Raw genomic sequence first — 116,112 nt, 5'->3', positions numbered from 1 at the left:
TGCTGCTGTATTTTTAACTGGGGGGGGGGGGGGAGCACGCGATGAAACTGTCGGAGGGGATCAGTATGCTTTGCGCCTCGACACTCTGCAACGCGCACCGTGAGCTTGCATCCTCGCATAATGCTCGAAATGTAGAAATGATTCGCTAGCAATATTCATCGTAGCAATTAACACTTGAGCCGATCACTGCAACTTCTCTCTGAAATTGATAGCAGGCGTACAGAGCGGAATCTCAAGTAACTGTCGCGTGAAGGGGACTTTGCAATTCCACGACGACACGTATTTTCGATAAGATTCGTGATTAAGCAGACGTATCCGTTTTTCGGACGTAATACGTTCGAGGGAGATAAAATCTTCTGCGGTTACTTCGTTTCTGGGGTGAGAATCGAGTTTTCACAACTGAATATCTCTGTTGTTGCATTTTCTTAGAAGCACGATATCGATTATTATTCCCGCACCATTGTAATACGTTAACATGTGCTTACTAGAATTATTTTTAAAGATCAAGTACGAGGAAGCAATGAAAGCTAGCTGCAATTTTTATAAACAAGAGTCTGTATCATCGTAAGTTTTAAACGGTACATGGATTACGTATAATGCTATACACCGTGAAATAGTTGTTCGTCGAAGGGGGATCTATGCGTGATATTTGTACACCATCAGCTGGCCTGCCGTCAAAGTGCCAATAAGACATATCGGACGTGGCGGCATCGTTTTCCTCGCCTCGACGCAGCCAGTAGCCGCGATCGGCAACGATCTATCTGGCCGCTTGACCGAGCGCCGGTCATTACGGAAATCTAGATAGCCAGTGTGCGTGCGCGCGTGTGGCTAACGAGCGATTTCGTCGGTCGATTTGTCACCCGAGCCGTGCAGCAACGCGTCCACGACTCGCCGCAGCGGGGATACAAGGAGAATGGAATCTCGAGGACGCGTCCGAAAAATGCGCCTTCCACCCGGCGCTCGCGAATGGGCCGTCCCACAAAGGTAGGCAGCGCCGAGGCGAAAAATTACCTGGCCGCGCGGATCGCTCGCATGCGCCTTGGGCGTGCACGGATTATGCTAATGCCTCGCGGACAAATTATCCGTTGCCTCTGCACGCCCGAGCCTTCAACGGGCGATCCGTTAACGAGGCGAGAGAGGGACGCGCTGCTTTTATTTTCGGAGGCCGCGATGTCAGCGTCTGTGCAAGCGCGCTCGTCGCGCGGTAGCCACAGATCCGTACGCATTCAAGGAGAATTACAGTTATCGTCGCGCTTCGGCAGGGGAATCCAAGTAGCCGGAGGTGGCCTTTGATATTCGCCGATGATACGGATGCCGAAATACACTCGGCCAACGAGGAGGAACAAGACGAAGAAGAAAACGTAAGGTTGCTATAGCGATCGGGAGGAGATTCCCGTCGAAGGTATTTCATATGAAACTGGTGCGCGGGCAAACGGTACTCGGGTTATCGATTCGGCAAAGAGTGCACTCCGACAGCGAGCGTTTGCTCGAGCTGTCGCTGCCGATTTGCCGGTGGGCAGGTTTCTCGAGTGTCCCGCTTATACGGGAATCGGGATCCAAGTTCGTTCCGGCCGCATACTCTTGGAAAAGCTCCGCCTCGGTGTCCGGGCGTCGGTGCATTGGCGCTTCATACCGAACGGTTGTTCAGCTTTGATTGCAGGCGATAAAAGGCAACGAGGCTCGTTGGGGAATCCCGTCGATCTCCCGAAAACAAATCTTCGCGATCAATTTCGAGTCCGAGGAGGCGAGGGACAACGGCGAAAAATAACGAGAGAGAGAGAGAGAGAGAGAGAGAGAGAGAGAGAGAGAAAAATGACGCGAGCAGATCGAGGACGCAGGCGCATCAATCAAGAAAGCGAATCACAACGCGGCGGAACGAGAGACGGAATGTAAATTCGGCAGCCCGTTATGCAGCGCGGCAAAGCCACTTAAAGCTCGCGCGGCTCTGCCAGCGCGTCGTTATTGCGAGCCGCTGCCGGCGCGAAGAATCCGGCTTGCGGTGCGGTGCGCAGCTGCCGATTCGGCGAGCGGCGCCGCTCAACGAAAAGCCGCTCGCCGATCCCCTTACCGTCCGAGGGGGCTCGCGACGATCTATTTAATTGGGCGCGATCGCGCGACGCTGCCGTCGCCGATTCGGCAATACAGCACCGCGGCGTGCCGCGAGCTCGCGAGCGCCTTATCCTTCGGTGTTCCCGTGAAAGTTGACGCGATCGCGCAAAGATGTCGCCCCGACTGCGCCGCCGAGTTGGTAAGCGTCTCGCGGCTGCAGCTCCGCTGCACTCGAGGCTGACGAATAAATAGCCTCCTCGCGGAAGCGCGGTCTTTTTGCTCCCTTTGCCGCTGTCCCCGCGGCTGGCAGCCCTTCGACTGCGGTCGCGCGACTTTGCCGATCTTAGCGAGGAACCGTCTTGCGGTCGAGCGTCAAATTCCAGCGTTGTGCATCGAACGAAAGCGTAATCGAATCGACAGTTGGATATCCTCTTTTTGTGGATGCAATAAGAAAGATCGGTAACGTACCGACTCTTTTGGAAACGATGTTATCCCGCCACTTTCGTACTAACGGCGCTCAAACACTGCGTCCGCTTATTTGATTGGCACAAATATTTCTACAACGTGTGACGTATCTAAATGCGAAAGAAATAAAAATAAAATACTACTATGCAACTCGTGTTTCGCCATTATTCAAATGTGCGGATAGCCGGCGACAAAGTAGCCCACATGTAAATGACTAATTACCGTACAATGACTCCAAAGGAAAGTCCAACAGTATTATTTGAGGAATGTTATAAGCAACTTTTGTTCGGTTAGCTCTTTTATTGCACAGCGGGCGTATGCAAATGCAAGCAACCAGAGGTGAAAATATTAAAAGGCCTCTGAAACTTTCTCGCTGGTCGAACTCCTCTTTGTCGTCGTATCGATATCGTCGCGGTCCCTCCTCTCGAAATCGATGTAACGTCCTCGCGGTTAGACAACCGGCCGCGAAGCGATGAAAACGAAAAAGCAAAACAAAATAAAATAAAATAAAAAATAAAGTCGCTCTAATCGCTAGAAAGTAGCCTCGAAACTGTGCATATTCGCCTGCCGCGTATTTCAATTTTCACTCGTGCGGCGCTCTTAATTACGCGCCGTTGGCCGCTGGCGTCCTTAATGTGCTTCATGCCGCAATCCGCGCAAATTAGGCGTAGGTATAGCCACTCGGTTTTACGGTCTTTTCACTCTCGTCGGCTGTTGCCGCGAGAAAAATAATATTCCCTTTCTTTTCTTCTGCTTCTGCGTTTTTTCCCGGACAAGGCGCGATAGCGCATATAATAGAGAAGGTGAACACAAGTTCGAAAGTCCCAGACGCCGAAAGAATGGGGCGCATTGGGAAACATCTGGCAATTCCAGCGTCGGCGACTGCTTGTCTCGTGCGAGAATCGTCCCTTTATCTCCATCGACTTGGCCAACACCATAGTGCTCGCCGCATTGTTCAAATTTGCTTTGCGCTCTCGCGACGAGATCCATTAGTCTCCTTGGCGTCTGCGCAGAGCCGCAGAAGACGGCGTTTCGCTTGAAAAGGCCGAGCCTGGATTCTAAGGTCGACTCTCAAAGGCCTCTCGCGCGCAAGATTTGTGGATTATGCGCCGGCAGCGCGTACGTGAATTACGAGGGGCGCGTCACGGCGTCGAAGGCGACCAAATCGACGCGGCGGCGAGGAGCGGTCACGTCGCGGACGACGCTTTTTCCTTTTTTTTTCGTTTTTGTTTTTTCCTCTGTCTTTTTTCACTTTTGCGAAAACGAGTTCCGCCGCTACGGGAATACGTCCCGTTCGCGGCCACGAACGCGCCTGGAGGAAAGAGAAATTGCGCGTTTCGGCGCCGAGAGAGCAGGAAGAATTGGCTCGCTCGAGGCGGACATAAATCGCGGCGCGCGTTGTGTACACAAGCCTCGGCGTTTTTCTTCGGCCGCTCCCGTGGCCGTGGCTCGGCGACAATTTGCCACTGCCGCGACCAAATTTATACGCGGCCGAGCAATGAAAATGTAATTAGTCTTCGGAACGCGCGGCGGCCGTTTTTCAGGCTCGAGCCTGGCCATAATTCGAGAGCCGCGAGAACGGAGGCAAAGCGACGCGCGACGTCCAATCGTCTTGTTTTCGCTTTCGCGCTGCTCGTGAATTCCAAGCTAATAGCCACGATAATGCACGTATAACTCGATCTAACGTATTCATACATAAATATAAAGTGAATTTTAATTTTGCCCCGGCGGCCGGCAATACTGGTTCTGCGTGCCTCGGCCGTCGCGTATCCTTTGAATGCCACATGGCGAGCTTCGATCCTCGTCATCCCCTGTCGCTCGCTCGCTCGACTGCACTGTCGACTTTACGGCCGATGCATTATTTATCCGCGCCTTTCCCCTGTTTCCTCGTCAACTTCCCGAGATAAGAGTCCGCGATTCGGGCTTTGCTTTGCCGGCCGACTCCACGGACTGCCTCGGCTCACCTGCCGTCGTCTTCGTCTGCGCGCGTCCTTCGCGTGAAATTGCCGGCGAAGAAAGTCGTCGCTGCTCGCTGTAGCGATCGTTGCACCCCCGAGCGAACCAAAAACCGAGAGCGCGAGCTCTCAGGCGGCTTTTCGCGTCCTCTTGAAGAAGCGAAATCTCGCGTCGCGCGCATTGCACAACGAATCCCAAGTGCGCGCGAGCACGGTGTCAGTGGGTAGCAGCCGCGCGTAATTGCGCACGGCTGAGACGATCAAGATGGGATAGAGCACACTGCGGCGAGGGGGGACGAGTACTCGGAACACGAGAGAGAGAGAGAAGAAAATTACGCTCGTCGAGTAATCACTATCATTAAAAGTGCGTTAGAGATCGCCGTTCCTTTTATTATTTTCTCAAAAGTCGGCAAAATGAAAAAAAAAAAAAAAAAAAAAAAAAAAAAAAACTTTCCAAAGTCCATCGAGTTTCGCGCGAGGCGCAAAATTGGCTTTCACGCGCGCGCGACCGACATAACGCGCACGGATGCTGGCGCCGCTGCATTTTCACCCGATATAGCTCTCGTTGATCGCAATTAAGCCGGGCGCGTACGGCAAAGTCGAGGCAAGCTCAGCGACCGAGCGGGGAAATAAACGCTCCGCGGGGCCTTTCCTTTTGCACCGATAGCCCGACGTGGAAATGCTAATGGGCGCGCGGGATCGTTGAATATTCGCGGCCAATGGAACTGGATCGAGCGACGCGATTACGCGAAAATCCTCACGGCGAGATTATCGGGCAGTGGCTAAGCGGTTACCGCGAGACGGGAGCTTTATTTATCGTCGCTGACGAAATTGCGATGTCCCGCAATTAGCGCAATAAGCCGACTCGCGAACCTTTGCCTCGCGACTCCCTCGCGAATTTCAGCTTCGTCGTCGGGTGTGTGGAGCCTCGGGTCGTGCCGACCGTCTTCGCGGCCGCAATTTTCGCGATCTGGCTCGCCAAAGGGAGAGAGAGAAGGCGACGTTCAATTTCACACGCCGTCGGTCGATAATGCGGAGGCGCTACGGAGACTTGATGAATGGGACAAAACGAAGCAGGGCTCGCTTTGATTTACGCGCGCCTCCTTTATCCTCTACGCCGTCGCGCGAGGCAGAAACCGAATGAATATTCATCGACGACTGCTGTGGTTTATTGCTCAATGGTCGCGCACGGCAAGTGCATGATCGTCGAAAATTGGCGAGAGAAAAGACGAAGAAAAAAACCAAAGCCCCGACAAGGTCGACGTAGAGCAGGCAAAAGGAACGAAAGTCGTGTTTTCTGCGCTGGCGCGGGTGCCCCGCGCGTAGCCGTTCCGAGAGGACGGAAAGTGAGTGGGGCTCCTGCGTGTATGTATGTGTGTGTGCGCGCGTCTCTCTCGCTCTCTCTCTCTCTCTCTCTTTCTTTCTCCCCACGACGAAAATCCTTCACACCCATTAAACTCTCTCTTTCGGTCGGCTCGCTCGTGCGTTGCACTCGTCAAAGCGAGCCGCAGGTATATCCCCGCGCGAGCGCGAAGAAGGACGACGACGTCGCTGCCGGGCGCTCGAGTGTGTGTGCACGATATATCCCACCTCCCGTTCGGACTGAACTCGCGGCGCGAGAGCGCCAGAGAGAGAGAGAGAGATAGAGAGAGAGAGAGAGAGAGAGAGAGCAGGCGCGTTTCGTTGTTCGGAGCTTTATTTCGTACGCTACTCTCGCCAAGACGACAACAAGCCTAGAGCGAGCCAGCGAGCAGCGCGCACCTCCGCCAAACAACACAGACGCTCCGTCCGCTCTTCCTCTCTCGTTTCATTCGTTGGCTCTCGCGTGGAACAAACGAGAGCGGAGCCATGCAGACTTGGCGAACGATACTGTTGCTGGGCATCGCTACCCTGCAGGGTGAGTCCGTCCCTTTGTTTGACTTAATCGCGACGAGCTCACGCCACGCGATCCGAACCGGTTTCACGCTCGCTCGTCTCGTTAGAAAGTTTTCGGCCCGTGCATTCGATTTTGAGCAGCGCCGCGGCGACGCCGATTACGTAAATTCCACGAAAATTCTCACGAGCATTACGTAAATCGCTCTTCCCTTTGAGGGACGCGCGCGGCCGCGGCGCATCCTCACCCTCTCTCTCTCTCTCTCTCTCTCTCTCTCTCTCTCTCTTCTCCCTCCGCTTGTTCTCGCGCGGCGCGAAATCAAAGTCACGGCTAACGAGGAAAGGGCTCGCTCGCTCGCGCCGGCGACTCCGCGCCGAGCGACATCCGCGTGGAATATCGCTCGTGGAAGCGGTGTCCGTCCGCCGTGAGTTTCGCGAAAGGAGGCACTTTCTCCGCGGCCGCCGCTGCCGCGCGATCGGTGAAAATATGAAAGTAGCTCACACACATGCGCTCGCGCCTTCGTAGATCCTTCGAGATGGACCAACGAGCGGCGGCAAGAGCGCTCTCTAAACAAGTGAAAAGCCGCGGCGATCGCCGATTCACGGGCTCGAGCGACGATTTACGGACCGCCGCCTCCTGCTCCAGCTTCCTCCGCGCGCAATAGAAACGACGAGAGAACGCCTTTGCCGCGCCTCGATTCTCGCCGAGGAGCGCGTTTTCTCTCCGCGCTCGCGGGGACTCTCAGTGGTGACGGACGAGTTTGGTCAGGCGCGCGCCGAGCGTGCGACTCGCTCGGGGGTGCGTCGACCCCGACGAGCCGGCCGCGGTCGCGCGCGGTGCGATCGGCTTACGCCGCGGCGACGCCTTTGCGCGCGGTGTCGGGTGTCGCGCGCACCTCGGGTTACGCTCCCCTCGGCCTCCGTCCGCGTACGTCAGTACGAGTCAGTCGTCCGCCGACGAGCCGGCATGGAGTTCAGCTTCGCGGCCTTCGCGATTGCGCTGATCGCGCTGGTGCTGCTCGGCCGCGTCTACGACCGCCTGGTGCTGGCCGTGTCGGCGGCGCTCGCCGGCGTCGGCGACGACGACGAGGCGGTCGCTGGGATGCAGCTCGGACGGCGGCCGGTCCGCGACGAGCGGACCAAGTCCCGCTAGAGCGAGGTGAGCTTCCGCCGCGTCTTCCTCTCCTCCTGCGGCTCGTTCTCGCTCGCCGACAACGCCTCGCGCGCCTCCATTGCGAAACGCGCCAGCGGCCTCTTACGCAAGGGGGTAACGAGGCAAGCGGTTGCCTCATGAAAAGTTCATATCCTCTCTCCGTCATGAGAAACCGACGCCGATTTTGCAACGTACCGCACCCCCGCCACGGAGAGGCCGATCGGACCCTTTGTTGAGATTCGATAGGTCAGCTTTTGTTGCGCAGCCCGCCGACGTCGGCACAATGGGATTCTTATAGACTCCGCCGCGAGTGACATAATGAGACGCTGTTCTCTCGCTCTGCCTCTAATCGCAGATATAATTCTCTGTCTCTCTGCGCGAATTATGTCCACGGCAGTTCCGGTCGCAGTTGCTCAATGCGCCGACTTTTACGACCTGTATAAAAGTTGCTCTGCAGCGTCGAAATAGCCATCTCCTTTCCCCCGACACGCCGCGCCGTTCGATTGACCCTTTTTCTTTTTTTTTTCCTTTTTTTTTCTTTGCCTTTCGCGATAAATAAACTCATTAAAGATCGACATAATGCGCCCCGAAGCTGCTGTAACGTAAGCGAACCGACATTTCAAGTTTCGGCGCTGCCTGGCCGATCCCACTTATTATCTACCTGCACAGGTTTTTCCGCCTCATTACGCTCTGTGTCGCTTGTTTTTTTCTCTCGCTTTTCTCATCGGGTCATTCAAGTCATGGATCGCAAAGACGCGTCCGTCATCTCCTAACTTTGTCACTCGATGGCGGTGCCGACTTTCTATTCATTTTAAGCAGACCCGTCAGCGTGAAAAACCGAGGCAGGGCTTACGTAACGAGCCTATCGGAACGCTTCCCCGAAACATTTCAGCTCCAAGTCGTTACCAACGACGCGAGCGGGAAGAAGCAAAGGAGCCACGACATCGACGACGCGCGTGCAAACGGACAGCGGCCGCGGTGTAATCAAGGCGTCGACGCTCACCGTCATCCGTCGACATGTGGAACGGCCGCCCATAGAAAGTGCTCGGCGCCGGTACATTTACCTCTGCAGTCGGTCCGTGCGTACGCGTATCCGAACGGAGAAAAGGAAAGGCGGCGTCGTCTAATTTCGCGGGTGCGCATCGATTAATCGCGGCTCTGCATAATGAGCGCGAAGGTTGCAAGTCAAGGCTAGAGAAGGAGAGAGAGAGAGAGAGAGAGCGAGAACTTTCACCGCTCCCCCTAAAACGATTCTCTTATGGGAGCGCTGCGCGCACACGCTTCCCAACATTTTTCAACGGGGCCTGCCTCGCGCCGACGGCCGCCGAAGATTTTTCCCGATTGCCCGCGCCGCGCGGAAGTGAAACGGCTTCGCCGCGGCGGGCAAAATGATATCGGCGACGCCTGGAAAATTCCCCGGTGAAATTGGCGGCGCGCGACGGGCGAGTTCGACCGGCCGAGCGGTGCTCGCGGGCAACGGAATCGTCGGCGGATATTTCGAGAGACGCGAGCAAGATGGGCTGCACACTCGTCGATCAGTGTCAGCTACGCCAGGCAAATTTATTCCGACGGGTCGACGCTTTCTTTTGGTGGCATAACACACGGGGATATTCAATCGAGCGAATGCGATCACGGCTGATTGAGTAATATGGAAAGTACAGATATCCGTCTAGAAAGAAGTAGAACGGGTCTCGCTCGAGAGAAAAAAGGGCCCATTTACGGCGCGAGCGCACGCGCATCCGGAGAAATCCTTTCTCCGGTAATCCACTTGCACCGCGGTCCGGTCTTACGGCATCGGCAGGCGCGCGAGCGAAGCCCGACGAGTCGCCTCTGCCGCGTCGTAAACTTGACCGCGCGGCTCGCGGCTCGCGGCTCGCTGCTCGTTGATTAGGCGCTCCGAGAAGGTCCGCTCGCGTCGGAGCCGGTGGCTGATTGGCCAAGTGCGCGCGCTCGGTTCGCAGGCACTGCGCTGGGGCAGAAGCAGCAGCAGGAGGACCCGTGCCAGACGAAGGCCCGCGTGGTCGGCGACCTGGAGTACTGCGACCGCTACTGGGAGTGCGTGAACGGCAGGGCCGAGCTGTTCGACTGCCCGAACGGGCTGGTGTTCGCCGGCAAGCACCGCGGCGTGACCGAGGGCTGCGACTACCCGTGGCGCGCCAATTACTGCGACGGCAAGCGCCAGGCGAACCCGCCGATCGGCGCCGAGCACTGCGACTGGCTCTACGGCATCTTCGGACACGAGACCAGCTGCACCAGGTACTGGACGTGCTGGAACGGCACGGCCACCGAGCAGCTCTGCATCGGCGGACTGCTCTACAACGAGCGCTCGCGATCCTGCGACTGGCCGGAGAACGTGGAGGGCTGCCAGAAGCACCGTGAGTATCTCCGTCGCTCCGTCGCTCCGTCGCGGGACGCCCGCCCCTGACGAGGCCTCTGTCGCGCTTCTGATTGCAGCGCTGTGCAACGACGACGCCAACGGCAACGTGCCGCTCGGCAAGTCGTGCAACCGCTACTGGCAGTGCCAGGGCGGCTACCCGCGGCTGCAGCGCTGCCCGGCGATGCTGGTGTTCGACCGGCGCTCGCTGCGCTGCGTGGTGCCGCCGACCGAGGACTGCGACGTGCCGACGACGCCGGCGAACCTCGAGGGCGACCTGCCCGACAACAACCAGCAGGACCCGGAGGAGGAGAACCTGCCACCCGGCGTCGCGCCGTTGCCGCACGGAGCCATTCCGATCTCGTTAAGGGCTCAGCAGCAGCAGCAGCAGCAGCAGCAGCAGCAGCATCATCAGCAGCAGCGCAACAGGAACTGAGTCCAACGCGCGAGCCCGTAGATTGTAGGCTGAAGGAGGATTTTCTTTTCCGATCAGGGTTGCACTGCCATTGGTTCGATCGGTTCGACCAGCGGTTCCAATGTGGAAATTACAGTGTTGGATGTACTACTGTCGTTCTTTCATTTGGACTCGTCGATCGATCGACGATCGCATTGTAAGCTTCTTCCGACGAGAGATCCCGTCAGAGACGTGCAGTTTTAACTTTTAAACGATTATGATGACCTTATCCAGTAGTTCGGATGTAACTTTAAGGACGCGACTGGACGCACGCACGCTCATTATCAACTATTCGCTGATCTTTGCATAGCAGTTTTATTATTTACCCTTCCTCTCATATAACACTCTAGAGATACACGAGGCTAATGTAAGATTCGAGTTCCTCCTATACACTTTTCTTTTGTCTCTTCGTCCGACGCAACGCGTCCGAAATTCCGACAATCTAAACACTTTATTATACCATATTATGATGCGTTTTCATTGTGAAAAGTATATTTATTTTAGTTACTTTTATTATTGTTTTTGTGTAATAAAATGATATATTTAAATTGAATCGAAAACAAACGACAAGCGAACGATCCATCGTACGATTATCATCCGTCATTCGAGGAAATGCTAAATGAGATTGCGCAAGCTGGAACGCTGCGCAACGGCGTATAATCCAACAGACATCAAAAATTTGTCGCCGTCTGGATAGCAATGGGAAAGAAAAAAAGTTGCCTAGGCCCGTTTGGCCGACGTTAAAACGTGCTCGAGTGCTTTACGTCACTGCAGATCGGAAACTCTCTATCTTGCGCAATGAGACTGGAATCGTACTTGCGGACTGCATACCCCGTTTGTTGGTTTTTTTTTCTCCTTTAGCCAATTTTCCGCGATTCACCAACTTTTTCTCGTTCTCGTGATCGCGGGATGAATTTACCGCGACCATTCGTTCTTAGCTTTATTGGACGGCGATTGATAAAGAAAAAGTTTATCGCCAGGCAGTTTACATAACGTAAACGGTGAATTTTATGCTTCCAGAGCTGTAAATAGCGTTTCACGAGGGATTAACGAGATAATATTTCGTTGTGTCGTGACGTGCCGGTTGTTGCGGGGAGAAGTGACGAGAAATAATGTACGCCTCGAAGCGAGCACACGCACCCGAGAGCAGCGTATCATTCTTCTTTTTTTTCTTTTTTATCTTTTTTTACTTTTATTTGAGTTTGTACTTTTGTTTGATTACAAGCGAACTCTGGGAACGAGTCCAGGTGCCACGCTTTCGCGAAATTTCTCCCATTGATACGAGTCCGACGCTGTCACGAAAAAAGCCCATCCGGCGTAGCCGCGAAATTTCTCCCGACTGTTCGCGTTGCGTTCGGGTTGGCCTTTATGCGCTGAAAAGAAAAGGGAAGCATCGATGAAGCAGCAATCGGTGAGCGATCGCTTGCAAATATTACCAGTGAGGCAGCTCGTCCTGGTCCAGGCAGCTGAGCGTCTCGGAATCGAAGAGCTTGTCGTCGCCGCAAGTGACGAGCCGCGGGTGTCCCTCGACGCAGGTAACGAGGCGACCGCAGTCGCCCGGCACCGGGAACCTACAAGAGTCATCGGGAAATTCAGTCGACGGAGCGCGGACCGGCGAGCAAGCCGCGGACGGCATGGCGAACCTGGGGAACGGCCAGAATCTGGCGGCGGCGCCGTTGGGCGGATGACTGGGACACTTGAAGCCGACGACGGCCTCGGGGTTACAGAGGGGTATCAGTTGGTCGGGCCAGACGCAAGTGTGGCTTTTGTGGTCGTAGGCGAGGCCAGGGTCGCAGTGGGCCTGGTGAGGCTCGCCGTAGGCGCACTTGGTGTAGGTGGTGCTGCACGAGTCGCTGTCCGGGTAGATGCCGAACTGGTACTCGCAGGCCGCCGAGCTCAGCGGAGTGGCTGCAAGGTGATCAGCCGAGCGTGATCCCCGCGTCGCTCCGAGTGCGCTCGGCGCAAGTTGGATGTACTCACGGTCGACGAAGCGCTTGCCGCAGTCCACGGCCCAGTTGTAGTTGCAGTGGTTGTGCACCGCGCCGTGGCCGTCGAACAGCAGTCCGTTCTCGCAGCGCTCGAGCGTCAGGGTGCCGTTGGTGCAGAGGAAGAACGCATGGCAGTCCTCCGGATGGGCGTAGGCGAAGACGCCGTGGGGGTCGGGGCAGCTGGGCGCGCCGGGGAGGAAGCTCGCCGCCTCGGCTGCGTCAGATCGAGGGCCGCGCGATGAGCGTGCCGAGCACGCCAAGCGCGCGGCCGTCGCGGCGATGAAAATTTCATGCGCGTCCGGCCGGGTGTATCAGCCGTTATCGCGATCCCGAGCGGACGTCCAACGCCTTGCATGGCAATCCGAGGAGCGTCTCGCTCGTGCACTCCGCGCGCCCGCGGAAGGCAACCGAGCAGCGCGTCGCCGCGGCCGCGAATGCTAATGCGCGTTATGCTCCTCGGGGCGACGCGATGAGTAACGTCCCCGGCACGCGCGCGCGCCTCGTGAATTATTGATGAGGCGGGTCTCTCGCTTCGGGCGACCGAATTCTCCGTCTGGCGCGTCGCCTGGACTTTCTCCTGCCGGCGAAAATGGCCCGTGCACGCCGAGCGAGCGAGCGAGCGCGAATACCGTGGCGTGCGCGACGCGCGCGATCGCCGATGCACATGCAGCTCCGAATCGGCGTCGTCCGACAGTCCGCGTCGCTCGCCGCTCCGCACGCCGAGCGTCGTCGCCGAAACGTAACGCGTTTGTCGTTCGCCCCCCGCGCGGCGCAAGTGCGAGCGGCGCCATATGGGCGCCAGAGTGAAAGCAGCATGGCGTTTCGGCGCGACAGCGAAGGCCGACGTCGGTCGCTTCGACGACGAGGAAATCTTACCGTAGGCAAGGGTGCCGGCAACGAGGACGAGGGTGGCGCAGTTCATGACGAAGACGGCGACGAAGCTGGTATCCGGTGCGCCGCTACCTCGCGCACAACTGATCAATTTCGTCGGCTCGGTGTACTGCGTTCCTGTCGGCTGCTTGGCGGCGCGCACCGCGGCCTCGAGCTCGGCCGATATCCCCTTCACCTGCGCGACCAGGGGACCAGCCACGACCCCACTCTCTCTCAGTCGCTCTTTTTATGCTCGTGTTTCAGGCTTTCGCGGAGCGTGGGTACCCTCAGGGCGCTCGATTAATTTATGCATTTTCATTTCCATTTTTCGGCAGTAAGGGGGGGGGGGGGGGAACGATCGTCTCGCGCGTTCACGGGCCGCGCGTTGACTCGACGCCCCGTGCGGTGGCGTCGAGTGCGGCAATCGCGGCTCGCGAGCATTTGGCCGTCGTGCTCCAACGGCAGCACGGGCCAATCATCCGAAGGCTCGTCGTGGCTCTTTCTCGCGGCAATGGAATGCGCGAGGCCGAGAGACGCAGACAACGGAGCGCCGGGCGCCGATGGGAAATTCACAGCGGGGACAATTGTTCGACAAGATGCTTGACACACGCATGTAGCGCAATTCAACTTTCACCGTGCGTAGGCATATAAGAATAGGCGCAGGTATCGGTTCGCATTCCAGTACCCCGTTGTTATCCCGGCGTATAATAGCCCACGACGCGCGCAGCCGCGCTTACGCAATCAATATTTTATGACTTGTTTTTTTCATCCGACGCACACGCCAGTACACGAATTCGCGTCTGCTTTCATCTTTTATTGGAGTTCTTTATTTCCACATGTATTATAAATAAAGTTACTTATGTATATAATTCGTGCGAAGTAGTATATAGTTCGAAGATGCACATATGGAATAACTTATTGGCTACATCAATGAAGTTGCACGTAACTTTCTTTAGAAATTTTCAGTCGGCCGTCGGGTAAATAACTCAGTTCAAAGTGTGGCAATGAAAGAGAACGATTGCGCAACGAAGCGCAAGCTTAGCGACTACAAGTTGGACGCAGCTGTCCCAGCCATAGCAGCAGCGGCAGCAGCTCGGTCACGTGTGACGTCTCTCGAGAGTGGCTTCGGCTTCCCTCGCGCATCCTAGTTTTTGCCCTTGTAGTAGTCCTCACTGGGAACAAGAAAAAGAACTCGTGGAGAGCGGGAACCGAGCGGGGCCAGGCGAAGTCTGGAGCGAGCGGCTGCTTCCGCGCGAGTGAGAATCGGCTCGAGAGAATTTCAAGCGGGAATATCGAAGAAGAAACGGCACTCGCCCTTGGCGGACCGCGGCCTTTCCCGTCCGCGAATAGCCGCTCGTCGAGCTCCCCCTGCCGAGTAGAGCCGCTTGCCGGCGTTACGCAAGCGTCGGCTCGAGTGACCGGCATTGAGGGCGATCCTCGAATTACCATCCAGGAACGATTTCAGGCTCGGTACACCTGAAGATGTCCTCGTTGTAGACGAGGCCTTCCTCGCACTGACCCTTCTGCGGCACCATGCCGTTCCGGCAGATGTAGAATTTGGCGCAGTCCTCGGGATGCGGGTACGTCGGGTGGGGCAGCACGCGACCGCCGGGTCCGATGACGTCGCCGACCGGGCAGCTGAAACCGTCGTCGAGAACCTCGCGTTTGGCGTCGTGGCACGGCCGCGTGGCGTCCGGCGCCCACACGCAGCCGGATTTCTTCTCCTCGTAGACGAGACCCGGTGGACATGGCATTACCTGTGCACGCGTGTTTACGTTTCACTTGCGCCACGATTAAAATCTTGGATCGTTCTCGTCTTTATCCTTACTTGAGCGACGCCGTCGATGCAGTTGACGAATTTATCGCAGGACGCGGGATCCTCGTGCTTGAAGTATCCATTGGCACGCGGGCACATTGCCGATGGATGCGGCTCCTCTGCGAAACGAGATCGGTCGATCCGTCGATGACAAGTTTTTTAAAGGAAAGGGTAGCTGTTGATGCGTCACAAGGATAAAAGGATCGTGCCACGTGCAGCTAATTTTTTTTACTCTCAAAAACGGAGAGGAGCCTTGGGAGGACCGGTTTGCCGCGCGCACAACAGATGGAATGGGGGGGGGGGGGGTCGTTCGCGAACTTTTCGCGGCTGAAACCGGCGAAAGTTGAGCGCAAATAACGTTGCCCCGGCGCAAGCGCGTGCGAATGGGCGAATGTGCGAATTGAAATTGGCTTTACCTCGGAAAACCACCGAACGAAGAAAGAAAAAATGTTTGTTTTTTTATTTCAGCGCTGTCGCGTTAAAGAACGATCTGTTGAAATACGCACGGTGGCGTTTGCGTGCACCGTGTCCCAATTCGTTTCCGAACGCAGTTGAATCGCAAGAAACGCGGGGAAAAAAGCATTACGCCGCCAAGAAATAACGTAACCGGCGAGGAAAGCGCATCGAGCGCACGTGTTGGTCGCGAGCAGCTATTCCATATGCGCGGCGCGCGAGTGAATCGTGGCGAATCGCACGGTAATACTTGACGTAATCGCGGAGAGAAAGAGCGTTCAACTCGCCGTGGCGACGAGTTTCGAGGGCCGCTCGTCAACGCGATCCGAGCGAGAGAGGCGGCGGGTACTCACGCAGAGCGGTCCGGTCGCCGCACTCGACGTTGCCCGGCACGTCGCAAAGCTCCTTCTTGGGATTGTCGTCCCTGAAGACCAAGCCATCCTTGCAGAGCCTCTCCTCCGGCTGGCCGTCGACGCAGGCGTAATAGAGGTCGCACTGCTCGGGATCCGCGAAGAAGCCCTTGGGCTCGGGACACTTGAACTGCGCCGAGGCGCTGGCGCAAAGGGCAAGAATGGCGGCGGCGGCGGCGGCGGCTGCGGCGATCCCCATGTCGACTTTTTTTCCCGGCTGTCGGTCAGTGTCGTGCTCGCTGCTGTGACTGCGCGCTGGTTTCGCTCGGCTGCGCTTTACACCAGCGCGCGCGCCTCGTCTGGCTCCTGCACTTCTCCCCCCACCCCACCCCCTTTCTCCGAATTCACCTATTTCCACCTATACAAGGACTTAGCGTCCGACGAAGGAGGCTGCCGCGACCGGTGTGCTTTCGGGCGTGTAGGTGTACGTGGCGGCGCCCGGCGACGCGACCAACGGGTTTTCGTTGCGATAACAACGCGAGCCGCGTAATATCGTCGCTCGAGGGACGATTCCCAGTCGATCGCATCGGCATCGCGGCGCGCTTCTCAAGGCCCCCTGTCCCTTTCCGCGCAGCTGCTTTCTGGAGTTCGCAAAGGCGCGAAAAAGCTCGAATTATTTTATCGTAAATTTACATTCCTGCGGTTCAGCTACGACATTAAAAATTCAGTGTTTCTTTGTTTTTCTTTTTTTTTTTTTTCGTTTCGTTTCTGCGCATACGAGTCGACTCGGATGCTGCATCGATTAGATAAATAGTTTACCGTTTGACTTGACTTAACGAGAACATGAAATGAGCAAGTTTGCATCTTATCTGTCCTAATGCAATAAAACATGCACGGTCTTATCGTGCGTTGCAGTTACCTGTGGCACTACGAATTCAGTTTTATTTTCGACAGTATTTCATAGTGATACATATTGATAATCAGGTTTTTCGTTGAATCACGTTTCCTCGTGGAACTCTTCGTTGATCTGCAAATGTAGTCTTGAAGCGAGTAGTCTTCCATGTTTGCGTGTGCGTGAGGAGGAATCACAAGGAGTTTACGCAAGAATCAGTGAAAATATAATAACGTAGTTTTTGTAACTTTTTCACGCCATAGCATGGGTGCTTTTACGCTTCTGCCGATTGAAACTCGCGGAAACAAACCGATACCGCACGCCCCTTTGACGGTACATTCGTTATGGCAATACGCGCTTATGCACTCGATCCGTCGAAAAAGTTGCCCGCGAGTAAGTTCAATCGAAAGCAACGTAACATTAGCCTTTCCCGGTGACAGCCGTGGCTGATGAACAAAAGATCTCGTATCAACCACAGGCGAACATGAATGATGATCGCAATTGTCCTCGGTTAGACCCGCCCGTCAAGGTCCGGCAGTGACCGCGACACGAAAGCGGAACTGATTGCGCAATTACCGATCTATCGTGCATCTGGAAGAGAGAAAAAAATCGAGACGAGATTATTATAGATATAGAGTCGAGTCGTACGTAGCAAAGCGACAGAAAACCGTTTTATCATCCGAGAGAAAGCTCGGCGAGTATCAATTCGGCTTGAGCGCCCCTGGCCAGAGATAAATACATGCACATTACACAAGGTCTCTCTCTCCCTCTCTCCCTCTCTCTCTCTCTCTCTCTAGCTATCCTTGGCAGTCGAGCGAGAGCCTGCACTCGGAAGTCAAGATGAGCGCCACCTTTTCCTCGGTTCTTTCTCTCGTCGCTCGTCGAAATGTGCAACGAGGCAATCGACGTGACGTTGCGGCCTTTGATTTCGCAACTCGCCGAAAACTGTCCTTGATTCCGACGCATTCTCTTTGCCGTGGTCGTTGCTCAATAAAAGGACACAGAACCTCGGACGAGTTAATATTTTATTAATTACAATAATAAAAAAAAAAAAAAAAAAAAAAAAGAGAGAGAAAAAAACAAAAAAAACGAATTTACAAATCTAGAGGATTCGACGACAAAGACGAAGGTACATGAAAGAGAGAGCGAGAGAGATAATGGTCACGTGGTAGGGTGTCCCGATGCGGGACAAATCGATGGTCCTTGCGACGATCAATTGCGATGGCCGATTTGCGGCTTCTTATCGTCGTCCTTGTACCAGTCCTCGCTGCAACATCGAAAGAGATAGATACATGTGTATAGTAACAGTGCCTCCCCCCGTTGCTCGGCGAAAGCTCAATCGAGTTCTCGAATCGGGCAGCGCGTGCCGGGGCTCCTCGGCAGTGGCGATTATTCAGGCGCAACAGTACGTACCATCCGGGCACGTTCTCGGGCGCGTCGCATCTCTGCTGCTCCTCGTTGTAGACGGTCCCGTCGCTGCAGCCTTGCTCGCGCGGCGTCACTCCGTTCAGGCAGACGTAGAACTTCTGGCAGTCCTCCGGGTGAGCGAACTTGGGGTGATCCACGGCGATGCCGCGACTGTCGACGCCAGCGTCCTTCGGGCACTCGAAACCGTCCGACAATTTCTTGCCTACGACTCCGCAGCCCTGCGTTCGTACCAAGGAGGCAACCGTTGATTCTTTATTTCTCGTTGTTCCTCGACGATCGCGTGCTCCCTACCTGTCTTCCGGCGCTTTCGGGCCAGACGCAGGTGCCGCTGTACTCGTCGAAGTGAAGTCCGGTGGTGCAGGTGATCTCCACGGCCTCGCCGTCGATGCAATTGTAGAACACGTTGCAGACCGACGGGTCGGGATGGGCGAAGAAGCCGTTTCTACGCGGGCACTTCTTGGTCGGCTGTGGTGGCTCTGTTGGCACCCGAAAGGTCAACCCGTCAGAATATCGCCGTCGCTCGTCCCGCCTCCAGTTCCGTCCATCCACTTACGAAGCTCGAGTCGGTCGCCGCAGTCCACGTTGAAGACGTGGTCGCACTTGTTGACCTTGCGGTTCAGCGGGTCGAACACGAGGCCGTCCGGGCAGTACTTCTCGATGGGCAGACCGTCGATGCACTCGTAGTACTTGTCGCACTGCTTCGCGTCCTCGTACTGGCCGTCGTCCTTCGGACAGTTGAAGGCGCCATCTGCGTGCAAGGGTCCAGGAGCGTCAGCCCTTCCCCGGGTACGGCGCGTCCGCCGCGGCGAGCTTCCGCGCGATCAAACGCGTTTCGCGCGAATTTTCCATACGTCCCGTTTGGCTTTCGATTCTCGAGCGGTTGCCGCCGCTGCCTGCTGCCGTAAGCTCGAAATTATTTTACGTAACTCTTACGGGCGGACGTTTACGCTTTAGAAAGTGCGCGCGCCCGGCCACGCCGCACGTACACGTATCGCGCGCACGCATTTCTGCGCGAGCGAACATGCCCCTTGGACTAGCGCTCGCGCGTCTATGTGCTTCGCACTCTATATCCTTCCTTTTTCTTTCCTTCGCGTCGAAGGTGAACGTGTCCAGTACCACTTCGAGTCGCCGATGAAAGTTTTTCGCGGAAATCGCCGAGCCGCACGCAAATTCTTGGCGTCGGCACGACGAGTCCGAGTATCGCGCGTCAGCCGGATTAGCGGCGAGCCGGGCGGCGGCGCCTGCAAATGGGTTTCACTTTCGATCCGGCGTGGCGCGGCTAAAAATGGAGCTGTTAACGGCGCGCAGTGTCATACGTGCGCGCTAGGCTAATGATGCCGGGGAGCGTTACGCAAAAGCGCGCAAACGAAGAGGAAGGTCGTTGACTCGCTGCGCTCCACGTACAGCCGGCGAAATTGCCTTTCTCCGCGCCAACTCTGTGCATCTTTTCTCCTCGGCTCGAGCCAGCGAGCTCTGTTCTGCGACTCGCGCAACACCCCTCGCGGCACTCGTCCGCGGCGACGCGGCGACGCGCCGTTCAGTTCCTCTTTCCAAACTGCCTGCTTTCGCAATCGCGTTCGAGGCTGGCTTTTCCTTTATTTTCTTTTCTTTGCTTTTTTTCAATTTTCGTTTATTCCATTTGTGCGAGTTGTTGCTATACGGCATTATCGACTAGAGCGATATTTGAAAAATGATACTTACGAGTCGACGCCACGACGGCCAACAGGCAAGAAAGGATTACGCACGCTTTGGTCATTTTAAGTCTTCTGTTGAAAGTAAAGAGATTGTAAAGTAAAAAATCGCGTGAATTTATAGATGTCAACAAGGTCAATCAATCAATTTAAAGACTTTTGCACATTGCACGCGAATCAGGATGAGAACGATAATTTTACGTAACATGAAAAAGAAAAAGAAAAAAAACATGACAAACGCATAAGAATGAACGGTAGCTACAACGAACAAAGCCAATGGTGATAAAAATGTATAACTTACAAAGGTAAAAATCTCTCGCTTCGATGATAAATGTCAGTCGGTCGAGCGTGAGAGATATAGCAAGGACGAGGCAGAGAGAGCGGCTAGTGAAAAGTCGTCTCCTCGCGCGAAAGACTGCAGCCGAGGACAGCCGCTGCGTCGGATATACTTGGCCGGCCCCCACCTTTTTGGAGGAGGCGAACCCTCCCAGCCAGCGGGCGCATGCTACGCACTGCCGCCTTATTCCCCACTTTCTACCGCGATCCAGTTGCCGCTGTCTAGAATGCTTTTTCCATCCAGTGAAATGACGCCTTTTCTTCTCCTCGTTCTTTTCGCTTGTCCGGCCCTTCGATCGCCGGCCAATACTTCCGTAAACAATTGTTTCTAGCGAGCATTCGGTTAGCGTAATAGTTTTGCCATTGAGTTGGAAAGAGAAAATTAAATCAAATGAGCAGTGTGCAGCAGAAAATGAATCGATACGTTGTTTACGTTGTTCACTCGATTGATTCGATGTTCGTTTCGGCGCCAATTGGCGATGACCTCGCTTTACTGATTCTGCCACGTACTAATTGTGCCGACCACTCAACATTTTTCGCAGTCTAGGCTAATGAAAACGATTGGTTGCAGGCAATTTAAAAATCTCCGACTAGAAAAAGACGTTTCGTCGCCATGAATGGAAAAGGTTGATTTTGGTGGTTGAATTGTTGCGAAATCAAAACGAAAGGCAATAATATCATTGGTCTCTCGACTTTTACTTTTGTTTTCTAATTTCAAGTTCCAGCCGAGATCCACTGGACCATGTAAGAAATTTTAGAAAGACTTTCACTTTCGTATAGCGTTGTCTCCCTCTTTTTCGAGTTTCCCCCTTCTCGTTCTCGACACTTTTCTATCCGATCGCTTTCCCCACTCTCCTTTTCAAAAGCTGTATAGGAAAGAATGACGAATGGACTCGATTATCGTGATATTTTTTTTCTTTGCCATCGCAACATGGTGTCCACACGTGGAGAACTCCGAATAAGCATTTACAATGTAGATTGAGTCGAATAGAATACATTTATTGGCCATTAAAGTCATCGTGATTTGCAAAACGAAGGAATCTCGTTTCTCTGTGTATATCGATTTCGGCCCACGCGTGCATTCAATTATTTACGAACGGCACTTAACAAAATATTCCTAGGATATACATATAAACTAACTATCTTACACGTACAAGCACGATGGACTACGATCAAGCGTAGAAAATAGTGCACTAAGATTCGGATGAGTCGTCGCTCGCGTCGAACGAGAAAAACTAAGATTGCATTGTATATGAGAAAAAGTGTCGAATAAAACGTATCAGCTGAGTTGAGTTCAGTCTTTGCGCGCGTTTACAACCGCAAGGCACAACCAAAACATACACAGACAATTGGAATTTGAGAGAGGGGAAGTGGGGTGGGGAAAATGATTCGTTAACATTGAGATAAGCAGACGTCGTTTGTCCACGGGGAGCTTCAATCCGATTCAGGCTCGGCCTGCTGGTTGCGTTTCTGCCCTTTCCTTCTGCTAGATCCGCTGGACTTGGGCTTGGGTGGGTTCTCCAAAGCGTCGAGCTCGGCGTCGGTGAGCACGCCGTCGTACCACTTGGCGCTGCAATCGTACGCGCGGTTAGTTTGATTGGCGACGCGCGGACGCGGCTGTGCGCTCGACGCTTACCACTCGGGAATCTTGCGAGCCCAGTCGCACTTGCCGGTGCTCTCGTCGAAGGCCTGCCCGAGCTTGCATCCGCTGCGCCTCGGCGTCTCGCCGTTGATGCACACGTAGAAGTACTGGCAGTCCTCTGCGTCGGGGTAGCGCGGGTGGGTGGCCGCGACGCTCTCGTCGACCTTGGGGCAAGTGAAGTTGAACAGCTCCCGCGAGCCGCAGCCGATCTTCTGCGCCTCGTCGGGCCAAGTGCAGATGCCGGTTTTCTCGGAGAACACCAGGCCGTCGGGACACTTGATCATGTTGAATTTACCCTCGACGCAGTAGTAGAAGGTGTTGCAGTTGGTCGGGTCCTCGTGAGCGAAGTAGCCGTGCATGCGCGGGCAGTGCGCGGTCGGCTTTGGTTTCTCTGCAAGTCGAGTTTGGGAAGTGAGTCGGCGCGCGCTGGGCTCGCGAGCGCGCGGTTCGCTGCGCGCACTTACGGAGCTTGGGCCTCTTGGAGCAGTCGATTCCGAACGGCAGGTCGCACTTCTCGTGCTGGGGGCTGAAGTCGTTGAAGACCAGGCCGTCGGGGCAGAGCTTCTCGGTGAGCTTGCCGTCGCGGCAGTCGTAGTACTTGTCGCACTGCTCGGCGTCGGGGAAGTAGCCGTTGGGCTCGGGACACTCGTCCGACACGGCGGCCTCGTCGTCGAGCTCGGTCACCGCCTCGTCTCCCGCCGGCGCTGTCGCGCGAGCCGGCGGTCTCTTGTACAGGTGTGTCTGGGAGGTCTTGCGCCGAGCGATTTCCGCTGCCTCCTCCTTCCGCGTCAGGGCCGATGCCGCTGCGCCTGCCGGTCGTCGGTGCATCGTTACAGTCGTCCCTCGGTGCGATCGACGTGGCGACGCGCACCGGAGCTCGGCGTCGAGCCCGAACCCGCGGCGCGCACGACCGATCCGCAGAGGGAACGAGCGGAGACGGAGCGGATCGCGGGTCTGGGTCAATGCCAGCTGTCGAACGCGCGAGCGCTCGAGCGTGCGCGGGTCTTCGCGCGTGCCAGGAAGGATGTCGACCTCGGGGACGTCCCTGAAGGAATGCGGACGACCTCGGGGGAGAAAGTGGCCGAAAGCAAGAGTCCGCGGAGTGGCCCGCCGGAGAAAACGAAAAAGTCAGCGAGGACCGGTTGTCCGGCTGCCGACCGTTCCCGCAGTTTGCGCCTCGTCGGACGGCGCCCGCGGGCCGTAGCAGCCAGCGTTTTCCCTTTTCCTGGAATGCACGTCGACGGCCCAAAGTTCAAGGTACTCGTACGTCGCCTCCGACGACAACGACGAGCGACGCGCCGCCGTCCGCCTTGCTTTTCGTTTTCTCCCGTTGTTCTCCGCGCGAGGCGCGCGAGGCGCGCTCGAGGCATCGAAAGCCAGCGGCGCACAGCGAGGATTAGAAAGGCGCGTGCGGTCGGCCGAGGGGAAACGCAAGTGCGAAAGAGCAAACGCAAGACTCACCGAGCGCAAGCAGGCAGCAAAGAGTGTAGAGGTTGCTCATGTCGACGGCGTTCGTCGGTGGCGTTTGGCGCCTGCGGTGGAGTCGCTCGTCGGCGGTAGATCGGCAGAGGCCACACGGAGCGTGCCAAGTGTGCTGGCACGGGAGTCGGTTTGGGGCCTTATATGCGTCCCCACTTACTACGCCGGCTGCGCGAGCGCGGTTCAAAAGGAGAAGCGCGCGAGGCGGAGATACGAGCGTGCATGCAGCGCGCGAGCCAGCACTGCGAGTGCCGCGCCGTGCCGTGCGAGCGCATACATATGTATATCAAAGACGACGCGCGCGAAAGCCGTTAGCGAGCGATTAGGGTCATTTAACGGCTCCGCGCTGCTCCGCCGGCAATACGCGGGAATCGTCTCGCCTCGTCGATGATTGCCACCAGTCTGCTCCCACGGGGCGTGCGTAACGATCGGACCGCGGCGTGCCGCTCGCTGCGCACGGCGCTCGGTAAATTTGCCCGCGGATTAGATCGCGCCGATTGGCGCGCAACCACTCGGCTGCGCGCGCTCGCTCGCATTGTTATTCGACTTCGATCGCAGACTCGTTGTTTTCTCCGCCAGCGAATTACCTTACAGCAATATGCGGATACTGGATATCGAAGTGCGATTCGGAGTCCGACGTAGGCCTTTTTTTTCTCTCCTCGCATCGATAATACAGTTAAGACAGCCGTGCGTGTGACGAGCGTGTTAATACCGATCGGTCGCGTCGCGCGAGATGCGTCCAGTGACGTGACGCGTACAGAGGTCTTTCGAATTCTTTCGAGGTCGGCGCAAGGGTCAGATATCGGTAGGCAGGCCTATTTATAGAAGCCAGCTTGATCTGGCTGGACCAGTTTTGCGTCCTGCGCGTTCGCCCGAAACGTTCAATAACACGTTTTATTTGCCTTCGTTGTGCACGTCGAGCGAAGGAATGCCAATTCCAGATGTCAAAGGCCTCGTCGATGACTAACGGACGAAATAATTTTGCCGAAAGCGCGCCAAGTTGGCGCGTCGCGGTCGCGTCTCGCTTGCCGACGGATCGGAGATCGCTGCGAGCGCGGAGCCCGAGACGAGCCTGCGCCGGAGGATCAGCACTCGTTTGCAAACATTCGCGAGCGATTCTTCTTGGCTTTCCCCCGCGTCCTCTTATCTCCGCTCTCTCTCTCTCTCTCTCTCTCGCTTGCGCGCGTATCGTTTCGTCGATTAAAGCGCGCAGCTCGCGAAAGCGCGGCCGCAGTGCTCAGTCGAGCCCGCGCCGCGGAACGCAGCAATGACGGTAAGGAGTCTCTCTCTGGTAAGGGTCTGGGCGATCGTCTCTCGCGAGCGACGAGATTGACGGGCACTCTCTTGTTTCATGCTCCAGTCGGCATTGCGCTACGCCTACAGAGGCTTGGTGGTCCCGGTGTTCACCCCGTTCAAAGCCAACGCGTTAGTTGTCGAAGGGCGTCGTAAGGAGCGGGACCAGGCAAATTTACCTCGCTAATGGAATCTGACTTATTTGTTTCAAGTGAAAGGTCCGTAAACGCCTATCTGATCCCACGCTACTCCGACTATCTCAAATCCAACAACATCGATGGCGTTCTCGGTATGGCATATTATCGCGATATCTCGTAGAGTCGGGAAAGGCTTGGAGTGCCCGGAGTGGGCGCTGACGAGAGCACGGCCTTGACCCTTCTCGGCGCGACGGATATCCATCGGTGAATGTGCTTTTTGTGCGGCAGCCAACGGCACGACGGGCGAGGGCATGACGATGTCGGTGAGCGAGCGCAAGGAAGTCGCCGAAGCTTGGGTCGAGGCTGCGCGTCGTAATGGGCAACACCTGATAGTGCAAGTCGGCGGTGCGCCGCTCGCCGACGTCAAGGAACTCGTGAGCATCAGGCACGGCCGAGGAGTTCGCTCGCCGCGCCACGAGACGAACGCACGATCCCTCAACTTTTCAGGCCAGACACGCGCAGAGCCTCGACGTTGACGCTGTTCTGTGCCTGCCCGAGCTCTACTACAGGCCGAGCGACGTCGAGGAGCTCGTCGATTACGTGAAGCAAGTCAGCGAGGCCGCCCCCAAGGTTCCGCTGCTCTACTATCACTTCCCTGACATGTCCAACGTGAGGGGTGAGTTGAACCGTCCTCGCTCTTTTCCTTTCTTCTGCCAATCAATGCAATCATTGTTCGCGTGCTCCTGATGACCACGTGCCCGTCCATAAGTTCACATGGGCAAGTTTTTGGAATCGGTGCGCGACAGAATTCCAAACCTCGTGGGCATCAAGTTCACCAGTACGAATCTGGAGGAGGGCTCGCACGCCGTCGACGTGGAGAACAAGCGCTACGTGGTATTCCTCGGCAGCAACTTGGTATGAAACCAAGTGGAGCAGGCCGATCGAGAGCCGATCGGGACAATAGCCGGAAAACACCGTGGATTTTTGCAGATCATCCCAGCGGGCAGCGCTTGCGGTATCGACTCGTTCATGCCGAGCAGCACGAATCTGTTTCCGGAGCTTCTCCGCAGCATCGTGAGACACAGTTCCGAGGGTGATTATGCAACTGCAAAAACAAAACAGCAGAGAGTCGTTTGCGCCTTTCGGAAGCTTTCCCAATTAGGTAACTATGTCTTGCTGTTCTCGTCGCGCGATCGACCGATCTTTCAATTTGCGCACAACGAACAAAAATTACAAATGCCTTTGCAGGTCCCGTTTTGTCGGCTATGAAAGCTGCAATGTCGCACATTAGTCCCATTGCAGTTGGCCCATCGAGGAAACCTCTGCGCTCGTTTGACACCGAAGAGGATCAGCGTCGATTGATGACGATATTAAAGGCTTTGATTTAATCTTTTTTTTTTCATTACCTTCCCTCTAAAACAAATTATTTTTCAGTATTTACCGTAGTTTATTGATTTTTTGCAATTTACTACCCTCACTGTAAGGTCCATTACGAAAAATCTTCTCACATAATCCGAAACTGGCAGCTAGTTTTCTCAATATTATTGAACCATTCAAAATATACGTAATGCAAAGTCATCCGATTATCTTTGAATTTATCGCGCGACCGGGACGACTTGAAGGTTATAACGTATCGTTTCGAATGCGGCTCCAAGAGCGCACGATGTATTCAAATGCTATTCGTTCGCCGCTGAACAGCGACAGCCAATCGTCAGTCTACCATCAACGTCAGAGGCTTGATACAGCCTGACTCTATAGCACGTTCTGTTACTTTATAGTTGGGAGCAGGCTCTCGGGGAAACATCAGTGAAATGACGGTACGCTTTTTTTTCTTTTTATCTCGCCAAACCTTCAAAGATATAGGCGACTTCGCGCAGAACATATCCATCAACACGAGTACATTAAACTCGGACGATTGAAATTGAAACGATTGGCCGAGTGCTTTTACAGAATCCTGTAAAGTTTTCATTCAAGGGCGTTATCGCAACAGCGTTCGCCCCGTTCGAAGGCCGCAGGTAAGCTCGGCAGGCACTCGGAAGTGCGTCAACGACTTCGATAGCCGTTGACATTCGCTCATTGCCACTATGACATTCCAGTGCAGAGCGTTTGAATTTGTCGGCGATACCCGAGTACGCGAAATACTTTGCGGAAAACCACTTCAAGGCTGTTTTGGGTGAGCCGAATAAGCTTTTGTTTTGCTCGCATCGGCGACTGATGCTGAATTTTCGCACAGTAAACGGCACCTACGGAGAGGGAATGGCAATGACAGTGGACGAGAGAATACAAGTGGCGAACGCTTGGGCGGAGGCGGCCGAACGGAACAACCAGCAGATTATCGTTCAAGTAGGAGGAACCAATTTGCAGGACGTTAAAACATTGGCGAGTTAACTTGGGCAAAGAAAGAAAAAACAATTAAAATAATGTGAAATGATTGGACGTGAAATACAACGAAAGTATAATACTTTTAGGCAGCACACGCCCAGAGTATCAATGCAAACGCTATTCTTTGCCTTCCTGAGTTGTACTACAAGTCTAAAACAGTCCAAGATTTAATCGATTATTTGGCAGAAGTGGCAGCGAGTGCCCCGACAGTGCCATTGTTTTACTATCACTCACCTGACGCCACAGGCGTTGCTCGTAAGTTGATAACGACGCTTGCTTCACCTTGACTTCCACTGTGGAACATTACTAAGAAATGTCTTGCTGTGTCAGTTAACATGGTTGAGTTTTTCAAGAAGGTCGGAGACACAATACCCTCACTGGGAGGAATCAAATTCGCTAGTACCAAATTAGACGAATGCACCCTGGCAGTCAAAGCAGCGGCCGATAAATTCCGCGTTGTCGTTGCCAGCAATTATGTAAAGCTCCACCATCAAGTTGCCTGGCTGTAAAATTTGCGTGACGGTTCGACTTGTTTCGTTATAGATCTTGCCCGCTTGTATTGCCATTGGAGTCGATACGTTTATGCCCACTAGCATAAACATTGCTCCGAAATTGGTCAATGGAATTTACGACTCGGCGATGTCCGGAGACATTTCGTCCGCTCAAGCGCTTCAGTTGAAGCTAGTCGACGTAATCAACGGCCTATCTGCGATTGATAAAAGTACGCTATCAGTACGATATTTTCGTCGTGACATTCGATAGCGTGTTTCAAAATCAATACTTATTTATTACAGATGTGATGCCGGTCATGAAAGCGGTCACGCGCCGTCTCTTGATGCCAACAATTGACATTGGAAGCACAAGGAAGCCATTGAAGAACTACGACTCCGTAGTCGCCAAATCGCAACTTGTTTCTGCTATTACAAATCTATTGCAATAAGTTTACTGGTATTATCAGAATAAAGTATCGTTATAAAGAATGAGAAAAATGGCGCTTCGATTGCACCGATCGACACGACGACCCACTGGACTTGACCAATTTATCGGATTCTCTGTTCGCGATTAGATTGTCCAGCTGCAAACTATCTGCGCAGCACAGCACGACAGGTCCCGTGTCGGCGTATAGCGTACACACGCGCGCAATTATATCTACAGGATGTACGCAGAGGCGATTGCTCTAGTGCGCGTCGCGCGAGACGAGTCCACACCGTCGCATTCAGAGTGACGGTAAACGAATTTCAGTTGCCCTGTTTTCGAGCTGTTTTACGTAGCGCGCGAGCCTTCTCGTGTAACAACCACGATTTGCGAAAGAAATCACATTTTGCGGCCGTCACCGGTACATTCAAGCCCATTTCTTTCAACAGAAGAACGCTCCAAAGTTTGCGTTCACCTGCATCATAGTCACCGCATTCACGCCATTCAACTCTGACAAGTAAGCGAATCCGTAATCGTAATAATTGAGGTTGCGGTCGAGCACGCGCAATCGACTATTTTATTCAAGGGCAAACAGTTTGAATCTGTCCGTGATTGCGGAATATGCCAAGTGTCACTCGTGAAAGGGTTTCGGAGCTGTGCTAAGTGCAATTATATTCCGGTAAATTGATCGACGTACGGGCGCCATTATTTTTTAACAACCCTTGAATTGTCGCCTTCAAGTTAACGCTCGTACGCATGACGGTCGAAGGGAGGATAAAAGTAGCACGATAAGTATCGACACGAAGCTCACGATTCGCGTCGTAGGAACGAATCTGCCAGACACGGAGAGGCTCGTAAGAAGATTTCCTTGGAGAAGCACCGTACGCGCGAGAGTGACGCCTGGTCTTCTATCATTTCAGGCTGAGCATGCGAAGAGCCTCGCTACGTTATACATGCCATACTCTGCTTTTCGAAATTGCACTACAAGCCTAGCCCCGCCGAAAACTTGATCGGGTACCTGGAAGAGATCATTTTAAGATTTATTATTTTATTATTATTTATTACACAGCCAAGGGAATATTTTCATAAATGATCACTCCACATTTAGATTTGCAGTCGACACGGCCAAGTTTTTAAAGAAAGGCAAATCCAGCATACCCAGCTTGGCTGGTATCAAGTTTATCGAGCGGGTGTGCATTAGCAAAATTTGATCGCCGAAATGGTTCTGTATTGTTTTGCCAAGCATGATCGTTGGAATCGACACTTTCATGCCATCGGCTGTCAGCATCGCGTTAGATTTGGTGAAGGAACTGTACACCGTAGCGATCAAAGACGACTATCGCGCTACCCAGGTGCATCAAACGAAACTGGCCACCATCGTGAACAATTTGGCCACACCAACAATTTGGACGAAGGTTAATAAATTCACTGTCCTTATTAAAACTTCAACTGCAAGTAATAGTACGTTTATACAGGTTTGAGAGCTGCGATGAAAGCTGTGACACGACGACTTTTACCGTCTTATATACATCAACTTGGGACCGACCAGAAGACCACTAAAAAACTTCGATACCTTGCTTAATCAATCGAAACTTGCTAGATTTATCACATCGGAGCAATTGGAGATGTAGCTCTCTGTCGATTTTCATTTGAGAAAACAATTTGAATGATGTCCTTTTTTTGTTTGTCACCCCGTTTGCAGGAAGGAGGGACGGGCTGTACTCGACCAGAATTTTTCTTGCATATATATCTCTAGAACGGTTCAATCGATGCGTTAATGGGTCTGCACTTACTTGAAACGGTCCTGTCTTATTATTGACTGGACTGGAGCATAAATGTGCGAGTTAATGCAAAAAATGCAGATAAAGTCGGCTGTTTTTAGATAAAATTAATCTTGTTTGTTTGTAATGAAGAGAAAAGCACTCTTAATACTTGAAAGCAGAGATAAGTAGCGACATCTGTGGTCGTACGATAATCCAGCGCCATCTGACAAGAGCGTCATCAAGCATCAAGCCAACAGAAAAGAGGAAAACGCGCGAGTATGGCGCCCCCACGCTATTTGCGCCTTACCATAAGAGTTGTATAGGCGTGGGACGGCGTCGACGCTTGATGCGTTCAGTTTCAGTAGGTGTATCATCGCCGGGCTTGGCAGCTAAGTCGCGTTTGATCGTCGTGTCAGCAGCAGCGAATGTCGGCCGAGAGAGCGAGCGAGTAAAGTGTGCGCGTTGTAAGTTCAGCCTCTCACCTCGAGGAGCGGTCAATCTCGTCGTCGTGAGCGGGCGAGCCGAGCGATTACATCTCCGCCAACCTGCAGGCTCTGTCGACAAAATAATAACAGCCTCGTCCTCGTCGCCTCGGTACGGTCTATTGCCGACGAGAAAATAAAATGGAGAACCGACCGGCGCCTCTACGTTCGAGGCGGGTTTGCAGATTTTGCCTGACCGAGGCAGAGCCGCTCACCTACATCTACGACCGCGAGCAGAGCCGGCCCTTCCAGGTGCCGCTTAGCCTGCAAATCATGTCCTGCGTCGCCATCGAGGTAATCTACGCGAAAACACTCGTCTGCCTTCTCTACGTCTACCTCACTTTTTGCTTCTGTTGCTCGCTTTTTTCTCACGGTGGACTTTTTTTTTTCCTCTCAAGAAAAAAGCGCAAGAACACCATGATTTCTTAAAGATTCCTACTTTTTTACCTTAGAGAGTAACTGATTGCACAATGCCCTGTTGCTCGCAAGATTTCAACAAAATTTTTTTTCTTTGCGCATTTTTACAGGATGGATGTCAGGGACATATAGATTACTTCAATTTATTTACTTGAGGGGAACTGCATTTCAATACACAAAATTAAAAATATTTTATGTATAATATTCTTTATTCAATTAGTATTTATCTCAAAAAATTGAGAGTAAATGATTCTTTTACACATTTTTTCAACGTTTGTCAAATTAAAATTCAAAACCACATGTAAAATAATAAAAATTATTTTGTATAATTGAAATATCAATTCAAAAGATCATCCACGTGACTAATTTGTGGATACGAAAGAATTGTTCTGAAATATTTATCTGCATAAAGTAAAAAATTCGGTTTTTAAGAAATATTATCGTTAGATTTGTCTCAATATTACGTGGAAAAGCGGACTGATAAAATAGTCAATTAACTCATAGGATAATGCAGATCCAGTGTTACCTATTAAGTAAATTCGTGTATCGATCGTTACGATTTTATCATTTGAATCATAGTTTTTATAAATAAATCTATAGCATATCATTTTTTATTGTTATTAATTACATCATCGTGTATCAATCAGTAAATATTGAGTATTAATATTACAATTATTTATAATTTTAAATTTCATGAATTTATTATTTTATATGAAAATTGTCACCATGATATTATGTTTTAAATCTAATCATTTAATTTATTTATTTCATTTATAGGTTTATTCTGCTGATGGGATGCCTCAAATGATCTGTCAAAATTGTCGCTGGAATTTAGATAGATGTTACAAATTCAAGCAACAATGCAAAAAAGCTGATGAAGCTCTACGTGCCTATCCAGTTTCAGGAGTGCTTCCAAGACCATTCCCACCTATAACTATTGAGCAACCAGAGCCAACAACAAAACGTAATTTGGATACCAGACCTGTTAATGAACCAATCAAAAAACCACGATTAGACAATGGTGAAAATGAGCGAAGGAATGCAGCTCATGCTGGTGAGTATTGCTTCAGTTAATGTGTAAAAAAGTCTATTTTTTTTTTATATAATATAGCAGAAATCATTAATATGACCCAATCGGATCACTTTATTAACATAAATGGAATAATTGATTAGGCCAGCGAGAACAACGAGAACAACGAGAACAGCAAGTCCGCTCAGAGAAGCAACAGCGTGACAAGGAACGCGAGTTATACGACGAGGACCAAGATGCCGGCAGTGAAGGTGATCATGAGTCAAATGACAATAAGAACGATTCGAGTCTTGAACCCGGTGAGATCCGTGTGCACGCTTGTACTCAATGCGAACGTACTTTCCCATTGCTGCAATCTCTGCAATTGCACATCCAGCGAGCTCATCGAGATCGTGACTACAAATGTACGGAGTGTGACCGTATGTTCTTTTCAAAATATGACTTGCAAAAGCACATGACTACACATTCGGAGGAGAAGCCTTATTCCTGCCAGATCTGTCAAAAACAGTTCTCGCGTGCCAACTTGCTGCAGCGTCACGAGAAGACTCATCGAGAAGAGTTGAGATACGGATGTCCTCAGTGCGATCGTGAATTCTTCAGCCCAGAGGAGCTGGAAAAACACGAGGAGGCAGTGCACAAAACAGTCAAGCCCTTCCAATGTAACATCTGCGGTAAACGCTTTACGTACAAGCAAGGACTCGAACGCCACGAGATGTTGCACAACGAGGACAAGTCGTTTGTCTGCGAGTACTGCAAAGAAGCCTTCCGCACGAGTACCAAGCTCGCTCGTCATCTTAGCACTCATGCTGGTCATCGGCCGTTCCTCTGTAAATTATGTCCCCGTAGCTTCCTCTTGTCTCATCATTTAACGCGTCACATGCGCAGCCACTCTGTTGAGAAACGCCATCAGTGCGAGGACTGCGGTAAGGCATTTAAACGTAAAGAGAGCCTCGATGTTCATCAACTGACTCACGTGAAGCGTCCGGGCATGGGTTTGACGTGTGATGTGTGCAATGAGTCATGTCGTAATAGAGCTGATTATGTTACGCACATCAAACAGCATATCGAAGCCGGTGAGAAGATGGGTCCAGATGGTATACCTCCAGAGAACAAAGACAAACTAGGAGATATCACAGAGAGTGAGGAGGAAGAAGATGAGGAGGAAGAAGATCAGTACTCGGATGACGATTACGAACCACCGCAATCGTACTTTATGTCCGCCAAGAAGCGCCAGAGTATCCCTAGAAGAGATAGCGAGGAGGAGGATCTTGAAAGAGAAGACAAAAAAGAGCAGGTGGTTTACGTGAGAAATAAGGATGGTAATGTTGTTAGAAAAACAATAAAGACTTTGATGCCCGTCACTCGTCAACAAGAGGCTAAGGCGACTACTGCTCAGATTTCCAATGCCAAGCAGCTTAAAGAGGAAACGACACAGAAAATTGGTAGAGTTGATGAGACTGAGGCACAAGTACAAAAGATCGTCGCCTCCGTGTTCAAAGAGCACAAGATTCCACTTAAAGGTCAATGTTAATCCAATATTTAAAAGAAATTTTTTTTAATCAGTAATTTATTTATATATTTGTTTTTCTTTCGTTTTTAGAACAAGGTAAGGAATCTCCACATACTGCTACAAGGCAAAGTCCTCAAGTGGCACCTAGTATCATCAAAGAAGAGAAGATAGAACCATCCGTAAACATTCCTCCTCAAAAGAACGTAAAGGTTATCAAACGGGTTATTGTACGTAAACCAGCGGGAAGCGTTGATGCACAGTCCGTCTCTACTCCTCTAAAGGAAATCGTTCGTGAAGTTACAACTTCTCAACAACAGTCTCAACCTACTCCGTCTACATCTGGCGGTCCTAAAGTAAGTTACTCTAAAATCAAGCTTGGTATATTCAATTTGTCAATTTTTAAGATGCTATATTGAACGTTATTTATAGGTGACCAAGAGAGTAATAGTGCGCAGGATCATTCGCCAGGGTGACACAACGCGTGAAGTCATCATGAATCCCGACGGTACTCTCATTGATCCAGCAGAGTTGGCCAAACTTCCTACCGGAAACGTCGTGAAGCGCGTAGTCGTGAAGAAACCTCTCGATAAAGGGCAGAATATTGAGGCAATGCTGCAAGCAGCCGATGCAAAGAGTCTTCTCCAGATGGCAGAGAGTGGCGAAGAGATTATAAAAGCAAGCTCAATGTCTAAGCCTGCAACTCAAGTGCGACGAGTTGAGATCGTTTCACCGGCACCCGATCGCGAGACGCAGCAGAAACTTGAATTATTGGAGAAGCGGGTTGAGCAGCAACGTTTAAAAATCGAGGAATTGCAAGCTCGCAAACAACAGGAGTACGAGCCGTGCGATGAAATGCTTCCAGAGCGTCATGACGAATCCGAAGATGAGCAGCAGTTGCCACTCAAACGTGTCTTCGTTAAACGTAAGCAAAGCATTTACGATGAGGTCAGAGACTACAACGACGAATCATGTGGTAAAGAAAAAGATGAAGAGCAGAAGCAATCTTCAACTATCGTTGTCACTGCTTCGAGTCTCGAAGCAATGGATCAAATTGAGAGAGCCGAAGATCATACCAACTCAATAGAAAACGCTAAAATCATTATCATTAAACCTGAAGAAAACCAGCCCGATGTTGATGAGATGAGCAGAGAACTGTGTAACATCCTTGAGTCAACTGAAACCGTAGTAAAAATGCATGAGAATGTTCTTAATAATCTCACGCAAATTACATCTACTAATGAGCAAGCTGAACGTCACACTGTGGAGGAAACTGTTGCCGAGGAGACTAATAATGGAAATATGGAAGTACAAGTTACTGATGCTACTGAGCAACATATGGAGACAGAAGAAGTTGGCGAGGAACAAGTTCATGAACAAGTAAGATCAATTCTATCTCTGAAATCATCTTATTTTTGTTTTAACTATTATCGCTAATATTTTAAAATAGGCATTATCCACTAACTAAGATTTAATTATGTTAAAGGACGTAGAAGAAATGAATGAACAAGAAAACGCTACTGTGAAGATTGAAGCTGAGCCCGATCAAGATAGCACGAAACTGAACTTCGAGCACGAGCATAATCAAGAAGTCGATGAGGACGAAATAGACGTGGAGAGGACGGAATCAGGACTTTCTGCTTTGAGTACACAAGTGCTTACTGAGACAAACGACATGTTCGAGGCGTCCGATTCTACGATGGAAGTTGAAAAATCATCTCATGAGCAGCAAAACCTCGATGAATCTGTAATCGAGTTGTCTACTACGAATGAGACTATTAATATTAACGAGACAGCAGATCAATCCAGTAGAGATAGCCTCGAGGACAAACTATCGCAGATGGAAGGTTGATTATTTCGAGGTATATTTAATAGTACATTTCACTACTAATGCAAGAAAGTGATTTAACCCTCGCGCGGACATTTGCGCCCAAGCGAAGCCAGGGTGAAGGAACCACACGAGAGTCAAATTACTTTGTCGCTCATGTATCTAACTTTATTTTTCAATACGACTTGCGCGAGACGAGATTGGAAAAACACTAACTTTTCCAAACATGTGTAAATCGAGTTCTTGAGCACGGAATGTCTAAAACAATTTTCATGTAATATAACCACAATGAATCATCTGGTGCGCAGATTCGCTTCCTCACAAATGATACTTTGTCCTCATATTTTTATGCTTGTCACTTTACGATTTTGAACTACAACTATTGTTTCCCGTACAATCTTTTTTTATCTTCAGTCTATAAACAGATTCCAGTAATTCAATGTCGTAAAGTACTCGTTAACACGAATAACAATAAATGATGAAGTTATCATTTGGCGCTCTTTACTTTACAGTATACGATTGTACTAGCAAGAATTTAAAAATGCATGACTAACGAACGTAATGTCATTTTTATTCCTCTGTGAATTCTTGCCACTGCCAGTCTCTTGTGAAGTCTGCTTGCCAAAGGCTTTCATGTAATGAAATGAATTTAATTACAATTGTATATTTTGATCAGTAGCTCGCATTCCAGAAATATTTTTACTGGTTTGTGTAAAAAATTCTCTTTTATTTAAAAATAGATAAGATCTTTTTCAACTTAACATGTAAGCAACGTATGGATTTATTCGTATATATGTTTGATACTGACTAATCACAAATGATGGGATCGATTATAGAATTGTAATGAAATATTTGATTCGGCAACATTTTATATACATTTATCGTTTGTATACTGACGTTATTACAAAAATTTTTTTGTTAATAAGCACTTATAATTTTGATTTGTAAAAAGCTACGTAAAAGCTATGTATTTCTTCAATTTTGAATGACATTGTGTGAGTGAATTTAACTGATTCGTGTAAAACAAATGCAAAATATTGGGAACAAATATGAAAAATAAGATCTTGAAAGTAATTGAGGTGTACAATTGCTAAATCGTATTTCTCCTTATAATCGGCGCTCGTACGCATCTTTGAAAATACGATATTCTTTGATGTGATTGAGATAAATTTATCTCAATAACTACTACTTTGAATATGTCAGATTTTATTAGATTAATTTAAACTAAAATGTAGATGGGCCGCGCGAATAATGTATATGCATTTTTTAATGTTATAGCAGAACAAGGATGATTGTATGTAGAATGAACAGTAATCGAAAGGCGTCACTTTTAATTTTTATTAGATATTGTATAAATGAATAGAATTTTTTTTTCAATAGAAGAATAGAATGGTAATTAATGGAAAACTAAAAAGAAATTATAAAATTGAACGATAATTATTGTACATTATGACCCTTTTCGATGGCTAAAGTTTACTTAATAGAATAGAATATCAAATTTGGATAATTTTAGGTAAACAGTGAAAATGATGCTGGTACATAGTGGTGTGTACAATGAAGCAGTGAACTTTTCAATTATACCCCTATATTTTAAGACATTTTATTGCATTAGTGAACATAATCAGGTACAATCTACATTGAGCTATGATTTCTACAGAGTATGAAAAGAAATGTAAAATGTAACTTATTTAAATATATAAAATTTATTACGTAATGCAATTGTTATAATTTAATGAAATAATCACGAAGAATACAATTTACTTTATATTGAGACACAACTCTCCGAAAGCGCGTGATTTTTCTGAGCATAATCATACATAATAAATAAGTATCTAAGCTATTCTGTAAATTAGTAACTAATCTACTGGTGGGTCAATGCGGTATAAATATTACAAAATATTTTTACCATATTTTACATATTTTTGAATGTTCGTTCAGCGATGGATCTATTTTCTACTCTTGGCTGTGGAAAAATACTTGAAAATATAATTTTTTCTTCGTAGTAGGTTGACGCGTTCAAAACGCGATGCAAAGTGACAATACATTTACACGTAATACATTAGTAAAAAGAAACTAAGATATAAAAAATAATCGTAGACGTACATATGTAGGCAAGCTTTTCAAAGGAAACTATCGGTCCCGTTTGAAATCACACGTACGCCAGGTTGAGTCAAGCGCCACGTGTGAAAATCAAACGTTTTGCGTACAAAACGGGAAGGAATGAAGGGAGGAGCGATGCGATTACATGTGTGCGTATCGTAGTCAAGAATGCAAAGACGTCGTCGTCGCCTCGAGCACAATGGTGATGACGATGATGAAGGAGAAATAAGAGAAGTAGGAGGAGTTTCAGGCAGACTGCACTCCCTTCCTGGTAAGCCGGTGGAGCTGCAAAATAACGGACGCGAATCATTCCACTGTGTGTTCGTGTGTGTGGGTTTTTTTCTCTCATTCTACAGGCCGCCCCGTCCACTGTCTATGTACTCGAAACGCTGTGGGGCAGAGATAATTGCGCTGCTTCAGTTTTGCTCCAGAGACTATTTGTTTTAACGTTTTTTCTTTTCTCTACATAGATCCCAAATATCTCTTTGCTCGATATAATCTACAAGGAGGATGTGCGAGAAACAGATTGAATTGGACTACTTCCAAGTGCACTTTATGACTAAGTACGTGTTTATATCTTACTTCGACACTTTTATTTTGCACGCTAACCGCTAGAGAGGTTCGCCCGTTAATGTATCTGAAAAAATGGCACATAAAAAGTCACGTTTCGTCGGAGAAGATGTACATAAAATCGACTACCACGGCGATAATACAAAAAAAAACATGCTCGTATGGCAAAAAGTAATCGCGGTTCGCGTAAATATGAAAGACGCGATAGCGTGACTTTATTTCCACAGCAATTAGCACGGATTGAATCGCGTTGGAGTACACGATACCGCTGCGAAACGTTATATTTTATTCATCGAATTAATGTTGAAATGCCGCGATAATCGGCAGAGAAGAGAAAGAATCGCATTACTAGTGACCACTGGCGATTCGCCAAGAGAAGAGATCGAAAATAAAAATCCACGGCGAACGCGAAAGCGAAAGAAAACAAGGCCTACCTCCTTCTCTTCGGTAGCAACTGTGGCGTAAGATCTCGACGATTCGGTTTCTTTGGCAGGTCCGATGGCGTGGGTGTAGATGAGAGCGCCAGCGACACCGCCGAGTATCGGACCGACCCAGTACAGCCAATGGTCGTCGAATACGCCTTCGATGACCGCTGCGCCCAAAGCTCGAGCGGGGTTCATGCCCGTGGACGTTCGTGGGATCTGAAAAGCGGCAACCGCGATATCAGCCGCACTCGCGAGTGGACAGCGGGTCGAGGCGCGTGGGCTTCCGTCTGTCGCGATAGCTTTGCAGGGCTATCGACTCGCCGCCGCGCACGCGTCCAGAAGGACCGGCCGGTCGGCGCGAGGCGTCCCACGCGTGGCGTGGTTCGCACGGCAGGACGACGGACCGGCCCGCGCGCGCGCGCGCCTATCGCGAGCCTGGCAAGGAGCTACTCACGCCGATGATGTGGCACATGGTGACGGTGAGTCCGATGATGAGCGGCGCGAGTGGCTTGCTCTCGGGCTTGCCGGGATCGGTAGCGCCGCAGACGACCAGCACGAGGATCAGCGCCATGATCAGCTCGACGACGAAGCCTTGCACGGGCTCGGTGTCGTTGTTCAGCTTGACGGCGCCGAGGAGCGCTTGCTTGCCCGACGCCGTGACGGCGCGCAAGATCGCCGAGCCGGCTATCGCGCCCGCCGACTGCGCGACCACGTACAGGATCGCTCGTATCACCGGAATCTGCAACGCGAGACTCGCCGTTATCGCGGCCAGGGGCGAGGCATGCGCGTGGACAGCCACAGCTGGGGGGGGGGGGGCACTTGCCTTGCCAATGGCGAGCATCCCGCACGTGACGGCCGGGTTGACGTGGCCGCCGGACACGTGGCCCATGAACTGCACGGCCGCCGCGACGGCCAGCCCGAAGGACACGCTAATGGTGAGCGTCTGGTCGCCGCCGTTCATCACTGCGCCGCAGCCGAAGAAATTGAGAAACAGCGTGCCCAGGAACTCGGCCAGCAGAGCCCTCGCCAGGTTCGACTTCTTGTCCGTCACCTCCTGGATGCCCAGCGTCGTCCGGAAGCTCGCCATCTGTCGCCGCGCGTGTCAGTAGTCGTCGTCGTCGTCGTCGTCGCCCGAGAGCCGCCGCGCGGCTTCGCAGCCTTCGAAAGCTCGCGCTTGCCGCGCATCCCGAGCGCACCCCGCGCTCTCGCTCGCGCGAATCGGCGCGCAGCTGCGTGACACGCTTTCCTCGCGGCGTCGCGCGCGACACAGCTGCCAACACCTGCGGCGCGTTATCGCCGAGCGTTATCGCGACGACGAGGCGCGTTGCGTAAGGCGCTCGCGCTCGGCTCCCCGTCACCCCCGTGCGTTCCGAGCGAGAGAACGAGGCGAGTCGCGCGCACCGATTGCCGAGCAGACTCGCCTGCGTTCGCTTCTCGTCGACGCGTGGAAGAGCCTCCAGCGGCGGTGCGTGGCCGAGGCGAGCGCGTTACGAGAGTCGTCCGACGCGCGACGCCGCTCGGGCGCAGCGATTACGTCGGATTCCGACGTAATGCGCGGCCGAGCCGGCGCCGATTACGAACGTATTTCTCGCGGGAGGAAATCCGAAAAGTGGTGCCTCGAGCGGCCAATCGAGTCATTCGGATCGATGCGAAGACCGGAGGAGGATGCGCCTGGTTAACGCTCGACTGACTTGCGCGAGGTCGCTCGCGTTCCTCGTGCAGCTCGGACTACTCCGGACTACTTGGATCCGTGTCGGGGGCAACGCCGGCGCGGCCTGACTGTTTACCTAAGCGGCTCATCACCGCGACTTTCGACCAGTCAACGATCGGTGTTTCGCGAGAGAGAGGGACAATGCGAGCCGCGTTCTTACGATGCATCGAAACTCCCGTTAAAGTCGCCGCGGCTTCCCTTCCTCAGCGAGAGCGACAGTCCGTAGAACAGCCCACGGTACGTACGGCAGGCTGGTATTGTGCGTCGCCGCGCGCACCGCGACTCCCCCGCATCTCGCCCGTCGTCTTGTGCGCTCTCTCTCTCTCTCTCTCTCTCTCTCTCTCTCTCTCTTTCTCGACCTCGATCTAAATTCGCGCGCGCGCGCTCTGCTCTCGCGCGGGCTTGGGAACCGCTAAACGAGTCGAGCGTGGGTGGCTGATTCCAATCGGCTCCGTGTGCCTCAACCCTTCGAGATCTCGTCGGGAAATCTCCGCTGACATAGACCAAGCGCTCGAGCGATCGGCTCGTTTTCGCACGGCGCTCTTCATCTACGTTCCGTTCACTTTCCGAACACTGCCGAGACAACGTGTCCGTTCGCCCACGAGAGCCGAGAGATAACTGGCGCGATCGACACGCGCAATTGCTCAACGCGATAAGTGCAAAGACGACAGCGGCGACGCGCGCGACGCACCGAAATTGCCACGGTGTAATTATTACGGCACTCGCGGATAGCAGACTGCTCGCTCGTCCGGCGCATCGCTCTCGCTGTGTCGATTTATAGTCGGCACACGTAAGCCTGGAAAATATGCCGTCTCTCGGGGCGATGCGGTGCTGATGCCGCGCCTCCGGTCGCTTTGTCTTCCCACGCGCGCCCGCGCGATATCGTTGGGACGACCGGTCGAATAGTACCGATCTTTCGCCCGCGGAAACTTCGGCATGGAAAAGAGGCCTTTTACGTCGTCTCTCGCGCGCTCGCTATTCGAAAAATCCCAACACCCCTTTTGCTTATATATGGCCAGAGGCCGTACGTTCTACTTTTGCTCGATGCAACGAGTGAAAGAGAGAGAGAGAGAGAGAGGGAGGGAGAGAGGGAGAGAGTGAGAGAGAGATGTTTTTGTCCGATTAGGTATGTTCGATGGGAAACCGGTGTACGCTCGTTCTACTTTTTCGGTGGCGATCGTCGCGAGCGCGTCTGCATTGATCATCCCGTCCTTTTCCATTTACAAATAATTGCGAACGAATCGCACGGAGCTCGCGGTCGTTAAAGTGCGCTGAACGGCGCGAGAGAGGCGCGGGATCTCCGTTTCACTGCCAAGCCGGACGATCGGTTCGAGAATTACGGGCGTTCGCGGAAAATCAATTGGGTCGCACCTCGGAAATCACCACTCTCTACATTTTTTGCCGTTGTTCCATTCTTTTTTTCTCTTTCTTTCTTTCTTTCTTTCGTTCTTTTTTGTTATTTTACGGAAAGCGTACGGACGTTTCAAGGATGCCACGCTGTCGCTTCGTTGCGCTTTTCTCCGTCTCACGATTCCACTGGAGGTTCGCCGTACAGGGTGCCGACGGACGGGGCAGCTCGTCGCGAGATCCTCCTCGCCATTGGCTGCCACGTCGGGTAAGCAGGTCTCGCTCGAGCTTGCGTAACGCTGCGCTGTCTCGAGGGCGGACGGGCGGGCCGCTGGCTTCGCACGCGCGAGTCGAGCCGCGACGATTAGCCAGGCGCCATCGATGGAGTCGCGACGCGAACGACGCCGTCGGGCGAAACCACGAGATATACTCACTTTTCTCCTCTTTCGTTGCTTCGCTTGCGAGGGAGAACGACGCGCGAGGTGCCTCGCACTGTGTGGCCTGTCGGAAGGGACGCGCGAACTCGAGGCACTCCGCGAACGGACTGAGCCGCGCTATAGCCCCAGCGAATCTCATATAGGTGTGTATAAGCGGCGCTGCTCTCCGTGAGCGCGCGCGCGCGCGCGCGCGAGAGAGAGAGAGAGGCTCGCGAGCCGTAGCGCGCGTTGCGCTTTGCTGACTTCCTTGATGCTCTTCGGCCACCTGCGTCCACCGTCCTCCCTGCACCGTGGGCGCGTTTTTTCCCGTCCACGAGCTGCTCGCCGAGGCGCGCGCGTCGCGCGGTAGCACTCGCCCGTTACTTTCGACGCTGGAATTTCGGCAGCGAGATATCGTTTTGCCGTTTCGGCGGCGACGCCTTATCGCTCGGTTGCTCCAGTAACCCAATCTCTCAGCCTTCTCCCGTAGTATCGCCTCGCCGCCCGCGTTCGAGATAATGTGCGAATACGAAATTTCGAGCTCGCTCGCGTCGCGCACTCGAAATTCCAGCGCGTCTCTCGGTGTTCCCTCCGAGCGATGCGGCCAGCGGCGCTTCTCGCCGAGGTGGACCTTGCCGGCCGCGCGAGCGCCTCGTCGTGCGATTTTCGTTAACGGATCGGGGACGAGAGCACTCGATTCCCTCGGGTCCGCCCGGGCAAGGAAAAACGCCGCGGCAAACAGAGAGGAGGGGAGAGCCCGGCCAGACGGAGCTCGCGGCTCGCGACCGGATAATGCGAGACAACTTTATAGGCACGCCTCGCCGTACCCGACTCGATCTACTTCTTGCGCGCGCTGCTCGCGAGTTATTCAATCCAGTCCAGTCTGAGAGAGAGAGAGAGAGAGAGAGAGAGAGAGAGAGAGGCGCTCTCGTGCCTATTTTTGTAAAGTCGCGACAGAATGGTGCAGAAAAAAAGAGAAACCAACTTGTATTGGTAATTGCGCGTACTTCGCAGTTCTCCACTGCATCTACTTCGGAAACGTCATTAATGTTTTTCATTTTCTTCTTGCTGCCTGTCGATCAACAGCAGCGCGCGATCACTCGAGTAGTCGGATCCTTTTTTTTTCTTCTTCGTCCTCTGCGACACGCAGTTAGGTCTTTTGAACAATGGTCACGAAGTTGCTTGCCGATATCATTGGTACCACTGCCGAGTTTTCAGGTCGCTTTGAGTAACTATTAAACTGACCGTTACAGCTTGCGAATGATTTCATAGTCGAAGTCGATTACGTGCATTTCATAATGAAGCTCGAACACGTCTGATGCTAATTGTGCGTTTCTACGAGTGGCAATTATAAGCCTCTACGGCGTTCCCTTTCTGAACGTTGCGGCGCGCGTTAATCGGCCGATGTATCCACAAGCTATTCTATGAAAATTAAATGAATCAGCTACGCGACGACCTCGCATTTTACAAGGATTCGGAATACAGGACGCAGCGGCGTTCGAAGCGAGCTGCATTGTTTGCCAACGAAAGCAGAAAGGAAAAAACCACGCGCACAAATCGGGCCTCAAGCGAAGATCTGCCGTGACGCGGCTTCGCCTTCGGCCGGGATTTTCTTTTTTTCTTTTTCGAAAAATCCCAACAATGCCGAAATAACGTTTTTCGCTCGCGCGACGTTATCTCGAGTAAACAGAAACGTAAACGTTTTATCGGCTATCGCAACAAAGCCTTCAAGGCCTAGAAATTATTGTCGTTGCGTATAAATAAGCCTGGCGAGAGAAAGCCTTCGCCACTCCGTGGTAGCGATGCGATAAAGCGCAGCGCTCGAGACCAAACGATTGACCGGCGCTTTTGAAAAGCTCCACATAATGAATCAAAAATAACCGCGACGTCGGCGTCGAGCAATAATAGCCTGTGCGCGCGGCGACGGCGGAACGCGCGCTGCGTCTCTAGCTTGTACACGCGTAATTAATACGCGTCACGACGCGGTGCGTGCGCAGAGAGAGAGAGAGAGAAGAAACTGTCACTTTCCGAGCGAAGCCCCCCCATTGTGCAGACACCGTGTCATTTTTTTCAAGTGTAAATCGTCGGGCAGCCGCTCCTTGCGGCGAAGAAATTACGATTCGCTTGCTTCAAAGGATGCAACGCGTTGCGAGATGGCGTACGAGATTTTCGCCAACTCTTGGCAGAGACGCCTCGAGTGGGCTCGACGAGCGACTTGTTTGCGCAGCTAGCGGAAGAAATTAGCTTGAACGCGTCAATCGTTCGCGCGGTATTTCAGCTCTCTGTCGTTCCATTCGAGTGGTGACGGCCGGCTCGGTCTGGCAGCGCACGTCTCCGTCGGCACAATCGGGGTGGACGAATGAAGAAAAGAAAGAAAGACGAAAATCCGACGGTGGGCTGGCCTCGCAACGCGTTCACTCGGCTATTTGTCGTGCAAAGGAGCCAAGGAGAGAGAGAGAGAGAGAAAGAAGCGACGCCTCCGCGTGTTCCACGAAGCGCCCGCTGCAAACAGCCAGCAACAACGCAACGACAACAACAACAAAAAAAGAATGGAAAAAAAAAAGGAAAAGGAAGAACCGGTTGAACACCGTTACGCCGCCGTGAGTCGGATCCATAGGTATATAGCGAGGCTGCCGCTGGCGTAGCTGGCCCCTTTCCCCCGCGGAAAAGAGAAAGAAGGCCCTTCGCTTCGAGGAGGAAGGTCTCCTCGCGCGCGCCGCCGCGCGCGACGATCGTGTTTATAAGGTCATGGACTCGTGGGCACGATCGCGTCACCGCGACCTCAGCCTTTGTTTTTAGATCGCTCTCGCGACGTGCCAGGGAGGATGCCCTATTACGCCGGCCAATTTACATGCTCCCCGCGCTGAAATATGTAGGCGCGGAGGACAAAGAGTCTTGCGCTCGGAAGAGTTCCGCGTCGGCTCGCGAAGCGATACAATGGAGGATTCGCTGGTTTCCCATGGCGCTACGTGCATTTCTCCGATCGACGGAGGTCCGATTCGAGCGGAGCGCACCACGCGAAAAAACCAAGTGGAAGAAAGCGTCGCACCGCGCGTTTCGGAATATGCGGGAAACGAGGCGATCCGAGCGCCCGATAACGCGCCAGAGCCGTCATCGCCGACGAAGGCTCGCTCTGCGCGGACCGATCGTCGGCGATCGGCCAATCGGGCCCGAGCCGTGGCTCGTGTCGACCGTGCACGCGAGACAGCCGTGCCGGTTGCTCGGTCGTCAGGCGCCCGGGCAGTCGCTCGTCGATTAGCGCTCAATTGGCGCGCGGGCGCCAACTGGTCGGGGACACGATTTCCTACTTTCGCGAGCGGCTGAGCCGAGCGTGGCGCTGCTCGCAGGTGAGAGGCGCAGGCTCGCGCGCGAGTTCACCGCCGACGCGGTGCACGCGCGCCTCATCGATCGACGTGCGGGCACATCGGAAGCCATTTCACGGGGATGACTCGCTTCCTCTGTACTTTCGCGATATCGCGCGCCTCGCGAGGCACTCCAGTGAAAATTGATGGCGATGGTCCGCGAAACGCTTACGGAAATAGCTCCGCTCGGTCGGCCCTGCCTCGAGCGTCAAAGCGGCCCATCAGCGTCGATCTGCAACCGAAATCTCTCACGGACGCCTAATCGAGACAGAGCGAGAAGCTCCTCCTCGATGCCTCTCTCTCTCTCTCTCGCTTTTTCTCACTCGCACACGACATCAAAATAAATTAGCTGTCCCGTTAGATCCTATAAACGTCCGTCCGTCGCCCATCGATCTGCGTCGGAAAATGAACGAGCCTCGGCGCTCCTTATCGCTCGACTTCGTGGCTCTGCCTTGGATCAGCGCCTCTGCGGCTTCTCGTCGCAAACAGGTCGATTTGCGCTCGCGCCAACAACTCGAAGCTCAATGGCTATTGACCGTGTAACGCCAAGTCGAAGGAGGATAGCCGCGATCGACGGAGCAACAGCGAGATAATGTTCGACAAGCTTCGTAATCCCGAGATTTCCCGGCCAGGGCAGCTGCGACTGCGTAAGCTCGCTTGACGGCGATTGCCGGTATTCTAGAAACACTCGATTTATTTCCGATACTCTTTTCTTTGAATGATATAAATAAGAATAGGAGAGGAAGCCAAACTGCGCGACTGGAACAAATCACGCAGATGATATCGTCCATTGCCGTATAAAATTAATTGCTCGACGAATTTACAACGCCGCAAGGCAAGTAAACCGCCTATATGCTTCCTTATCTTTCGCCTTGCAACGGATCCAACTGACGATATACATGACAGAGATCACGCACACTTGCTCGTAGATCGTGCCCTTATCCTTTCCAGTCCAACGCCAGTGGGGAAATAAAGGCAAGAGCAGAGGATGCGGAGAAAGAATGCCGTATTTCGAGCGACACCGATTCTACCCTCAAGGGGTTGCTCACTTTCGTGCACGAACGCGATCCATAGCCACTGCCCTGTTAATAAAGCCGAGGACTGCCGCGGCGAGTGACACGATAGCTCGAAAGAACGCGAAAGGGACATTAATCTAGAATCAGCCGCGGCGATGCGGCTTAATGGAGAGGCCGCGCTACTTCGGGAGCAGAAGCGCGATTGCGATTACGAGAACGCGAGACGTTGGAACGAGGCGCGGCCAAATTGCCCATATATCTCGCGGTGGCGCGCCCGCGCGACTTCGTCGGCTCGGAAGTGGCGAGACGGCCTCGCGAACGACGGAGGCGCCACGGCCTACGATTCGCCCGTCGTCATCGAGCGAATCGACGAAGTCGGTATCGAAGCGACGGAATACCCCAACGCGGCCCCGCGGTGTCGAGGTCGAGGGGCGCGCGCGCGCGACGACGACGACGAAGGTTAGCTCGACCGCGAAAATTCGTTCGCCAGCTGGACGACGACCAACCAGATGGCCCGTCCGCTGTTTTACGAGCAACTACATGTACAGTTACGCGACAGGTTACGCGCGGTGCTCGCATGTTCGACGGCGCAATCGAGATCGCCCGTGCGAGCGTGCGACGCACGGAAGTGCAAACCGCGACGATACTTTGACGAGCCAGCGCGAAACGCCAAATGCGCGCGTCCTTCGCGGCGCGGCCCGGACGAATTTCGACGCGAAGAGTGGCGATCCGTCGTTCGGCGATCGATGCGAGCGCGACCAAGTGGCGGACGCGCGCCGGGACGACGGCGAGATCGGTAAGGGCGCTGTCGCCGTTGTCGCGCTCCGGCGCGAGCAGCGCGCGTTCCCGGGGCGGAGGATGCAACGGTCCGCGAGCCGAGCGTCCATTGGTCGGCGCGCTGCCGGCGAAGGGCTCGCGAGTGGGTATGGCCCAGCGAGCCGAGCGGCCGCGCGCCACCAGTCTGCGCTCGCTGGCGGCGCGGCCGACTCCCACGCGACAACGCCAGCTCTGGCTCGACTTTGCCACCGACAGCCCGGTCAGTGCTGCCAACGGCTTCAAGGTCAGTTGGCTGCTCGCAGCATCCTCGTCGGCTCGCATCCTCCACGTCGGTGTGGCGGCGACCAGCCCCCCGACGACGCTCGGCGACATAGAGAACGAGGTGGGTACCACCGCGAGCGCGTTCGCCACGAATTTTCGCGCGCGATCGCTCGTCGCGACGAAAGCGAGCCCGGCGAGAGGAGGGTGAGCCGCATTCGTCCCGGGAGTCGCGAGCCCTTGGCCCGGCGAGGCATGCGTGCGTCGTCCTGCTGGCCAACATCTCGTCCGGGGAATCTTCGCGTACACGCGCGCGCAGTGGAGAGGAGGCACGGAATTTCGGAGCTCACCTCGCTTTCGCTGCACTTGATCGTTGTCTCTCGGCGCACGGAAGACGAACCCGTTGACCTCGGCGCGCACTAGGCCACTAGCTCTCGTGCTTCTTTGCCCAATCGTTTTTTCCTTTTTTTTTCTTTTTTTTTCTGTTTTTTTTTTTTTTTTCAAGATTCTTTATCGCTTTATAATTGCGTTGTTTGTGCTCGTACGGTGCGCATCGAAGTCGTCTCGTGCATCGACTACAAGAACGCGCGCCGCTTGCATGTCGAATTGACGCTTCGTTTCATCTGAATTATTGACAGCGGCTCCGTGCGCGATCGGTTGAAAGAAGAGCGGCGACCTTGTGACACGATTGTTCAGCTTCGTCCGTGATTTCATATGTATCGTCGCGGAGCTTCCGTGCGGGCTGTTAATCGATGATTGCTATTTGACGCAGCCGGTACCGCTGGGGAGTAGCATGAACGTGTCCACGGTCTTCCCGGAGGACTACCCCGTGCACCACCAAGAGCAGAGTGGCGAGCAGCGGCCGCAGGATCCCGGCCAGGAGCAAGCTAACGGACAGGCGCGGCAGAGTGCATCGCGTGAGTCGTGCCAACCCCCGCTGGATACCTGCGATCGCGCGCATGCGATCGCTCGGAGAGCGCGTTTCGAGCGTCCGCGCGCGCTTAGTCACAGCGACGTCGTGCGCGCCGCTCTGCTCATCCGTGTACGCGATACGTGTACGTCGAATAATTGTTGGTATCGCGATCGAACGTGCGCGCGGAGGAAACAAGCGGCTATTATCCGAGTCGCGGACGCGTCAGCCGAGTTTAATTCCCGAGCGAAACAAAAAATTGCTCTTCGACGTGGAAATTTTTCCATCGCTCCAAGTGGCGCGTGGATGCGAGAAGGAAAGCGTGCCGGGGATCGATCGGCACGAACCGACGCGACTCCTTGAACAAATTTGCACCCCCTATGCAATTTCATTCCTGGCCACGCGTCAATTCAATTTTCAACGCGGCCGATCTTATCGCGTCCAAGGAGTACGAAAGCAATTTTCCAGCTTTCATCGCGAGGTCGAGTATTACAGGCGGAGGAAGGGTCGCAATCGTCGTTGATCGAAAGAACCGCCATCTTCGATTGGTCGTCCTAAGCGCGACGAATCGGCGTTCTCGCGGAAGCAGCTCTCGCGGTTTAGGTCGCGCGCGGTGAGCTGACCAAACGAGACTCGGCCTAATCGCGCCTCGGCGATCTCGTTGCGCCGCGATAATTGCACACGCCGCGCGCGTCGCGGATAACGCGAGCGAGCGAAACAAAAGGACCTTGCGATATGCATCCCAAGGCGTCCGGAAGAACAATGGATAACTTTAATCGCGCGGGAGCCGCCTCCCTCTTCGCTCCTTCTTTTTTTCTTCTTTTCCATTTCGAGTAGCCTCTTTTTACGGTCTCGCCGTTCGTTACGGATTGCGGCTTTGTGCGTATCCTGCCTTTCCCGGCGCGAACCCCGTAAACGCCGCTTTCCTTCTTTTCTTCGTCGTACAATTAGATCTCGAATAATCAGGCAAGTCGCGTTGCGAGAAGATTGAAAACCGAGAGAAAGAACGTTTCTCCGACAGCCAAATGATAATGAAAAGGCAGGAGCTTTCGACGCGCTCGCCTAATGGCAAAAGGAAATGAAGCCGAAGGATGAAAACGAGAAACCAAATCGATCGACGGACGACAATTTTCCGCGAAACCGCCTTGCCTTTTTGTTTTTCACCAGACTAATCTCCCCTGCCACGCCAATAATTGCGATGCACTCGGGAGTTACGCCTTCGCGAATAGCAGGGATGATGTAATGAGATTGTAATGAGATAATAATGCGAGACTATTGTGCTTATTCCAGCAGCGTGATGCATCGCGAGACGCGCCGAAGGAGTTGCGGGTAGCGGTGGAGTAAAACTGAAAAAGAAATAAAACGTAAGCGTGTTCGTGAACTTGACTCGACCTATGACTGAGCTTCGGAAATTCCAGATCGCTCAAAGTCGATTGTCTCGCAAGATGTTAAGCTGCTCGTTAAATTGCTTCCGACGACTTGCTTTTTTTGTCCTTGTTTCTTTAATTCCTACAAAGTGCCTATCCATTTCCGTCGCTGTTTTATATCGCCTCGCGCACGCAAACGTGGCAGTTTTCTCTGATTATTTCCGCATTTCTTTCGTCCGCGCATAAAGAAAAATGTCTAACGTGCACTTTGCAAGCACAGCCGCGGACAACGTCAATCACAGGTTGCTCTAAGAAAATCAACGCTACATTTGCATAATTGATGCGCGGAGGCTATTTCCTACTTGTACTTTGCTGAGCTTCCTTACACCTTGTCGGCCCCCTACGCGCGTTCCACGGTGGCAGCGAATGCGATGTAGCGGCCCTTGCTAGAGACGATCCCATAACTGTTTGCATAACGAATGCGATCGAGTGCGCGAGGTAAGCGTGCCGTGCATTTCGCTTCCTCGCGCGCTCGGAACACTTATCTTACGTCACGGTGCTTCCCGCTTTCGTTATCGAAACGATTGCGGTTACTCGCGCGCGCGCATTTTTTTCCCCACCACCATTTGCGCTTTGAAAAATCTTCGGGACACTCCTGATTCGAGCGAGAGGCTTACGCGAAGTCGCGCAGAACCAATGAACATTGACATTTTCTTATTATTGCCCATATCAGCGTCGAACACAATGAATTACGCAAGTGGCATGCGAGGTCCTTCCAGAAAATTCACACGGCGGACTACATGAGCGACGACAAGACCGTGAAGTAGGACATGGAAACCTTGACTATCTGCAAGAGATAACGCGGTGGCTTGGGCGTGAGCAATGCTCGACAAACTGAAATTACCAATTACCGCGGCGAAGTTCTCCAAGCCCAGGATGTAGAGTTTGCCCGCGGTCAGGTGGCACGGCTTCTGGCTCCTCAGTATCACGAGCTTCATTAGCTTCCTGCACTCGTCGCTGACCGCCTCGCCGTACCACTCGGTGGCGTAGCTGCAACGAGCGACCAGATCCGTAAAGTCAGGCGGACGACCAGATCCGTAAAGTTGGCCGCGAAGCGCGCTCGTCGCACCATGACTTGTACACGAGCCAGCCGTGGTCGGTGATCTTCTGACCCGGCCAGTTGTAGTAGAACAAATGGACGATCTCCCCCAAAGCGAACATCAAGAAGCGCAGCATCTGTCCCAACTGGTTTTTGTTGGCTATTACCTGGCGACAGACATTCCACGCTCATTCGATGCGCGCTTTGTCGTCGTTACGTTATAGGTATAGAAATCTGCGAGTCTGACTTGAAATCCAGTCAACGTCAGCGGTAGCATCGCGCAAGCAATCGACAGTAAATTCAAAGCCGAAAAGGCCGACTCTATTATCGCCACGGACCTGCCGATCATCGTAAAACGTCAACAAAATTCATTTGTCGCGCAGCCCATACTACGCTCGATCGCGGAAATACTGCGATACCGAACTCCAGGACGTATTTGTGCAGGAGGATAGTCTCGACCCAGTTGCCATAGACCACGTCCTTGTATTCCCTGCGCGCCGTGTCCAATCGTTTGGCCCTGGGCTGCCCACGGTCGATAGTGCCTCGCATTATCCTGCACCTGGAACGACAGTCGGTGCGTCACCGCCATCGGGCGACAACGAGAGGCGCGTAAAGTCGACTACTCACGTGACGACGTTGAACAGAGCGCAGGCGTGATACGCCAGAGCGAAGTACAGGGTGTCGAAGCCAATGATGAAGACTATCGCCGTCATGTCGACTGCCATCCCGTGGATTATGACGAAGAAATTGCTGTTGTCGAGCTTCTCGTTCAGAAACGTCGTGAGCCTCGGCTGGCCTTGCAAGCGCGTCTGGTTCGCAGCCAAAGGGAACAGTACGTCGGCAACGTGCAGCGTCAACGGTAACGTACTGTAGGCCGCCACCGCTGTGTACATGTAAGCTGGGCAGTCTACTGGTTAACGCGCGCATCCTGACTCGCGGGACGTTGTTCGATTCCGCACTGGACGTACCTGTGTACAGCGTATTGATCTTGTAAGCTTTCGCGGAGTACTCGCGGATCACCTCGATCTCTTCGCCTTCGAAGGTGCGAAAGTCTCGTTGGACCATGTCCAAAACCGCTCTGATCTGCTTGTCGTGAAAGTGATGGTCAAGAGCGTTAAACGGGTAGCTCGCCGAGCAACGTTAGCGTTATTTACGTACGAACCTTGCGTGTCTTCATAGCGCAGAATATATTTTTGAACGCGAATTGCGCGTAGAACAGCAGCGACGGCAAGCCCAGGATTATCATCCCGAAGTCGTTGCGTAATTGGTAGAGCTTGAGGAACTGAAAAAAATGATTTATCGGGCTGTCAGAGGTTTCCCCGTTCGCGCGATCGGCCGTCGCGGAAGACGCACTTGCGGCAGGATTACGGTAGAACAAAGTAACGCCATGAGAGTCGAATTAATCACTCTGTTGATTGTCTCTTGATGAGGCCATTGCCCGCAAAATCTCAAGTATCTGTTGCAGCGCACGTAGTAAATGCTCTCCAGTGCGTCCATCGCGAACGCTTTCCGTCCTGCTCGACTCCTGATCTTCGATTGACGGATCGACGCGCCGTTTCTATCTCCCCTCTATCCGCGCGTTTTCGTTGCATCAATAATTCCTCCCGTTTCGAGGTGCTCGAGGTGGTCGAGGTGGTCGAGCTGCACGCTATTCAAACTTATGTAGCCTCGGCTCATTTGCATACTTGATCGGGGTGTATCTTAGCCCGCTTGTTGCATACTTTTTATGCGCGTCCCCTCGCGTGTTGCTAGGTTTCTATTGTTGTGCCCATATTCGTACGCCGCTTATCGCGGAAAGCTTTCGATGCCGTTACTTTGCTCTCTGGCGTATAAAAGTCTTGCGTTTGTCGATTGATAATCCAAAGGAGAACGTCGACATTGATTTTCCCGAATCTGTTGCTTTCGAGCCAAAGAACGTCTCGCGAGGTACGCAACCGAATTACCGTTATTTTGCGCAATATTAGCTGAAAATCCATTCGATTCCCTATTCTACGAAGCTCATGGTACAACTCGATAGCTGGCGCGTTGAAATTCAATCATTCGAATGTTGCGCGAATTAGCTTGGACCTACGTCCCAAACTATTTGTCGGTCGAAACTTGCCGCTCGTGCCAGAATCATACGAAGAAGCACGCGTAACGCGTTGTTGCGCGTGTTTCCTTTTTCCGCGCATCTTGCGCAGATTCATAAATCAAGTTGCGTGTGGTTTGCGATGACGAGAGTCGTGCCCAAGGCGTCGAGACTGCACCTAGCGATTTCTCGTGCGTTCACGTGTGCAATCCTCGTCCACGATTGATCTACTTGAATTGCTGAAACGAAGCCTGCGCCATTGCCGATGCAGCTAAAGACAGCCGTGAACCAAGAAGCGCCAAGCAGCTCAACCAATCAATCGACGTACGTTGATTCGCGGTTCCTTGAACTCGACTCCAGAGCACCGCGATTACGCAAGAGAACGAACTTGACGTAACGCGCAGCTGTGATCTTGGCGCGAGCTCTTTTCGCCGAGCGCGCACCTGCTAACGCTTCCCGCAGAACAATAACGTCCTTGGGACCGCTCCATTTCAAGACTAACGATAATCGTGGCTCTCTTCTTCGGCGCGTATTACGGATCGATCTCTCTTCTGGCGGCTTTCGATGTTCAAATGGCATGGCGAGCGCGCAATCTTGCATTTAACGTCTGGGAAGCGACAAATGCGAGATGAAAAAGTAAAGTCGGCGAGCGGCAAACTTGGAGCATAGATGAGGCTCCATGATAAGGTGCCGTGAAAATCACCGAATCTCGGAAGCGCTTCCTCTGCACGCGTTCGCTCTCGGCCAGAGCGACGGAGCTGCGGGCGGCTCCTAAAGATCCTAAAGCTCCTAAAGCTCCCACTGCGCCATTCTCGCGGCGCCGAAAGCCGCGCTTTCACCCGAGTCAGCTCTAGCCGCGAAGCTCGTCGCTGCGTCCTCTCGTCCGCTCGGAGATTCGGAGAGCAGCAGTCCTCGCCGCGGCTCCCCGCGAGCGGGAGATACACGGTATTGCGCCGCGAGGCAGCGCGGCCGCGGTGATTTTCGGAGGCGCGCCCGCGTCGACCTTGAATCGGCGAGCGCGCACGACGTGCCGTATCTCGTCGCTCGTCGGCCGGCCGCGGCGCGTCGCGGAATTCCGACGAGCGAGTCACGCGACGCCGATCGCGCCGCGCCGCTCGACTCCTATTTGCGATTGTCCGGCCGGTCCGGCATGAGCGTGCTCCGGACATACGTCGAGGTCCCTCTCTTGTTAACGCGTCGTCGCGCGGCCCGCCGTAAAAGAATTTATCGCGTCAGGTGCGGCTGATAAGGAGGCTGCCGCTGCAACGCGCGAGCGAGAGATCGACAATGTAATGTTTGGGCAATTAAAATATCTGGCTCTGTCGTTGTGCTCGTGAGTGTGCTACGCGCGCGCCATCGCGAGAGCGAGAGAGGGGAAAAGGGAGCGTGCAGATCGAGGGCACGCGGTCTGTTTATAAAGTATAGTTGAACGTTTTTCTTTACGGCAATTTTGCGTCGTTAGCAGCAGCAGCAAAAAAAAAAAATACAAAATAAAATTTCAAAAGGCGACTATTTTTTTATCCGTCAAGCAAATTAAAAGTCAAACGTGTATGTTTCGTCGGCGAAAGTGTTTGGGAAGTTTCGCCGAGTCGATGTGCATATCGAGTCGAGGGAATAGGGAATAAGGCTCAATCAGCGCAGCAGCGCGGGGAGAAGAATCGTCGATTATTCGCCAGGAGCGCCGGCAATGATCGAAAGTCGGTCAATACGTGCAAGCCGCGCGCGCGAGCTCACGGCCGTTTGGCAGATCTGTACTTTCTATGGCGAGCGCGAGAGCGAGAAAAAGATGACGACGATGGCGACGACGACGACGAAGAAGAAGAAGAAGAAGAAGAAGAAGAAAGATCGGCTGTATCCGGACGGACGGATCGACGAGCGAAAGAAGAGCGAGAGAGCGCTCAATGGGAAGTGATTGCGTCGCGATCGCGACTGTCGCGTGCGCGACGCGCCATCGTCCGCGACTATTCGACGCGATTTATCTCCGAGGTTTGATCGGAGAACCGTGGCAATTACGAATTTTGCAACGATCTCACACCTCTGTGGGAGAAAGAGCGTTCGACTCATCGACCGGACGCCCGCGAAGGACGGGACGCGCGTGCCTTCGAATTTCGTGACCAGGAAGACCCACCTGCTTTTCACATCGCCTAACTTTCCTAGGCCTAATTTCTCGTCGAATTATTTGTCTCATCGTATTTCATAAGGCAAAATATGAAATACCCTGCCCGTTAATTGTCGTTCAATTTCTTGCTCCGCGTAAACTTTGCCAAAAACACTTGTTTACCTATGATTCGTATGTTTAGAATGTTTTTGTCGCGCATTGAGCTGGTAACGCGAAACCGATGTTTTTTCTTCTCGTTCTTGCAATTCAATTTGTTACGTCAATTACCACTGACGTTAGAAAGATTTCCACACATATTCATTGCTATTATCACCCGAGAGAAGTTCTTTTTTTTCTTCTTTTTGCGTCAATTACCATCAGGAGGAAGATACCAACTGCAATTTAGAGAGACGCGTTGGTATTTGGAAGTAGCGGAAGATTACTCGAATTGCCGGAACGTGGAACCGATTACAGAACTGCACTAAGCGAGCAGATTTTTCAGCGTTCACGTAGATCTACGCTTCGCCCAACTTCTCCATATTTGAATGCCCGACAAAGATTTATTACTATGTGGCTTTTTTTTCTTTTGTCAAGCTTGGATTTTCTTTATCTAAAATACTTGTCACTGCCGGGAATAATTATAGATTACGAATGCAAAGTTTGCATAGGTGGTACAATGCTGTTGTAAAAGATTGACGCTCTTCCCGATACAACCGATAGATACATATAATATTCGGGGACTATTTATCTAGACAATGAAAATTGATCAGCATTAGCCGACCACTAGTCATCGATACATTCTTTTTAATTCCAACTGTGTCAAATACACAGTTTCGGATCAATGGGATTAGTCAATCGGGACAGACAAGCACCATCATCTGATCTCGTTACCTTGCTCACCTATTCAAAGGAACCAAGAGCTGTGACCCATTTAAACCGAAACGACAATAGAACTTCGCAAATCCACTAACCTCTCCTCTACCGAGCGTAACATTACGAAAAGCTACCATATTACCTAACACCGAAATTCATAAATCTCAAGTTTATCCCGCGCATGAGTCAGCGGGAGAGAGGTTCATTTATTTCCGTTGGTTCGCTAAAGAGCGCGCGCAATTTCTCGAGCAGGGCACTTCAAGTTCGCCTCGGCACTTGTAACAATTTGGCTCGCTAGATTCGGTTTACCTTCGGCATAAGCCTATAATTTCGCTCTCTCGCCGATTGATACAACCATAGCCTTGATGCTTTTCTGAAAAATCGCAACTACGCCGTGATCCTTGCTGGTGCATTTGTTTTTTGGAACTAAGCCCGAGTTCCCTCTCCTTTTTTCTTTCTTTTCTCTCTTGCCGTGTGATTCATTGCGTCTTACGGGCGCCCGACAAGGAGATCGATTCCACGGAATCTCCCTCCCGGCGTTATCGGCGGTTCGTCGCGCACAAGTCTCTGTGGCTTTGCTAGCGAGGATCCGTTTTTACGAGCGTTGCTAACGAATTCAACTTTTCAATGCTCGAGTACGAATAATCGCGTTGACCGCGCGTCAGACTCGTTTGCTAACATAGGACCGAACTTCACCCCAGGCGAAGCTGAAATTCGCTCAGTTCCGCGTATGTTCAGACGATGAACCGCGAGCGATCGTCAATATTTGCGTCGACGATTGAATTTCGAGTACATCTCGCTGAAAGTCAACTTGCACGTCCGCGCGTTGAGTCGAGCGCGAGCGAACGCACGGTAGTGCTGATCTGCCGGCGAAAATCCGCGTGCAAGGCACCCCCTCCCCCAGCGGGCGACACGTGCCGAATCGTAGGCAGATGCTGTACACATCGCGGAGATATACAGATACGTTTGACAGTCCTTGGGCACTTGAGCTCTCTCGCCGCGCGTACATAGGACGTGTACGCGCTGCCGCGGCCGGGCGGTTAACAGGTGGGGGAGCGCGAGCGCAAGCCGCGATATAACCGCGAAACTCGGCTCTCGCGAGCTCAATAGTTAAGCTTCGCTCTTCGCAACAAGATTATTGTCAAATATACGGACCTTACGCCTCCCGGCCGATCGCTCCCCATTCGTACGCAGATCACGCAGTGAAGCGAGCACCAAGTGCGAGCGACGATGAGTAAATCGTGGAAGGGTTTGTGTCCTTTTGTATCTCTCTCTCTCTCTCTCTCTCTCTCTCTCTCTCTCTCTCTTTGTGTTTTTACATTTGCGATGTGTAATTGTCCATTTTTCTGTGTCGATTGTTGAACAATTTTTTGTGAGAAAAAAATGCGAGTTCGGTAGTTACACACGGTAATAAAAAAGGAGTAACCTTATTCGCCCGAAAGAGTTTTTTTTTAAAGAAAGAAAAAAAAAACAAGAAACATTAAGTTTTAATCGTAAAAACGCCATGAAAGAGCCGAACGGAATAAGAGACAGTTGAAAAACAATGTACCAATGAGCGTTTAATTACAATTGCAAATGCGCGCAGGCTCACGCCGGTGCTGATAAAAAAAAGCGCGAAGAATCGGCGGAAAAGAACGTCTCGTAACTGTTGGAGCTTTGATCGCGCGCGACACGCGCGCGAGGAGGCGAGTCGCACGGCGGGCGGGGGGAGTTACGAAATTACGCTGAACTTAATTGCAGCCCCGCCGAGCGCTCAATTATTTCTTTTTTCTCTCCAAATCTCGTAATCTCGAGGAAAAATTTGTGAAAGCACTACTGTGCGACGCGTCGGGCGCTTGCCCAAACATTAACGCTGCCTCTATCTTATCGAGCTCGGCACCGTTTGCCGCGCGGTGTTTGTTTACGGGCCGCTCGAACTACGCGCGCACACTTGAGTCAACCAAGGAGCTCGATCGTATCCGAGGAGCCGCGTAACATTATTGCCAGTTTGCTTGGCCATATGAATCAGCCGTCGCCACCGAAGGCAGTCGATAGACGAAAATATCGCGCGCGAGCCCGCGTGCAATTGTATGTGTGTCACCTGCGATACGACTACGCCGAAGCGAGGCGACGACAAAAAAAAAAAGAAGTCAGCAGTAGTGTCAATTATCAGTCATTAACGGATGACAATTTCGGTCGAGGATCGACCTTAACCCGATCAACGCGCATCCACCCAGATTTTTCCTTTTTTTCCGTTGTTGTCGTTCTTTCGCTGTAACATAAAAGTCTCTTTTATCTGTTTTTTCTCAACTGCAAACTGCTCTCGCGTATGTGCGTGTGTTTGTGTGCGTGTTTTAATTCCGATTGCGTTAGAAAATGATGGTTTTTCTCCGGCTCATACGTTTCCCAGACATTTTACGTATTTTAACGATGCCTATTTGCTTTAAAACAAATGTTGATTATGGTATTTTGAAAATCATCCGAGACTTTAATTAGTCTGCTCATCACCTGTAAAGTATACAGGACAAACTCAAGTTAGATAGTTGATGAACGTATGCTTGGTTAGAACGAAGCTTTACATTACTTCGCAAGAGTATTTTCAGCCACTCGTCATGATGTGCGTATTTCCCGTAAAATCGTTCTATATTTTACAAAAACGCGATGTATATCAACAAAGGCGGCGTCCTCCGCAAAGTGCACGATCATTTGCACTGTGCACTCATTCGTTACGCCGCTGTGAAGTATTGTATTCAGATTCACATGAAAGAGTGAGTAAAAAAAAACACACACAGACACACAGGAGCGCATTGACTGATCGGAAAAAGTTTGTTCGTTGCACCGCCGATCGGATGTTCGTTTCTTTGTCCGACCGTGCGGACGACGAAATAAGAAAAAGGACGAAATAGAACGAGCCGCAAGCTTGCGCGACGCGCGGGACAATCGGCACGAGCGAATTGTCGCCATTACGATAAGGGGCCGCGGGAAATCGCTCGGCCATTGATCATTCGTTTTAGAGCCGCGCCGCACAATCGACTTCTCGGCTCTACTACCGTCGCCCGACGCTTGTGGCGCTCACTCTCATTCTTCGCTCTCCTTTACGAAATATATCGTACCCGCGGCGCAACTTATGCAATGTTGGTTTCGTCAATTTACGACCGTTTGAAGAGTCGGAAATAATTTGCGGCGTAGGAGTCGCGTAAAAAGGAAAAAGAATAGGAATGGAAGAAGGAACGTCGATTGAATGCGCAATGCGTTATTAATGTTGAACGCGCCTGAAACAGACACGTTTGCAAATTACAATGATAGTGCTTGATAGATGGGTAGGGGGGTTGCCAATGCGGAAAACTACGTATCACGAGGGAGTTCGCTGGCCAAAAGGACGCGAGAATGGGCGGGATACATTTTCATGAGCCGCTGAACTGAAAATGATATATTTTAAAATTTAATTTATGTGCTTTCGCACGTTCGCGTAAAGTGAACCCTTCGCGATTGCTTACCGAACATTACTCGTGTTGCGTCAAGCGCAAAGTTATTATTACTTCTGGGAACTTTCGGAACTCCAACAAAGTTCAAGGTTCGTTGCAAAACTGTCGGGTCTTTCTTTCGGCGGCTTCTGTTCTTTCTAGATTCTTGCCCGATTAAAATACACCGCCTTTAGCGGGCATTTCGGTTGCGCAACCTTTGGAATAAGTTGAAAATGTATAATTTGACGGTTGATAAGTCATTTCGTTCCGTTCGCGTGGCGCAGCGCGAGGCGACGCTCGTTACGTAGCGCTCTTTGCAAGAATATCCCGGAGTGGCGCGCGTCGCTTGCAGTGCGCGCTCGAGCTGCAATCGGCGATAGCTTAGCGCGCGAAGGTACGTTGCCGTGGCGATTGACTTTGACGCGATTTTCTGCGCAGGTGCCAAGGACTGGGTGGGCCTCGACGAGGTGACGAAGGTTGGCTTCCTGGTGCCGCTCTTCGCTGAGGCCCTGGGCACGTGTCTGCTGGTGATAATCGGCTGCGCGTCGTGCATCGCTTGGGACGCAGCGCCCAGTGTCTTGCACATCGGACTCACTTTTGGACTCGCAGTCGCCAGTCTTGCCCACGTGAGTCGACACTTGCACATCGCGAAGCTCGGATTAGAAAGTCACGAGCAATCGAAAATCAATATTGAAAACATCGCGACGTTGTAAATCCATGGAATCTTCATCTTGCAAAAGCATAAAAAATATGATTATTATTAGTTAATTCGTGAATCGGACGAGTCGTTCGTACGTAATACAATTCTGATTGCGCGCCCGTGTGATCAAGGTCGATTGCGAAACGTTTAAGCGTCGAGAGGATCCGTGTGTGCATCTGAAAAGGACGTGGGGTCAAGCAATCGAGGCCTACTCGCAGAAAGGTGAAAATGTATTCGCCAGCGACTGGGTTCTGTCGACAAAGAGAGCAGAAACGCGTGTCCACGAGCTACCGGAGCTGAAAGCGCACCGTCCGCTATCGATCGTCGTCGGTCGCCGTCGGGATCGAATTCGACGAGCAGCCTTTCGAAATGAGACGAGCGATCGATCGACGAGACCGATGAAAACTCGCGCTCGAGCTCGAGTTGCGTCACAAGCGAAGTCGCGAGCGACGAAGAAACGAGAAAACGAGCATCGGGGGGCGCCCGACTTCGCGTGCTTCCTCGCGCGAACCGCGGTACAATAGGAGAGCGTTGCGTCAGAGTCGCGGGTCGACTCGAGCGACAAAAAGGCCGCGACTGGCCCGAGGGATAAAAAGCGACGGCGCGCCGCCGCGCTGCGAAAGGCCCAAATTTGGCGTCGCGCGCGTCCTCGGGTAGGCACGAATCATTTCTCTCGCTAGGAAAAGAAAGGAGAGACCGTCCACGCCTCGTTGTACGTTGCACCGGCGAATCGCGCGCCGCTGCTTCCGTCCCAACTGTACTGGCGGGCTTTGATCCGATCGTGAGATGGGTGCGCGACAGACCGACGACGGATGGACGGACGCATCGGCTCCCGAGCTTGTTTTGCACCGAACCAAATGCATTCGCATTTTCGGTCCGATGATTTTCCGCTGCGCGGAGATTTGCACGGGAGCGATTTTGTCAAGCGGTCGCTCGATCGAGTCGCCGTGTCATTAAAGGTGCTGCTGACGTTTCGGGCGGATTTCATAATATCCGTAGCTCAACGTTTTATCATTAGATCGGGGATCGTTGTTAGCGCTAAATGATGCAAATTTCGATAGCTAGCTTTCCTCGGAAATTGAGGAGAAAACGATTGCGCCGATTCGTCCTTTTACTGTACGGCTTGTGGCGAGTACGCGCGAGGTGAATTTGACTGGCGAAGGTTGGGCAATTATTCATCAAAAATAACAATCCTCATCGGCTGTAATAAAGGCAAAATTACCTTGCGAATCGTTGCACAACGTACTCTCGGCCCAATTACGCTGTTCGTTAAACGGATCTTGGGTGTCGCGCTCTTAAGGCGCGTATAAAATAATACACTCGAGTCGGACTGTCGGGCATTAAATGCACATTAGACGCGCGATATTCAAAGCGATGGTTTTTAGGTCACGCGGGCCGCTCTCGTTCGAATATCCAGCTGCGGGCACTCTCTGAGCGATCGCAACTGCGAATCATTCTTTAAATATTCCTCTTTCGCTCGGATGCGCGATCCCGAGCGACGCTTGGAATTTCATAATCGGACTCGCGTGTTCCCACGATACCGAACGCCGCCTCGACTCGGCGGCTGCGCGCGAAAACCAATCGGCTGAATTTCCGATCGGGCGACGGAATTGGACCGATTACCGCAATTATAACGATCGAGAGGCGCGGACGGCGTTGCGAAACCTCGCGCGGGATTTCGCCACCTCGATCCCCGCGATCCTACCGATCCGGCGTTCGGTGCTGCGCGCGGGTTCGTCCGCGGCGGCGAGAGCGAGCGAGACAAAAGCTCCGGCGCCGCGGGGCAAAGGCCGCGAGACCGCAGGTCCGACGCGGCGACGAGTGCGCGCGCGGGTCCCTCACCTACATGCGCCGGCCGCGACGCCGCGGGCCATCGCCGCCTCGAGATGCAGCTCGGCCGAGCGGACCCTTCTCGCGCCGGTTGGCCGAGGCTCGGTCGGGGGGATCGAGCAGCAGCAGCAGCAGCAGCAGCAGCAGCAGTGCCTTCCTGGCCGGCCCCGTCTCGCGAGAAGGAAAACGAGCCGCGCGCTTATACGGTCAAGGTGAGTCGAGGGTATCGAGAGCAGAGAGAGAGAGAGAGCGACTAGAGTGATGTCGCCTGCGGCTGATTGCAACAGCGCCTTTCCGTCGCACCCCGCGGGCGAGCGGCCTTATTTTACCCTTCGCGAATTCAGTTTAGAGCACCGACGAAAGACACGGATGTGGGACGCGGGGACAAGGTCGGGGGAAGGCTCGTCGCTCGTCGGCGCCCGCGCGACCTTCGACTTTTCGCCGCGCGAGATTGCGCGACAGGAAGATCGGTAGGAGGGATCGACGATCGCCGCGACTCCCTCGTCGACAACGAGCCAGTCGAAGTGCGACGAGTCGACGCGAGAGAGGAGTGGAGAGGAGAGCGAGAAAAAGGACAGCAGAAGCCGCGACATAATGCAGCGGTAGTCGGCTTCCCGCGAATGAGTCATCTTTCTCGGTGGCTCCCGTAGGCACTCCGCTGATCCACAGCCTCGGGCCGCCTGAGCGAATTCAACGGAGCTCTCTTTTTCGAGCGCCAAGCCGTCGAGCCGCTCCAGACAATTGTGCAATACGCTTCGCGTTAGCATGTGTAACAAACGAGCGCCCAAACGAAAGCCCAAACGAAAGCCTCGTGGCGGATTTTGCAATCGGACGTCGTCCTGTTTCATCGGCGCACTGCTCCGCTGACGATCGTTCTGTTTGGCAGGTGTTGGGGCCAGTTTCGGGATGCCACGTGAATCCCGCGGTGACGCTGGGCCTCCTTGTCAGTGGCAACTGCACCATACTCAAATCTATCTGCTACATCGTGTGCCAATGCTGCGGTGCTGTCGCCGGCTCGGCTATTCTCAAAGTAAGCTCGTACTCGCCACTTCGACAATGTCGCTCGATCATTTGCGAGAAACAATCGTTAATCTATTCGCGACTTTTTAAGCGATAATATGATTTTCATGTGATCGTGCAATATCGCTGGTCAATATTTTTTCCGATTGAAGAGCTAATGATCGCAGATTACGCCTTGGATTTCATAGCGTTTTATAATTCAATGTAAATAAAAATGACAGGCGGTTATTGTCTGAACAATTTAGTTGTTATCGAAGATAATGTAGATGTAAAGATAATGTAAGAATGGATAAAATGTTATTACGATTGGAAAATCATTTTGACAGGCCGCGTTGCCGGACAAGGCCAGTCAGCAAGGCTTGGGCATGACGCTCCTCGGCAACAACGCGAGCTCCGGCCAGGGCGTCCTGATCGAAGCGATCGTGACTTTCCTGTTGGTGCTCGTGGTGCACGGGGTGACCGATCCGAAGCGCGAGGACTGCCGCGGCTGGGCTCCCATGGCGATCGGACTGACCATCAGCGTGTCTCACTTGGCGGTGGTTCCCCTCACCGGGAGCAGCATGAACCCAGCGAGAAGTCTGGGCCCGGCCGCGATCGTCGGTCTCTGGACCGACCAGTGGATCTACTGGGTCGGCCCGATCGTCGGCGGCCTCGTCGCCGGGGCGCTCTACAAAACCAGCCTCCGAGCCAAGAGCAAGGACGACGAGGAGGCCTCGTACAATTTCTGAGCCGATCGCCCTCGGGAGCTCGGAAACTCTAGTCAGAGCCACTTTCCTCGGCCGCGTGCCCTCGGCTCTTACGCGCGCTGTCGATTCGAGATCGCGCCGCGTCTCAACGGCTCAACGTCCGCATCGTGGCGATTTTTATGTGTACGCTTCGGCATCGAAATTCCGAAACTGACGTACGACGCGCGACGGACCTTTACGCTCCGTGCATTGGTAATTTATGCTTTTTAATGCTGGTGCAGCTCTTTCGAAATTTCCCAATTTTCCGATACAAGACGACTCAAGCTGAAGCGATATTTCTCAATCCGCTCATCATTGCTTTGGCCGATGTCTTTGTCACGTTTATGTGTACTCGAGTAGTTGTGTCGTATCATTAAAAGATCTTTTTGTAGTTTTCCTGATATGCGCTCTTATGAGTCTCGATAACATAGTTCTCTACAAATTAATATTAGTATATATCATTGTAGATTGAAAATGATCGTTGTAATAACAATTTTTATCGGTAGCAGGTCTACTCTGTAAATAATTTTAGTTACCGACAATTATCTTTTAACCAAGAAAGTTGATGATATTATACTGTATTTTAATTGTTAGAGTGTTATACATATTGTATGCTAATGAAAAATGTATTACTTTTAGCTTAAGTGTTGGAATAATATAGAAATTTGCACGTTTTATTTGTGTGCATTTCCGTTGGAATTCACTTTGCGAACCTTACTAAATGTACCAATAGTACCTTTCCTTACTTTCATGTTCCACGCCCTATTTCATATCGTTTCTTGTATTTTTTAACAACGAAAATATGAAAAATAAATCGTCAGTATCAATAGCTAAATATTTTGAAGAAAAAAAAATGGAGAGATAACGCGTTTGATCTTCCTTACGAATTTCTTTTTACACACAGAGCAAGGGGAATGAAAATTGACGTTGGCGCGTGGACTTCCCAAGACAAAAAGTGCAGGGGCAAAAATAGAGCCGTCGAAAATAGACCGAAACGCCGCCGCCGCTGCTGCTCGCGCGAGGAGGCAAACGTAGCTTGCGGACGCGAGAGCTGCGGCATCGTGTCGTTTACCTCTCCGCAGCGAGGAGTCCATCGCAAATTCATCGTCGTTACAGTATGTAAATGCGATTGCGTGATTTCGCGTCGCTCGGAGTTGTTTTCTTTATTTTGTCGCTTTACTTTGAGATTTGATATTTGCGAAAGTTACCGCGCCAGCTGGGCCGGAATTGCGTTGCCACAACGTCGTTCCTCGTGCACGCACAAACGTTTGGCGTACGATTCCGGAATATGTCAGCCGAACTGTATTTTTCACTTTCGTAAAGCAACGCACTTTCCTGTGTAATAGAGCGGTGCACTGATTTGCCGTTTTTCCCGTGAGCAATCGTGTGATTTTCACCTTTTACTCTTGTTGCGTAAATTACGTATGGTTCGCGACGCAAACGATCGGGTATTCTACGTCAACTTGAATCACGATCGTTTGTATTGGCGATTGGTTGCGGTCCGTACAAACCGTTTCGTTCGCGCGCAGCACTCGAGCGTTTTTTGAAATTTGCCGTTCTCCGCGTTCTCCCCGTCGGATTGTACGGCGATCGTGAAAAGTAACGATGGCAAACGCCACTTGGCGCAGATCACTTGGCAGCGGAAGAGACGATGGACGATCTGGATGAGTTTTTCGTGGAGGACGCGCCGAACTACAACGAGGTGGACGACGAGTACGAGGTCGGCGACTTTTTCCGCGGCAACCTGCTGAAGGTGCGCGGCGCGGTGTCGGAAAAGGACTTCCGACGATTCGCCGCGCTCGGCAATAACGGCGACCGGGTGGGCTTCGTTCTGCAATACGAGGACGCGCACGCGCTGCCGACCGAGGTGGTGAGCGACGAGAGGAAGAGCGCGAGCGAATGCGACAAGTGGAGGAAGGAGGGCAACACGGCGTTCGGCGTCGGCCACTACGAGAAGAGCATCGAGGAGTACAACAAAGGCGCGTTGGCGGCGCCCAAAGAGCGTAAGTTCGATTGTGTTCCAAGCGATCGCGAAAGGTCGAGCCGACGATGCGACCTTTGAACGAGCCAACGGTACCAGCCAGCGAATCGTCGCTCACGACCAAGTTCGATTTCAGAGCTGGGCGTGCTGCTGGCAAATCGCTCAGCGGCCTTCTATCACCTGGAGCGCTTCGACCTGGCCCTGCGCGACTGCGAGGAGGCACTCAAGGTCGGATACCCCCGGCACCTTCTGTACAAACTGGAGGAGCGTCGGGCGAGATGCTTGCTCGGACTCAATTATCACGCGAAGGCCATGGAAGCCTTCAAGAGTGCGATTCGCGCTCTGGACGAGGCGAACGTGCCGTCGGACAAGAGGACGAAATTGGAGTCGGACATGCGAATGATGCTGGCCGTGATGGACAAAGGTCACGAGATGAACGAGGCCAGGCACGGCATCAGCAAAGAGAGGATGCTCAGGATGGAAAACAACAAGTAACGTTGCTTCGGTTGTCGCGCTGCTCGCGCTTCACCCGCGCCTATTCGCTTGCGTTCGCTTTCGTAGCATGAAGCTAAGGGAGCTGGATCTGCTGCCGACCATCAAGGAGTGCAACGCCGCTTATCCAGCCTGCAGCAAGGCCATCGAGTTCAGGGATGCGGGTGGCGAGGTCGGTCGCTTCGCTGTCGCGACGAAGGACATCCAACCGGGCGACCTGCTGGTCATCGAGCCAGCGCACTGCTCGACCACTCTCGGCGAGTACAGGTGATTCATTCCACCTCGTCCGTTCGCCCGTTGACCAGCTGACTTTTACCTGCGAAGCGCGAGCCAACGCACGACTTTCGACTGAAATCGCGATCTCTTTGTCGCGCGACATTTCGTATTCGGGCTCGCTGCGGCGTCTTTCAAATAATACGAGTTGTAGCACTTTCAAGCGAGCCGCTTCTTCGGTATAGATGTAAAACCAACACTATTTGTACTTTCTTCAGAGCATCTGGCCAGATTGATCGCTTAATACGTGGTCTAAATAAGTAAGTGCTTCTGCGATACAATATTAACTATCTCTTTTAGCACCCCGTAGAATTTATATTATCTGCTCCACCAGCTTTGTTTTCACATTTCTCATTATCCGCTTAGCTCTTCTCTCCTGGTTGAATACACGCACAGCACGTTTCCCATGAAATTTTAGCCTCACTGGTTGATACTGCTGTCACTTTATCACTTAATGTCTTACCTACAGTACGTTGGAAACAAAACACACAATCTACGTACATCGAGACTTTTCCGAGTAATTGTTTTTTCTTTTTGCATAAATATATGACTTTAATTTGAATTATCTCTTATAGCACTGTACAATTAATGTTATTCACTTCAGCTTTGCTGTACATATTTTCTCTATCCGCTTCATCTTATCATGCCTATTGAAACTTACGAATATCGTTTCGGCATTTTAGCCTCACCACTTGGCAATGATATGATTTTATTACGGTTCTGTCAAACGTACAATCTACGAGCTCGAGACTTTTCCGAGCAAATTGTTCTCGAGCACACGTCTGACTTTACTTTGACATTGTTTACTTAAGCTATGTTTCAACACCGTAGAATTAACATTATCCCACTGCCCCCCCCCCTCCCCCCAGCTTCATTTCGCATATTTTTTTACCAGCAGCTTCATCTTATCCTCCTTGGCTGAACCGAATCTACTATTTTTGGAATTCAACTTTTTTCTAGCCTTTTTGGCATTGCAGCCTCGCACTAGTTGGCAAGGCCACGATTTCATAAATTGATTTTACAAGTAGTTTTTAACAATGAAAAATCTACGTGTACACTTGAGCATCTTTCGAGCAAATAGTTTTTGACCGAATGCCTGACTTTACATTGACATTGTTTACCTGTGCATTATGCAAAACGTCGTTGTTTGCATTAGCGAATTCGCTACTGTGATTCGCAAAAATGGTCTCCGTTCTCATTCGCAAAGGCGAATTCATAGCCGTTAGCGTCAAGAATGGTGCGATTAAGTCCGCTTGCTGGCAACGATTATTGCAGAGTAACTCACTGTCATCGTTGCGCGGTAAGAATCGTCGCGAGCTTTCCGGCCAGCTGCATGCTGTGCAGCTCGGTCGGCTATTGCAGTCCCAATTGTCGGAATGCGGACGAGCCGGTGCACAGGTACGAGTGCGTTCTTCTCGGGCCGCTGTGGTGTTCGCACGCCTCGGTCACCACGATTCTAGCCGTGCGCGCGGTCATTCAGCAGTCTTTCGAGGAGCTGTTCGCCACGAGGGACGAGCTGCGCGAGACCCACGGCAAATTGGAGATATCCAAGGCCAAGCCGTATCTCTCGAGGGACTACAGGTCGTTTTATAATCTGGGTGAGTTGTCGTGGAAAAGTGGCTCGCGGGTCAGAAAGTTTGCTCGGAAGACGCTCGAAGATCGATTGATTTGCCAGTGACGCACGAGCACGAAAGGACCGCCGAGGATTTATTTCATCGAGCTTACGTGGCAGCTTGGTTACTCCGATTGATTAAAACCACGTCCTATTTGCCGGCGGCTATGAGAACGCCGGACGCCCCGGAGGTGCCACTATCCGAAGGCGAACACTTCCTGGCGGACATCATTCTGCATCATCTCCAACTGCTGCAGTTCAACTGTCACGAGGTGGATGTCAGAGCCGTTGATCGCCGAACGTTGTACTGCGAATTTCGTCCCTCCTATCACTACGTTTACTATTGCAGCTGTCCGAGTTCGTGAGGCCGCGAAAAGGAAAGCCCAATCTTGCGAGAGGAAAGAATTTATTCGTTGGGGGTGGCGTTTACCCCACGGTCGCACTCTTCAATCATTCCTGTAATCCAGGCGTGGTCAGGTGAGAAAATGCTGACCGAACGAATCGATATCTTCTTTACGTTCGCTACACTCGGATTGCAGATATTTCGCAGGGAATACCATGATAGTGCGAGCCATAAGGTCGATACCGGCTGGTGCCGAAGTTTGCGAGAATTATGGGCCGATATTTACCGAAGAGGAGGAGAAGGAAAGGAAACGAAGACTGCGTCTTCAATATTGGTTTGATTGTAACTGCGAGGCGTGCAAAGATCACTGGCCTCTTCTGGAAAAAATAGACCCGGAAATATTGAGGTAAACGATCAAATCAGTTTCTTTTCTGTCGCTACTTAATTGTAAATCTTACAATTTCAATGTAGGTTCAAGTGCGAAACTGGTCCCTCGTGTGGCAACGTATTGCCAGTAAATATAAATACCGACATGTTTATGATACCTTGCGTAAAATGTGGAAAGAGCACAAATCTGTTCAAAGGCTTGAAAGCAATGCAAGACACGGAAGCCCTTCATAAGAATGCAATGAACAATTTGGAAGCTGGCAATCACGAAGCTGCGCTCAAGTCCTTCCTCGAGATTTTAAAGATCTTAGACGAAACTTTAGCCTTGCCTGTCAAGGATTACCACTTATGCCAACAAAATATCAGGCTGTGCATGCTTGCTTATGGAAATTCGGCGTTTGTTTGAGCTCTCTTCAGAAAATTAAAGAACAAAAAAATACGATGATATTTAATTTCTGAAATCTGTTAAAATATATATCGAATATAGAAAATTAACTTTACTAAAATACCGATAACTTAGCCAACAAATTCTATGGTTGGTTGCACGTCAATTGGTACTTCAAAGTTGTCGTTTCAAAAATTATATCAACGCTCAATAAAGTATTTTTAGAAATTAAAAAATGACTGTTTTTTTTTAACTAAAACTGCCAGCTATAATACAATAGTCTCTTCGACTATGTTAAAATATTTCATTGTACACTTATAAAAAAATTTGATATAATTAATATGGAATTTTTACCGCTATTTAAAATTTTTAATTTTATCAAATAACTCCTACAAGAGCTGATTAGGTGAAAAATTTACACAGGTTTTGGAGAAATTTAAGATAAGACATACAACTCCTTGTAGAATAGTGGAACTTTATTTGAAGCAATTTTCAAATTTATCCCTTAGATTTCGGACGCAAATTTTATATTATATTGTTAAGGCTGATCAGAGGATGAAGATAGTATTTGGAAAAGACAATCTTAGAAGAGTGTCTCATCAAAACTAAAGACCATATATTTCTATTACACAGGACAATTTTATTTTGCATGAATTAATATTTGTAAAATATGAAATTTAGACAAATAAATAGGTTTTATAATAGTAGATTCACCAAAGTTTGATAATCGTATGGGTTAAACAAAGATCGATTGTGGAAAAAGAAAAGGATGTTAGCTTGACGTGAATGGGACATAAATTGGTATTCTCGATAAGGTTGACGAGAGTAATCTCAATGTTATCAATTTACATGGAACTACCATATAATTAATAAAAATTTATATATATTTATTCAAACTAGACAAATCAATTGTAAATATCATTGACTGGATTTACGTCATTTTTATTTATAGTATATACTTTAGCGAACATTAAATGTAAAAAAGAAATTCGTAAAAGTTTTGCTGCTAGTCTTGGGCCAGGTACGAGTTTTCGGATCTCTAATTCTGTCCCTTTTTGAGTATCTGTTCTTCCTCTCTAAAGGCTGTGTTATTCTTCAAAAACATGAATTAACGCTAATATATTATTGAATTTAAGTGTATGACAACATTGATTAATTCAAACCTATATATTTTTAATAAAAATAACAAATCGCAATACAGCAGTTTGTACAATGACGCAATTTATCACAAAACATTTTGATGCAAATCATAAAAGAAAATCTCTATAATCAAATGACATGCTTATTAGTTTTTATTTTTTTAACGCATAAAATGAAAAAATCCAAGCATTTGGCTAGACGATACTTTGCAATAATTCAGTTATAAATGTTGATGGAATAAAAATATCTTCAAGAAGTCCTGCAAAAGATAAATTATTTATGTAATGTACTCAGACTTACAAAGAGTGCGTTCACCGTATGAGAGTCAATTTTGATGAATCTTTAGAGAAATATTTGCGAAAAATCAAAATATCCTTGATTCAGCATTTTTTAATATAGTTTTTTGGTTGGATCTTGTATCCAATATACAGAAACTTCAGGTTCCTTTAGAAATTAAAATAACTCACAAAATAATAGTTCTTTGATTGTCTATTATGAATTATAATTTTTTATAAAGAATATTCCTCTAAAAGTTCATTCAAATCCAGCATCTACAAGTTTGTCACTCTACTTATTGGTATAAGTAGTATCTTGAAGAAAAAATAGTGAATACTAACCTGTGACGTCACAAAACTCGTCAAAACTTGCACAAGGCAGCAACTCATCCCGATAAGTCACGAGAAGTTTTTCTGAAGCTTTTAAGAGTGCTTCGTCATTGTGTCTTATATACTCAGCCAAAACGATAGACCATTGGTCCTCGCTCAGAACATTAATTTTCTGTTAAAAAGACACATTTAAAACTTACTCTTATTTCTTTTTTTAAAAAAAAAGAAAGTGCAAAAGCTACCAACCTTGAAGAAATGTGCATAGATGCTGTCGACGAGTCCGAAGAACACCAGCACACTCTTGTAAACTGAATAATCTTTGACAGTAGTGTCGACTAAAGTTTTGGAAGGGACCGACGGCGAAACGTATCGTTGATGCGCCAAGATTATCAGTCTTCGAAGGTGTGTCAGTTTCGTTAAATTCCAACGTGTTGGCGTCAAAATCAACATTGATAAAACACACTGGTAAAGCGGTCCTTCAGCCTCATAACTACTATCTAACCAAGCGGACGATGGCGGCGATTCTATGTATGTGAGCAGTGCTTTCTCTTCTCTCGATGCCGATCTCGTTCTAAAATAGAAAATAAGTAAAATTTTAACAAAGCATATAATATGCACTTACTGATCTACATTGAAGCATATGTTTTCAAATCTTACCAAATTTTTTGATTGCAAAACAAATGGGAAAACTTACGTATTAATGACATAAAGAGCCATATGAATAAGGTAAGGTACAATGTGTAGATTAGACTGTGGCCCACCACCACCTGTATCATCGTGGAAACTTTTTTCTTGAGCGAAACGCAGTAGCAACAACTTGAGATCGTGAATTGTCGATGAGTATGAAATATCCCGATGACCGGTGCATTCTTGCAAGTAGGTATTGTGCCTGGCAAGACAGCTAGCAAATGCGGATTCAGGTACTTGTGGTCCCCACAGTGGTAGCAATCCGTTGCATTTTGTATTCGCGTTTTGCAAAGCAGCACTTTCCCATTCATCTCGAGCACGAGCTAATCGTACGGCAGACATGTGACAATCTACGTGAACAACATTGAAGTGGGAAACCGTCGTGTAACCAACTGTTTTACGCTGATTCGTCTCAAATTCTTCTACGTTACAGCGCTTCGTGAATGTATAAATGCCAAGAACCTTGAGGGTGCAGATGGAATTTTATAATTAAAAAATCCAAAACGAGTATTACTTAATCGTAAACAATTAGGTATTTACCATGTTTGGCTTAAACTTATAGCCTTCTCGACAAATCACACACACCAATCCAGTTTCATCACCTAGATCTTCCATTTGCTGCAGTACCGAACTACTGGCAGTGACTTGACCTTTGTCGTTGGTGCGCATACCAAGTGCACCAAGCTGTCGTTTTCGCATTGCCATAGCCAATCTTTTTTTCTCGCTACGCGTATGTTGACGCGCTTCTTCAATTAACTCGGCTGTCTTCTTATTGGTGCACAATGCTTCTAACAGATTTTCTGCTAGCGAACCTACATGTTCGTTTGACGATACTTGTTCCAATCGGTGAATAATGCTTATCGTAAATTGACACACAGCATTCTACAAATATTTAATAGTTATTGTTCATTTAACGTTGAATCGAATAAAAACCTTTTAATTTTTTTTTATAAACATTACCTGTGTTGGTTCGTGGTGTGTAGCAAGACCCGTAAGTAATCGTAAGATATATTTGAGAGCCGGTTTAGAGATGAATTCTTTGAGTTCGTCGCTATCTGTTCGAAGAAGAGTCGGTTTAACGCAAGGTGCGTGTGCCTGTTAATATAGAATCAAAACAAATAAGGATTACTTTCATCTGACGATTGAAAAAAAATCTAAGTTTTTCTATTCACCGTGATATATTCAAATGCATCCTTAACAACACCCATTTTCATAATATAATCTTTCAAAGTGTTTCCAATCGCGTTTCTTTCAATGCCCTGAGTAAGCACGCAGAAAAGCTCAAGCTTCTGATCGTCTTCGGGAGTGTGCTCAAAATCAAATTTATAAAAGTTGAGTACGGGTTTGAAATATTCACATAATAATTCCATCTTCTCTGTATTTCCATATGTGAGTGCTGCCAAAACTCTAGCCAGATGTTGTAGCACATTTGCACTCTGTCTTACAGCTTGCGACTGTGTACAGGTGAGCAAAGCTTTTACATGTTCTGGGCTGCCAAGTGTACGTGAAAACTCTTCGAATTGCTCTAACCGTTGTGAAGCTGCATTCGCCAAGATGGTTTCCATGATCTAAAAGATTTCGAGAGTCATTAGTTTTAATAAATTTTTTATATTCAGCAAAATCTAAACTTACATCAAGCAATTGCTCGGTAACTTTCGATTGCGAATTCTCAATATCAGGTGAAGCAAGACATCTTTGTAGCACGTCGAGCAAAACAGTAACAGCTCCAAGCTCCGGTTGGCTGAGAACTTCTTGATTCTTTTTTACTTTAACCGAAATTCTGAAGAGCTTAAGCAAGACTTGCACCAGAGGTTTGGCTCTATTCACATCTTGTATGGCCGACAAACGGTCGATCATTACTTGCAATCCACCACAGTCTGCTAAGACATTGGCCATTTTGTAAACTTCCTCGTTATTGACTTCTTGCTCACTATTGGCGTTGAGAGTTTCGATAAATTCTTCAGTCGCATCGCCAAGCAAACCTCGCATCCTGTACACGACTCGCATTGCGTCGCACTCGCCACCTTCAGCTACCCAGACCTTCTTGTAAACCTGTAAAACAGAAAAGCTCATTGAAGATTCATTCAAACATATTTTTAATAATTTAAGGTTAATTGTACTTACATCTTTCACTGGCAAATCCAAACTGATAATTTTATTATTAACGAGTAACTCCATTCCGTTATCGTCTTCAAGCAAAGCGACTAGTTCGCAATCTTGGCAAATTTTGTTTTTGACGTCGCGCATCAATGGTCCTAAACCAGGTTCCAAACTGCTGTAAGGATTGCCTAACATTCGTCCTTGTAAAAAGTCTTCCTGCTGTGGATCTTTCTCTAGGGTTAAGAAAAATTCACCAACATCGTTCTCTTCCGGATAAATAATCGAACACAGTCTCTCAAATATGAACACAGGAGTGCGTATGTCCTCAGGACTGCACTTTTGCACGGTTTCCACGCAGATTGCCATAAAGGCTTTAGTCTCTTCCTCAGTGCCTATGAACAGAAAAAAATATAATGTAAACGAATATAATAAAATATTCTATAAATATAAAATTAAATGTTACGCATACCAGAAGTCATTTCTTCGAGCAATTCCAATAGTTTCTCCTGCGTCTCATCAATCAATCTTGTCCTTTGAACAACGAGTCTTCTGAGCGATAGATATCCATTTAGAACTGCGCCAACTAATCTGCCCTTATACTGCTGCTTGATAGTTTCCTGCTCCAAGAAAGTAGATAGTAATTCCGTTAACATTTTCAATGAATACCCCTGAGCCAAATCACTAGTCAATGTAGTTTCTTCTAGTCTATGAAGCTCTTCGATCTCTTTCGTGAGTAGATCAGCTAGTATATTCAACACTCCTCTGACCGCCAAGAATTGTTTCCAAGGTGCAGTTCGTATGAGACTCTGGTACAAGGACAGGTACTCTGCACTGCTCTCGCCAGCTACACACAGTTCGTCCAAGTACCCAGTCAGCAAAAGTAGTACTTCTTTTTTACGATCTGTGCCTTGGCACAAGTTTTCCACCATATTACAAACTACTTGGCGAGCCAAACGCGAGCTTGGATTGAAGATCACTTCCTTGAGCCACGAGCCATTGGCCAATTTAAGTGGTTGCACGCCTCGTTGTCGCAAGCAACGATAATACCAGCGATGAGCGTACTTTTCACTTAGATAAAGCATTCGAGCTTCATCTTTCTTCAACGGTTTGTTTTGATGTGACTCTGATTTTTTGCCTGGCATACGCTGTAACCATTCAGCATACGAATATTTTGGATCGCCGCTCAACCATTTTTCTAAATTAATGCTAACTCCATCAGGTGGCTGAACACTTGCAAGTGTATCAATTGTTTTATCCTTGTTCTTTTTTGATATTGGTTGATCTGGTTTTAAAAGACTCTGCAGAATTTTTAAACACGGTAAAATAACACTTTCCATTACCACAGGACTTTTTGAATCTTTGCATGCCATTAGAAACAGTTGCATGACACTTCGGAGTTTTTGCTCCCAGCACGAATCATCTTTTTGAATTAATGCACCTAACAAGGACATCTCGTGCCTCACAGCCGTTGATAAGTCAGCTGTCACTACTCTACCTTTAAGATTCATCGTTACTCTGTTCGTCAACATTGAACATAATTCCTTGGTTGATTGAGCATTATCACGAGTGACTAGACACAACAATTGTCTAACTTCTTCTTGGACCTATATTTTAAACATAAATTTCATTGAAACATAAATAAAATTTTCATTACTTTAATTTTATGACTTTCAATCTCTTACCGAAATAGTTCCTCTTCTCAAATTATACTCCACCAATTCTTGGATCAGTCCCTGCTTACATAAAACTTCTCTGGCAACGCTATTAGTCGCAAGAGCTCTAAGTAAAGTCAAGCAATGCTCCGTCGCGGAAGATGCGCATCCGTAACATCTACCATTAGCTGGTTGTGCTCTTACATTTGTATCTTTCTCATTATCACTGGCAGTTCGTTGCAGTTGGTAAACATTTTGGCCTCGTTGGTTCCGGTCGTATGCAACAAGTTCGCGTCTGCAGGCTAACACACGCTGAATAATCTTGCTAAGCTCTTCGAATGACGTTTTGCACTCACCGCAATGCTTTTGCGCAAGTAATTGTATGGCCCGATTAACCTGTGTGTTTCCACCAGAACTGGCTTGGGCTACCACGCCATCATCGAGAGATCTGTCCAATCGATGTTCAGATATTTTAACAAGTAACATTTCTAGAGTTGGTTTATTAGCAATCAGAGTTTTGTACACCCTATCGGCTTTTTCTAAAAGTGTGTTAATTGTAGAAACGGTCTTCTTTCGATCCTCATCATTTTCAATAGGATCTACTGCACAGCAAGGTCGACCAGTTAATGTGTAGTCAAATTTAGCATATTTGCAGAAACCACAGGCATGGCAAAGGAATGGATCTTTTTCGTCGTAGTTGATAGCTCGACACTTGTGACACTGGAATACGTTTTCACCACAGTTTGCACACACGCCTGGGTTAGCTGGTACACTAGCTGAGCAACGTGGACATTGAAGCGTTTCAGATGACGCTTGAATATTCTCGTAGAAGTCTGCGTATTCGATCATCAAATTGCACGCAACTATCGGCAGAGGGAATTCCATTTTAACTTCAGTTTGGCCTTGCACGAGGTTCACTTTTTTAGCTTTGTGCCATATAGTTGATTTGTTCTTTAGCTCAACTACTGCTTGAACCTACAAAAATAAAAATAATTATATTAATTTATTTTATCTTAAAAAAATATTTCAACTTGAAAAAATAAATACTTACCGTACGGTTATTGTAGAAAACATTAATTGTGCGGACCATTTTTGTTCGTTTTAGATCACCAATGCGCAAAGTTATGCGACTAATAGTATGACTGCCAACCAGTTTGATGAACTGCGTAGTCGTTGTGAATTTTGAATCAACTTTGATAGAGGATAGCTTAATAGTCGTCATTGGCACTTCAGGGTTATTGCAAACGAGGCAAGGCTAGAAAAATTATGTAATATTGAAATAACAAAAGCTTTTCTGACATGTAAAGTGTTTTGTGAAAGCGTACCTCGCTTTCCAAATAGTAACCGTCAAGCTCTACAAACTGAGCAAGATTGGCGTACAAATTTGCATTAGGATGACGCGAGAGCAATTGATTTTGAGTATGTAGGACAACGACTGCTTGCTCCATGTAAGTATACATTTTCTTGCCTGCCTGAGGAGTTCGAAGTGAAAAGTAGCCAATAAGATCAACGAACTGTGCTGCTTTACGTCCGTACATAGGTAGACGTGGCCAAAGACGCCACATATGGTCAAGCAGAACTTCTTGGTCAGATGGACTAGAATTTCTAGAAAATAGATTTAATATTATAATTACCAATATCAAGTTTTGTGAGATGACCCATAATGGACAATACAACTCACTTGTAAATTGCTAGAACCAGCGAGTGAGCTTGCCAACGAATATTTGTGTTGTTTGTTTCTAGAAGGAACGTTTGAATAAACTTGGTGATGAGAGTCGGTGAAACTTGTTTCTGAATCTGTTCAATCAAATTTATGCATTGAGTTTCTTCGAATTTAGCTTCGGTGTCAGAGTCCTCAGATTTTTCGCGATCGCGCCTCTCTTTAGAGTTGATAGCTGATTTCAGTTCCTGATAAGGTTGAAGCAAAATATAAATAAGAGAACGCTATTGAAGTTTTATAATAATGAAATAATAAAAAATGATACTTACTTTTCCCTTTATATCTTTTGATTTTGATGATGAGCATATGGCACATTGGAGAAGCTGTAAAACTGTTGGACTGACTCCTTCGTCAAGTAAAGTTGATATCGTGAACAAGTATGACAACACCGTATTGTGCTTGAGGCAAAATCGTTGCCAGTTACCCGTGCGACTAGTAGCTATCTCAACGCAACACTTCAAATGTTCAATCAGCTCTACTAAAGAGTCATATGGTAGATTTATTGAATGCGGCAACGGCTCAAGTGCGTTATAGCCTCCATTGTTACAACACTGCTGAACTGCTTTCACGTGAGAAACAAGTGCGTGAAGATCACGAAGCTGCATATATTTTTCTTTATTGCCACATATGAATAGCAGTAGTTTTCGGACTTGACGGCGGACGAATGGTGTTTGATAAAACATCATATATTCACAAAGATAAAAGTACCAAGCTTGCTGTAATGAACATTATTAGATTCATTATTAGTTTCATAAAATATACTTGTTAATAGTTATGAAAAAGCTTAGATAATATAAGATTCTTTTTCATACCTGATCAAATGCTGGCTGAACGGTATTACTATCAGCATACTTATGAACTTGATATGGTAGTCTTAAAGCCATTTCAGTCAATAACTGAGGATAAGGTTCGAAAACGTCGTTCGCATGACCTTTTACATACAGGCGTAAGAAAAATGGTGACATATCAGGTGGGGACGAAGTGAGATGTTCTTTAAGCAATTGCCCCCCGATGATAGTTCCAGAGTCATCAGTTGATACGCTATAATTATTTGAACATTATAACTATCGCTTGAAAAGTGAAAAATTACAAATTTGATAATAATACTCACGTTTTCCAATACTCCAACAAAGCCTTTAATAAGTTCAAGCAATAATCGATAAGTCCAGATTTGCTTAAAATAGCGGCTGTCATTTGAGATGTAAAGTTTGAACTTTCGGATTGTCCCTTTGTATTATATTTCGATCGAGACATTAATACACTCAATAAACGCATAATGACCAAATGAACTTCTCTCTTATTCTCTCTAGCACAAATATCGTACATGTCGGGCTTTTCCATGTGAAGTTCTTTGACAAATAAATTCAATAAGTTCGTGAAACAAATTCTATCCCTTTCATCTTGACCATCGAGATCGGAAGTTAACATCAAAATCACCTGTGAGACATTTGTTAATTAAACAGTACGTCAATTTTTTTATAAAAAATATTGTAGAACTATCATTATTTTTATATAAATTACCTGCATGAAGGGAATAGCTCGAACACCAGGAACATTTGACAATTTGAGAATGAATCGCATTAGTCTGTCTAATAGCATAAGTCGCACGTCATGTAAATTTGTTGTTATTTCACCGGCAACATCATTTTCTTGCTCATTTCCTTGTTCCTGCTCTACATTTCCATCCTGTCCGGTGCCCTACAATACAAGAATATAAACAAGAATTATTTTGTTAAAATGTAAATTTCTCAATTCTTGCATGAATTTTAAAACGTTTAACTTACAGAAGGAGCATTGGAATTACTATCAGAGCGTGCTTGTTGTGTAGATCGATTACCACTATTGGAGATGGCATCGCCTTGACCGTCACCGTAAGCAGAGCTACGGCCAGAGACACTATGTTCGCCCATGATACTATCAACGACGCTACCGCCGCTCTCACTTCCGCCACTTTCGCTTCCTTTACTACCACCACTTCCACCTTGTTCTGCGGGTGACGTTCTAAGTGTGCTTCCATCGGTCGCAGCTGTTGAGCCTTCATCGTCTGACCCACCAGCTGAAGCTGTCGTATCAGAGTAGTGCCCAGCTTCTTGACCCTATTAATATTTGGCAAATAAAATTAAAAATAAAATTAACGCTGAAAAATTTACGATTAAAAAAATGAAAATAAATTGTATGCAAATTAAAGAAAAACTGAAATGAATATTATATTTCAATCATACCTGAGCACCACTTTGAACCTGACCCAATCCTTGAGCTGCAAGAGCTTGCAAGCTTTGTAGAGCTTGTCCACTGAGATTCTGTAAACCTTCTTGTAAATTAGCCAAGCTTTGTTGAAATCCTTGTTGCAAAGCCTGAATCTGAGGACCACCCTCGTGATCTTGCAAACTTAAAGCAATTGCAAGCTCGACCATAGCTTCGTCATCTTCAGCCTGAGGCATATCCAAAAGTTGAGGGAAACCATCGGGCCCGAGTAGAGCTTCCAGTGGATTTACGGCACGAGCAGCTGCTGCACCAGGTTGATTTATTCCTTCGGCACCCAAAAGAACCATCGACACAACGTTATCCACATCAAAGTTCTCATCTGCTTCAACAGGTTCTGCTGGCGGTGGTGGTGCTACTATTGGTAATGGTTTTTCTTCTTCTAAAGTTGAGTCTAATTGAAGATTCAATTCAATTAACAATGAACATAATTAATTTGGAATAAGAAAGTCGCAAAAAAAAACTTTTTTTCTCTATACTTACTCTGAGTAGTATAGTGAGGAGGACTTGGTATATAAACTCTGCGTCTTTTGTATCGCGGCCGTAATACCTTAATTATCGCTTGTTTTGCAGTAAAGCTAATGGTCGTATCTGAGCAGAGCAAGAGTTGTAAGTATAATTTTGCAGCCACTGGTGTAAATTCTTCAACATCGCAGATGGTAAATGCATGAATAATCTCAATAATGGCGTGAATAACCGCTTCAGTGTGGGTGAGTCCGGGCACGACAACAGGTGCTAAGGCTAAATTTTTGGGGTAAGACGCATGCAATAGCCATAAAACATTCATCAATTGAATCAGCAAGTGAGGACTCTCGTTTTCTATTTCTGATAATAAAACTACTTTTCGCTCTGATTCAAATATAAAAACTGAAAATAAATTATTAAGACATGAGTTACGATAAAAAGTAAAGCATGATTATTTTTCTACAAACTGTAAAACTCACTTGTACTCTCATCAATGGGTTTAGATGAATGTTGTTCGGCAAATTTATATAAGTTTTGCGGCCGAGTCACTGCAATACTTCTTACAATCAAAATCAATCGATAGAAGTTTTCAGCATCAATGTCGCATATCTCTTCAGTTTCTCTCATTGTTTTGAGTGAATCTAGCACGTGTGACAATAACACTTGGTCCTGGGAAAAGCAACAAAATGTTAATATTCTGTTCTTTGAAATGAAACGTGAAGATAACGTAATATCAATACTTTATGTGCATGATATGCAGCTTTTGAGCTGTGCAAAGCAGCAAGAAATGCTGTCGTATGAATTTGTACTTGTGGAGGTGTCGGTAGAATCAATAAATTGGAAGCAACTTCAATTGCAGTTTGCCTTAAAGTCGCTTTGGTTTCATCGTTCGCTAACATGAATGACGACTCTAATACTTCGAGGATACTCGATACCATTCTATAAGAAATCAAAAAATATAATAAATTTTTACATCTCTTCATAAATTAAAAATATTACTCAATATTCTATGAGCCACATCTACTAATATTGAAAACAAAAATACGACGACGATCTACTATACGTAATGACGAATTACGATCTCTTACCTTTCGATATTAATCGACTCATCCTTTGTCGGTCTGATAGAATTAGAATAAGCAACATCGTTATAAAATTTATGAATATTAATGTTATAACACGACACAGTTTCACGTAGCATTGAGCTAACAGATTTTTATAGTGAAAGTGCTTTTCTAACTTACTTGTCGACAGAAGTCAAAGGTGTAGGAGAAATAGTTTGATTTTCTGCATCATTATTGGTTGTGATTCCTCCAGTAGCTTGCGTTGACGTCGGCTGCCCTGTCGAGATTTCTTCGGGTTCTTCTGGCCATCCAAATGAGTCTTTTGTCTTCCCGTAAATTTTGATAGAGTCAACCATGATGACACTTTCAGGATCTTGCGAAGGTCCAAAGGTGATCGTAAGTCTCTTATCTGCTTGCAGACTTTCATCTCTCGTAAGAGGTATATCGAACCATCTACTGCGAGTTAATGTCGTTCGGATACTTCTGCCAAAGATTTCGACGTATAGTGGAGCTCGTTGAACATCTTGAGTACCCAGCTGAACTCGTATTCCAATCATGACCAAATTAGTGTCATTATTTATGACTTCAACATTGAATCCAGTAGCTTTTGTTGATACCACGTACATACCAGTGGTATTTAATCTGTGCTTAATTTGAACAACGTTATAGACCTGTAGTAAGTCGTTGCCACCGAATTCTACGTCGTTCATTACTTGACATTGTTCGAAAAAATCGATAGGGAAGTTAACCGAGCCTGAAGGCTTGCTCGCCTTAAGAGCTTTCTTTTTCTTCGTTTGCTTCATCGTGGAAGTAAGGCCTACGGGTTGTACGCTTGACGACATCCAGAAGCCGGTTTGCTCCATTGATGCCATGTATATCCTGAGACTACCATCCTCACATAGTAGAATCAAAGTCGTACGATGCTCGGCGTTGGAGCTTGGATGTCTAATTGCCATCATGTCCATAATTTTTGCCTTTACCGGGACGACTTTGATCTCCTGAATCATGATTATTTCAGGCTTGATCATCAAGATCACGGGATTATTACTACTTTGAAGGACAGAACACACGAGACCAGGATGATTGGCTACTTCGCTCCACTGACATAGTGGTTGAGGTTGATTATTGTTAGATTTATTGCCGCTACCGCTTGTTCCAGTTCCATTAGTTTTGTTGGAAATAGTAATCATATTAACGAGATCGATGTCGTCGACATATTTCATCGGCGCTACGAAACTCTTACCATTTGCGTGGCTGAAAAACAGTAACTGCAAAGCGTGAGAGTAGTAAATTGATACTCCACCACCACAGACCATGCCATTGTCTTTAATGTCAGAATGATAGACTTTTAAAGTGTGCGTAACGTAGAATGGCCCATGTTTAGCTTGGCTATCCTCATCCATAGTTTGACTGTATATGTATCCAGCCGAAGACATTAACAGCATATGGAACTCATTGTTCTCTGTATGTATAAATGTACAGTCACGTATTTTTCCAGTCGGCATCAAAAAGTAATACTGTGGACTCAGAGCATCTTTACTGAGATCGTAAACCTTGACAAAATCAGCAGTGACAAGTGCTAGTTGGGTCTGAGATCCTGGTAGCCAGATTGCCTTAATGATAAAATTGCCAGTTTCAAGTTGAGGATGCAGCACCAAATGATCGGACACCGTGCCTGTGCTATTGAAGGTGAGTACGTGACAATCTTTGAGACCACAGACTGCAAGGAAATCTTCATTCCACTGGTTGGCTGTCATAGAAAGTACCGTGAATGGAATTGGAGCTGAGGCTAGACGTGTCAAAGTGAGTTTTCGTTTTGAAGAATCGGCTTGCTTAAGGAGTGTGCTTAATTGAAGAACTGTTATTTTTCCTTTTTCATGAGATACAGCTAAAAATATTATTTGAGATAAAGATAATAATTATTAAGTTTGTAAATCTTAAAATATAAAAATTGTACCTAGATGTTGTCGTTTACCATGTGGAGAAGATAAACAGCACATAGCTACTCTTCTGATCATGTGAGCCGATAAGAGTTGCCGGATTGTCTGGCCTTGATCACCGGAATAGTTCATGCGTACATTTTCAAAGGCTCCTTCTTGAGATCCAAGAGTTGGTAGCTGCAATTACAAATATATCATTAAATAACCATTTAAATCAATTAAAAAGTTTCAAAATAACTTACCATTAATTGATCGGTGTATTCGAATTTTTTTTGAATATAATGCAGCTGTGAAAGAGCAGCTTGAGCTCGGGCATGACAACCAACTGGTGAGAAATTTTCGCATGACATTTGTACTGCTGGGATTAAGGCACGAGTTAGTTGTACCAATGACGAGACTAGACCGCTCCCCCACACTTTCGACAGAATCCAGTCTTTGGAACCTTCTGAAAATTAATAAATCAAGATTATTAATAACATTTTATAAAATTTTGATTGTCTACATTGGCAATAATCATCGACAAACCTAATTGCTTGGCTAATGCCACCTGTTTCTGCTTATCTTTGCTACTCTTATCGTATCTTTCACCAAAATGTATTGGACTCGAAAGTCTACGCCTCAAGCTACTTGTCAACAGCGTATGATTGTCGCCACCGCTAGAATTATGATACGCTACACCACTGTTAGATTGATTCTCATTGGTTTGCGGACTTCTTTTGGTGAGTGCCTGGCATGAGGCATCCTCTTTGGCACCGCAATCGCAGAAAAAGTTGCCGTACTTGGCGTAAGTAACATCGTGACCTCGATGGCAGACTTTAGCGCATACAGAGCAGACACCCACGCCGTCGATCATGTTACAGGTATGACAATGATACCAGTGCTGATTCATAAACTCTTTCTGGGTGATAGTGAAAGTGCAGAGTTTGTTGCATAGGTTATCTTCGTCTGAATCATCGGCGCCACTATCGTCTTCGTCGTGCACGATCTCGTCGATCCAGTCGCTATCTGTTACGTCGTTTGCCGGTTGTGCACCTTCCCAGGGTGGACTTGTAGCTCGATCTTGATTAGTAAGGAGTTTCTGTGGACATACTGCATTCACTATGTCTGCTATGTAATTCAGCACGCAACAGCCAGCCTCGATGTAAGATGAACATTTGTCAAGATTGTGAGGGTCTTTGTTGAGGAGTTGTTGCTTGCTAAAGGATAAATATCAAACGTAAAAAATTCTATGTGTACATTCAAAATATAGTATAACATTCATGCACTTACCATAGTTCAATCCATTCAGTGGCAGATTGGAAAAGTAAAGTGTGACCTTTATCTGATCCAGCATCAGCAAGAGTAGACATCACTTGCATTAGTTCGGCGAAGCTTACACCTTCAGTCGCAGATGATAAGATACGATAAGCAATTGGTATCAGAGCTTGCAGAATTGTCACTGATACTCCTTCACTGACGTTGCTATAATTATATTTAGAACATTATATTTGTTTTTATTTAGAATATAAAAAAAATGATAATATATACCTCTTTTCTTTAACTATGTAATTAGTGAGGGCTCGCAACAACTGATTATTTTCCTTCAATGACTGCTGCTGTTCTTCGTTCGAAGTTGACGTTTGATTGGTGGATGCTACTTCGGGTACAAGTGGTTGCCACTGACCTTGTACTTGCTCATTATTTGGTGCATTATTTGATGTATCAATTTTTTGCGCCTCTTCTGCTGGTGCCAGTGCAGATGTCGTTCTACAAAATGAATATTAACGATATTAATAATACATAGATATACAAAAATGGAAAACTTGTATGATAAAGTATGAAATTGTTCTTACGTTGAAGCTGGTGTTGGAGCTGATACAGGAACATTTGCCGGAGGAGTACTCGGAGACAAACTTGTACATCCAAGAACAACATGAGCTAGCCAAGATTGAAGTTTCTCGTTTTCCACTTTTGCGAGATTTGAAACCGATCTGCATAATCTATCGAGTGATCCGTCATTGTCTTTTTCAGCTAATTTTACACAATAATAATCATTAATTGTTTAATAATTAACAAAATGAATAGTGTTTCATACAATAAAATTTACCAGTCTTAAATAGTTTATTGAAAAAATGTAAAACGTGACTGCTGAATTGTTGTGAGGACTGAGGCGAAGCTATCGAGAGGAGAACAGAAACTAGTGTTCTGTTTGTGCTTGGTGCGAAAAATTCGTCTAGAGCTTTACATCCCACTGACTTTTCTAATAGTTGCTCCCAATATTTTATACACTGTTTCAGGATTTTGCCGTCAATAGAAATGCTGGAAATAGAAAAGCAACTAATAGATATTTGTTTTTTAAAATACGCTGAGGAAATATACACTTTTATTTACTTAATGGCTTCATCCAAATTGCTGGTGTAATCAACTATTAAATTGTATGTATGATTAAGTACGAAAAGGTGCTCTCGAATTTGACGGGCTTCAGTATCGGGTTCACCAATCAAAGTATTAAGAGTTTTTGACGCCATTTCGTGAAAATATTCCGTGCGCAAATCCATTGTTAGTGAAATAAGAATATCTATTGCATGATTTCTGATTTCAGAGTTCTCAGGAGCTGTCGTTGAACTATGAATTGAATTATATTGGTAATACTAGCATTAATCATCTAATTTTCATATTAGTTAAGTTTTACTCACTTTACATATTCCATAATGAATGATATCAAAGAGTAAAGTAAATTTTTCAGTGACGGATTAATTGAAAATGAACCATACTCAGATAAAGAACTAATATGATGATCAATGGTAGATAAAATATAACTTTCTGCGGGGATTATATCATTGGCGTATGTGTTCTAAAATATAAAAAGAAGATATAATGTGAATCTCTTAAAGTAAAGACCGATTTACGTTAGTTTTTAATAATATACCCAAGGAACATGAGCCACGTTTATAGCTTTCCACTTATCCAGCACAGATCGCACGTTATTTGGGAATAAACTAATCAAAGATGCATCTGTCGCCCAGGATGCACCACTCATGCAAATAACTTCATCCAAAATAAGAAAATCTCTCACAGTATATTTTTTGCCGCTGTCAGAAGTATCTTGAATTTGGTATAAAATGCTGGATCGGCATGAAGCCAACATCGCATCTGTCAACGATAAAATATGTGGCAATATCTCTATAATTAACTTATTTACATTAGAAGCCGCTGATTCATTAGTTTGTTGAACTCTGAAATAGACGTTTTATTTATTGTTTGTAAAAATATTGGTACAAAAATAATAAAACATCTCATTGAAATACGTACTTTGAGGCTTCCATGTTATCGATTTCGGTTATCGGTTTCCATATATTTTCATCCATTTGAACTTGTAATTTTCCTACGACTGCGGACAGTATGCAAAGAGAATTTAATTTTGGCAAAGCTGACTTTGGTATAATTTTCTCTGTTGTGCTAACTTCCGGTTTCAAAGACTTGATACAATTTTTCGCTAAAGCTACATCGTATTTCAGAGAATTAACGGTCGATGAAACGGTTTTCAATAAATTTTCAGCATACTGAGTGTACATTCCTTGTTTTACCAAACAGTCCTGTAAATATCAATTTTAAATAAATAGTTTTAACAAAATTTTGTTTGAAAATATTGATCAACGTTAGAACACACCTTCATCCATCCAGTAAAAGTTTTATACGCGGCACGTGGTCCCCATATCAAAGAATGCAGTAATAATGGGCCTGCTGGAATTTCTTCACCTAAAGCAAGTTTATCCATGTAAGGCGTTGATGGAGGCAGCATTAATAACAATCTGAAATTTAGTTAATGATATTATTTATAATATATATAACAAAATAATCAAATTTATTCATTTAAATCAATTTTACCTCCAACAGATAGAAAAACAGTATTGTATTGCACATAAGCCAGTGAACGTCATTTTTTCTTTACCGTCAGGACCAGTTTTTTTAGGTAGACTAGTCTGATTCAAGATATTCAAAATATCAATAAGAGCATCTACTAGTAGTGGATATTTCATTTTATCCGGTGTACCCAAAATAAAGTTACAAGCCTATTTCAAAGTTAGAAAAACGTTGTTTTATTTTTATAGTCGAATTTCCAAGATAGATAAAATTAAACTTACCAGTCCATCTAATTTGGGTGTATCTTGATTATTGAAGTCATAAACGGTCAAGTTATAGAACCGCGGTTTCATCGAAAATTCTTCTTGTGGTCCGAATTTCCGATAATTATCTTCAATTTCTTTCCATGGAGTGTAGATTCGTGATGCTTGTTTGTTTCCTTCTTTAGTATCTGAGACTAAGCTTGTAGCGGAAAACAAATTCCAATGTACCTTGAAGCATTATTTATATTATTGAACTTAATATTGAAAACAAAAATTATGTTTCTGAAAATCTTATGTTAATAGTGAAAGAAATGTCTGAGACTTTTACTACCATTCAGTTTGTACTACTAAACAGACGGCCCTGGTATCTCAGATTAGTTATCAAACTAATCAACATTTTTCTAGCATTGGCAGGGTCTTATAAAATGAAGTATGAATGAAATAATGAAGAGAATGAGGTATGAATGAGTTGCATGATTGGTATTGATAAACCATCACGTGACACTGTTCAATGCAGTAAGCGAAAAAAAATTATTCATAACTAATATTCTAATACTTACTTGCTCTAGTAAAGTTGAAGGGGCATCGTAAAGATGTTTCATCATGTACTCAAGTAGAATAAGTAATCGAGATAAATGCAAAATTTGTGAATCCTTCATCGGACTTTTAATTGCTTCGCTACACCGAACAGCTCCACTGCCGGTTACAAGAAGTACAGATTTTTTCTGCATGAGATTTAGCGAATGGAAAAGGAAAAGAACCAACTGTGCATGCTCAACATTCAAATCTGAAATACAAAAATAAAAATATTCATTTCGATCCAAATAATAATTCAATAGGTACAGAGGCACTATATTTACCTTCATTGTCGGTTTCAAAAGTTGTAGGTGGATTACAAACATTTTCAACCATCGTTGTTACCAATCGTTGCCAAATGCTAATGCAAGCTGCCTCTTTTTCTGATTGTGGTTTCAATAAAAGAATCTGAGCGAGAACACCAAGAGTTCTTGGGTATACTTGTAAGGGCCAAGATGAAGGACTGGCGTTCTCGGTCGACCATGGACTTACTCCCAAATGATGTAGTAAAGTGTTTTGAAGAGTTTCACTCAAAGTATTTCGTGCAAGTAAATTGTGTGTGTACCGGCTTAAAGCTTGAGAAAATTCGGAATACATTGCACCTAATGTAGCTCCGTAAAACACTGATATTGTGCCTGAATTTTATTTTTATTTATTATACACTTTCTCCACATAATTATTTAACATGGAGAAGTTTATTGTAATTTACCTGTTTCGGTTCTAGCTGCTTCATGATCTAAATCTCTAATTATTGCAGCTAGTATAACCATTTGTTGTTCTACCAATCCGTTGACAACGTAATCACGGACGTATGCACTTCTGTTTCCAATTAGATGTTGATTCATGAACTGGAAGATTTGAGTTGCCAACGAAATGTACTGTGTAAGGAAAAATTAAATAAATTACTATTATTATTGATGAATTAGACCATACATCTGCTATATCGAAAAATAAACTTACGCCGTGAGGTTCTCGATTATCGGGTACAACTGTAGCATTACGTTCTGTGTTGGCTTCTTCATTAGTTTCTTTCGAGGTAGTTGTTGGTGGAGCATCAGAAGAATCTAGAGTTTCCTCAAACCAAGCTCCTAAAATAGGTTCGCTATCCTCTTCTTGATCCGTAGAGCTCTCAGAGCAACTGTAAAGGTCTTCATAGTATGTTGTAGAGTCTGATTGACTTAATGTATCTCCTTCAAGAGGATGTTTTTGTATTCTTTTAAGTGTACATGCCTATAAGTTGAACAAATTTTTTAGTACATTTTATGTCATAACATTAACAAAAATAAATAAACATAAGTGATATTCACTTTTCTGTAACTGATGGTAGCTAAATAAAATAATAAATGATTTAATGGAGCAGCTTGGAAAAATGTCGCTACTCTCTCCAAAGCTGTAGCAGTAGCTAAGATATCCAATGGAGCTGACTCTGGCTGAGAAACTTGTTCATTACTAGCCTCAACGGAAACATCTTCTAGCAGAGCACCCATCAATGTGAGAGCATGTGATGCCAGAGCTACTGACAAAACTCCAAATCCTTGTTGTCTGTTTGCAATAGAAAATTAATTAGATAATTTATAAGTGAATGACAATATTTTGCGCATTTGATCATATGAAGAAAATCGTAACTCACACTTTCATCAAATTAATACGTCCGGTTCCATCACGTGCTTTACTAGGCGATTTGCCCTTTTCTTCTTTTCCTTTATCAGTTACGCTAAAACTGCTGACAGATAATTGAGCTTGCAAACCTGCTACCAATAGCCATACCCCAATCAATAAATGATTTTGAAATATCTAAAAGAAAAAATAGATAAATAAATTCATATTCAATCGTGAAATAATAAGGAAATAATAAAATTATAAATTTTACATGTCCACCAGCTCTTGTACTATGTTTAATAATATTTGATACCAAAGTGAAAATTTCTAAACTTCTTTCTACAACAGTAATTGCTAGAGTATCGTATTCTTCCTCAGTACTTTTAGTACTCTGAGTACTCTGTGGATTCGAACCAGTACTCAGACAACATTTCGGCGAGATAGCATTAGTTATTCCAACAATGCTTGACGCCGTCGCATTAGCAATTGAACAATAGAGACAAGACATTGTTATCAACGATAATTTCTCTAACTTGGCTGGTGTTAATGGTTCTAAAATCGGTAACGACACAACACTATGTACAATATTTATATCATTGACAAGTGAATGCAAACTGTGACGAATTGTATGAGCTTCAGACTGATTGGCTGGCAAGCAGAAACTTTTTCTGTTCAAATATGCTTGATACTTTCTGGCATAGCGTGATAAGTGATGTAAATTGGAGCACATATTTAGAAGCATGTCTCCTGCACCCATAGTCTGAAGTGTATTTATATTGTTTACTATGAACATCATCTGAAAATATAATCAAATAAAAATTTAGATTTACACACTAATCATCTTAATGCTAGCTTTAAAATAACAATCTTTTGTAAATTTATTTTAGCAACCTTTGTATCAGAATTCTGTTCAATATTAGAAATTTCTAAATTTGTTTTACTTGCTGGTTCATGAGCTATATCATTTGTAATAGCAAAGTCTTGCAAAGGCATAGTTAATTGTTCTATAATATTTGCTGATAAATCACTACGAGCTCTTTTTGTCTCCTTAATAGATTGTGGTAGGCTTTCTTTTTCTCCACTTGTAGGTGAACCTTTTACATATTGTGGAAGTTTTGCATTCTTCAGAATTGCAATAAAAGTCACTTCCTCTGATTTGGCTAACAGAGATTGGCCTATACATAGTGCTCGAATTGGTAATAACAACTGTCTTGTAGTCAAGATTGTAGGAGCACTGCTTTCTCCTGGTTGTGAAGATTGCTGAGGCAATTTGCCAACTAAATATGTTAGCAATATTCTACATGCTTGCCAAACAAGAGGTACTTGACTCTTGCATACTGAAAAATAAAGTATTATTTTGATAGAAAATAATAGGATAAAGGAATAGAATACAAAGATGAATTTAATTAAAAATACATACATGTACCTGCACAGGAACTAATATAATCCGCTGCCAATGCAGCAAATGATATGTAAAAAGCTTCATATTCTTTATCATGTGACACCAGCTCTGGTTCGCTAGAATTGAAACATTGAAATTTTTTAAATACTAAGTAACAGATGTAATAAGAAGAAATATATTAAAAACAGTTTTGTCATAAAAATTATTATTTTTGAACATGATTAAAGGTTGAATTTTACAAAATGTTTTTAATTGAAATTAAAGTTCAATTTGTTTTGCAGTAAAAGCATATATAATGAAAATTTTTTACTGCAATAATTATTATAACTTTGTTGAGAATGGATAAACTATTTCCAATAATTAATCATACCATAATGCTAACGCATTTAGCTGTATATATTATATATAAGGTTCACATTCAAAAGATTTTATAAAACTTATAATAACAGTAAACCATTCCGGATACTGATCATAAATAAACAACGACAGTTTAGCGAAAGCAAAGACATAACAAAATGTTTAAAAAGTTCAATACATTAGTGAAAAAGTAATATAAATCAATTATTACAATAGATTGCATAAAATTTGTTAGTTTTCCAACTAATTTATACATCTTGAGACTTCCATTTCTGTTTCGTCACCTTGAAAGGCGTTTGGGAAATTTGGATTTTCTCACGTATTAATTAATGCTTCAGGATAAAATTTTTTTCCTACCTTTGAATGATAGCTTTGACTAGCTCGATAACATCAGTTTTGTTAAAAGATCCATAAGATGCCGTTAAAATTGGTTTTATAATAGAACTCCAATCGACAACACCACCGCTTTTCGCCGCCATCTTGAATATTCTGACTGCTCTATCTTCGTTGATCTGTCTGCGTCGACTAAATAATGACTTATATATTAAGCCACGGAGAATAACACGCAGCTCCGCGGGAGGTTTATTCGAGAGGTCGAAATAAATATTCATTTAAAATAGGTTGATGGTTATTATATTGACTGATTGAACATAGAGAATGAATAATTTGTATATTGAGTACAGTATTATAATATTGAACTTTCATACTATAATGTTCCAGGTAATTTGAAATATAAAGAATAATTAATTAATATTAAATTTTGTAGATGTTCAGAAACCTAATAATTAGTTTAAAAGAAATAAACTAGTGAATTTGTATATAATAATTATATTTAAAAATATGTTTTTTTACAAAATGTTGTCTAAATAACATTAATTATAAGCTTAATTATTAATACTTTTGATCACATTATAAAGCTCAAGTTTTTGAATTTCTAAAATTACTTTTGCAACAGCATGTCTTAACTTGTGAAAATGAGGTATTGATAGTTCAAATGTGTAGCTTTTTCCATCACTCAAAATCCATTCCATCAGTATGTAGGGTTGCAAAACTTTTGACATTAAGCTAACAAAAAAATTTCTATTCAAACAATTTCAAAAGTTCATGAATACTTGAAAATCATAAATTTACCTTGATGAAATTATAATATCTAATCTCCATTTACACGCAACTATATAAGGAAAGAATTCAACTTTTTTTGCAAAATTTCTTATTAAATTTGGCCTTTTTGCTCCTGTAAGCACTGCAGTTATATCTTGAATACACTCTGGAGAAAACCTAAAAAATGAAAAATTTAGAATTCATACATTATTACAGAATAAAATTATATTTGTGTTATTATATTTATATTAATTATTTTTTACTTCAACTCTTGTAAACACTGTCTGAATTCAGGAGGTTTAATATTGATACTAGGTGAACGCAAATGTAGCTTCATGATTATCAGTACAGCAGCATACCACTCATCAACTAGTGCCTGAGGTATATCAAAGTTTTCACTAACAATTTTTAAAGCTCCTTCTTCAATATATTCTAGTTCAATAGATTTCACTGCAACTAAATAATTTTCAAAATTAAACAGATCTAAATATCTGCATATATTTAAAAAATATAATAGTCATTTATAAATAATACATGTATATACAATATCTGCGTGCTTATAGTTTCCAACTATAATAATTATTGCTAAACTTACGCTGCAATAATGGTCTAATAACGTCTTGTTTCAATTCGGATAAGTGTTTGGTATGACTACCTAACATAGATGATAGTTGCAACTGAAATTCCATTATTACAACAAAATACCGAATCGCTAGTAGCAGTTACAATGATTAACAATCGCACTGCAAATCATATCAATTTCATTTACATAATCTTAGTACGTGTGTTTTGACAGCAAGGTTAAAAGAAAGCTTAATCAGCTGCTTATAAACGCCTACACTCTATATCTATACTATGTACACGACATGGCGGCAAGTCGATCACGCAGGAAGTTATTCGCAGTCAGTCACTGTTTTTGCTACTGCGAAGAAAGTTGATGAATATTGGTAGTGACTAGTGTGAAAGGATTTGTTGATTAAAAATTTGCCTTTGTTGATTGCTATGTCTCTGTGGCGAGTTCTACCACCCAAGCTCATTGAAACATCTAAGAATGTTTTCGTAAATACATCTAGTCTTTACTATCATCCAAAAGTAAGTAGAAAAAATGTAATATTTTAGTTTCTAACCTAAAAATATTATCTATTTGTAGCCGGTGTTAATGTCTCAATTAAAAATTAATTTTCTTTTGTAATTGACATATAGAATATGCTTTTGTTTTATCTAAATTTGATAACGCTAATTATTTAAGCACTGTTATCAAATATGATAACTGACTTTTAAAAACTAATATAAAATATTTCAACAGATTGTGTAAGATTTTTTTTAAATATATGCATATTCATATTTATATAAATGAGATCAGTTAATGAGCTTTTTTTAGCATGAAAGTCATCACTTTCTGATAAATGACACTTCGTTGTAAAAACCATAAACTTTGTTAAACTTTCTAAGACATTATGATTATTAGGCAATTTTATAAGTAAATAGGACTTTACTGTTATTACAAAAAATTTCAGGTTTTAGATCACTATGATAATCCTAGAAATGTAGGAAGCCTTGATAAAAATGACAAAAATGTAGGCACTGGTTTAGTTGGAGCCCCAGCATGTGGTGATGTTATGAAACTCCAAATCAAGGTTGATGGTGATGGTAAAATCATAGATGCTAAGTTCAAAACATTTGGATGTGGTTCAGCTATTGCATCCAGTTCACTTGCTACAGAATGGGTCAAGGGCAAAACTGTAATTATATTTCAGTAATTTACAATTCCTTAAATTGATTATTAAACTCTAATTATAAATGAAACAATGTTATCTTCAGTTCTAATAATTCAAATGGCATTCATTCTACAGGTAGATGAAGCTTTAAAACTCAAAAATACAGATATAGCTAGAGAATTGTGTCTTCCACCAGTCAAGCTGCATTGTTCAAGTAAATAAAAAAATTAAAATTTGTTAAAGTGTCTAATATGGTTACTAAGATATAAATTTTTTTTGTAGTGCTTGCAGAAGATGCTATCAAAGCAGCTTTATCAGATTACAGAATCAAACAACAAAATCCAGCTAAGAATGATAGCAAATCAGAATCAAATAAAGAATGAATCTTAAATCTTTGACTTTATTAAAAAGATTGTAGATTAATTTTTTTCTGATGTGTAAAGCTTTATATTTTATTTATACTTTAGTGTTGAATAAAATTAAAAATATAACAGTATGTTGAAATGTATATTTTGAATTAAATAAAACATATGTACTAGTTTGTAATTAAATATTTATAGTTTATTTAAAAAGTCCATTGCTTGATGTCACAACTGCATTTCAGTACAATTTATATGTACAAATATTTTTCACTAAATACAAAGAAAATTCAATAGGATCTTACTAACAACACAAGAAATTACACTATATTTTTTTGGACTTTAACTTCACAACAATTTATTGTTGGACATATTCAATATAAAACTTTTTCTAAAGCTGTAGAAATTCACTTAGAGGAACAAATATTCCTTAAATCAATCTTAATACCTCACAGTTTACACAATAATAATCATTATATATATTTGCTAAAAGGTTCACTTGAATATGACTCAGAAGGGCATGAAAAAAGCTACAGATGTGATTCATAACAATCAACAGTGACGAGAAGTTAACATTACTTCGCTGACCATTTATTGTACCTTCAGAGTATAGCTGCTTGATAAATTCGTTTTTCAAGCAAATACGAAAAAAAAACTGGCATTTTTATTTCATAACGCGCGTTGTTTTAATAATTATGGAATGTGATCGGCTAACTCACGTACAACACGTCACATTATCGGCATCTTATGTATAAATAAAAAACGTGCGAACGATTCTGATCCGTGTTCATGTGCACAGACAAATGACATTTACATTTAAAATATTTTGTCACGGCAAAGAAGCGTTCGCTCAATTCACATAATTCACATCTCGATTATTATACAATATAATTATAAACGTATGGTCCAACGACATAAACTAGCATTTGACCTCAAGCCTCGCTATAACAAATAGTTTACAGTAAAATCAATTAATATTGTTTAATCACAAGAAGCACTTATACAAGTACAAAGTTTTATAAAGACCCTTTTGCAATAAAAAAATTTGGGTCGAAATATGGTACGTCAATTGGAGTATTTTATATTTAACAGATGCTTCTGTATGATGCACCAGATTGATTGGAGGACTTCATTTGATTATAATTATTTTTACATCGAGGTAAGATTGGAGCGGAAATTTCGATTACTTCTTCCCCGCGAAGTTTGGTTTTCTTTGTTTTCTTTCTCGATTGCACAGTGCATGGTGGATCATACTAATATAACCTTACTTTTTTTTTTGATAAAAATGAATTTATTCTAATTTTAACGTTTGTCAATCAGATGATGCCTTTGTGCGTCTTCGATGATGGTTACGCGCTAGCGCATGAATAATTGTCACTAAGAAATAGCACACCATCAGGATTACAAACTTATCGAATAACCAGGAAATCGTTGTACTGTGCTCCTGCAGACAAACAACGATCACAACATAAGAGTAAGTAAATTAAAAAAAATTGTTCGCGAAAAAATTAATACATACAGCAGACGATTTATCGTGGAGTTTTCGTTTTTGTTCAACCAAATATGTCTTTAATGGTTCTTGTAATTTGGTACCTATCCATGGTATATAAGCCAAGAAACTAATTGCTTTATCTAATAATTCTTCGTTGAATGCTACTATCACAGCCAATTGCTGTATATGCATCTTAATAATGGCTTTTCCTAGAAGTGTGGCACCAAAGAACGTCCAAAATGGAATAAGGTAGTGACCACAAGTCAAGCCAGCGAGATCAAACAGCGGATTCGGAATCTAAAAGTAATACATTCAAGATTTTTCTTTTAGTGATTAAGACTGCATTTGTACATTATAAAATTATTTACTACTCACTGATGCACAAGCCATTATTCCTAAAAATCCTGCCTTCTGTACAAAATGCTTCATTGCCAATTTGGCACGCATAATAATTGGGACATTTTCTCCACTTTCAAGGGCTTCAAGAGCTTCTAATTCTTTGAGTTCATCTTGATCAAATTCTTGATCTCTACTACTTTGTCGACTAGTGCGTGCCGCTCTTGCCATGAAGTAGGGTGGTAATTCCCCAAGAGCAGTTCCAGCTCCCCACATTATGGCTTCAATGCGTACCTTACTCATTATATTAAATATGGTGACTGCCCATGTCTTATCTACAGTTGTTGGACAAATTATCTGATCAGGATATGGTGGTTCTGGAAAATTCAGAGCTCCACATTCATATGCTGCCATCGTTACAGCTGCTATGTGTGGACCCAAATACAGAACAAATGTATGCAATCCTGTTCCAAGACCAACACTTGAAAGTACTCCTAAGCCTATCCAGTATAAACACCATCTTACTTGAGCTTCCCAAGTTTTAAAAAGCTAAAACACCATTTCATAATACAGATTGTAAAATCAAATTGATAGGCAAGCAATATATTTTTTTTTAATTTTGAATATTCTCACTTCTTGTTGTGGTCCAGAAAGTCTAGCCAGAGCAAAGAATAACGTAAGTAAAGATACTATACAAAATACACTTCTCCTGTATTGAAAAGCTTTCCTTGCAAAACTAAGGCAGTCAATGAGTAACTCTCGAATAAAATAATTGAGAGTTACAATAGGATGTTGCCACAATGTCAAATGATCTGGATCAATATCACTGTTTGATCTTGGTGTTACTTGATCATCTTCATTATGAACTGATCTTAGCCGAGCACCATTTGTCGATGTTGATGGCACATCTTTTGTTCGACGTGTAGCACTTGTAGTCCCCAACATCGTGACTCCTAGTTTATTTGTCTAGAAATATAAATAATATGTAAATTTTTGTCAGAACATATACATAATATTAAAATAATAATTTGCAAATAAAATATAATGCTATGCAACCTAAAAAAGTGAGAGCTTAAGTTAAATATTTTAAATGTTTTTAATACAAATTTAGACTTTATGATGCTAATTGAGCTTTGAAATATTGGTTAACGTTACTTCATTCTCCAGGAAATTCATGTCTATTATAAGATAATTTCTGCCATTTGATTTCAATTCACTTTTATCCATTGTGTTTCTTTTATCAGAGTACAATTTTTAAATGAATGACGTAAAAGTCTCATTAACACTAAAAAATACATGGATATTCTCATCAAACAAGTTAACTTTACATATTCGTATCAAGAAGTTAACTTTACACAGCTGGCTCATAAAGACCTAATTCAGTTATCAGTGATATGAGCCAACATAAACACATGGGTCACTTGGGATCAAGTCTCTCTCCTCATTGTAATTCATTATCATATTATGAGTATCTTCTCGCATATACTGGTGTTGATATTTGACTGTGTGTGAGTCTGTGTAAAGTAGGGGATAGTGCTTCAATATAATACTGCTGTCAAGGATATTTGAAGATTTATTATTTGTGGAATATTTTTTCAAACAGATTTTATTAATATGAAAAAGTAATAGATCTTGGAATTGATTAACATTGATATAAGAAACTGAATTTATTATAAATTTAAAACTGATTGTACAGAATTCATACATGGTAACAGTGTGATATTTATAAAGTAGTAGGAAAAAAATTAATTTTGTATTTTCCTAGCTCATTAATTTTTATCTCCAGTACAATTGTATTCCCTGATAATGGCATAATGTTAATAGCTGATTAAGAAAAAATATTGCACAGTGTAAGTGTAGCTAAATTTCTAGATTCTTGATGTAAAAATGTACCATTCCACATATAAATATTAAAAGTATATGAAAAAATTATTAACTTTCTTGAAAAATTGACATTACATGATTATTGCAAGATTAATATTTCGGGGCTTATAAACAAAAAATTAAAATAAAACAATGCAATAGATATAAGAAGGAAACAAAATTGAAAATTAATAAAAATAACAGCATAAAAAGCTACAACAACTTTAGTGCACTTCTAAATACCATAGTGATTTTGTCACTTGCAGGATTATCTGATAAAGGTTGAACATGTCTCTTTAGAAATAAGCCAAGATCATTGTGAGTCATATCTTGATCAGGAGACAGTTTTTTGACACTTGTTAAGTCCTTGTTATGCACTTGTGTAGAATTTTTTTCACTGTTTTCTACAAGCCCAGTGTTATTTGAGCTGCTTGTAGCAATGGCCTTTCGCTTTACACGTTTCCTCACCATTGGTTTGATGAAATTAACTATAATCATGGTTATTTAATTTCTATTTCATAATAGAGTAAATAAATTTTACAAATTATTCTAGACTATTTAGTGAATTATCACAAGCTAATTTTATTCCATACAATTTGAATAATGCTCAAAAAATTTAATGATACATAAATAAATTAAGGGAAAGAGAATATATCAAGCCAATTTCTGTTCAACTTGGCACAAAGATTTTTATTGACAAGAAACTCATTTAAATGTTAACAAAAAGAGCCTAAAACTAACATAATTTATCTTGCCAAAACTTTAAAAGTAGTTTGATTACAAAGAACATTCTTACATAGGAGAATATTATATACTTCAGTTATATATATTTCCACCTTTGTATGCTTAAACACACATATGTAAACAGAGACAAAAATGTTTGTACAAGTGTACACTACAAATTTACAATAGAAAAAACCATTAAAATTTTAATAATACAAAAATATACTAGCAGTGCAAAGGAAAATTTTTAAAGAATTAATCTGAGGGAAAATTTTTTCTTATTTAAAACACTATAAATTATAAAATCAATAATCAACTGTGTAATTTTAATTTGAAAAGGTGTTCAAGAAAGCAGATAAATCAATGTGTTCAGGGACATTTAACAATTATTTTTAGAAAGAAGCTACTTATACTAGGCAGCAATGTTGATATTTCGAAAAAACAATAAACGCAGCCTACTGAAAAATCAATCTCAGAAAAAAAAACTTGAAAAAAGGTCTATGAAAAGAAACAGCTTCATAGCAACACAATGAAAGATCGTCATACATGATCCACGTAGCAGACCGATTAAAGGCTTTTTGCTTGTCATCAATTCATGCTCCCCAAGCGAAAAACTTACGATGTTTTGGTTTAATCAGCAAAATATAAAAAAGAAAAAGCACGGAGGTGCATCTATAATTAAATTTTTGTAGGTTACGTAAAGGAAGAACGATAGGAAAAAAAGAGAAATTGTAGATGGCATGTAGATTAGAATCACGTGAGTTGGGAGAGACAATATGTATACTTAACGCTTAGGAAACCATACAAAGCACGCGATTTTTCTATACTTCGAGTGTTGTGAGCCACGTAAGTGCTGTCTGTTTCATTTGAGGCCGATATACTCACACACGTCGCGTTCATTATTCGACAATAAAAACAGAACAGCCAAACTAGTGTCTACAAGTTGCTACTTACGTGTGCTTTCAATCGAATTGGCGTTCCTCTCTCCGCGACATCGTATGAGCACGACAATTAATTTAATATTGAACTGTCAACTCGACGCGTGCTGACTACTATTCGCATACATACAACGTGTCCACTTTGTCGCTCTCCGTGGAAAAAAAGAGATCACCACCACCCCACCGCCGCTGCCGACGACGTCGAGAGCATCCAACACAGAAACGCATCGCGTGAGCACCTCGACAGTGGCAGATTTTAGTCGGCTGATTTCCAGCAGTGCTGCCAGTCGAGCGCAATTTAAATTGTCTTGCAGGCTGCAGCGTTACCGCTTGAAAAATCTCCCTCGGTTCCCTAGAAATTCCATCAAATATTTGCTATTCAACCCGAGTTCCTAGTTCCATTGATATATTTTCAAATCGTGTCGTTTGCTCAATGAGTGCCTCAATCGTACCTACATGTTGGTTTCAACCGTTTTCGACTGCTGATGAGCTTTGCATCAATTTCATTATTTATTGATTAAGTAAACTAATTATGGTAATAAAAGTGATTGTATTAAACGAATTTACAATTGGGCTGTACGGCCGTGTTGTTCGTTAATTAGATAAGGTAGATAAGGTAAGTGCAACCTTTTCATGTATAGTAAATAAATAATAATCAAAAACTATTTACCATTCAAAAAGTAAATAACAAGTAATCAATAAATAATAAACTTTATGTTAAATACGGCTGAGTATAGCCTAATAGGTTGGCTGCACTGATCGAGCAGACAACACAGTTTGAAAATATAATCTTGAAACTAGGAACTCGGATTGAACCGGAATAATTTGGTGGAATAATTTTTAGGGACCCGAGGGGGATTTATCGAGCAGTATCGTTGGTGCCCTGTCGCCGACTTTCTTAACTCTTTCTAGTTACTTTCTGCACTGCGCCGCAATTAATTAACAAAACATATTATCAATAGACAGTACATAAATTTTTCTTGCATAGTTTTCTCACGTTTTTATAGTTCTTACTATTTCTCATGCTGGGTAATTTTTTAAAATCATATAAATAAAATGGTAACATAATGGTCGCATACGACGAAATTCAAAATCGACAGGCCATAAATTTCAGCTTGAAATAACACAGTTATTAAACGAACATCTTTATTTTCGATGAGCTGGAACTTTATGACTTTTCAGGCGAAAGGTCTGAAGATGCTATGTCAGTCTTTTTAGTTGCTTTGGCTGCATGTCTGCATTGTACACTACACCAGAAAAAGGAATTAGGAAAAAAAGATCTAAGTAAGAAAAAGGGAGAGAAAAGCGGCCTCTGATTTATCAACGCTACGAGAGGAAACGCCCTTCTTTCTCCTATGCAAGGGTATGCAGTAGCGATCAGCATCGAGCGGCGCATCGATACTGCATCACCATGTCAATATCAATCCAACTATTAACTACTTAATTTCTCGTTTAAAACTTGTTGTTTTTCTCTGCATTTTGCCTTTAGTTCTATTATATACATAAGTAATCGTCAGAGGTCCCTGAAAAGTGTTTCCTTCCTCCCCATAAATCCCGACTCTCCCGTTTTCAGTATTCTTGTATAAAATTTTTTGAAATTTATAGTGTACTCACCGTTAGAGATTTTCACTACAAAAAAAAATATTTTTTTGTTCTTGGCCCCTCCTCATTGTTAAAAAATTGCTCCTCCTGTTTTATCGTCGTGATTTTTCGCCCGTCCCCTTCCCATCCCATTTTAAATGTTCATTGTATTTGTTATTATTTCTAAAACAAAATAACGCGCCATACACATTAAAAGTATGAAATACTTATTTTGAGAGTAGAGATCAAGCGTTTAAGTTTTTCTGATACAATGCGTCCAATGTATGGTGTAGAATGTACACCAACTTACATTGTGATAGAGTATTACACATAAGTCGTGTAATATGGCATATGCTGAATAGAGTAGAAATTGAATTTCAAAATTTTGATATTGATTTGATTGAACATTTCGATAATACGCGCTATGTACAAATTCCAGAGGGTACAAATTCCAAAAAAGCATTTTTCTGATGGTAGAAATTAAAATGAAACTAGTGGTATTTTTTTCTTTTAATATATCAATCATTTTTCTGCCAGGAGTATGAGTTTTCCGAAATATTTTTTTTTTCGCTTTTTTTCAAAATTTGGAGGGGGGGGGGGGGGACAAATTCCAAAAAAGCAATTTTCGGGTGGTACAAATTAAGACGAAGCTAATGGTATATTTTTTTTTAAATCAATCATTTTTCTGTCAGGGTCGTCTCGATAATACATATAAATATATAGATGTTACAGCTGATTAATAACTTTTCTACGTAACGTAATTAAAATATTCCGTATGTTATATATACTTTATAGTGTTTAATTCAACTGAAACAATTTCGATCAACAATGAACATAGTAAAATCAATGTCTAGTAGTAGCGTATCATATTTAAAGATGGTACAAAAACTCAAACCGATACAAGGAACTATGGTAGTTGACATTCTTGTAAGCCATTTTATTGATTCTTAGCAAGTAATTAGCTGCAAAATAATTAATGTTTTGGCGTTGATTAAACTGTTCAAAATAACAAAATAAGAGATTCAGTTTCAAAATTATCTATAATCAGTTTACGACCACCGGTCGTGACATATATGCACGTGTATCAGGCATGCGCGCGCAGCTCAATTGACAATTAGAACGCGGGAAAAATGTCTGAATGTTAGATCATATATAATTTTGGTACTATCTTTTTACACTAATTTACAACAAATATAATATATCTAAAGTTTCTATCATTAATTCTGTTCAATTCGCGTTGAATTTTATGCACAGTGATCATGAAGTTGCAGTGAGGTCTAGTAGATACATAATTATTAGAATTTAGGTTAAGTTCATCTGTTTTTTTGTAAATATAGTTTTTAAAAGACTTTCTATGAATGTGAAGCCAATTTTGGTGCTAATTATCAGTGGAAACGATTGTTAATTACTTTGATAATGGAGCGTGATACTAATCAAACGACTTTCGACGTCAATGTGCATTTTGTCGTGCTTGATAAGTATGAAACTGAAAAAAACTGCAATGATGATATGTGGGAAGCTTATAATGTGAGAACTGTTTTGAAATTGTTTTGAAAAAATGAGTTCATAGTAAGTACTTTCATTTTTTACCTTAAATTGCAGAAATGTCCTGACTTAGATATTTTGCCTGAATGGATATCAGAAGATCATTGTTTGCAAATGAAACCCAACAGAAAGGATGTTTTCATTTTGGAAGAATTTGATGGAAAAGCATTTGACTATTTGCTAGGATTTCACTGCATGTAAATTTTTTTTTATCCATCAGCTTAATACAAATTTAAGTATATTATCTTTTTTGTAATCAACATTTACCTTGAAGGATTATTGGACCTCGTTGTTTACTATCATGTTTTTTGACTGGAGAACCTATTCCTGATGGTTCAAGTCCAGTATTTAATACTGCGATGAGAGATGTTATTGTGAGTGCTTCAGGATTTTCTGGAGCTAAAAAAGTCTGTTACATTATTTATCATTAATGATACTATTTCACTAAATGTATATATAGATACATTCAAATTGAAATATCAATTATACTTTTAGAATGAAATACAAAAGAAAGTTGAGTATATGGGTGGACAGTTCACTAAACAATTGAGAAGTAGTGTAACTCACTTAATCACAGATACTGTAATTTCTGCTAAATATGAGGTATTCTAACATTTTTTACTATTCAATCTTTAAATATAATGACCAGTAATGAGACATTTTTCAATATATATTTTTTTAGAGAGCAGTTGAATTAAATATTAAAATAGTCACTATTGACTGGATAAAATCTGTATGGGACACTAATTTACATGAAATTATACCAGCGACTGATTCAATTTTCGATAAATACAGGTGTCCAGTATTCTATAATTTAGTTGTAACTTCTACAAGCCTTAACAAAAGGCAAAAGGAGGATGTAAAAAGATTAATTACTAAGCATGGTGGTGTAAGTATATTAATCACAATAATTTATTCGATTATATGTTAAAAGTGTTTTTATATTCTTTATTTTAACAGGAATTCATGGGCATATTAGATGGAACAAAAGTTAAAATTGTTATTACTGTAGAAACAAATAGTTTAAGTGAAAAATTGAAGTATGCTATGCAAAATGATATTCCCTGTTTGAAACTTGAATGGGTTCATGATAGCATTGCAACTGGCTATTCTTTGCCCTTTATCAAATATGTAATTAAATCAACTCAAGCATGTTCTACTCCAGAGAAATGTTCAGGTACTAATTATTTTAAATTGTATATTCTTATTACAGAGTATTTTTACTTTATTAAAAATTTAAATTTTTTTGATATATTCATAGATCTGGAGCCTTTTGATCTTACTTCTATCAGTGTAATACCTGGTGAACATAAAAATGCATTTGTTGATGAAACAATGGCATCTGCAACTACTATGAGTTCTACTATGATGAGTTCAACTTTAAACGTTCCTGTAGTTACAAGAACTTCTTATATTACAGTTGTTGAAAGATTAAATGCAGCAGAAGCTAAGAAGGCTGGTCCCTTTTTAGATGGTTGCAATGTTAGTCATATCTTTTAATTAACTATTTACTGTGAATCGTTAATTAATGGTGCATTAATTTACAGATCTACTTGACAGGATTTTCATCAAATTATAGAGATAAACTAAACAGGATATTGAATGTTGGTAGCGCCACCCGACTCGACGAAATATCAGATGCCTTAACTCATGTGATAATTGGAGATCCCATGAAAGCTGAACAAGATCTACGAACTATTAAATCAAAAGGTTTATAGTAAGTATTTAAAATTTTCTTTTCATGAATAGTTTTTGAATGGATTATGAAAACTAGTTTTTTAATTTTATAGTCCTTTTTTGTTGAAAGTTGAATGGTTAGAAGAATGTATAAAAATTCAAGCACCAGCAACTGAGGAAAACTTTATTTTTGATGGAATTGTTAGTCGTCAAAAGTCAATTCCTGAACCCCCATCACCGTTAAGTAAAAAAGTGAGTCAAGTAATATAGTTATCATTCACAAATATAAAAACACCTGTTGATTACTAGACTGTTTTCACATACTATGTCATTCAACATCATTTCAATGGTATAAACTTTTAGAATTTACAACTTTTACAACGACCAAAGATTCCAACTGTTCCATTGTTTGACGAGCCTAAGCCTGAAAAACCCGTTTCAGATGAACACTGCAAAATTGTTGAACAGTATCTTCAAAAGAGTACTTCAAGTTTGTATTCCTTTCCATATCTACACGCTCCTATAAACTAAAACGCGCAGCTGAAATCGAAAATATCTTATTAATTGATACTTTTGCAGAACCAGACAATACGTTACGTGAAATATTGAAGCTTCCAAGCACTGACAATTTGAAAAGCACAATCAATGCGTCAAAAGAACAAACGTTTGCAGAACGTTGGAACGAGTCTGTAAGAAGACAAATTGAAAACACTTCTAACATGGATCGAGATGACAGCGCGATACCAATCAGTCAAGAATCTTTTGTTAGTCAAAAAATATTTCAAGGTAATAATGCAATTTTAATTATTTAATAATCATTTATATTGAAAGTATTATTTTCGTTATATTGGAATGATGTATTAATATGTTCAAAGGTTTAACTTTCGTCCTTAGTGGTTTCAAAGGCGATGAATATACACAAGTATTAACTCAAATTCGCGGATTGGGTGGGAAAATAGTTGGTGATAATTATTCTGGTATACCCGATTATGGTGTAGTACCTATGTTTGGTGCCGAATTCAAACACACAGTCACGGAGATTGTCACGGATATATTCATCGTAAAAATCCATTATTACTGATCTAATCTATCAACAACACTTTATTTGTTTTCTATTAACGCTCTTAATAATCGTTATTTTTAGGAAGATTGTATCGATAACGAAAAAGTAGTTAGAGTTGCGTATTATCACAGGCCTATTCAAATTCCAAACAATACAAAACCTTTGGAAAATTGCGTTATTGGTATGAGTACATATTCTGGAGCCGAGAGGACCTACTTATCTCAACTGTCCGAAGCGCTTGGAGCAAGGTATTTTTAAATATTTTAATCTGCAAATATAGTCAATCAATATTAAATTTTATAATTCAGGTATCAGGATACTTTTGCTCGTAAAACCAATCCTCAGAAAAAGACATACAGCAGCACGCACTTAATCTGCCCAAAGCCACAAGGCGACAAGTATAGTGCGGCAGTCAAGTGGAGATTACCCGCTGTTAATGCGGAATGGTTACTTAGATGCGCCTCGGATATGAAACTTGTTGACGAAACTCCGTATCTCATTGGTGAAACTATGGGTAATTAATACTGTAATACTAGAATAAATACGAGACATCTAACTATTTTTGAAATGATATTTTTTATAGCGCCTGAACGATCTAATACTACAACAAAAGGTAACGAGACAAGCACTATGAAACCACCAACAGATCCTACTGCAAAACATCCAGTATTCATTGTAAGTAATTAATTTGAAAATTAATTTTGATATATAAAATTATTTATAAAAAGATTATTTTCATTTTTCAGAACGCTGAAGAGTTTGGAGAAGGATCCAGTGAAACGCCCGTCATTAACAAGAGAATCAAAAGTCTTATTAATGGGAAAGTGCCGAAGTCACCATTCCATATATCTACTCCTGACACTCCGTATGGACAAGTGTTTAAAGATAATCCTTCGCCAGCTACCCGAAAAGGATGGGTCAAATGGATAGATCATTTTCCTGAAATACCAGTTGAAGAGCCACCACCCAAGCGAAGAAAAAGCACTGTAACTATTTATTTATATGTAAGATTTTATATGTGATACGATATATGATTTATTAATTTTATCTTTGTTATAGCCTTTTTCGGAGGTGAAGAAGAAAGCCTGGGATTGGGTTACAGGGCGATCAAATGAAGATGTAAGTTAGCAAATATTTAAAAAATTTAAATTCAAAGTTAATTTTACTAATTTCTTTCATATAGCAGGATGAGGATAATGGTAGAGATGAGACATACGACCAAGACATAAATAGCGCAGGCACAGAACCAGTAGCTACGCACATAATGACAAATAGGAGACTTTCATTTTCGGATGATGGTAGTCCAAAAAAACCAGACCCTGAAATAAATAAGTAATCGTATTTAATTTATTACTTTTTAAAAATATTTTTAAATCTTATAACACGAAAATAATCTTTTAGAAAAATGGCTCAATTAGGGGAACTACTTCAAAAAGCTTCGAGTACTCCTGAAGCGAGACAATCATTGAGTGCTGAACATACAAATCCATACCACCTAGAATCTAATCAACCTTCGGGAAGATGTAAGTTATCTTATTCCTAAAATTACGAATTAGATCTTCAACATTTCTTTATATTTTTTTTAATTATTTTGCAGGTCTAATTAAGGACTCTCAACCTGATTCCGTAGGCTGGGAAGATCCTGTAAGAAGGGTTCCTCCTCCTCAAAGACAGGTAAATCGAAAATGGATTTTGCAAAATTTATTGGACTCTAGTTATTTATAATTTCGAGTAATGCTTTTTAATAATGTAAAAATTTTTATAGTCTACTATTACTGAAGAGCCTGAAGCTACCGATTTAACCAACGATGACGATGAAAACGAATCTGACGTGGAAGAATTCAAAAAACCAAAATTCATGTTTTCCGGCATAAAAGTGCGTATTGTAAATTAATGTTTATATACGAAATAAATAATATGTGTTTGATTAAAATTATATTTTAATATCTTTAGGATAAGGGTATTGCTGAAAAATTTATAAAAGAACATGGTGGAGAGGTTTCTACAGAGTCATCTTTCGATCCAACAGCAACGCACTTACTTTGCTTAAAGCCTGCTAGAAATGAGAAGATTCTTAGTAGTATAGCAGCAGGCAAATGGGTTCTTCATTATCATTATATAGAAGCTTGTATCGAGGAAAATAAGTTCATAAACGTAAGTGACTGAGATTATATTTTCAACATGAGACTTTTAAATAAATGGTGTTTTGTTTATAGGAAGAAGAGTATGAGTTAGGTAACCCTAAAAGTCAAGGCATAATACCAGATCCAAGCAGTGAAAATGAAAAAGTCATAATGGCTGCTGCACATAGATGGAGGCTTAAGCTTCTAAAGGATCCAGGAGGCGCTTTTCAAGGCATGATTGCTCTACTAATCACCCAAAAAGAAAAGAAAGAACAATTTGTAAGATTAATTAATGCTGGTGGTGGAAAAGTAATGGAAACGAAGTAACCTATTTATTTTTATATCATCAGCCATTTTATCTTATAATTTATATCGAATGCAAAATAATAATATTAATTACAGACCGCCGTACGATAATAGTCCGAAAAGTGGAAAAATCTCACACTGTTTTATTCAATTGAAGGGTATTGATCAACAAGTGGATTGGGCAATGATGGCAAGTAAAGGAATCATGTGTTATCCACCTCAGTATCTGAATGATCATCTGATGACGGAAAGCCCACTGAATCCTCGCGATTGCGTATTACCAGAATTTAAAAAGTATTTATCTCTCATGCCAAAATAAGTCGATTTATATACCTCCATTTTTTACGTTCTTTATTGAACTCTATGAGAAGTATTGTAAAATATAGATTGTGCGTTTGAGCTTACTTATTGCAACGTAAAAAAGAATTATTGTCGTGTTGTGGAAAATGTGAGCGTGACAGTAATAATTTACACAGAATTTTTCTCAAGTTATTAAAAAAAATAACATTACTGAAAGATAATTATTAATTACCGGTGATTAGAGACCTAAAATTCAAATGAATTCCACACGAAGGAGCACCGAATAATTTTCGGATATCCATTTCACTTTTGTACTTCGGATCCTATTTAACCCCATTTAATCCAATAACCCATGAGATTTCTTATGCTCGAAGAGTCGTGATCAGTTCAACCATACTTATCAATATATCTGTGCGTTTAACTACATAAAAAATATGATTTTGACAATCTATACTTTTTAATTAGCTTCTCGAAGAAATATATTCTTTACCAATACAAATTCATGGACCGTCTCCAAAAGACATAAAAGTAAATGGTTTGATCAATTTTTTTTCTTTTCTTCATTAAACGTGTCTGGATCGTATGCCGTAGAATCGGATGATGTCGAGGATCACAGTGCGACTCCAATAAATTTGCGAATACTGTGGTACTTCTCTCAATAGCAGCGTTGGTATCCGAAATTCGAGTGAAATGAAATCGCGTCCAATAACTTCTCAGTTATCTCCGACGATTTGAAGAATATTCGCTCATCTTGTAATCTTTGACAGCAACTCTATTGAAAAGTGGAGCTATCGGGTGAAGCCACAGCTTTTTATTGATCGCATGTTATAAGCAAATATCCGATGTCTGAAAGATGTTCGTAGATGAACTGTTGCTTGTTGAGTTTTTGGCGCAGCTCTTCGTGTACTTTGTCTTGAATGTTCGGATGCTTTTCGAGCTCGCAGTAACGTGCGCATCTAGATCGACCACGAAGAATTCGTGCGATTGTGCCAGCAAGAGGTCATCGTCGAATGCTGCGAATGTGCGGCTTTTTAACGTTTTGTATCCCCTATTATATGTATACAACTTTTTATAGCATTCTTGGGTTTGTTGCTCGCTTTGAAGCTCTGCCAGCATGTCTGTGATATTCCCTCTCTTTACTCCAGGTTTTTCTCGATCATTCATCAGTTTCTACAAAATCTGCCGAAAGTAGTAGTCATACGGTTAGAGCGCTTCAGGAGATACGAAATTGTAATTTTTGGAAAGATAAAAGTTGATGAATAGCTTTGCTAAATGACTAAAGTCGTTAGCGAGTATTTCTCGACCTAAAAATATAAAGTTGCTGCTTCTCACTTGTTACTTTTGCAATAAATTCGAGTGTTGAAAAAAGAGTTGTAGGTTTGAGTTTCCGGGCTTCTCGATAGTACCTTAAAAAGCGAACGAGCAATCTTATCGTTTGATCAGAGCCAAACGTGAATTGAATATTTGATCCGCACATACACTTATCAAAGTGGAATAGGTTCGTGGAAAAAAACGTCTACTTAATATTGAATGACAGGTCTGACAACTTATTACGTAAGTGTGGCAAGTGCAACGTTTAGCTTACTCAGGGGTTCGTCGACCGAATTATCTCGCAGAGAGCTAGAAACTCTTCTCGATTCAATCGTGATATCCTCGCCATTCGCCATTTTGCCTTTCAGATGCTCTTTCATATTTCCAGCACTTTCCAGCATCAATTCGAACAATTATTTTTTCGTTTTCCGGGCATAAAGGGATAGAGGCAGGTGCGAAGGTTGGCTGTAAGATGTCTTACGGGTAACGCGTGGGCGGCTTTAACGAATATTTGCTTCATAATCTCGTGGTCGCGAAGCAGGAGAAATGGCTTTTGCCGAACGTGAAATCCGACCGCTGGTTTGTCATCTCAAATGCGATATAAGTCGCTCGCAATTCGTTGTGGAGAGGTTCGCATGGCTAAAAAACCAGTGGGCTAGTGGCGAGTAAACGTCTTGACCGAAACAGTAGCTTTGTTTATACTTGGCGCTCGCGTAGAATATGACTGCTCGAGTTGGCGAGAAACATACTGATGAAATACTTGAATGAAAACTGATTCACCGAATGTTAAATTTATAATGTTCACGTCGTCTTGTACAACTTCTTACGCGTAAGCTATTGACGCCGTATCCGAGAACGGTGTCAATAAAAAATGTCAATTGACTTTTTTTTTTCAAATATCAATTACAACGACTATTTGTACTGCTGGCTCTTAAATGAAAAGTCAATGATAGATATAGCATTAGCACGACTCGTTCCAGCGCAGTGCATTAATCGGCTGCGAGACGAAGTTGTGTCTTTAATGATTCTCATATGTTATTCATGCATTGTCATGAAGCGAATCGGTGTCAGCAAATAATATTGTTATCAGAATACTTTTTAAGCTACATACTCACGCAACTTTTCCTAGTTTGGTAGACATAAAAAAATGTATTGTTATTCATAATTTTATGCACAAATTAATTACTATTTCATGCTTACACTATAAACTTTCTCTCTAGATATCATGCAATTGTGTCATTAACATGTATATGTAAAACTAAGTCCTATTCTAGTATTACACCTTCAAACTATACCAGGATAAATTGTAAGTCTTGATAATGTACACGGTATCAATTGATATGCAGAAGTACATTAGTGCGATTTTATCTATCAAGCGTGGTTTAAAAGTTACTCTTTAAACAGTTTCTAAAACATAAAATGTAATTTATGCAGCTTTCGAAATGGATATCTTTGATACATCAATCCTAATTGGAGGGTTGCGTGGAAACAACGGTATAATTTGCACGGGGCCTCGACGTATCCCTTTAATCGACGGCTCAAAATTTACTACACTATAGGTTTTGATTATGTCGGACGAACTCGAAGCCACCGTATTTGTGAAGAACTAAATTGTACTGTCTGAAGTGAAGAGGATCGGCGAATATCCTCTTGGTATTCTCGTTGGAAGCAGCCATGAACCAAGCGGGCAGAGTCTCGTAACCGGCAGCCGACGCCAAATGGTTGTAGTAGAGGAAAATCTCTTTGTTGACGAGATGAGCATCCCTGTTGCGTTTGCCAGCTGGGAGCGCCGCGGATTTGAGCATCGCCTTGCGACTGGGCAACTTCAGCTTGCCCCTCAGCACAGCGATAAAGTAAGCCGACTGAAACGTTCGCATCGGGCAGTGGAGGCAACTGCACGCACGACACCCAGCAATGGTTAACGGATTCAGTCTTACCTGAGCGTGAGATTCTAGAATAGCGAGACGTGGGTACGGCACGTTCAAGATGGCCATGGTCGGGCGCGCAACGTTGATCAGATGCTTGTACACGTACCGGATCTGTTTGCCGACCACTTTAATGCCGCTGCTCTCGTCCAGGAACGGAAAGTCGAAAAGGAAGCCCGTGGCGTAAACCAACACGTCGACTTTCAGTCTCCTACCACCGTTCAATATCAACTTGTCACCGTCGGCGCCCATCGCTGCCGGCACTTGCTCGATGTTCCACAGTAACTTCGTCTTCAGTCTAAGACATCGCCGTTTATCAATATATTTGTTGACAAACGAAGACGAACGTATTGAAAGCTCGCCTACTTACCTGTCGTGTCGGTGACTGAGGTAGATCTTCTTGGCGTATCGGCTGACTTGAGTGGCAATCTCTTGGCCGGAGTAGCTGGCACCCAGCACCAGAACAGTTTCATTGGCAAAGTCCTGGGGTCTGCGGTACAGGTGACTGTGCAACGTCCTCCCGGCGAAGCTCTCGATGCCGCGGATTTTCGGAATGCTTCCCTTAACGAAATGCCTGAAGGAGGGATTTCTTCGAGATTTTCATTTGCGATCAATGGACTCATCGGTACTCACCCTGTGGCGAGCATGACAGCGTCACAAGTTACTTCGTTCAGCTGTTTAGTATTCAAGTCGCGAGCCTTGATGAGCCACTTGAGTTTTGGCAGAGGAAGTATTTTTTCCACGTTAGTGTTGAACTGAAAAGTAACGGCAGAGTTATTATTTAGCAAAAAAAACATTGGGCGAGCTGGTGCTCATACCTGAATGTACGGGCGAAGCTCGTAATATTCGGTGTAGTTTCTCAGGTACTGCAACATGTCGCTGTGTTTGACGAAGCTGACGTTCTCACCCCCGAAGCTCGGGTAGTCTGGAAAGGCCAGAAGCTCTTTCGGTACGTTCACCCTGCAGATGTAGCCAATGTATCAATGCCCTAAATTACCGTAAAAGTGTTTGGTCACGGGACTGGAATTGGAGCCTGCATACCTGAGATACTTGTAAGCGCTGCTGTGCACGGGCAGGCCGTGCTCGTCGACCGTCGTGCTGTCCGTGTATATCCACATGCCGCCGACGTCCGAATTTTTCTCGAACGCCACGCACTCGAACTCGTGCGAATACTCGGCTAGGAATTTAATGGCGGTTAGACCGGCTGGGCCCGTGCCCACCACGCACACTCTTCGTCTGGCTGAACCTTCGCCGGGGGCGGCGATCACGAGAACGGCCAGCATCAACGACTTCCACCTGTAAATGCGCAATCGGTCATGCTATCGACTATTCCAAAGGCTACGAGCAAAATTCACGTAAACTCACATGTTTTCAGTAATGTTGGGCGGCAGCGTCTCAACTTTGATCTGCCGCTGCAAGAGCTTACGCGGTCGCGATTGCTCGCGCTGACTGCGCGACACAATGAATTTAAAGTCGATTTATTCTAGGACTCGACGTAGGGCCGAAACACGCGAGTAGCTCCTAATCACCGAATGAACTTGAACTGGCGACCAAAGACGCTCCTCGATGCTTCGCAAGCGATTCGTCTAGATCGTCGTAAAAGTCGCGTCAGCTCGTACAATGGCAATGGTTACGATCGTTTGGAAAAAGTTTTATGCACGACGAAGCAAAGTGTCGCAGGTGATGAATGGCCGGACAATGAGCCCATTTTTCCTTGTACGCGCGCGTTACAGGCAGGGAATGCGCCGCGCGGCAGCGTGCTGTTCGCCTGGATTATTCGTGGGCTCTGACAAATCGAGGAACGAGACGAAAGCTCGCAGACCCGGACTGCTCCAGAGCTCCGCGGTTTGAACTCCAGTGCGGGGCGGCGACGCGTTCGTAGCTGAGCCTCATCGTGACCGGGCTCGTCTCCAGATCCACCACGAAAAAGATGGCCGACCGACGAGCGAGTCTACGCGCCACGCCAGCCCTTGCCGAACTCGTCGCTGCGCTTCCCGTTCTTCAGCCGCAGCAGCAGCAGCAGCAGCAGGTCGACGATGTCGCCACGCTTCGCGCTCGACCTCTCGACAAAGATAAAGATTTCCATAAAGATGTCCCTGCTCGAGAAGGGACGCCGCCGAATCAGGTGTGCTGCTTTGAGCGCGCGCCGGTCGCACGGCAACGACGGCTTGGGCCGGACTCACTACGCGCGTAGAACTTCGGCTCGGGCTCGTCGCACGAGTTGGTCCTGATGCCAGAACTCAGCGAGGATGTGGCGCCGATGGAGAATTTTATACAGACCCTTCTCGTCTCTACGCTGCTCTCACCCTTGCTCGGCACTCTGCCCGCGAGATGAAGCCGAGCGAGAGGTTCAGCCTCGGGAACTTCTATCGCGGACTGTCGATGGAAAACAGATCGGTGCTGCCGACCACGAAATACCTCTCCGGGAACGCGTGGAAGTCTGACGAGGACGGGGTTAATGGTCTCGCTGGCCCCCATCAGCAGGAACGGCTTCTGCAGGATGTAGGCCCCAACCACTGCCTCGCGCTCGCAGCTACGGTGCAGCTCGACCAGGACGTACTCGTATGGTGGCAAAGGCATGGTGGAAATGGCCGAAAAGCCAATGAGCCGGTGTCGCGCTGACGCCGCGACGCGACCAGTAGGTTTGCTTGTACTTGGCCCGCAGGTATAACCGATTAGGATGAGTAGTATCTCGCTTGCCAGGCTCGCCAGTCCAAAGTTCGGAGATATCGCGAATGCTTGAAGAAAACAAAGTAGCGATCGACCTTTCAGCGCAACGGCACCAACGGAGCATAGCCTTATCATCGATCAAAGGAACATCGATGAATAAATAAGTTGACAGATGCAGAATAGGTTCTTGAATTCAAATGTGCAGCCGTTTTTTTTATTATATGTGCGTTGGATAGGTTCAATTTGTTGGGCTCATTTGAACGATTACGCTTCTAAGATGATCCCGTTTCGTTATTGACTTGGTTGAATTATAACTTTGCAAGTAATTGTACAAATCATTTTGATGCTTTTTTTCAATTTTTCTTGTTGAACGCATGTCAACTTCGGTGATATAAGACTCTATCGATTTCCAAATCGTTTTTGCAGCTCGAAAAAACTTCACGTTCTTACGTTTGTTGCATACTCATACTTTGAGAACAAGCCTCGTTCATTTAGGAGCTTTTATTGCAGTGCATAAGTCAAATGTAAAAATTCACAGTTTGGTCAGATTTTCACTTGTTCTGAAAATATTGACAAGTAACAAATCTTTGTTTCGTCGCACACTCAAATCCATACACTTGACTTCTCGGTTAAAAATATCGAAAATTAATAATCAAAAAAAAAAACATGTATGATTACTGCCAGGAATCACTTCGAGTCTGCTGATAAAATTCATCAATAAAAATGACATTCCATCTTTATCGCTTACCGTCAATCTTCAGATGGAATGTTACAATCGCTTTGCAATTGAACCATACGCGTTACTACAACAGGTACTTAAACGATGCGTCATACTAAGGAAAAACATTTCAGTGCATTAGCATAGTTAGCCAAGCTGGAAGTATTCTCTGAGTGCCGTGGAGAAAAAGCTAATTAATACTTAGTCTCACGCAACATGCGAGTTTTATTCAATTTTGTCTTTTTTACATTCTGTCAAGGCAACTCGCAGCATTCTTTAGTATTTGAATTCGCTATAACTGAATTCCACGTTAAGTGCAAACGCGAGGGCAAGATTTTTACCTCGTTTCTTAATCGAGATATATGATCTGTTTATATTGTCATCAAGATTTGTTTCGTGAAATGCAAAAAACAGTTTAATTGATTAAGTTCATTCTTTTTATTACAACGGTGTTATATACAACTTAATTGTATACAAATAATTTGCTAAGTCATGGTTGCTTACTTATGATTCGCTAAACGAGTCTTATTCTACAAATAATTCTAAGAGCAATAACATTTAGTATATGTAGTTATGAAGTGACAAATGTGAATTTGCAGAACAACACTAAGTTTTTAAGCATACATGTTTGACGAGGTAAATTCTAAGCAATGTCTTTTCGATCAATCGATTTCACCAGACTTTTGTCAATCAATGCTACTCGATGTCGTTTAATCGAGTCTTACATCGTGTCGAACAAATTCTAATCTGCCGTCCTCGTGAAGGACTAAATGGTACTGTCCGAAGTAAAGAGGATCGGTGAATATCATCTCGTCGGAAGCAGCCATGAACCAAGCGGGCAGAGTTTCGTAACCGGCAGCCGACGTCAAGTGTTTGTAGTAAGTAAAAATCTCCGTATTTATTGCGTTTGCCACCTGAATGTGCCGCGGTTATGAGCATCGTCTTGCAACTTAGTGTGGAAAATCATACACAAATCCCGTGGCCTAAATCAAGACGTCGGGTTTCGCCCTTCTGCCGTCCCTCAAAATTAACTCGTTGCCGTCGGCGCAGGTCCTCGAGAACGGCCAGTATCAACAATTTCTACCTGTAAATATGATGGATTTATTAAATTCATACAGTAAACGGTTCGAAAAAACACGCAGCTTCAAAAAAAGATGTAGATCAGTATCATTAACATGATATGCCAGTATTTGTTAGTACTTGAATATTTAATACTTTTTACTTTACATAGACAGCGAAATCCTTGTAGACTCATCTGCATAGGCTAATCCAATGTTGTTTTATGCTTGTGTCTTTGCTTCATTCTATGTCTGTCAAATTTAGCTTCATTCGTTCTAAGAAAATAAAGAGTTAGGGTGACGGAAAATAATGATATCTTTTGTAAATATTGCAATCTAAATTTAGTCAATTCAATAAATACTAAAGTGAGATCAATATAATTATCTGAAGTAGAAGAAAGATTGTGAAAAATCATGATCAAATAAAAGTATAATTTTATAACATTACAAAACTAAACAAAATAATAGTTCTAGGAATATTTGAATTTAGTATTTAGACCAAATTGCATAATCTTTTTTGATTGTTTGCATATTTAAACTATGCATTTTATTTGAGTTGCCGTAAAATATTTGAATTTTCAGACACAAATCACCAATCAATCAATGTGTAATCCACCAAATAAGTGTATAAATTTGAATATTGAGAAAAAATAGATTTGATCGAGTAATGATATATGGACGATTTGATATAATCCTTAAAATAGTCAGGTACGTAAATTTTAATATTAAGGAAAATTAGATTCGATTGAGTAATAGCTAATTGAACAATGTTTAATCCATCAAATAGTCACGTGTAGGAATTTTTAATATGAAGGAAAAGTAGATTCGATTGTTGAGTGATTAATTTTTAAGAATACACTTGAAATGTAAATAAGGAAATATTAAAAATGGCTTATAACGATTTCTGCTGGAGTTATTATCAGAGTCAGTATACTAATTATCATCAAACAATTTAATTTTATCGAGTTACAATTTAACATACGTGCAGGCGAAAAGAGTAAGTTAATCAACAATTCAAATC

At 45.3% G+C, this 116,112-nt stretch overlaps 17 protein-coding genes and 1 long non-coding RNA gene across 31 annotated transcripts; 8 read left to right on the top strand and 10 right to left on the bottom strand.

Annotated features, from left to right (window-relative positions):
- Positions 1-6,147: 6,147 nt before the first annotated feature.
- Positions 6,148-10,754, top strand: LOC131664405 (protein obstructor-E-like). The gene is made up of 3 exons (XM_058935456.1): positions 6,148-6,366; positions 9,456-9,869; positions 9,949-10,754. Exons 1-3 carry the CDS (start codon positions 6,318-6,320, stop codon positions 10,302-10,304), a joined length of 819 nt encoding a protein of 272 aa, XP_058791439.1. The 5' UTR covers positions 6,148-6,317; the 3' UTR covers positions 10,305-10,754.
- Positions 10,755-11,540: 786 nt separating this feature from the next.
- Positions 11,541-13,455, bottom strand: LOC131664408 (protein obstructor-E). Its single transcript, XM_058935459.1, has 5 exons — positions 13,187-13,455; positions 12,303-12,524; positions 11,966-12,230; positions 11,759-11,893; positions 11,541-11,695 (listed from the first exon to the last, which is right to left on the bottom strand). The coding sequence occupies exons 1-5, from the start codon at positions 13,230-13,232 to the stop codon at positions 11,689-11,691; spliced, it is 675 nt and encodes a 224-aa protein (XP_058791442.1). The 5' UTR covers positions 13,233-13,455; the 3' UTR covers positions 11,541-11,688.
- Positions 13,456-14,021: 566 nt separating this feature from the next.
- Positions 14,022-16,108, bottom strand: LOC131664407 (protein obstructor-E-like). The gene is made up of 4 exons (XM_058935458.1): positions 15,803-16,108; positions 15,009-15,115; positions 14,627-14,937; positions 14,022-14,352 (listed from the first exon to the last, which is right to left on the bottom strand). Exons 1-4 carry the CDS (start codon positions 16,056-16,058, stop codon positions 14,325-14,327), a joined length of 702 nt encoding a protein of 233 aa, XP_058791441.1. The 5' UTR covers positions 16,059-16,108; the 3' UTR covers positions 14,022-14,324.
- Positions 16,109-17,678: 1,570 nt separating this feature from the next.
- Positions 17,679-20,294, bottom strand: LOC131664406 (protein obstructor-E-like). The gene is made up of 6 exons (XM_058935457.1): positions 20,112-20,294; positions 19,821-19,885; positions 18,673-18,867; positions 18,411-18,595; positions 18,105-18,337; positions 17,679-17,958 (listed from the first exon to the last, which is right to left on the bottom strand). The coding sequence occupies exons 2-6, from the start codon at positions 19,873-19,875 to the stop codon at positions 17,904-17,906; spliced, it is 723 nt and encodes a 240-aa protein (XP_058791440.1). The 5' UTR covers positions 19,876-19,885; positions 20,112-20,294; the 3' UTR covers positions 17,679-17,903.
- Positions 20,295-20,923: 629 nt separating this feature from the next.
- Positions 20,924-23,509, bottom strand: LOC131664472 (protein obstructor-E-like). Its single transcript, XM_058935599.1, has 4 exons — positions 23,250-23,509; positions 22,253-22,597; positions 21,783-22,179; positions 20,924-21,716 (listed from the first exon to the last, which is right to left on the bottom strand). Exons 1-4 carry the CDS (start codon positions 23,287-23,289, stop codon positions 21,581-21,583), a joined length of 918 nt encoding a protein of 305 aa, XP_058791582.1. The 5' UTR covers positions 23,290-23,509; the 3' UTR covers positions 20,924-21,580.
- Positions 23,510-24,515: 1,006 nt separating this feature from the next.
- LOC131664506 (N-acetylneuraminate lyase-like) lies at positions 24,516-28,059 on the top strand. 2 transcript variants are annotated; one of them, XM_058935663.1, is made up of 9 exons: positions 24,516-24,540; positions 24,628-24,692; positions 24,773-24,849; positions 24,986-25,131; positions 25,205-25,373; positions 25,467-25,612; positions 25,688-25,859; positions 25,946-26,712; positions 26,794-26,870. In XM_058935663.1, the coding sequence occupies exons 1-8, from the start codon at positions 24,535-24,537 to the stop codon at positions 26,083-26,085; spliced, it is 921 nt and encodes a 306-aa protein (XP_058791646.1). In that variant the 5' UTR covers positions 24,516-24,534; the 3' UTR covers positions 26,086-26,712; positions 26,794-26,870. The 2 variants fall into 2 exon arrangements, with proteins under 2 accessions (XP_058791646.1, XP_058791645.1); XM_058935662.1 differs by lacking the exons at positions 24,516-24,540; positions 24,628-24,692; positions 24,773-24,849; ... (2 more) ...; positions 25,467-25,612; positions 25,688-25,859 and adding exons at positions 26,931-27,076; positions 27,166-27,334; positions 27,410-27,555; positions 27,623-27,800; positions 27,874-28,059 and having other exon boundaries at positions 26,137-26,514; positions 26,648-26,712.
- A 101-nt stretch (positions 28,060-28,160) lies between these two features.
- LOC131664577 (uncharacterized) lies at positions 28,161-29,850 on the top strand. 3 transcript variants are annotated; one of them, XR_009301947.1, is made up of 4 exons: positions 28,161-28,511; positions 28,915-29,008; positions 29,103-29,409; positions 29,470-29,850. It is a non-coding gene; the product is annotated as an uncharacterized LOC131664577 (long non-coding RNA). The 3 variants fall into 3 exon arrangements; XR_009301948.1 differs by lacking the exon at positions 28,161-28,511 and adding an exon at positions 28,698-28,848; XR_009301949.1 differs by lacking the exon at positions 28,915-29,008.
- A 243-nt stretch (positions 29,851-30,093) lies between these two features.
- On the top strand, positions 30,094-36,483 carry LOC131664473 (uncharacterized). The gene is made up of 6 exons (XM_058935600.1): positions 30,094-30,533; positions 31,434-31,710; positions 31,830-33,206; positions 33,287-33,549; positions 33,626-34,573; positions 34,680-36,483. The coding sequence occupies exons 1-6, from the start codon at positions 30,381-30,383 to the stop codon at positions 35,043-35,045; spliced, it is 3,384 nt and encodes a 1,127-aa protein (XP_058791583.1). The 5' UTR covers positions 30,094-30,380; the 3' UTR covers positions 35,046-36,483.
- Positions 36,484-36,717: 234 nt separating this feature from the next.
- Positions 36,718-47,488, bottom strand: LOC131664476 (aquaporin-like). Of its 7 annotated transcripts, none has more exons than XM_058935608.1 (6): positions 41,609-42,455; positions 38,940-39,203; positions 38,571-38,855; positions 38,126-38,332; positions 37,704-37,758; positions 36,723-37,510 (listed from the first exon to the last, which is right to left on the bottom strand). In XM_058935608.1, the coding sequence occupies exons 2-5, from the start codon at positions 39,201-39,203 to the stop codon at positions 37,750-37,752; spliced, it is 765 nt and encodes a 254-aa protein (XP_058791591.1). In that variant the 5' UTR covers positions 41,609-42,455; the 3' UTR covers positions 36,723-37,510; positions 37,704-37,749. The 7 variants fall into 7 exon arrangements, with proteins under 7 accessions (XP_058791587.1, XP_058791591.1, XP_058791592.1 ...); XM_058935609.1 differs by having other exon boundaries at positions 36,723-37,406; XM_058935607.1 differs by having other exon boundaries at positions 37,480-37,620.
- Positions 46,879-63,844, top strand: LOC131664474 (aquaporin AQPAn.G-like). The gene is made up of 5 exons (XM_058935601.1): positions 46,879-47,127; positions 47,776-47,941; positions 59,297-59,487; positions 62,278-62,421; positions 62,738-63,844. Exons 1-5 carry the CDS (start codon positions 46,894-46,896, stop codon positions 63,137-63,139), a joined length of 1,137 nt encoding a protein of 378 aa, XP_058791584.1. The 5' UTR covers positions 46,879-46,893; the 3' UTR covers positions 63,140-63,844.
- LOC131664475 (uncharacterized) lies at positions 47,846-51,896 on the bottom strand. The gene is made up of 9 exons (XM_058935602.1): positions 51,733-51,896; positions 51,542-51,661; positions 51,348-51,462; positions 51,007-51,277; positions 50,804-50,938; positions 50,627-50,717; positions 50,410-50,546; positions 50,192-50,330; positions 47,846-50,127 (listed from the first exon to the last, which is right to left on the bottom strand). Exons 1-9 carry the CDS (start codon positions 51,874-51,876, stop codon positions 50,077-50,079), a joined length of 1,203 nt encoding a protein of 400 aa, XP_058791585.1. The 5' UTR covers positions 51,877-51,896; the 3' UTR covers positions 47,846-50,076.
- Positions 63,845-64,056: 212 nt separating the features above from the next.
- On the top strand, positions 64,057-68,802 carry LOC131664528 (SET and MYND domain-containing protein 4). 2 transcript variants are annotated; one of them, XM_058935711.1, is made up of 10 exons: positions 64,057-64,251; positions 64,765-65,139; positions 65,254-65,608; positions 65,679-65,876; positions 66,101-66,142; positions 67,158-67,480; positions 67,558-67,766; positions 67,844-67,971; positions 68,034-68,243; positions 68,309-68,802. In XM_058935711.1, exons 2-10 carry the CDS (start codon positions 64,788-64,790, stop codon positions 68,628-68,630), a joined length of 2,139 nt encoding a protein of 712 aa, XP_058791694.1. In that variant the 5' UTR covers positions 64,057-64,251; positions 64,765-64,787; the 3' UTR covers positions 68,631-68,802. The 2 variants fall into 2 exon arrangements, with proteins under 2 accessions (XP_058791694.1, XP_058791695.1); XM_058935712.1 differs by lacking the exon at positions 66,101-66,142.
- A 282-nt stretch (positions 68,803-69,084) lies between these two features.
- Positions 69,085-90,771, bottom strand: LOC131664660 (E3 ubiquitin-protein ligase UBR4). Its single transcript, XM_058935958.1, has 49 exons — positions 90,642-90,771; positions 89,946-90,043; positions 89,417-89,862; positions 88,797-89,321; positions 88,557-88,720; positions 88,234-88,468; positions 87,887-88,156; positions 87,636-87,804; positions 87,211-87,561; positions 86,911-87,137; positions 86,369-86,578; positions 86,112-86,296; positions 85,894-86,035; positions 85,536-85,819; positions 85,153-85,459; positions 84,920-85,077; positions 84,615-84,848; positions 84,331-84,542; positions 84,077-84,254; positions 83,772-83,990; positions 83,514-83,705; positions 82,770-83,440; positions 82,487-82,689; positions 82,262-82,421; positions 80,485-82,192; positions 80,329-80,361; positions 79,981-80,179; positions 79,720-79,909; positions 79,259-79,642; positions 78,736-79,169; positions 78,298-78,609; positions 78,035-78,211; positions 77,625-77,950; positions 77,326-77,554; positions 76,783-77,229; positions 76,475-76,701; positions 76,119-76,398; positions 75,845-76,048; positions 74,824-75,768; positions 73,611-74,745; positions 73,166-73,533; positions 72,674-73,093; positions 72,214-72,609; positions 72,002-72,136; positions 71,582-71,923; positions 71,049-71,503; positions 70,601-70,925; positions 70,367-70,526; positions 69,085-70,008 (listed from the first exon to the last, which is right to left on the bottom strand). Exons 1-49 carry the CDS (start codon positions 90,761-90,763, stop codon positions 69,944-69,946), a joined length of 15,858 nt encoding a protein of 5,285 aa, XP_058791941.1. The 5' UTR covers positions 90,764-90,771; the 3' UTR covers positions 69,085-69,943.
- A 259-nt stretch (positions 90,772-91,030) lies between these two features.
- On the bottom strand, positions 91,031-92,119 carry LOC131664534 (COMM domain-containing protein 5-like). The gene is made up of 4 exons (XM_058935719.1): positions 91,981-92,119; positions 91,649-91,841; positions 91,416-91,562; positions 91,031-91,349 (listed from the first exon to the last, which is right to left on the bottom strand). The coding sequence occupies exons 1-4, from the start codon at positions 92,072-92,074 to the stop codon at positions 91,169-91,171; spliced, it is 615 nt and encodes a 204-aa protein (XP_058791702.1). The 5' UTR covers positions 92,075-92,119; the 3' UTR covers positions 91,031-91,168.
- A 133-nt stretch (positions 92,120-92,252) lies between these two features.
- LOC131664535 (iron-sulfur cluster assembly scaffold protein IscU) lies at positions 92,253-93,654 on the top strand. Its single transcript, XM_058935720.1, has 4 exons — positions 92,253-92,477; positions 92,903-93,127; positions 93,239-93,317; positions 93,386-93,654. The coding sequence occupies exons 1-4, from the start codon at positions 92,388-92,390 to the stop codon at positions 93,484-93,486; spliced, it is 495 nt and encodes a 164-aa protein (XP_058791703.1). The 5' UTR covers positions 92,253-92,387; the 3' UTR covers positions 93,487-93,654.
- Positions 93,643-99,079, bottom strand: LOC131664533 (vacuole membrane protein 1). 2 transcript variants are annotated; one of them, XM_058935716.1, is made up of 6 exons: positions 98,831-99,079; positions 97,397-97,641; positions 95,924-96,256; positions 95,330-95,839; positions 94,982-95,251; positions 93,643-94,906 (listed from the first exon to the last, which is right to left on the bottom strand). In XM_058935716.1, exons 2-6 carry the CDS (start codon positions 97,622-97,624, stop codon positions 94,775-94,777), a joined length of 1,473 nt encoding a protein of 490 aa, XP_058791699.1. In that variant the 5' UTR covers positions 97,625-97,641; positions 98,831-99,079; the 3' UTR covers positions 93,643-94,774. The 2 variants fall into 2 exon arrangements, with proteins under 2 accessions (XP_058791699.1, XP_058791700.1); XM_058935717.1 differs by lacking the exon at positions 97,397-97,641 and having other exon boundaries at positions 98,831-99,077.
- Positions 99,080-101,529: 2,450 nt separating this feature from the next.
- LOC131664468 (DNA topoisomerase 2-binding protein 1) lies at positions 101,530-108,177 on the top strand. Of its 3 annotated transcripts, XM_058935590.1 has the most exons (25): positions 101,530-101,556; positions 101,650-101,922; positions 101,998-102,137; positions 102,215-102,347; positions 102,436-102,543; positions 102,623-102,829; positions 102,901-103,117; positions 103,202-103,422; positions 103,488-103,657; positions 103,731-103,869; positions 103,981-104,107; positions 104,197-104,403; positions 104,493-104,677; positions 104,762-104,928; positions 104,989-105,194; positions 105,264-105,355; positions 105,427-105,666; positions 105,740-105,799; positions 105,864-106,012; positions 106,082-106,203; positions 106,278-106,354; positions 106,446-106,556; positions 106,634-106,834; positions 106,897-107,126; positions 107,206-108,177. In XM_058935590.1, the coding sequence occupies exons 2-25, from the start codon at positions 101,812-101,814 to the stop codon at positions 107,426-107,428; spliced, it is 3,843 nt and encodes a 1,280-aa protein (XP_058791573.1). In that variant the 5' UTR covers positions 101,530-101,556; positions 101,650-101,811; the 3' UTR covers positions 107,429-108,177. The 3 variants fall into 3 exon arrangements, with proteins under 3 accessions (XP_058791573.1, XP_058791574.1, XP_058791572.1); XM_058935591.1 differs by lacking the exon at positions 101,530-101,556 and having other exon boundaries at positions 101,569-101,922; positions 106,897-107,112; positions 107,206-107,355; XM_058935589.1 differs by lacking the exon at positions 101,530-101,556 and having other exon boundaries at positions 101,570-101,922.
- Positions 108,178-109,715: 1,538 nt separating this feature from the next.
- On the bottom strand, positions 109,716-112,211 carry LOC131664515 (flavin-containing monooxygenase 5-like). Its single transcript, XM_058935684.1, has 7 exons — positions 112,011-112,211; positions 111,687-111,941; positions 111,464-111,605; positions 111,279-111,400; positions 111,016-111,219; positions 110,658-110,943; positions 109,716-110,582 (listed from the first exon to the last, which is right to left on the bottom strand). Coding segments are annotated over exons 1-7 (1,320 nt in total). The 5' UTR covers positions 112,013-112,211; the 3' UTR covers positions 109,716-110,273.
- Between the last annotated feature and the right edge of the window lie 3,901 nt (positions 112,212-116,112).

This window comes from Phymastichus coffea, unplaced genomic scaffold, assembly GCF_024137745.1.
Source record: "Phymastichus coffea isolate CEN01 unplaced genomic scaffold, Cenicafe_Pcof_1.1 PCOF00044, whole genome shotgun sequence".
In the NCBI taxonomy this organism is placed as follows: Eukaryota; Metazoa; Arthropoda; class Insecta; order Hymenoptera; family Eulophidae; genus Phymastichus; species Phymastichus coffea.
Note: the sequence above shows the minus strand (reverse complement) of the source record. Positions and strands in the feature narration are given on the sequence as shown.

Bases quoted from the DNA above. Each gene is read 5' to 3' on its own strand.
- LOC131664472 (XM_058935599.1), bottom strand. From the start codon at position 23,289: ATGAGCAACCTCTACACTCTTTGCTGCCTGCTTGCGCTCG. The intron at 22,180-22,252 runs GTAAGTGCGCGC...CTCGACTTGCAG, and splicing joins CTCCAAGAGGCCCAAGCTCC to AGAAACCAAAGCCGACCGCG. The intron at 21,717-21,782 runs GTAAGCGTCGAG...GTACGATTGCAG, and splicing joins GCTCGCAAGATTCCCGAGTG to CGCCAAGTGGTACGACGGCG.
- LOC131664528 (XM_058935711.1), top strand. From the start codon at position 64,788: ATGGACGATCTGGATGAGTTTTTCGTGGAGGACGCGCCGAACTACAAC. The intron at 67,481-67,557 runs GTGAGTTGTCGT...TTGATTTGCCAG, and splicing joins CAGGTCGTTTTATAATCTGG to TGACGCACGAGCACGAAAGG. The intron at 67,972-68,033 runs GTGAGAAAATGC...CTCGGATTGCAG, and splicing joins TGTAATCCAGGCGTGGTCAG to ATATTTCGCAGGGAATACCA.
- LOC131664406 (XM_058935457.1), bottom strand. From the start codon at position 19,875: ATGACCAAAGCGTGCGTAATCCTTTCTTGCCTGTTGGCCGTCGTGGCG. The intron at 18,338-18,410 runs GTAGGGAGCACG...GTACGAACGCAG, and splicing joins CCGAAAGCGCCGGAAGACAG to GGCTGCGGAGTCGTAGGCAA. The intron at 17,959-18,104 runs GTACGTACTGTT...TCGATGTTGCAG, and splicing joins CCCGAGAACGTGCCCGGATG to CGAGGACTGGTACAAGGACG.
- LOC131664468 (XM_058935590.1), top strand. From the start codon at position 101,812: ATGGAGCGTGATACTAATCAAACGACTTTCGACGTCAATGTGCATTTT. The intron at 102,348-102,435 runs GTCTGTTACATT...TTATACTTTTAG, and splicing joins GATTTTCTGGAGCTAAAAAA to AATGAAATACAAAAGAAAGT. The intron at 103,118-103,201 runs GTACTAATTATT...ATATATTCATAG, and splicing joins TACTCCAGAGAAATGTTCAG to ATCTGGAGCCTTTTGATCTT.
- LOC131664476 (XM_058935606.1), bottom strand. From the start codon at position 39,203: ATGGCGAGCTTCCGGACGACGCTGGGCATCCAGGAGGTGACGGACAAG. The intron at 38,333-38,570 runs GTGAGTAGCTCC...GCCGCTTTTCAG, and splicing joins CCATGTGCCACATCATCGGC to ATCCCACGAACGTCCACGGG. The intron at 37,407-38,125 runs GTAGGCCTTGTT...GTTATTTTGCAG, and splicing joins TTGCTACCGAAGAGAAGGAG to CTCCACCGGCTTACCAGGAA.
- LOC131664408 (XM_058935459.1), bottom strand. From the start codon at position 13,232: ATGAACTGCGCCACCCTCGTCCTCGTTGCCGGCACCCTTGCCTACG. The intron at 12,231-12,302 runs GTGAGTACATCC...ATCACCTTGCAG, and splicing joins CGGCAAGCGCTTCGTCGACC to CCACTCCGCTGAGCTCGGCG. The intron at 11,894-11,965 runs GTTCGCCATGCC...TGACTCTTGTAG, and splicing joins AGATTCTGGCCGTTCCCCAG to GTTCCCGGTGCCGGGCGACT.
- LOC131664475 (XM_058935602.1), bottom strand. From the start codon at position 51,876: ATGGACGCACTGGAGAGCATTTACTACGTGCGCTGCAACAGATACTTG. The intron at 51,662-51,732 runs GTGCGTCTTCCG...CATTTTTTTCAG, and splicing joins CTACCGTAATCCTGCCGCAA to TTCCTCAAGCTCTACCAATT. The intron at 50,547-50,626 runs GTCAGACTCGCA...GTCTGTCGCCAG, and splicing joins TGACGTTGACTGGATTTCAA to GTAATAGCCAACAAAAACCA.
- LOC131664473 (XM_058935600.1), top strand. From the start codon at position 30,381: ATGGAGAACCGACCGGCGCCTCTACGTTCGAGGCGGGTTTGCAGATTT. The intron at 31,711-31,829 runs GTGAGTATTGCT...ATAATTGATTAG, and splicing joins AAGGAATGCAGCTCATGCTG to GCCAGCGAGAACAACGAGAA. The intron at 34,574-34,679 runs GTAAGATCAATT...ATTATGTTAAAG, and splicing joins AGGAACAAGTTCATGAACAA to GACGTAGAAGAAATGAATGA.
- LOC131664534 (XM_058935719.1), bottom strand. From the start codon at position 92,074: ATGGAATTTCAGTTGCAACTATCATCTATGTTAGGTAGTCATACCAAA. The intron at 91,842-91,980 runs GTAAGTTTAGCA...AAAATTATTTAG, and splicing joins TATTAGACCATTATTGCAGC to TTGCAGTGAAATCTATTGAA. The intron at 91,563-91,648 runs GTAAAAAATAAT...TTCATTTTTTAG, and splicing joins CAGTGTTTACAAGAGTTGAA to GTTTTCTCCAGAGTGTATTC.
- LOC131664474 (XM_058935601.1), top strand. From the start codon at position 46,894: ATGGCCCAGCGAGCCGAGCGGCCGCGCGCCACCAGTCTGCGCTCGCTG. The intron at 47,942-59,296 runs TGGATACCTGCG...CGATTTTCTGCG, and splicing joins TGAGTCGTGCCAACCCCCGC to CAGGTGCCAAGGACTGGGTG. The intron at 62,422-62,737 runs GTAAGCTCGTAC...TCATTTTGACAG, and splicing joins CCGGCTCGGCTATTCTCAAA to GCCGCGTTGCCGGACAAGGC.
- LOC131664407 (XM_058935458.1), bottom strand. From the start codon at position 16,058: ATGGGGATCGCCGCAGCCGCCGCCGCCGCCGCCGCCATTCTTGCCCTT. The intron at 15,116-15,802 runs GTGAGTACCCGC...CTCGTTTCGCAG, and splicing joins CGGCGACCGGACCGCTCTGC to AGGAGCCGCATCCATCGGCA. The intron at 14,353-14,626 runs GTAATTCGAGGA...TCTTGTTCCCAG, and splicing joins CCTGAAATCGTTCCTGGATG to TGAGGACTACTACAAGGGCA.
- LOC131664405 (XM_058935456.1), top strand. From the start codon at position 6,318: ATGCAGACTTGGCGAACGATACTGTTGCTGGGCATCGCTACCCTGCAG. The intron at 6,367-9,455 runs GTGAGTCCGTCC...CTCGGTTCGCAG, and splicing joins GGGCATCGCTACCCTGCAGG to GCACTGCGCTGGGGCAGAAG. The intron at 9,870-9,948 runs GTGAGTATCTCC...TTCTGATTGCAG, and splicing joins GGAGGGCTGCCAGAAGCACC to CGCTGTGCAACGACGACGCC.
- LOC131664515 (XM_058935684.1), bottom strand. The intron at 111,606-111,686 runs GTATGCAGGCTC...CTACATCTGCAG, and splicing joins AGCGCTTACAAGTATCTCAG to GGTGAACGTACCGAAAGAGC. The intron at 110,944-111,015 runs GTAAGTAGGCGA...GCGATGTCTTAG, and splicing joins CTCAGTCACCGACACGACAG to ACTGAAGACGAAGTTACTGT.
- LOC131664660 (XM_058935958.1), bottom strand. From the start codon at position 90,763: ATGGCGGCGAAAAGCGGTGGTGTTGTCGATTGGAGTTCTATTATAAAA. The intron at 80,362-80,484 runs GTAAGTTAGAAA...TAATTCTATCAG, and splicing joins CCTTTGACTTCTGTCGACAA to ACCGACAAAGGATGAGTCGA. The intron at 79,170-79,258 runs GTAAGTATAGAG...ATCTTCAATTAG, and splicing joins TCCTCACTATACTACTCAGA to ACTCAACTTTAGAAGAAGAA.
- LOC131664533 (XM_058935716.1), bottom strand. From the start codon at position 97,624: ATGGTGAGGAAACGTGTAAAGCGAAAGGCCATTGCTACAAGCAGCTCA. The intron at 96,257-97,396 runs GTATTTAGAAGT...TTATATTTCTAG, and splicing joins CAAGTGACAAAATCACTATG to ACAAATAAACTAGGAGTCAC. The intron at 95,840-95,923 runs GTGAGAATATTC...ATGGTGTTTTAG, and splicing joins TTTCTGGACCACAACAAGAA to CTTTTTAAAACTTGGGAAGC.
- LOC131664506 (XM_058935662.1), top strand. The intron at 27,335-27,409 runs GTAAGTTGATAA...TTGCTGTGTCAG, and splicing joins TGACGCCACAGGCGTTGCTC to TTAACATGGTTGAGTTTTTC. The intron at 27,801-27,873 runs GTACGCTATCAG...TATTTATTACAG, and splicing joins CCTATCTGCGATTGATAAAA to ATGTGATGCCGGTCATGAAA.
- LOC131664535 (XM_058935720.1), top strand. From the start codon at position 92,388: ATGTCTCTGTGGCGAGTTCTACCACCCAAGCTCATTGAAACATCTAAG. The intron at 92,478-92,902 runs GTAAGTAGAAAA...AAAAAATTTCAG, and splicing joins GTCTTTACTATCATCCAAAA to GTTTTAGATCACTATGATAA. The intron at 93,128-93,238 runs GTAATTATATTT...TTCATTCTACAG, and splicing joins AATGGGTCAAGGGCAAAACT to GTAGATGAAGCTTTAAAACT.